Source organism: Hevea brasiliensis, chromosome 16 (genome assembly GCF_030052815.1).
Source record: "Hevea brasiliensis isolate MT/VB/25A 57/8 chromosome 16, ASM3005281v1, whole genome shotgun sequence".
In the NCBI taxonomy this organism is placed as follows: Eukaryota; Viridiplantae; Streptophyta; class Magnoliopsida; order Malpighiales; family Euphorbiaceae; genus Hevea; species Hevea brasiliensis.
The window spans coordinates 53056282-53198874 of record NC_079508.1 but is presented as its reverse complement, the minus strand read 5'-3'; the positions used below and the strand labels follow the sequence as shown (position 1 = coordinate 53198874).

General features: G+C 34.4%; 14 protein-coding genes and 1 long non-coding RNA gene across 18 annotated transcripts; 9 read left to right on the top strand and 6 right to left on the bottom strand.

The window, feature by feature from the left end:
• Window positions 1-1471: 1471 nt before the first annotated feature.
• LOC110672260 (protein PHOSPHATE-INDUCED 1) lies at window positions 1472-2614 on the top strand. Its single transcript, XM_058138035.1, has one exon. The coding sequence runs from the start codon at window positions 1538-1540 to the stop codon at window positions 2477-2479; it is 942 nt and encodes a 313-aa protein (XP_057994018.1). The 5' UTR covers window positions 1472-1537; the 3' UTR covers window positions 2480-2614.
• Window positions 2615-10505: 7891 nt separating this feature from the next.
• Window positions 10506-12336, top strand: LOC110672224 (7-deoxyloganetin glucosyltransferase). Its single transcript, XM_021834938.2, has 2 exons — window positions 10506-11136; window positions 11246-12336. Exons 1-2 carry the CDS (start codon window positions 10620-10622, stop codon window positions 12184-12186), a joined length of 1458 nt encoding a protein of 485 aa, XP_021690630.2. The 5' UTR covers window positions 10506-10619; the 3' UTR covers window positions 12187-12336.
• A 21561-nt stretch (window positions 12337-33897) lies between these two features.
• Window positions 33898-34949, bottom strand: LOC110672233 (protein TRANSPARENT TESTA 1-like). Its single transcript, XM_021834950.2, has 2 exons — window positions 34483-34949; window positions 33898-34389 (listed from the first exon to the last, which is right to left on the bottom strand). Exons 1-2 carry the CDS (start codon window positions 34924-34926, stop codon window positions 33964-33966), a joined length of 870 nt encoding a protein of 289 aa, XP_021690642.2. The 5' UTR covers window positions 34927-34949; the 3' UTR covers window positions 33898-33963.
• A 2475-nt stretch (window positions 34950-37424) lies between these two features.
• On the bottom strand, window positions 37425-41320 carry LOC110672242 (uncharacterized). The gene is made up of 6 exons (XM_021834963.2): window positions 40670-41320; window positions 40445-40568; window positions 40183-40318; window positions 38660-38696; window positions 38284-38548; window positions 37425-37690 (listed from the first exon to the last, which is right to left on the bottom strand). Exons 1-6 carry the CDS (start codon window positions 40850-40852, stop codon window positions 37614-37616), a joined length of 822 nt encoding a protein of 273 aa, XP_021690655.1. The 5' UTR covers window positions 40853-41320; the 3' UTR covers window positions 37425-37613.
• Window positions 41321-63212: 21892 nt separating this feature from the next.
• LOC110672225 (probable pectin methyltransferase QUA2) lies at window positions 63213-70378 on the top strand. Its single transcript, XM_021834939.2, has 9 exons — window positions 63213-63590; window positions 64264-64975; window positions 65068-65197; window positions 65755-65995; window positions 67121-67334; window positions 67624-67799; window positions 67972-68275; window positions 69147-69285; window positions 69796-70378. Exons 2-9 carry the CDS (start codon window positions 64272-64274, stop codon window positions 69952-69954), a joined length of 2067 nt encoding a protein of 688 aa, XP_021690631.2. The 5' UTR covers window positions 63213-63590; window positions 64264-64271; the 3' UTR covers window positions 69955-70378.
• Window positions 70379-70530: 152 nt separating this feature from the next.
• Window positions 70531-75429, top strand: LOC110672232 (uncharacterized). The gene is made up of 4 exons (XM_058138412.1): window positions 70531-71775; window positions 72711-72768; window positions 72913-73125; window positions 73353-75429. The coding sequence occupies exons 1-4, from the start codon at window positions 71456-71458 to the stop codon at window positions 74292-74294; spliced, it is 1533 nt and encodes a 510-aa protein (XP_057994395.1). The 5' UTR covers window positions 70531-71455; the 3' UTR covers window positions 74295-75429.
• Window positions 74408-76873, top strand: LOC110672228 (uncharacterized). 3 transcript variants are annotated; one of them, XM_021834945.2, is made up of 2 exons: window positions 74408-75274; window positions 76090-76873. In XM_021834945.2, exons 1-2 carry the CDS (start codon window positions 74408-74410, stop codon window positions 76102-76104), a joined length of 882 nt encoding a protein of 293 aa, XP_021690637.2. In that variant the 3' UTR covers window positions 76105-76873. The 3 variants fall into 3 exon arrangements, with proteins under 3 accessions (XP_021690637.2, XP_021690635.2, XP_021690636.2); XM_021834943.2 differs by having other exon boundaries at window positions 76057-76873; XM_021834944.2 differs by having other exon boundaries at window positions 75507-76873.
• Window positions 76874-79882: 3009 nt separating this feature from the next.
• On the top strand, window positions 79883-82597 carry LOC110672226 (5'-adenylylsulfate reductase-like 4). Its single transcript, XM_021834940.2, has 4 exons — window positions 79883-80481; window positions 81145-81332; window positions 81432-81556; window positions 81910-82597. The coding sequence occupies exons 1-4, from the start codon at window positions 80269-80271 to the stop codon at window positions 82362-82364; spliced, it is 981 nt and encodes a 326-aa protein (XP_021690632.1). The 5' UTR covers window positions 79883-80268; the 3' UTR covers window positions 82365-82597.
• Window positions 82598-92416: 9819 nt separating this feature from the next.
• Window positions 92417-96101, bottom strand: LOC110672231 (uncharacterized). The gene is made up of 4 exons (XR_009144687.1): window positions 95958-96101; window positions 94113-94235; window positions 93777-94031; window positions 92417-93027 (listed from the first exon to the last, which is right to left on the bottom strand). It is a non-coding gene; the product is annotated as an uncharacterized LOC110672231 (long non-coding RNA).
• Window positions 96102-96114: 13 nt separating this feature from the next.
• LOC110672229 (14-3-3 protein 7) lies at window positions 96115-100069 on the top strand. The gene is made up of 7 exons (XM_021834946.2): window positions 96115-96367; window positions 97664-97970; window positions 98468-98555; window positions 98684-98793; window positions 98957-99105; window positions 99357-99391; window positions 99866-100069. The coding sequence occupies exons 1-7, from the start codon at window positions 96202-96204 to the stop codon at window positions 99869-99871; spliced, it is 861 nt and encodes a 286-aa protein (XP_021690638.2). The 5' UTR covers window positions 96115-96201; the 3' UTR covers window positions 99872-100069.
• A 396-nt stretch (window positions 100070-100465) lies between these two features.
• On the bottom strand, window positions 100466-102708 carry LOC110672227 (uncharacterized). Its single transcript, XM_021834941.2, has 4 exons — window positions 101347-102708; window positions 101016-101108; window positions 100856-100923; window positions 100466-100767 (listed from the first exon to the last, which is right to left on the bottom strand). The coding sequence occupies exons 1-4, from the start codon at window positions 101974-101976 to the stop codon at window positions 100605-100607; spliced, it is 954 nt and encodes a 317-aa protein (XP_021690633.2). The 5' UTR covers window positions 101977-102708; the 3' UTR covers window positions 100466-100604.
• A 2070-nt stretch (window positions 102709-104778) lies between these two features.
• Window positions 104779-120178, top strand: LOC110672253 (probable protein phosphatase 2C 10). 2 transcript variants are annotated; one of them, XM_021834978.2, is made up of 6 exons: window positions 104779-105098; window positions 105267-105361; window positions 106064-106303; window positions 106416-106692; window positions 119367-119521; window positions 119681-120178. In XM_021834978.2, exons 2-6 carry the CDS (start codon window positions 105329-105331, stop codon window positions 119819-119821), a joined length of 846 nt encoding a protein of 281 aa, XP_021690670.1. In that variant the 5' UTR covers window positions 104779-105098; window positions 105267-105328; the 3' UTR covers window positions 119822-120178. The 2 variants fall into 2 exon arrangements, with proteins under 2 accessions (XP_021690670.1, XP_021690673.1); XM_021834981.2 differs by lacking the exon at window positions 104779-105098 and having other exon boundaries at window positions 106071-106303.
• Window positions 120179-121768: 1590 nt separating this feature from the next.
• Window positions 121769-126432, bottom strand: LOC110672249 (probable protein phosphatase 2C 9). Its single transcript, XM_021834971.2, has 6 exons — window positions 126150-126432; window positions 125882-126023; window positions 125141-125380; window positions 124753-125029; window positions 122353-122507; window positions 121769-122198 (listed from the first exon to the last, which is right to left on the bottom strand). Exons 2-6 carry the CDS (start codon window positions 125918-125920, stop codon window positions 122058-122060), a joined length of 852 nt encoding a protein of 283 aa, XP_021690663.1. The 5' UTR covers window positions 125921-126023; window positions 126150-126432; the 3' UTR covers window positions 121769-122057.
• A 2905-nt stretch (window positions 126433-129337) lies between these two features.
• Window positions 129338-131451, top strand: LOC110672257 (aquaporin NIP1-1). The gene is made up of 5 exons (XM_021834986.2): window positions 129338-130140; window positions 130233-130451; window positions 130530-130736; window positions 130841-130902; window positions 131033-131451. Exons 1-5 carry the CDS (start codon window positions 129997-129999, stop codon window positions 131247-131249), a joined length of 849 nt encoding a protein of 282 aa, XP_021690678.2. The 5' UTR covers window positions 129338-129996; the 3' UTR covers window positions 131250-131451.
• A 402-nt stretch (window positions 131452-131853) lies between these two features.
• On the bottom strand, window positions 131854-136687 carry LOC110672246 (cryptochrome-1). The gene is made up of 4 exons (XM_058137572.1): window positions 136061-136687; window positions 135058-135276; window positions 133747-134453; window positions 131854-133415 (listed from the first exon to the last, which is right to left on the bottom strand). The coding sequence occupies exons 1-4, from the start codon at window positions 136374-136376 to the stop codon at window positions 132624-132626; spliced, it is 2034 nt and encodes a 677-aa protein (XP_057993555.1). The 5' UTR covers window positions 136377-136687; the 3' UTR covers window positions 131854-132623.
• Window positions 136688-142593: the final 5906 nt, after the last annotated feature.

Here is a 142593-nt window from a genome sequence, read left to right as displayed (position 1 = left end):
AATTTAGACGAAAATTGATATATATAGTTGCAAAAGATAAATGGGGCGACCTAAGCAACGATCAATCCATATATATATATATATATATATATATATATATATATATACTCTTCCTTTTCTGTACTTGTCATTTTATTGAGTAGCCACCATACTTGTTCCTCATGGACTTTCTCCTTGCCCATGCTTGAAATTGCCTTTCAAGCAACCTAGCTTCTCATCATCAATAAAAATAACAATTAACAAATGAAATTTAATTTCTGTGTTTCAATACCATTTATTGTTTATGCCATCCACTCATTATAATGAATGATGGAAAATAATTAAGACATCTCATACTCTACAATTTTATTCCGATAATTAAAATTTATAATTTCAGCTAAGATATATTAAATAAAATGAAATACGACTTAGTTATTAAACAAGTCTAAAAGTTATTTTCAAACTCAACTCATTTAAACAAATTAATAAAGTCCAACCTTGAATATTTCTTAAGTGGGTCTAGTTTACAACCCTAAATTAAGTGTTCCACTCATTAATAGAGTAAGAACTTTCTCCATTATGCAAATTAGATTGGGTTGAGGGATTTGCAAATACCAAACAAAACACAACGTGCATATACTGAGCTCGAGTGTACAGTTATCTCGTGATTAAGCAACCCCGAAGCAGGTGAGCAACTCAAATTACCAGGCATTGCACGTGACCCCACAAGTATGGTACATATTCTCTTTTCTGGGGGAGGGACCAAAAACAAAATTTTAGAATCCCATCGTGTTCAAGTTCACTGCATTGTTGTGCTAGATTGAAAGTGCACTGCACTTTTGCTCTAGATAAACTAATTAATTAATAATTATGCATGAACCAGACTTCATACATTCTTTAATTTAGCACGTTTACTTTATAAACCCCAGAACATCTTACAATACTGTTTAAAATTTTTCCCCATTTTCTGTAAAATCAGTGGCAAATTTTGAATATCTTTGGGCTGAAAGGTAAGAATCTCTGCAATCAACCACGGTATAGAAGCTTGAGAGTTGAGCCCTTGTTGTCATGAAGAGAGCTATTTTATCCAGTGACTTAAGAAAATAATATTATTTATAATAGGCAGCAATAAAAATGGCAACATCCGTACAAGAAAATAGTCTTATTTTTCTATTGACATGGAAATGCGAAAAACAGCAAAGAAATAGGCAGCCTGTAGACAAGGCCCGTCAATGTTCAATTTTATGTGTCTCCTGATGTGACCATCAGCCAAGTCTACTAATCTCAATACAAGTGAAAACGCTTTCAAGGAAAGAAAAGGAAAGAATATTGCCATAATATGCCTCCCTCCTCTTATCTTATCTTTCTACGTTCTCGTGATCTATTTTGTTTAAAAAAGAGAGTGAAGAAGTTGCCCATGAAAGCAACCCACCAACCTCCAATTGCTCTCTATGCATGCACCGTACTCGTCTATAAATACCACTTTCTTTCAACTCCCAAAATCAGACCCTCTCTTCCTCTAAATAATTTCAAATTTCTTTGTTCTCCGATTCTCTAAATGGGTATCTCTCAATTTCAGAGAACAGTAATCTCTCTTTTCTTTATAATTTTTCTCTTAATAAGCTTAGATAACTCGTGTCTAGCTGCAAGGAGGCTAACTGCACTCTATCAACCGCCACCCTTGTCTCTTACATACCATAACGGTGCTTTGCTTGAAGGAAACCTTCCGGTCTCCATTCTGTGGTATGGTCAGTTCACGCCACCTCAAAAATCCATTATAGCAGATTTTCTTCTCTCTCTAAACACATCGGCTCCTTCCACTTCTACACAACCTTCAGTCTCTTACTGGTGGAGCTTAATCCAATCCTACCTCAAAAAAGCAGGCAAAAAAGAGACTCAAGTACGTTTATCAACCCAAATTTCTGATACAAACTGCTCATTAGGCAAAATCTTGAAGAAATCCCAGATAACCGAGTTGGCCACCAAGGTTAACTCAAAACCGGGTGGTTTAACCCTGGTCTTAACAGCTAAAGACGTTGCTGTTGAAGGATTTTGCATGAGTTACTGCGGCTTTCATGGCTCATACACTAAACATGACTCGCCTTTTATCTGGGTCGGAAACTCGGAGACTCAGTGCCCGGGTCAATGCGCATGGCCGTTTCACCAACCCATTTATGGACCACAAACTACGCCACTAGGTGCACCGAACGGTGACGTAGGGGTAGACGGCATGGTCATAAATATAGCTGGTATTTTAGCCTGCACCGTAACGAACCCATTCGGTAGTGGTTATTACGTCGAGTCGGGTGGCATCCCACTGGAAGCGGCTTCGGCTTGTACAGGTGTGTATGGGAAAGGGGCGTACCCAGGTTATGCTGGGGAGCTTTTAGTGGATTCTAGCACCGGTGCCAGCTATAATGCGGTGGGTGTCCATGGAAGGAAGTATCTGTTGCCTGCTTTGTTTGATCCATCGATTTCCGAATGTTCTCCTATCGTGTGAGCTAGGTGTGGCAGGTCGTGGCAGTTAGTAATTGGTGGTGATCTGCTCTACTACTGTGATATTGTACATATGTATGTATCTGAAAACCGTGAAATAAATTCTCAAATTAAAAAAAAAAAAAAAAAAAAATTCTTTCTTTATGTTTACATGGCTCTCCAATTAAGTTAGGTGCTATTAAATTTGGGCGGGCTGTCCATTTCTATTGGGCCATTGAGTATAGATTAAAATATGTGGTCCATTTTATTGGGCCACGAAGATTCTTCATGGGCGTTGAAAAACAGCAGCACACCTTCCATCCTTTCATACTTGATGCTTGACAATAAACAAACGGCAAGTTTCAAAATTTTGAAACAAACACTATAATAAAATAATAATTTAACCACAAATCAAAATTTTTTAATTAATTAACAATAAAAAAATTTTAGTATTTTAAAAAAAAAAAATAGGACAAAATCTACAATGAAAAATTTTCTATTACAAAAGTTTTGTCACGAACTTTAAATGTTATATTTAACGAAGAGTTTAATAATGAAAAAAAATTCCTAATACAAAATTTTCATCGCCTAATTTAATGATAATTTATAAATTCAATTAATAAAAATTATCATTAAATTAAGCATGAGAAGTTGGAGTTTATATAAAAATGAGTTTATCAATAATTAAATTAAATATTTATATAAATATTTACATATTATATATATGCATTTTTATTAATTTTATATATTTTTTAATATAAAATATTTAATTTAATAATTATTAGACTCAAATTTATATTAGATGTACTTTTAAATTAATTTAAAATTATATTTATTCATAAAATATATAATTAAATTAAATTCAAAAATTTAGCCATGATATTATTTTAAAGTTTATTTTACTAATAATAATTGAACAACCTAGATTTCTTATTTATTGTCGCTTTCCTTTCTTTTCTTTAATCTCTCCCTCTTTTTCTTTTGTACATCAGCGATCCACGAGAGCATCACACTTGATCTCTCCCAATAGGGACGAATCCTGGAAATTTTTTTTAGGGGCAATCACATATAATAAATAAAAATAATATAAAATATTAAATTATAAATTTCTTTATCAATTAAAAAAATTATAACAAAATTTCTACAATAAATTTCATTATAATTTTAATTATTATACGAGTTTAAAATATAAATTATACTATTTTGGCTGAACCAGAGTAGAGATAAAGAAAAAACAAATTTTATTGTGCCCATAGAATAAGAGAGCAAAAATAAAAATTAAAAAATCTAATTTTAGATTATATAAAAAATTATTACATTGACTTATATTTAATATTTAAATAATAGTTATCAATCAAATTTTAATTCGTACATATAAAAGTTAAAATAATTATTTTTAATCGAACTTTTTTATTTATTTAATAGCAGCAAAATAATTTTAATATATCAATTTTAAATCTAATTTATAAATAATAAATTATTAAGTAGCCAATAAAAATTTTGAGGGAATCAATTAATAAAACTTAAATTTACTATATCACCGTTAAAAAAATTTACTATATCTATTAATTTTTTTTATAAATAATTAGAGAAACTATCAATTAAAATTCACATTTTAGTACATATATTAAAAAATTTTTGCAAATCCTTCGGCGGCTAAGTCTACCCCTTGTCCCCCGGCATCCACCCCTGCTCCCGTTGATCTATTACTGAAGGAAATCTCTCTTCCCTCTTCTGATTTCTCACTCTCCTTTATTATATTGCTATTGCTTGATTTTTCCGTCTCTCATTTTTCAGATTTTCTTTGCCTCTCTCTTACTCTAACTCATTTTCAATTTATCTTCATCTTGCTTGTTCCATCTTCTCGATTCCCTCTCCGTTTTTTCCACCTTCAATGCGCTACTCTCCTTTTCATTTTCTTCTTTTGTTTGTCTTTTTATCACCTAGCTAGTCTACCATAACAACCCCTAATTTCAAAATTTCGGAAACTTTTAAAAATTTAGGTGAGCATGTTCTTCAAAATTTAATTTTTCAAATCTGAAAGTTTCAAAACCTTGGAAACTTTTAAAAGTTTAGGTGAGCTTGTCCTTCAAAATTTTGAAATTTTTTATGATTAAAATATGTTATATTTAAAATTCTTAGTAAATATTTTTGAGATAGTACTCTAGCAGTAATTAAAATTTTAGTCCAAAATAGACCATTAATTTGTTGGTATGGTTGGACAAAGTCATTAAAGATATTATTCATGTAGTAATTTGTTTTAATTTGTTCAAATCAAAGTTATATCTTGTGTTAGTAATGTCAAACATGAAAAAATCAGTTGAAAATTTTCTAGTCTAAAAAATGTTACTTTTTGAAAAGCTCACCATATCATGCAGTTGAAGCCATTTATTTGCAGTCAATTTTGGATCAATATCGTCAAGTTAGGGGTATCGCAAGAGCGTTTTGGGATATTGAAGCTGTTGATGAAATTAAAGCTGCTAAAAAAATCTCAGTTGGTCAACAAACAATTATAACACGTGCTATATAAATAAAATTTATGTTGGCATTGCAAGAGCATTTTGGGATGAACTATCATTCATTAGAAAGTGATGTGGGTATCCACAAGTATACGGGCTATATCAAGAAATAAAGTGATAAATAAAGTATTATTCTCATGATGAATTGTGTTTAAATATTAGATTATGGTTATTTCATTATTTAGACTAATAATAATTTATAAGAGAACTAAATTAACTAAACGTAACAATTTAAATGAAAAATAAAGAAAAATAGATAAAGACTAATTAATAGTAAAAATGATTCCAAACTTAAGGTTTATGAATTAAATTTAATGAAATTTATCTTGATTCATTCAATTTTAAGAGAAAATAGAGTTTGAAAGTGATTGATTCTGAAATCATTTGATATTTTTTTCAAGCAAATTAAAGAGTATTTTAAGAAAACTAAACATACTTTCGTACGATATTTGATTCACTTAAAACCTATTAAGTTTTATAATCAATCAATAAATCCTCTTAAATCTATAATTTATTTTTAAATTTAGGTATTTTTAAGTACAAATCCTTGAGTTTCTATGAATTATTTTCACCTTTCGGTCTTTCAATCAAATATTAAAAACTAAATCCAATGGGATCCAATATTAGATAAGTCATAAAGCACACAAGGAAAAAACAACTCATTTATATAAATCTAGATAAAACACAATCCAAATCCACAAATAAATTTAAAATATTACGACCAAACTCTAAAACCTTAGAAAAATTATTCTATCATGATAAAATTTACAAGAGTAAATGATAAAACTAACAAAGGAAACAAAAATAAACTAAGAATAGAAAAACCTAGGTAAAAGAGAGTTCAAAACCTTGAAAAACTGCAGCTGAACATCACTTGGCAGCGGCTCTGCAGCACAAATGGCATCTTCCCTTCTCCTTCTTATTCTTTTTTTTTCTTTTCTTTTCTTCCATTGTTCTCTCTTTTTCCTTCTTGTTCTTCTTCTTCTTAGGGCAAAAACTAGAAAAATATATTTTTATATGGTCTCAAAAATTGCCCTAAAGTAGGTTTAAAAATGGACAAAGACAAATGAATAGATAGAAGATAAAGTGTAGGAATTTCTAAATCAACATAAATTTTTACATTTTTGAGATATTTGCTGACAGAGTTGCTTAATTCTAAGCAACATCTTAAGCAAGGTTTCAAGCGCTGCACTGCCTATCGACTTAAGGTAAGCAGGTTTTTGAGCAAATCTCATCAAGTTTTTGTGCTGCAATGAATTTTTTACTGTGCTTGACTTTCAGCTTAACCCAATTCACATCTTAAGCACCACAACATACCCTAAGCAGGATATTAAGCAACTTCTCATACAAATTTCGGCAAGTTTGAATTTCAAAACTTGATTTCTTCATCTTTTTCTATTTTTCAAGCTTTCAAACCTCCTCAAATCATCTCCTAATGCATTATTGACCCTCAATTCATCACAAAACTTATTAAAAAATTAAAATTCTAAAAATCAAATATAAAATAATTAAAGTTAACAATTTAGCTAAAATAAAGCTAAAAACATAAAAAGTACTTAATTATAAGCGCAAAATGAATGTAAAACTACCCTGAAATGCCTATATAAAATGAGTGTAACATAAAGAGAATACAAACAATCATGTGATAGCAAAGATAAGAGTTGAATAGTGGATTTGTGATCCAAACATTTAAAAGACTGCACATTCTAACACTGATTGCTAGCTAATTTGCACAACTATTGGCTGATGAGGTGAAAATTTGATAGATATAGATTGGCTACTCATCACCATACTCTTTACATAATGGATGATAACCTCTAATTTCGAAGGGATGGGGGGCCTTTTTTCAAATAGGTGGATTTGAAAAAAAGTTAAACATACAAAGGGGTGACTTACATAATATTTACTAAATGGAATATTTTTTACCACGTAAGATGGTACTTGTTTTGTTTCCTTGTTTTACAAAATATTTACCAAAGGGGCTACTCATCTAAAATGGTAATTGTTTCCAACAAAAAACAATTTCGAGCTCCAATCTCAATTCCAAACAAACACTTAATAGCAAGCGAATTGTTGCACGCATGCCAAAGAAAGTTTCGCACTTTGGAAGGGAGCTGTATAGACTAGATACCTTTCCAAAAGGAAGAAGGAGACACTTTAGATGTTGAGGAGCCTCTGGATAATAAGGCTGGCCTAATTCTTCTTCAACCAGTAATAGGCTGCTTTCACCGAAGGAATTCGAAATTTAGAAAAATGCCACATTATCTATGGTTCCATAATCCAGGCCGTAAAGCTTCCCTGCCAATCAACAAAACTTGACCATCCTCAAGAGTAATTATGGCCATGTTTAGCATCTAAAAAATTAGAGAACAGGAAATAAATTCATTTAAAGATTCTTACCTAGAGAGCCTACGAGTTCTTTATAATTGTCCATACTTAGCTAGAAGAGCTTTATTTAACAGATCCAAATCTGTAAATCCCAATCCATCTTCACTCTTGCACTAGGACAGCTTACTCCAATTTAGCCAATAAATGTTTGACTTATCATATACTTGTCTCCATCAAAACATGGTAATGAGTCTGAAACTCATTGATGAGAGCCCTGGCTAGTTTGAACATTGACAATAGTGTAGGACGGTATAGCATCAACCACTGCTTTAATTAGCATCTCCTTACGGACTTGAGAGATACATTTACTTTTCTACCCCTGAAACTTGTTGATAACTATTTACATAAGAAAAGGACGGGCCTAGTACTTGATCTTCCACACATCATTGGAAGTCTCAAATATTTGGATATAGAACCTGAATTTGGGATGTGCAATGCTGTCGCAATATCTCATGTAATTTGAAAAGAGGTTTTTAAAATAAAAGATCAGAATTTAGAACTAGTCATTTTACAACTAGTTATATGTCAACCGCGAAACGTCAACTTGCCTCGCTTGCCATCTTACTTTCTTTCAACTTGGCTTCGCAAAGTTGGACTTTGATGATGTTCAATTTGGACCCACGCATTATCCTTTTTCCTTTAAGATCATGAAGAAGAGGAAATGGATTATTATACATTTTTCAAATACGATGGCTGTTCAGTGTTCATAACATATATATATATATATATATATATATATATATATATATATATATATATATATATATATATATATATGGATTGAAAATCAAATTAATCCTTCTGGTCAATTAGACACATTGGATGCCTGATTTGACCTGGAAATATCATTGGTTGCTTGGAGATTGGAAAATTTGTATAGCTGAAGGTCTCTGGTAGGGATCTCAATGAGGACAATGGACATGTTGTATTTATCTCACTTATAACCAACAAACCCCATTTATCATAAACATGCAGCCGCGGAGGATCCCCATACATAATTTGTATAGTTGAAAATTTTTTATGGATCAACATGATTTTGGAAAGGATTATAGACGCTGGGTTATATAACCATTATGCGTATACGCCATAACTAGCAAAACTATAGTGACAGGGCTGTGCATGATTTATAAAGTTAAAAAAAAAAAAAAAAGGTTGAATTAATTAATTATTTAAGGCATGGGATTGCCAAGTTGCACATGATACTTCATTGTCCTTCTGCCAGTGCATGGTTGAGACGGGAAATTAATTGTCCTTCTGCCAGTGTTCTGGATTTGACATTTGAAGTTGAGAAGTCTCTCAAAATCCAAAGTAAATGGAGAAATTCAGGACTACATAATTAAATATATATTTAAAATAATGGTGTAAAAATTTTTGTTATGCATTGTTATAACTTTACGGTAGCTATATTCATTTTTTTTTTTATTATGTTGTCACTTTCCTTTTGATTATGGTGGCTATATTCATTAATGCTGAATTATGCTATCCCATTAATTTAAATAAAATATTTGCACAATTTAATATTATATGGATAAAAATTAAGAATTTAACTTAATATTTGAAATTAAAAATAATGCATATTTTTATTATGTATATTTTCAGAAATATATTTTTTCCTTTTTCATTTTTACATGCATGTAATTGCTGTCTTAATAATTAATATATGTTTTGTGCGAAATAATATCATTATTCTGATGAAATAATTCAGTTAAATCAATCAAATAAAAAGTGAACAATATATAAAAACTTCTAATAATTTATTATTATAATTATTATTTAAAATATTTATATCTTGAGTTTTTTTCCTGAACAAATTGATAGTGAAACACTGATTATTTATCATTATCTCACCTAATGGTTAATCATCACTAATTAGATTGATACGACGACTCTTGCAAACCAATCTGAAAATGCAATCATTACTTGCTTTAAATTAAGAAAAAAATAACATCCGAAAAAAAATTCAAAGTTTCAAACCATTCATAACTCTAATGCATTGTTAGATTAATTTATGATTAGTGAAATAATTAAAGATAACCTAATGAGTTTTTTTTACTTTTAAAATATAAAAAGTAAGAATATTTTAAATTTAAAATTCTTTATTTATTTATTTATTTTAAAATTATTTATTTTAAAAATGAAAAAAAAAAAGGAAATGAGGACTATTATGCTTTAATTGAATTTATAAAAAAAAAAAAAAAGCCATTAGTGGAACCATAATTGTTGGCGTGTTCTTCGTTTGATTAGTGGGATTAGATTTATCATATCTACGGCTTCTCATTATTAGACTTTATATATATATATATATATATATATATATTGAGAGCGGAATACATAAGCAATATGTAAAATGAATATATTATTATATTACCTTCGTGTCTTTGCCTCTCTATATAAATGTGAAATGAGTTTTTCATTGAAATTTTAACTCCATTTCGGCTTAAACTTTTCGTGCTTTTTTGTAAAATCAACTTTTTGGAAAACGTGTTTAAATTCTCTCTGTTTATTGCTGGTTTACTGCGCAATATGGCTGCCGACTTCCCCTGTGAAAATTCTTGCATATATATAAAAGAGAAAAGTCCATAATTAATCATGACATGGAAATCATGGCAGGCACCTGAATGAAAAATAAAAAATAAAAACCATCAAGGCAAAGCATATTTATGCATTAAGGCGAGAAAGAAACTGCAAAGTTTCATGCCCCGCGTATCTAACCGTATACGTTAGTTCCGAACCCAAGAAAACAATTCCACCACGACATGGCAATTTCCTATCTATCCATTTTCTATTTTTATTTTTTTAATCATTATTATTTTTATACAAGATTTTTTTTTAATTTAAATTTTAATCAAAATTTAAATTTAAAACTTCATAATATTTATTTGATAATACTGAATATGATTTCAGCAATATTGATAAAGACTCGTTATTCGGACAAGTGCGTATTAGCTTACTGCAACCAATCTATTATAAAAAAAAAAATTGTAGTCGTAATTGACCATCTTCCCTTGCCCCGGAAATTGGAAAAGCCAGCTTTTCCGCCTATACGGTTCACCATACATCTTTCCTCCTTGTATACATGGCGTGTAGGATTCGTTTGACCTTTCTCCATCTGTTTTTTTACCTTCGTTTCTGTCTCTATATAAATGCCCCCTGCATCTTGCTCAAAGCATCCCATTCTTTTCTATTGTTCGTGATTTGAGAGAAAGAACCAATCTCTTTTTGTCTTGGAAGTTCTGAAACAGAGAGAGAAGCAAGAGAATGGGTTCCTTAGCCTTTCTTGAAAAGCCTCATGCAGTCTGCATTCCTTACCCAGCTCAAGGCCACATAAATCCCATGCTAAAACTAGCCAAACTACTCCACTACAAAGGCTTCCATATTACCTTCGTTAACACCGAGTACAACCACAATCGCCTCCTCAAGTCTCGAGGCCCTGACTCTCTCGATGGCCTCCCTTCCTTCCAATTTCGCACCATCCCCGATGGCCTCCCTCCAACCGACACTGATGCCACCCAGGACATACCATCCTTGTGCCAGTCTACCAGGAAAACCTGCTTGGCTCCCTTTAGAGACCTCCTTTCTAAGCTCAATGACACCTCTTCATCAAACGTTCCTCCTGTAACTTGCATAGTTTCAGATGGGGTCATGAGCTTCACTCTTGATGCAGCACAAGAACTGGGCATTCCTGAAGTTCTGTTTTGGACAACCAGTGCTTGTGGCTTTATGGCCTATCTTCACTATCGCCAGTTAATCGAGAAGGGTCTTTCACCTTTGAAAGGTTCTTTCCATAAACATTCATTTCGCATCTAGCTACTTGACTCTCTGCGTATTTCATGAATCAATTAAATTCAATATTAATGATATTGTTGTTTGTTTTCAATTTGCAGATGAAAGCTACTTAACAAATGGTTACCTTGATACTGTTATAGATTGGATTCCAGGCATGAAAGGTATCCGTTTGAGGGATATCCCAAGTTTTATCAGAACCACAGATCCTGAAGATGGTATGCTGGAATTTATAATCTCAGAGACTAAAAGGGCTCAGAAAGCCACTGCAATTATTTTGAACACATTCGATGCCTTAGAGCATGACGTTTTATCTGCACTTTCTCCATTGTTGCCCCCTGTATACTCCATTGGTTCTCTTCAGCTTCTCCTCAATAACGTTAAAGATGAAGACTTGAAGTTGATTGGATCAAATTTATGGAAAGAGGAATCTGGATGTCTAGAATGGCTAGACTCGAAAAAACCCAACTCAGTCGTTTACGTGAATTTCGGAAGCATCACTGTCATGACAAGTGAGCAATTGGTAGAGTTTGCTTGGGGACTTGCTAATAGCAACAAAACTTTTTTGTGGGTCATCAGGCCTGACCTTGTTGCTGGGGATACCGCGGTTCTCCCACCAGAGTTTGTGACAGTGACTAAAGAAAGAGGTCTTCTAGCAGGCTGGTGCTCCCAGGAACAAGTAATAAGCCACCCGTCTATTGGAGGATTCTTAACACACAGTGGATGGAACTCTACTCTTGAAAGTATTTGTGGAGGAGTGCCTATGATTTGCTGGCCTTTCTTCGCGGAGCAACAAACCAATTGCCGATACAGTTGCAAGGAATGGGGCATAGGCATGGAGATAAACAGTAATGTGAAGAGAGATGAAGTTGAAAGCCTTGTGATAGAGTTAATGGATTCAGACAAGGGTAAACAAATGAAGAAGAAAGCCATGGAATGGAGGAAGATGGCAGAAGAGGCTGCTGCTAGTTCAGACGGTTCATCTTTCCAGAGTTTGAACAACCTCATCAACCAAGCTCTCTTGTCATCTTCTAGAAATTAAGACTAACCCATGCATCTTTATTTTTCCTTTCCAATGTTGTTTGAACTTTGTAATATCACTGTCTATTGATTTCTACAACCGTCTCTGCTACATAATTCATCATTCACTCAAAATATCAATATATAAAATCCATACTCATCCCTTTATTAATTATGAAGAGTGGTTGTTTTCCAAGTTGGGTATAGAAGTGCTAAATCCAGATTTTTTTAATGGAGCGAATATATAAAATATAAAACATTAATATTTTATAATTAAATTGATGAAAAAATTATTATAATATTATTAATAAAGCTATTAAATATATATTTTAATTTATTATAATGTTAAATCTGAGTGGTTCTCTTCAAACTAGTGACACGACTAAAAAAGGGATCAGATTTAGAGTTTAAGGCTAAAGAGTGTGTGAAAAGAAAAAGTTATTAAATACACCTGGTATATATACACTCTCTCTCTGTGTATAAATATGAGTACTATTTTTTCATAAGTAAAGAAAAATTATTTTATTATATCTAAAAAAATATTATTTTTTAGTGTTACGAATGTATCCAATAATTAGTATGTGAAGAGAGAAGTGAATAATGTCGTTTGATAAGTTTATGCAGGCAACAAATACTAAGGTCCTTCAGGTGGAGGAAAGTCCGAATACCCAGATCATCGAATTGGATTTAAATTTTACCTGTTTGTTTGGTGGGGTTTGCTTGAAATCACTCTCGCTGCCTTATCTTCATTCTCAGATTTGCCATTTTTTTATTTTGCAATATTAAAATAATTCTATCACTGTGATAAATAAAATAATAATTATAGAATTTTTTGAGTAATATTTTCTTAACATATAGAATTCTTCTTTTTTTTTTTTCCTTAAAAAACCATTTTATTATGAGTCATACAATGACGAATCTACGATTGATGAGTGAGGGGGACTGACAAATTGATCGATCTTGTTAAGATGATCAATTTAAAATATAGATATGAATTTGATGTTTGAAGGGGAAAATTTTAACTAATTAGTTTGTTGTTATATTTCACAAAACAAGATGCAGGGTTAAACAGAGACAATACATCATACATGGGATGATTATGCTGAAGTGAACATCTAACACAAGCCTAACAAATTCAGCATTCTCTTTTCTTCCTTCCATTTTTTTCACCTTTCATCGTTCTCTTTGCTTTATTCTTGTGTTTTTGTTTTTTCTATATTTCCTTTTAATAACTCACAGATTTGTAACATTTTAAAATTGATTCTAAGAATTTGTTACTAGATATATTCTTATTAATAAATCTTAAGTTTATTCATCTCCTTTTAATACAAGTTATTATATTTCTTTTTTTTTTTTGTCTTTCCTTTTGTGAGGATTTAATATTTTCTTTTAAATAAAAGTGTGATCATTTATTTTATTTGTTGGAAATTTTAGATCTTAATTAATAAATGTAGGTCTTCTACTAATAGAGTTTTGTAATCTCACCTGTTTCTCCATGTGCACAATGACTTAAACTTATATATATACGTCTTATACAACAAGTTCTAGAAAAAAATAATCAAGGTAACATTTCGCGTCTAAGATGGTTGCATACAAAATCTAATGCTTGAGATTTTAATATTAATAAATTTATATTTTTTTAAAAAAGAATATATTTGTTTACCTGCCAGGACTAAAATGTTACATGTGAATGCAAATGAATTTTTTATTGTAAAAAAAAATAAAATAATTTCGGCTTAAATAAAATATTAAAAAAATTTAAGATAAAGGCACCTTTTTGTGCTTTTTGTTAAATCAACTTTTTAGGAAAGAAGTTTAAACTCTATTGGTTTAGTGCGCTGGAAATGCAAAACGGCTGCCGACTTGCCCCGACGCTCGGGTTTGGGTACCCGCCCAATAATATTAATTATTTATAAATTATGAGGTTTTAAATTTAAGTTTTAATAAATTAAACTTTTTTTTTAAACTTAATATATATGTGTATATATATTTTAATGTGAGAGCTGCCCCAGCCGATTATTTTATTTTTTATTTTATATAAAATAAAATTACGGACTTATTTGATGTTATTATTAAAATTATTATTTTTAATAATATTTTTTTCTTAAAAAACTATTTTTAGGTATCCAACCCTAATGTCAAACTGGCGACTCTGTACAAGAGAAGACCATTTGGGGAAGAATTAAGCATGATTGTTGGCATCTGAATAAAAAATGAAAGAAATCATTAAGACAAAACATCACTCATGCATTTAGACGAATGGCATGAGTGCAAGAATGAAGCCGCAACTTTAGTGTCACACGTACATACTTATTTATTTGTTGCGCATGTTAATTCCAAACTTAAGAAAACAACTCCACCGCTACATGGCAATATTTATTGATTTTTAACAATTATTTTTAGATTATATTTTATTTCTTTAACTTTAGTCAAAATTTAAATATGAAACTTCACATTATTTATTTGATAATACTGAATATAATTTCAGAATTATTGATTAAAAAATAAAAAAAAGGCGTTGCTGGGGCAAGTGCGAATGCGCTTACATCAGCAAATGTTTTATAAAATTGAAGTCGCTATTGACCGTCTTCCCTTGGCGAAAGCCAGCTTATATCCACCAAAACGTCTCCATATATATATTATAAAATTGAAGCCGCTATTGACCGTCTTCCCTTTCCGCTGCAAGTGGCGAAAGCCAGCTTATATCCACCAAAACGTCTCCATATATATATATATATATATATATATATATATATATATATATATATATATATATTGATTTTTTTTTAATCAATAGATAGTAGATTTCATTTATAGAAAGGGGTTAATACATAACTAAAGTTTAGAGAATTCACCCTATAGAATTCGGCTCAAGGCCCAACATTAAAAAAAGCCCCTAGCTCTAACTTGAAAACTTAGTCCTGAAAACAAAGGTCTTCTACTCGGAGCTTGACCCGAAAAAGGTAGAGGTAACAACCACAAGCAATCCTGCCAATAAGATTGCACGGCCAGGTCATGCAAGTTAGAAACAAAACCATCCATTAGCAAATAAAAAAATTAAAAAAAAAAAATACAAGAAACTACATGCTAAGGATTCGCGGACACTAGGGACACCAGCAAGAACATAGAGCAAGACCAAGAAGCCAAGACGCTAGAGGCCATCGGAATCACAGAGGGTGACGATGCCTTGTATAGTCAAGCGTTCCACTCGCGCTCTACCCTTGTATCAACCAACAAGCGGAATGCATACTCACCGCATTTGGATTAATAAATTAAATCATATTGGTTTTTTTATTGTGCATAATCATCTATCAATGCATATTAAAATTTAATAATTAAATAAAATATACATATTAAAAATTAAATTGAATGTCACATATTCAATTAAAAAATTCAGATTTGAATCTCATTCAAACAAATTTAAATTTCAAAACTCTTTCCAAATTTAATACCTTGAAAATAATTTTAAAAAAAATAATTGTGTGATTAAAATTCATAATTAAATAATTTAATTAGATATGGGCATAAGTATGGGCTTTAAAGTATACAATAATTATACAATTAGGCCCAAAACCATGCGCCCCATCTTCAATCTCTTGATACCGCCACCATGGTGCACTCCAACATGTATGCCGCCACACATATGGTATCCAAACAACTTTAGATCAATTCAAATTTGATCCAATCACACAATTAAATCTTATATTCAATCCTAATGGCAAATATAGTGGCTCTGATGCCAATTGAAGGAGCAAAAGTATGATGATTGGTTCATTGGAATATTAAATTTAAAAATTTTCTTCTAGGGTTTCATGAATCATGCCACATCTCTTATGTGCCTAATTAATTTCAATGCTCAATTGCATATTAAAACACTTTTAATATGTATTAAGATCTATGTTTGCCATTCAAGATTGTGAATTAACAAATTAATTCAATTAAACCCTAGTTTAAAAGAGGAATTTGAGCACTAACATTTTTTATGCACTATGGATGAAATTGGCACCTTTATGAAGCACCTAGGACCCTAAGTGTTATCACTCTAGCTTGTCCACACCAAGATCACCAATGGGCAGCCCCTAAATCAGCTTCTCAAGCCTTGCCAACTAATTATAATTTGGGTTTTTGCATTTAGAGAGGTTGTATGTGTGTATAGGACACTAGAAATAATTTCTAGCAATTTTAATTCAAAGGGAATGGGGTGATTCTCTTTGAATTGATGAGAAAAGATGAAGAGGAGAATGAGAGAGGTGTGCCGCCACCTTTAGACAAGAGAGTGTTATATATTTTACTCTTATTTCTTTTCTCTTTTATAATTAGGTTATTAAGTCACTTAAAGCCTATGCCACATGTCACCACCACATTGCATATTATTATTAATTGACTTAATCACATTAAGCCAAGTGTCAAAACTAGACTTAATCTTGACTTTGATCATCTTGCATAATAGGAAGATAAATGGCAAACTTATATGATGCCATGTGTCACCATCTCATAGTGCCACATGTCACCATGTGAAATGACCAAATTACCCTTATGTTGTAATTTTAAATTCTCAACCCAAAATCATTATTTCTCCTCTTCTAATCAATTTGTATCAAATATAAATTAATTAATTAATCCCCATTAATTAATTTCTCACAATTAAAGTTATATTTAAACACTTTAAATATAATTTTAACTTATACTATATATCTAATAACCTAGATTTAGTTTCAAGCCATGCTAGGGACTTTGCAACCTTATTGCAAACCAAACATATTTAATTAATCAATTAAACTCTTCAATTAATTAATTAAATCACATTTAACTTGGTGATTAACTTATGTATGTGTGTGACTCACTAGACTTATCACTAATTGGCAATGAGATATGATATCAACTCTTAATATCATCAGAACTCATTTTTACCATTTTTGATTTCTCTAAATCATTTTAGCCATCTTATAGACCATGGTTGACACCTAGCATAGCGTGCCATGGCCACCCAATCAGTAATAAGGAATACTTTAAATATACCTATAATCATATGTTACCATGCACTAGAATCTCTTTATTACAAAATCTCAATTCGAGCTGGAGTCATGGTTAATGTCAAATCCCATTTGTTATGAATATTATGTTCTCTTTTAATTTCAGTTATTAATTAATTAGATTTGCTTGTCAAAAACTCTTTTCTGACTAAATCTGTCTATCCTAGCCAGGAACTTGAAACATCAAGAACAATTAAATGAATATAGGATTTTATCCCTATTTACTTAGGGTAATAAATTCCATCTTGATCAACACCTATCTCCATATATAACTAGTAAGAGACAATACATGCCCATATACCCATACACAGTACAAGTATGAAAGCAGTATCAAACTCAAACCACCTATATACAAGATAATTGTGTTATCTCAGGTCTAAAGATTATATGCACTATATGATATATGACAATGCATTGACAAGAGTAAACTCTACGTGCTTATCATATGCGTCACTGGTTCGGCCTACTTATCATGTATAAGTGCCTATCATGTTTATTATATGGCATGAGACTTACCATTCCATCTTATTTATCTCATATAAATTCCTGGGGAACAAACATGAATACAATCTTTTTGGAAAAGTCATGTCCTGTGTGAAGTATCCTCAATTGTAAATCAATTTATGATACTTTGTGCTATAAATACTGTCACTCATATTCTTAACAACTCAAGAATAGAATTTCTAACAAAATATCAATGGATTTTTTCTATTACACATAAATATATTATGTAAATGGAAAAGTGAAATTGTCTTTTATTAATAAAATATGTACAAGATACATACTAAATGATATGCTCTAGGGCTTACTACTAATAATCTCCCACTAGTACTAGAACCATTCATTACAATATCTTAGACCCATCTTCTCAAGATATCGGTCTAACTGAGTTTGTGACATAGGCTTTGTGCATGGATCAGCTAGATTTTCAACTGATGCTATTTTCTGTATGGCTACATTGCCTTGCCCAACAATCTCTCTGATAATGTGGTAGCACCTTTCTATGTATTTGGATTTCTAGTGAGACCGGGATTCCTTATCCATACAACCTCTTTTGCAGTATCTGATGCAGTAATGTACTCTGCCTCTGTAGTAGAATTAGCAATCATACTCTGTTTGAAACTCTTCTAACTGACTGCACCTCCATTACAAATGAACACAAACCCAGAGGTAAACTTTCTATCATCGATATCTGATTGGAAATCAGAATCAGTATAACCATCCAATTGCAAGTCACCGCCTCCATAAATCAAGAATAAGTCATTAATTCTTCTTAAGTACTTAAGGATATTCTTCACTACTACCCCATTAGTTTAGGTGGAACTTATAGGTTCAAGGGGCCTAACTAACCATGGTGAGCAATTTCCTACAAAAGGTAGGGAATGATAGTGTTTTAATGGTCAAGTTGGGAAAGGAGGTACGAGAAGAATCTTCCATAGTGAATTGTAGGTGTTGCATAATGTGATATTATATGAAGAATGAGCTGCTAGAATCCAATCGCATAATTAGAATTTTAGAAGATGGATCTAGCAATCAAGCAAGGACAAAAAAAAAAAAATTCAAGGACAAATTTTTCTTACAAAGGAAAAATTGTAATAACCTAAATTTCAAAATATAAATTTTATAAATTTTGATGGTGTATAAATATTATTTTAATATTATATAACTAATATACAATTTTGTAATATATATATATTGATGTTATTTTATTTTTTAACATATTTTATGAATTATTTAATTTTAATTTTAATTTAAATGATTGATTTTAAAGATTAATATTAAATCAAGTAATAAAGCATATCATTTCATTATTATTTAAGAGCCATAAAACGACCTCCATGCATTCAAAGCTTGAAGCGTTCATTGTTCGCCACACGAGCCAAAGGCCCAAAACCACTCACACTCACCCTACAGCCATCCAACAAATACCAAGAGTTTTAAACTCACTTTTCCACATCATCAAACACAATACACAATCAATTGGATTCTCCATCCTCATCCAATAAACATCAAAAACATAAACTAACATGGCAGCTCGGCTCCATCAAACATAATTAACATAAAATAACATTAAATATTTTAAACAACAAACAGTTTAAAAATTAACACATAAAATAAAGTAAAAAACAAATTCAAAAAATATTTTGACACACAGTAAAAATTAAAAATACAAAAATAACATCAAACGACAGGGAGTAAAAAATATCCTCTAGGTTAACGATAAAAATCTAATCTTAACTAATCAGCCATGCAAGAGTAAAAATGCATAATTAACATCATATACTCATAATATCAATATACATCATAATCTGAAACAGTAACAACAACTGACACATCTCTATACAATCATAACATCATTCTATACACTTTGCAGCATTAAATTTCACTTAAATGCAAAAACATCATTCAAGAACCTCAAAAATACAGTATCTGTATCTCCACCATCTAAGGTCTCTGCCCCGCCTGTGTGTCCCAAACTCAACCCGCGCTCACCTGCACAGTCTCAAGGAGTCCACACCACTCAGACCACCCCACCCATTAACCGTCGCATCGCCCTGATCGAACACACCATCCACTCACACCAACACAGCGAGCACGTCCACATCCGCCATGCTATATATCCCAATCACCACAACAACACTACATATGCTTATCAATTAACATACATATAATTTTATAAATGCATTTAAAAACATAATATATGCCATAACTTGAAAAATAAATATATATAAACATTTTTATATATATACTCTATTTAACATATACGAGGACAATTCTCACAAAATTAATTATTTAATCACTCAATACAAAAGAAGATTATTGACAACAAATGACAATTATATTACAATTATCCTGGCAATCAAGTCAATTGCGATTTAAAAACACTCAGAGAAAAAACAACAAAAAAAAAATCAAAATCAACAATCGTCTCAGTTTTCAATATCAAATCATCAATCATATCTATCCATGCACTTCATCATTCATCCATCATATCATCAAAATCATCAATCATATTACTCAATATCATCAAAAAAATCATATCAATCCCCAAACAAAAAAAAAAAACACAAAGTCATCCTTATTATTGATCAATTTTATAAAACTAAATAAAAATTTTGCCAAATTTAGGAAACTCGTAATTTATATAAACTAAAAATATAAGCTTAATCCTATTTATTTTAAAAAAAATCGTACTTTTGCAGAGCGTTTCCTTTTTACGCTCTATTTACGAAAATTAAGGGGCTATTAAAAACTGGGATCCAATAAAATTGGGGGAAAATTATTCGAGGCCGGGGGGGGAATATTGTCCCCGAGTCCCCGAATCGGCACAGCTCGATTTCTCCGAGGAACATAGCGAAAGCTCATAACACCCGGGAATTTACCGAATTTCGAAAATTTAAATTTTTCGGGATACCTTTAATAAATCGAAAAAAACATACCATGGGGTTGGGAGAATTTTTAAATGCTTTGAAATTAAATAAAATTAATTATCCAGCCGAATTTAAGCGTTATCTAGAAATTTGGTAAGAATTCTTCAATGGGGCCCTCGCGGAGAAATAAAAGTGTCTCGCCCAAAAATGGATTCGTTCAATTGGTGGCGGTTTTTCTATAGCTCCCAAAGAATTTGAAATGAAACCCAAGCTTTCGAGCAAAATTCGAGATTGCAAGAGACAAAAATCGGGCCAGATCTTCAAGAGGGGAAAGAGATAGATGAGAGGAGATGGTGGAAGCGAGGTAGGCGAGAAGGAGAGAGAAAAGGAAGAGGAAAGAGAGAGGCGAGGACGCAGCGAAGAAAGGGAAGAGAGAAGAAAGGAGGCGGAGAAGAAAAGAAGAAGGAAAAGGAAAGAAAGCTCGATTCGGAATAAAAAATTTTGAATTAAGAATTTTTTTTTGAAAAACCGGGTCCAAAAATTCAAAATTCCGAAAAAATTAAAAAAATAAAAAAAAAAAAGAAAATATAATTTTTTAATTAAAAAAAAATAAAAAATTAAATTCAAAAAAAAAAATAATTAATTTAAATTAAATAAAAATTTTATTTTAAAAAATTTTAAAAAAAAAAAAATTTTTTAAAAAAAAAAAAAAAAAAAAAAAAAAAAAAAATAAAAAATTTTTAAATAAAAAAAAAAACACCTAAAAAAATTTAAAAAAATAAAACAAATAATAATAAAATTTACTATATTATACATTGAACAAATAATTTTACTTGCTACAATAGAAAAATTTTACATTCTTTTTTACACAATGCGACTAACATCTCTCCACAATCCCTTAGCTCCTTTATGATCTCACCTCACTCCTCCTCTTCTCCAGTGCACTCTTCTACATGGATCTCCTCCACATTTGGAATTGACTCTATCACATCATTGAGATCATCCTCAAAAGCTCAAAATGTATTTCAGGCATGGAGATGTGTAAGCATGATGATGTGGATGCTTGTAGGGTGATTTCATCAGAGCTCAGATGATGCCGGTCTGGGTGCATCCATTTCTTCCAACTAACCTCAAGGTGGAACCAACTAGAGTTTCCTAAGGTACCTCCTCAAACTCTGAAGTCACCCTTCCAGAGTGCATATACCACCAACTCTTGCTTCCTATCTCTCCTCCAGCCCTCGATTTTTAAGTGCTCCCCTCAACTCCCTCATTTGGAAAATCCAGGGTCTACATAATGCGAACTACTCTTTCTTACCTCATCGAAGTCACTGCTACTTTACACATCATGCACTTTGCACCATCATAGAGTTCCATATAATTTTTTCCCTATACTTTTCTTCTGGCCCCATCCTACTCATACTCCTAACATCCTACAGTTTATCCACCTGGTGCCTCTACCACAATCTTCTATATAGAGTAATCCATCCCACTCCATTTATTGTCAATCAATTCAACTCATGCATTTTGACTCAAATTCCAAGACACTCATCCGTCCTCTGTCTTTGTTTGTACTGGCTTTGTCTCTGCTTTGCCTTGTTTGAGAAAAGTCCATTTGCCAATTCAAAAGACCAAAATGTGGCAGTCGAATCCAAATCGGGCCTCATTGCAGAGCTGCAGGCCCATAATCTGTAGTGGGCTGGGCACTCCGCAAGTATGTGTGAAGTGAAGATGCAATCCCCACAATTCGAGTGTTGATGTCAGTGATGCGGTCCACAATTACCCAAATGAAATCATATCTGCCACTTACGAGGCAGCGAATCGCGCTCTCCAGTAGTGATCAGCTCCTCTTCATTTCTCGTGGTCCCCTCCCACAGCACTTTCCACCAGACACGGTGTTCACTTCACTTGGACGATCACCCCTTATGCTCACTTTCACATCATGGTACATCTTATCTTACAACATCACTTGCATCTTCTGTGGTGTAGTGTTACATCTGCATATCATTTCATTCTGAGATTATGCATTCATTCTACACACACTCTGTGCATGCTACATATTCTCATCATCTATGTTCTCATCCATCATCACACATCTCACACACCTTGCCATCTCCATCAAATCTCAAAAATCCTAGGTCTCCCATTTTACCTTGCACTGAAAATCATCATCAATCAAACACATCTTAATGTACTGGACTCTCATCACTCAAATGAATGAAATCTTCTTACTTGAAAAACTGTTCTACTTAAGTTGAAAATTTAAATAAACCCGCAATTCAGGAAAGCTTAGCCGCTGAACCTCTGTCGCCCATCCGCAAATTCCACTTTGTTCGCTTAAGCCAAACCAGAAAGCAACAAGAGATTCCACTTGTCCACCATAAGCCAGAATTTAGCCAAATTTTTTTGGCAATTAATTATTCATAAATCAAGGTTTGCAACTCAAAAACATTTTGTGTTTTTGGTTCAGCCTTCACAAATGACCCTGTGATTTTCATCTATGAAGTCTACTCAAAACGAACAAGGTCCAAAAACAACTATGACAAATGTCCATCACAAAAGCCCAAAAAAGACTTGTCAAAAAGTCAATCAAGTCCATGAAGTAATGACCATATCTAGACACCACCAACATCACCCTCAACTCAGTCCTCCCAAAAATTGATTGTGTCTTCATCTCCAGTCAATTGCATCACGATCTACTCCTCATTCCGATCCCTTGAATGACTTCTGGCTCATCCGTGATCTATCCACGATTTGTCTGATCTTGGAGCCGTATCTACATTCGTAGTCAAAATACACAACCATGTCGTTCTTCTTCTGATCGAGTCAATAACAGTTTCAGTCTTCCGTGCAAGTGTCTCATGAAACCCTTGTCCAAAAGCTCCCTTGCCTCTCGCCTTGACCCAAAGTGCCCTTCACCAAAAGCTTTCGGGTGAAGTCTTCGAAATGGGGTTTTGTGCCTCCAAACTCGTTGCTCCTTCCCTCCTTCTCCTCCTGTACATGAGCTCAAGTTGCACCACACCCTCCGCAGAGGTGGCACCAACAACTTCGATGTGGAAAACATCCATGGCACGACACCTTCCACAACCTCTTCATACACACATCTATCCCCATCTCACAACATTTTCCTTCAAGAACCCCACACCTATTATTATTCACCAATGCCTCCAACCCTGGCATCCACGCTCACCATCGCTCCTAAATGCTTCCACACCATGGGATCCACACCACTAAAACATTCGTCACAACTGTTACCAACCAATGGTAGGTGTAATCACTACCCATCCCCATGCACTCTAGGTGTCGTATAGGATCTTCCCATCCCATAATCCCCCAAATCCGGACCATCAAAATACAACTAAGTCATACCATGTCTACTTTCCATCCACTATCATCAAAATCTTGTGCACTAAGCTCTACCTTCTCTATCTATGTTCTTCTCACCCAATCTCATGGCAAACACAATAAATCTAGAGGGTTTCTGGAGAAAAATGAGTGGATCACCGCAGAGACAGAATACACAAGCTGGAATACAATTACAATAACAAGCAGCATTTGGGAACAGTGGAACGGTGGCTACCCCCGAAAGCGAGACGGAGAAGGCCGGGTGAGAAAACCTGGTCGTGGCCACCCTCCAACCACAGTGGCCCCTACCTCCTGATCCTACCAACCGCCGGGCCCCTCCACCGACTTGTCCCTGTTGTGCGCTGGAATCCCAGTACGAACATCTACTCGCCGACGGATACAATTGACAGAACAGGCGACCTCCGCAAAGTGGCTCCCATACGCTACACTCACACATACCGACATACGTTTGAAAAAAGCACGAGAACGTCTCTCTTCACAACTGGCCATCAACAGCCCAAGAGGATCTCCTCTCCCACAGCCTGCGGTGCAAGAATGTCCTCTTCACGGATCCTTGGATGCACCCAATCTGCTTCTGCCGGAATCGCCACCAGGCTCTCCGCCCTCGCTATTCAGTGCAGTTCTGTCTGACCATACCCCAGACCACTGTCCATGCTGTCCGTATATGGGAACTCACCCTTAAACCGTCTTTCTGTCTTTCACACTCACTGCCCCAAGTTCTCTTCTTTGGGATCTTTCTCACCTACAACGCTCATGCTCTCTCTCTATCTCCCCATCGCCCATCACACATCTAATCAGGTCTGCATAATCATTAGGAATACCACACCCGGACTTCACATGGGGCACAAATCCTCTTTACCTCCATCTCACTTCTGGAAGGCTTGCGGGCATCATTTTTCTGGCTCTTTTGCTTGGATATCTTTCAGAAGCATCATCTGCTCAATTTGCCAGCATATTCATCTGCACACCTCTTGATTAGCCCAAAGTTCACTCAACCGCCTATTCATGACAACACATCCGAGCCATTACGGACCTCTTCGATAAAAAACAGACAAACGTGCATCCCCCAGTCAGTCATTCACGTCACATGGCATCCATCCATTCATGCATTCCTGAGCAATGTCTTATAGCATCCAATCCGACACATTCACTCACAGCATCGTCGCAACACTTCAATATGCATCGTCGACACATCACAAACATCAAAATTACCACATGTCTGATTCTTGAAGTTGAGACTCCTGATGGACCTCGGGTGGTCTTCGCCGTGGAGATGGTGGATAGAACTAATGAGACCAGTTGCCTGGTGGTTCTCTGGATGGTCAGTATCACTCCATGGATGCCTCTCTGTGGACCACATAGACTGGGTACCCCATCCTGTGGCCCTGTGCCATCTACCCCGCCTCCCTGGGGCTCCTCCCTCCTCGGCACCTGCGCCTCATCTGTCGCCTCTCCTTCCTCCGGCACCTCTCCAAGGGAGCCCCGATCTGACAAAATCAGACATTCCACAGCAATGGTCATCTCCTGCATTACAACATTACATTCAAACATGCCATTATAACATATTTATAGCATACAACATCACATTGAATTATACTCAAAATTTGAACAATAATATACTGATGGATGGAATATATGATGGCATAGTTACTGAATATATTTTTTATGTGACTTCTATTAATTTTTCCACACTTGATAATTTTTTGACCTATTTTCCTTAACTTTTCCAACCTGGGCCAAGGAAGCGGAAATACCAAGACTAAGCCACCCCCCCCTGAGGCCCCCATGAATTAATAACCAGGCTCATTACCGTCCAATGGCCCCAGATTCCCCAAAAATTATTTAAACTAAACGGAAATTCCATACCCAGTGGGATTTTCCACAAGATCTTTAAAACTCACCCCACATCACACACACATAAAATCTCAACCTAAGCTTAAGACTCACCAACACACATAATCATCAAATCAACATATAATACCTCCACATCTCTCATAACATACATCAAACATATAAAACATCATAAAATCAAACCAAACAACATAATCAAATAAACATACATAACAACACAAAAATATTAAAAAACACATAAAAAATAACAATAAAAAAAAAGGAACAAAAACTAAAAACAAAAAGCGATTAAGAAACAAAGTTTAAAAAAATATAAACAAAATAAAAAAAAAAATTGAGAAAAAAAAAGCGATTAGAGAAAAATATCAAAAATAAAAATAAAAACTATAACTAACTATACTAACTATAACTATAAATTAACTAACATAAACAACATATAAATCTATACACATCAACATCATCAATTCATAGTAACCAATCAAGATCACAGCATCAATTCAATCATATTCAATCAGTATATGGACACTCCACCTATAATCTCTCTCTTTAATCAAAATGTGCAAGAACTCTCACTCAGACTTCCCAATAAACCCCAAACGGTCCCAATCAAGCTCAAATCAGAACCAAAGTCCCGGCCCAAGTGAAGACCAAGAACTCAAAGAAACGTCACCGCCAAGATCCACACATCCACACACCACATCCACACGCGCTGCCGCACACCAACACCGCTCCACCATCACACACACACACTCATGGCAATAACCATATCAACATATTATAATAATTGCCAGAGTAACATATACATAATATATATATTGCAACATATGCATGGGCATAATAATAATATATAATAAAAATACAAATTTGATTAAAATTATTATTTTTAAAATTACGACAAATTACAAGAAACTACCAGAAAATGAGAGAAAAATTTTGCTACCATTTACAAAATTTATTTAAAATTTATTACAAAAAACAAAACAAAAACAAACAAAAAAAAGACCAAAAATCGTCTAAAAGATACCAAAAAAATCCCCCTATCCTCCTACTACCTAATACCTAAAAAAAAAAAAAAAAAAAGCTAAATATATTCAATATCCATATATATAATCACATCATCATCATACACTCCCCCCCCAATCAATCTCAATCATCCATCAAATCAATAAAAAAAAAATTTTTATTTATTTATTATCATTTTCAATTTTTAAAAAAAAAAAAAAAAAAAATTAAAAAATTAAAAAAAACTTGCCCCAAATTTATTTTACTATTATTAAAAGAATCGAAAATTTCTAAGCTTTTCTAAGCTATTTATAAATTTTTTTTATTTTTTTTTAATTTATTGAAAATTAAAAAAAATTAACGGTTTGCAAGTTGCCGATTCCGGTGCCGAACGCCCGTGGGGGGCTGAGGGGGGGGGGGCGAGCGGTCCTCGGCCCAAAGACAATGCATTTCAACTCGAGTTCGCGAATTTGATTTTTCCTGTCAAGTCGAAGTCAAGAAATGATCCCCGATATTATAATTTCTTCCATAACACATACCTTTATAAAAATTTTTTTTTAATTTTTTTTTTTTAAATTTAAATTAATTTTTTAAGCGCGAAAACCCACCAAAAAAAAACGTTGAAAAAAAAAATTTTGATTAATATTATTTTAAATTTGAATTAGAAGCGCGCGTCAGTGGTGGTTTTCTCTTCGGGATTCTCGTTTGAGAATTTAAGAAAAAAGCGAAAAAAATTAAAATCTAAAAAAGCAAAAATCGGAAAATCCGCTCGATGAATCGTCGTGCTTGGTGTCGTTGGAAAGTTGATGATTTTAGTGACAAGTAGATTTAGATGATTTGGCCCAATCACGTGATCGCCGTGGGATCGATTTGGGGCGGCTGGGGAGCGGAGAGGGAGAGAGAGAGAGAGAGAGAAGAGAGAGAGAAGAGAGAGAGAGAAAAAGAAAAAAAAGGAAGAATTCGTTTTTCGTCGATCCGGTCCCGATCGGGTTTTTCGTTCGATTTTCGATTGAAAAAAAAAATTAATTTTTTTCTTCGCCTCGGAAAAAGGTCCAAAAAAAAAAAAAAAAAAAAAAAAAAAGAGAAAAATCGTAGACTCTAAATATATTTTTAGTTTTGCCACGTGGTCTTTAAATTAATTTTTAAAAATCATCAAAGTTTATATTTTCGGAAAATCGAACCCGATTTTTAAAATCCGAAAAATCTCAAAAAAATTCCTAAAATTTAAATAAAATTTAAATATCAAAAATACTCATAATTAATAAAATTTTGGGGTGTTACATTATTAATTTTAGTTCTAAATTTAATTTAGTTATTAATTTGATTATTACTATTATTATTATTCGAATCTTGTTAATTTAAATCTATGTAAAGTTCAATAAATGATGATTTTATTGTAATTACTTTAAAATTATAATTTATTATTTTATTAATAAAGTATCTAGGATATTTATCTATCCAATGTATTTTAATATTTATTATTAAATAATATTATAATAAAAAAAGAAAGAAATGCAAAAGTGTACTTTGAAAATCGTCCACGCAGTAAAGGTGTGTCTTGTAACTAAGGCTGAGCAGAATTCGGTTCAAATTAAAAAATCAAATTGAACCGAGTCAATTCAGTTTAATTGGTTCGGTTTTAAAATTCAATCGGTTCGGTTCGATTTTACATTATTAAAATTTCGATTATTTCGGTTCGGTTCAGTTTTGAAGATAAAAAAATCAGTTAAATCGAACCGAACTAAATAGTAATTTATATATTCAAATCGAACTAAATCGAACCGAATCGATTTTTGAATTGATTTATTTTTATGAAAAATTTATGAATTATAATTAATTTTATAAATATTAATTATTTAATTTCATTGATTAATGGTTATTAGGTTTAAACCAAAGTCAAAATTAGACGAAATAACTTAAAAATCAAGTTTAAATTAAAAAATCAATCAAAAATCAAAGCCGATCGGTTTAAACAGAAACGAACCAAAATAGAGCAGTTCTGTTTGATTCGGTTTTTCACCCATTTCGGTTCAGTTCGATTCAGTTTCTAAAATTTAAAATTCGATTTTTATAATTTAATTTGGTTTGGTTTGAACCGAATGCTCACCCCTACTTGTAACAGTGTACATGCAGCACACTGCCACATTTGACAAAAGCATTGAAAAAAAAAAAAAACCAATTAGAGAAAGGAAAGAAAAGAAACACCCAATCACAAGTCATCTCCTACCTACCACCCTTCACCCTGGCCTTCTCTCTCCCCGATTTTCTCCTTCCTATTCTACTCCATTCTCCGGCGATAACCAGATCGCACTTGTGAGCCCATCTGACGGTTATAGCTCCGTGACCTTCAAGGCTCTCCAATGATGGTTAATGGTAATCGAACCGATAAGAAAGAAATAGAGAGAGAGAAAAGGTGCTATGTTTCTAAGCTTTGCCCATGGCATTTCTAACACAGTCCAAGTATGGGGTCGATGACACTTGACTTGGGGGAGGTAGGTGGAGCTTCTCCCACCATTGACAGCCCTTATCATCGCTGGAAAATGTGAGGATCCTACATGGGTAGGCAATAGCTTTTGAGACATTTATTCCGATGATTCGACTGTCGAATTGGCAATCTAATACTACCAATGGACTTAAAGGGATGAAACCTTTAAGATGAGACCAACCCCGTTTCAATCGAAAATCATTTGAAAAAAGGCGATTATTGAATGATCCATATCGCTTGATGAGATTTTCGAGTTTTTTCGTTGCTTGTAAATTAAATATAATTATATGATAATTATTAATAATTTATGGGCTTTAATTATGTGTGATGGGATCGACAACAACTCATTGATGCTCAGATTGAGTCTTCGGGGTGGGCTGGGTGCACGACAGGCTATCTCGGAAGTTGGTCGTGTTTACAGTTATTTTCAGCATTTTCAAATGTTCCGAACACGTTTCAAATAGCATATTTTACAAAAGTAGTCCCTAACTCAAGTTGTATATTTTTTCCCTTTATTAAGCTAGTCAGTTAAAAATTGTAAAATATTTCTGGTTGAGTAAAGTTAAGTGAAATGAATTTAATTAATACAAGGACGATGTAGAGGACTTCCAGGAATATTTTTATCATTTTTGAAGTGCTAAAAATAATTATTTAGACTGTAAAAAAAGTTAGGGACTCAAGCTGGAGTTCGGAAAATTAGACCTAGATTAGGTTTCTTATAGGCCTTGGATGGGCATTATAATTATTGTTGTGGGCATTAAGCCCTGTGTGTTATTGATGTTGCATTTTCTTGCAGGGAGGTTAGGTCTAGTTATAGGAGAAACTCTGCTGAAATTTCGGTAAGATGTTAGGAATTATTCATGCTTCTTTAATTAAATTAATTAGTTAATTCTGTCAGTAAAATGATAGAGGTCATCGTGTTTGTATAGGTGATCGATGCCAGCTAACCTTTCTTCTCTCCAATCGGACTAGCTGTAATCGGGTCGATCAGTTTGTGAGTTGGACATTGATTTTATTTGTAATTTTAATATTATTAATTTATATTCAAAGTATGCTCATGCATTCACTTATATATATGTATATAATTAATTAAATGCTAAGCATACTTCTTTGATGCATATGTTATTGAATTTATTTGTGGATGTTGCCTTCTAATAACTTGAAGCTGTGTGTGTATATTGGCGTGAGTATGATGTGGATATGGACATGCGTAGGATGGGTAGTTGCGGATGGACTTTGACTCACCAGGATCCAATCCTTATATATCGATAAGTCGGAGTGAGCACGGTTTTGAGTTGAACTCGCTGACCCCCACACTTGGATTATTAAGCGAAAGTCCGATTTGAGTTGACCTCGCTGGCAGGTATTTAATTAAGAGAGTTGTATAGGGGATCAGCTCCCATATCCATATATATATATATATATATATATATATATATATATATATATATATATTGATGTGATACATAAGTGTATGTTCGCTCCAAATTATCTTATGTGTGAATATTGGTTGAATTGATTGAATTATGTGAACGTGTTGCATTTCATACATAGGAAGGCATTAGAGTTAGATAGTTATAGAAATTATATTTAAAATCAATGTCTTACTATCTGAGTCGAACATTCATTCTTATTCAAATATTTTTCCCAGGTTGCAGGAGGAGCGAGTTATTTTCGAGTTGTTTATTTTTTAGTCTAACCTGCAATTTCCTCCGCAGGTTGTAGTGCTTCTTGGTTGAATAGTTTTTATTGGGTTTATTTATTTGTTTATTTATTTATCTATTTGTCTAATTACTAGAATTTCGCTGTGATATTAATTTATGAGAATTTTGTATTAATTAATAATATTAAATGATTTGTACATGCTGTATTTTAAGGTTGAGCTAGACTCCCCTAGTACAGAATTTTTTATAATTATCAGATTGGGTTGGTCCAACTAAATTTATAATATTTTATTTTATTTTATCTGTATGTTGGGCTTTGATTTTAGTCCTAGTTATGAGTTTGAGTATAATGAGACTTATTATGGGCCTCGGAAGCTTTAGACCTATCCAGATCCTAGTGTTAGTCCTGCCTTTGGAGTCGAGCTGTGACAGTCCACTTTTTTATAAAAGGGAGAGTATTACTTTTATTTGCACATGGAGTAGTATTTTTTTAATGAAGTGAATATATAAAAAAAATAAATTATAAAATATTACTAAAAAAATTTAAAATATAAAATTAACATTTTATAATTAAATTAATATAAAAAATTATAATATTATTAATGCTATTAAAAATATATCTTCATTATATTTTTTTAATGTCCATCACATTTGGATAATATATGTGATGACTAGATGTCTCATATAGGTGGTTCTCTTTCTCTTGATAGCTATATTTTGTTGTGCTTCTTATTTAAAATTGTGTCTGATGTGATTATTTGTTTCTTTGTCTTTGTCCAAAATAAATTGTAAAAAAAAATTTTTTTTTGGTCGAGATAAAAAAAATTTTAATAATTGAATTTATGATATATCAATTTATATATGTATGAAGATTTTTTTAATATATAGAAAAGGATTAATTTACCATTCATTTTTATATACATCTGTCATTGGCGATAAGGGACGAGTTAAATGCTAAATTGCTAATTATCAACAAAAAAAAAAAGGATAATAAAGGGAAGCTTAAGTACTAAATTGCACTCTATCTTTCGAGGGTAAAAAAGCAATGGTTTGAGAAAAGAGGTAGCAGTCGCATTCTGGGATTATCCTATGGAATGACTATGCCACTTGACTTGTGCAGGGCCAAACAGCGCATGTTGATTGAGTATGTGGTGTGTCCAAGACGAGAGATTACACAGTAGATTGATTATTCTATATAAGGTAGTTTACATAAAATGATAAATTAATAATGAATAAATATATATACATGGTAAGTTTTAAAAAATTATAATTATCAGATAATTTTTTATTTTTTTAAAATTTTATTAATTTTATTTATATATTTATCAATTTTTTATTTTTTTGCTATTTGATATAAGATGCTGTTATGTATCACCGTTTTACTGTATAAATTGTCGTCCAAGACGCGCCAGGTCATGCGTTTTAAAATTTTGTAAGCTGTGTTAGTCCACTTGTTTCAATTCAGTTCAAGGACTGAAGTCAATTGCAGGCCTATTCGATTGATATTTGTTTTCCGCCTCATTTTAATATATCTTTTCTCCATAACGGTGTTCTTTCTTGGGTTGAGATTATTATCTTGGTTTTTGATTGGGTAGAGTGCTTCTGTCCATTACAAATGTATTTTTAAGAGGGCAAAATATTTGGCTATACTCGATGTATGTATTACACTAAATTAATAAATGAATGCTGTGGATGAATAGATATAAAATACTTAACGTATGTGGCAATTTATTTATTAGCTAAATGTTAAATGTTTAGAATATATGATTTTACTTCATTAGTTTGGTGTGATGCATATAGTTTAATTAAATTCTTTTAATTATGGGGTTTAATTAAATCAATTAAGCATTGATATAATGAGAGAACTCGAATTATGCAAAATGCATAAGTGAATTAGAAACTTAAAAAAAAAATCATTTTTTTAGAAATTTTAGAATGAACCGGTAATACTATGTAGGTAAATTACATAAAATGGTAAGTCAACAAGTGCATTTAAAAAAAAAAAAAAAAACTACTAGATAATTTTTGGACCCATTACTAGTTAGTTATTATTTTATGTAATCCATTTACAAATATATGTTAATATTTTATTAGTTTTTCATTCGATATAGATTATCCTACTTAGAATTATTTTCTGAATAATCTCTTTTCTTTGTAAACTTTTTTTTTTACTTTTTTCAAATAATTAGTAATTTTTACATATATTATTTACTATAATCTTTTGTGATTTTTAATTCATGAATACAGTTTTTAGAAAGAGAAATATTTATTTTCTTATGAAGAACAAAAGAAGAAAAAGATATAAAGCCTAAAATGTTTAATTGTATTCCTTTGCTATTCTAAAACAATGAAATTGGATCTCCTTTTAATTAGCAAGTGTAAATCGAGGTAGAGAATTCTAATATCATTTTTAGAATTCTTATGTCTTTTGATTGAAATATCATTTTTTATTTTGCAATATTAAAATAATTCTATCCCTGGAATTTTATGTAACAATTTCTTAAACATTTTGAATTCTTTTCCCTAAATACCATTTTATTCTATTTTTTGAAATATAAAATTTTACAAAAATTCAATTCAATTGATTTCTTTTTCATTAATTCTCATATTTGGAATAAAGAATTTAATTCTTTTTAATTTAACAAAGTTTTCATTTTAAAAGAAATAAAATTTATGTATGATTGTATGAGAATTCTTTTGAATTTTTTTTTCTTAAAAATGATTTATTTTAAATGTATCATAATGACGGATCTACAATTGATTTGTAAGGGGGGACTATAAATTGATCAAATATTATTAAGATGACAAATTTAAAATATAGATATGGATTTGATATCTTCGCAGAAGGACTGGAGAGGCGATCTATCACTGGCAAATATTATTAATTAATTAGTTTGTTCTTAAATTTCACAAAACAAAATGCAAGGCTAAACAAAGACAATAAATCATACGTGAGATGATGTATCCGGATTATGCTGAAGTGAACATCTAATATAATATATATAAGCCTAGCATGAACTTGACATAATCTTAAGCAAAAGCAGAGCCATCATCAAATAGCTCAATCCCATCAAATGATGATGATGGAGGAAAAGGGCCATGGCCAGGACCAAATGCTTTAATGTGATCTTTGAGTGATCTCTTGTGCTTAAAGTCAGAACCGCAAATGCAAAGCCAACGTTTACCACAATTTTTCTCATGGGTTCTCCAGTCACCTTTCACGGCCAAGAATTTCCCACATTTCCTACACATGAAGGGTTTTAGTCCATGCTTTCTCTTGTAATGTGTTTGCAATGTTCGAAAGTCTTTTAGAGGCTTTGCTTTCGGGTGTTGTATATTGTTCTTGCACCCTTCTGTGCTGCAGTAGCAGGGAATTCCTAACACAGCTCGTGGTTGGGTTCCCTTGAGCGATTCGGATCCTCTACGATACTGTGATCCATGACCCCACATGTGCATCTGAAACTAAAATTCATCATGAGGTAGCACTGGAAGAGCTTGTTAATTAATGTATAAGAATAAAGAAATGGTGAAAGAAGCAAAATTTTGAACCTGAAGATTGTTGTAGCGGTTGAAGGTCTTAAAGCAAACATGGCAAGAAAAATGAGTAAAGCCGATGAGTATTTGCTCAGGAGTCGGTATCCAATACTTGGCTACTACACTCGGATGACCTTTAGTATTTGGATTGATGCAGCTATGGGAGTCATCAGGAAGGCCAATGTGTAAGGCCACAGTAACCTCCTCTTTGTCTCCATCAGTGTTTGTTTTAGGGTTTTCACTAAATGATGGATGTGGTGAGCTAAGTAAAGAGCTCAGCAGTGGCGTAGGCTCAAGAGAATTACAACTAGCGCCCGGAAATAGATCAAGTGGCTCAATATCGGTGTGTCTAATACAATGACAATAATCATTATTATCAGTAGTAATAGAAGTAGAAGAAGCTAATAAGGGATTAGTGTTACATATAAGATTGTTACATATAAGATCTGAAGACTCCATGCATGCTTTAAGAGCTATAATTACAAAGATGAAGTCTGATTTGGGGCTTTGTTGATTTAAAAAGGGTTATATATAAGGAGATTACAGCTATATCTGAACGGTGATGATGAGAATAAGAGTAGAGGGTAAGGTAGGGTGGCTGGAGAATAATGTGGTTGAATGAAAACAACCTTTGTCAAGGGTCTCATAAATCCATTCTGATAAATTTGCTTATCCATTTTTGGGATGGAAAAGAAGTACCTTAATTTCTATGGGCCATGGGAGCTGAATTTGGCAAGAATCGCTCTACAGAAAGTTACAAATCTAAGGTAATGCATTATGTGATCAGGTTATCTCTCCACAGTCAACCCAACCAACCTTTGGCATTGGAGAGGGAAATCTAAAGAGGGATTGCATTACAGGGCAGTCATGATTAGTTTCTAACCGTGAACATGCACGATGTGAACTTCTCATTTATAATCATACCAAATTAATAAGTTTTATTCTTGTTCAGTTTTTAAATTTAAAAAATACAATAAAATGCAATAATACAATATAAAATTATTTTTAATGGATAATAAAAATATATATTACAACGTAAAGTATAAAATCATAAATGTAAATTATAAAAAAAAAAAAAAAGAAGGTTGGGTTGGGACATATCTCATTGGAGACATGTATGTTTGCATATATATATTTGCTTTTGCATCACTGGAACTATAATGAACCTCAAAAACGGCCTGCGATAGAATCTGTGTGCTGACAATCACCAGCCTATATATGAGCAAGAATATCTTACAGCATTTATATATAAATTATCATTGTTTGATGATCGATCAGGAGTACGTAATTTCGTTGGCCTCTTCAATTTATAAAATGGATTTTAAGTTTGGTTTCATTTGAAAAAAAAAAAAATTATTTATGATAAAAGAATTTAACTTTTATATAATTATATTATTTTAATATGATTATTTTTTTAAGTTAAAAAAATTAAATTATTGAAAATTATTTATGATAAAAGAATTTAACTTTTATATAATTATATTATTTTAATATGATTTTTTTAAATTAAAAAAATTAAATTATTTCTCCATTAGATTTTTATATATGATAATAAATAAGAAAAACAAATAATTGAATTAAATTTTTATAAAATATTAATTTTTAAAGTGAAATTAGGAAGGGGGGTGGACCCTCCCAAATCTAGGCCTATTGGACTTCCCAATGGACAAAAAAATATTCACTCAGCCGTTAACTGGCCCATATGCTTCCAACCCCAATTCATCAATGGAATCATTAACAACGTGATCAAATTAAAGTACTCATACTGAAATACCCACCAATCCAGGTAATTTAATTGCTCTTCTTTAAAAAATATGACTTTTTTTTTTTGGTCGAATGACTTTCTTTTTTCAGTAAATCATATGTATTTTTATCCCATTAGGCTATACTTAATTCCACAAGTACCGAAGAAGCTCATTATCAGTAAGATTTTTTTTTTTTATTCACAAGAATTGAATATTGAAGTTTATTTAAAAAATATAAAATTTTTTATTATTCGTACCAATTCGTTGATTTAAAATATGAATATAGCATAAAAATTATTATCTAAGCTTCTATTAAATTAAAAAGCAATATTAAAATAACCAATTTTACCAACTAAATTTCAGCACCACATTTTCTGTTAGCATGATGATCAACAACGCCATTGTCGCACACTTAAATATATTAAATTACTCATATACTTTCACTGAAAAATTTGGTGGCGACTTGAATTAATTTTTTTACTTTAATTATAATTTATTAAATTTTATTTTTTATTTTCATTAAATAAATTATATCAAAACACATGAAAATAAATAAAATTAATTATAAAAAAAAATTGACATACTCCTTTTTATCAATGCTAATGCAAAATATGTGAAAAATATATAGAAAATGAATTAAAAAATCGAAAAAAAACAAGTAATTTCCATATTTGTATTATATTAGCATGATTATGATAAATGGATCAGAATATATTCTCCCACAATTTATTGTTTTTTAAAAAAAAAAACTATAAGAACTAATAAATCATATTAATATAAGTAAATTATAACATCAAATTTTTAAATAAAATTCAGATTGTCAACGCCAATTATTAATTTTTTTTTTACTTAGATTAAATTTTGATAAATTTTTTTTTATAAAATAAATGAAACTGTTTTGAATTATAATAAATAAGTAATTTTTTTTTTCAATAATGTAAATTTTTTTCCCCCGGATAGATAGCGAAAAAAAGAAAGGCCAGGACTGGAGAGAAATCTGAGACCTGATTAGTTTAACAAATTAAATTTATTATTGAGGGACTGTCCTTCCCTATTCTCTATTCATAATACACATTTTTTGTAAAAGATGTTAGGATTTTTATATTTTATAATTAATAATGATTAACTCAAATTAACATAAAAAAATAATAGGTATTTGTTTTTAGGAAAAAAAAAGAAAAAGAAAAAAAGATGTCTGCATAAGCTGGTCGATTAGTCTGAAAATTTTCTTGCCGCAGCTGGGGAAGAGAATTGAAGATTAATGAATTCTCTCTGTGAAGACAGATATATAGGAAATGCTGAGAATATAGGAGAGAGATGAAGACCACCAAGTTAAGGAAATTATACAAATTGAGCATTTGACCGAATTGTGTATATGTTGATGATGAGTTCTTGGTTAAGCTAGGGATTTGAACTTTCCGAAGTAACCACGCCAGCTTCTGTTTCTGTTGTGGGTTGCTGTGGAGGCTGCTGTAAATCTGAAGCCAAACAGGAAATCAAGAAAACTTTAACTTAAAAGTAAGCAAATTTTAACATAATCTTTATCAGTGTTTCGATGCTACACTCACGATATTCAAATTGACAGTTCTATTCATAGATGGAAAATTCTTGTGCGCAAAAGGAAAAAAAAATTGTTAGATTTAAAGTCACGCTACAAGTATTTGAGCATTGAGCCAATAAGCCAATGATGTAAAATATATATATATATAACATGCGCAGTGGGTCTCTCTATACACGACCAATGAACTGCGTCTTCAGAATCGAACACATGGACTCACTATTTGTTTACACTATATGCTTCTCTGCCACTACTTTTACATTGACCCATTATTTGGGTCATACCAATAGCCAGACAGCTCAGCCACATGGTTGAGGTGACCCATGTGGCCCCCCTTGGTTCATTCCATTTACAAGCTTATGCATCTAATCTTTTTCATCGCATTTATCAATATTATTTGCACATACAATTACAGGATTGCTTCTTATAAAAAAAACCCTAATATATTTCTTCCTATTAGGCAATGAAAAATCATTTTTTTCTAAAATGATAAGATAATTGAAGAGTGCATACCTGTAGAGGAGGGAAAGGGATGCGTTATGGGTTGAATAGTAGTTGGAGGAGGATACGTTGAGAAGGATGGATCGAAAGTACTGCTAGGATAGTATAAATAGGAGGGTCCTAGTAAACGTTGAGGCTGGGATGCAGAACGTGCTCCCCTTAGAGGTTGCAAAGAGTAGCCATGATAGTAGTATGGTGAGCCCATGGCGGATGATGATGTTCCGTACACTTGATGATGATAGTATTGAGGCTGTTGAACTGGTGTGTTATAGATAGCCTGCAGGCAGATGCAGTAATTATTATTATTATTACTGTAATTTTACCCAATTTTACAGTTAATTAATCTTTAAAAAATAGAAGCAATTAAGGAGGTGCGTAATTAATTGACCTGGTGGTACCCATAGTCAGGAGTGTAGGGTGGATACCTGCAAAAAGTGGAATTAATCAATGGCATTGAGCGTATATAAGAGAAAATTAATTGCACTCTTCTCTTAAAAGAAGCAATTAGTTACTGATAAATCGCTTCTCTGCAAGAGGAAAGGAAAGGGTATAGGATGATGAAGTTATTGTGATGCAACCAACAGGGACCTACCATGATGGCAACTGTTACCAACGATAATGTTGGTTTGGGTGCTAAAAATTAATCCCATTCCCATGCATATGCTGGACCAATACCATGCACATACGATCTACCCACACACATACAAAGAATGTACATTTATAGTTGAATATATATATATAAATTTGTGGTGCCTATAATGGTGAGGATTGACCCACAATCCTTAATCAGCTTATACTAGTATAGCATTGATTTATGTCGCTATCGATCGTTTTCCTCGTATAGTTCCTCGTAATTAGATATTATTATGGATGAGTTTATCAAACGTCCTTTTTAGAAAATAAATATGTAGAATAAAATGTGTTGTTTTCAGCAAAAATGAGAGATTTAAATTTTAATTATCTGTTTTGTAAGAAAAAAAATAATTTACCCAAAAAGAAAGAAAAGAAATTCAATGAAGACAAACTGAGTTTTGTCCCATACATAGTAATTTCTTTCGAGGTTATCGTTAAATGTGAAAGTGAAGCAGACTGTGACCAAACACTTTTCAGAAAAGATGATAGAATTAAGGAAGTGACAAAGGTTTCGTTTTCTCTTTTGTGTCGAACCAAGGTAATACTGCCTTGGTTTTGACTAAACAGAAACTGCAATATGATAATGCATTTATAAAAAGCAAAATGGATTCTTTTGTGTCAACATTGGAATAATTAATCCATCCAGCACCACAATTACACAGATGCATATCACGGCTCCTTCTTCTGAAACTCCCTATTCACCTTGCTTAATTTGATTGTGACTTTCATGTGCATATAATGATTAGATTGGGACAAGGAAATGTGATCAAAATCGACATTTCATGTGAAAAATTATTCAATATTCGTGCAGAGTGCAGATACACTAGAAAATAATGCACCGAATACCCAATTTTAACTGATTAATCGTGTGTCTAATGTGTATGTGCATGGTATGTAATTCTCTGCCTCTTTTTTGTTTTTTTTTTCTTCCCTAAGTTTGTATCTGTCATAATTTAATGTGCAGATGGGTCACATTGTCGAATAGTAGCTGTCATGAAGTATATGTAAGCTTATGGAGTTGATGAGAGAGCATTGCACATTTGCACCCTCTTCATTTCCAAGTCTTTATCATTGGTTATCTATTTATTTTTTTGTGGTGGCTAGTCACTGAAGTCAATTATATGATTTGTTGTTTACAGGCTGATACCAACTGTCCCTACGGGAAAAAAAAAAATTAAACATAGAAAAAAGTGCTTTGCCTAGCCATATATTATGGACCATTTCCTGCAAGTGATGTGGACAATCACAGCCTTAGTACAACAGAAAGCAACAACTAACCCGAAAGGTGGATAGATAACAGGAGGTGGCGGCGGCAGTGGCGGCGGTGGTGGTGGAGGTGGGGGAGGAGGAAATGGCGTTGCTACTCCACTATATGATGGGCTTCCCTGGTAAGGAGTGCCACCTTGTGGTCTTCCTGCATTAACAGCAAAGAAACGCACGAAGTCACCAAGAGAAAAACAGCGACATGGCTGACGTCATATTGCACATTTTAAATAATAATTGATCATGTGTAAAGAAGAGAAGGAAAAATGGATTGGACCTCTGGGAGGTGAAGGTCTAGGCCGTCCAAGAGAAGCAATATTGCAATTTGCTCTTCTTCCATCAATCACAGGGTTTGGATCAGCACAAGCTCTTCTGGCCGATTCAGGATCACGAAAAGTAACCTGTATATATTGATGATCAAGAGAAAATCTCTTCAAATTAACAATTGGAAAGAAAAATATTTGGAAACAAACAGTAATAATGAGTAGGGAAATGAGCTTACAAATCCATATCCTTTAGATTTTCCTGTGTTCTTATCTGTGATGATAACTGCTTCAAGAATCTCTCCAAACTGCTCAAAATATCTACGCATTTCTTCAGTAGGGGTCTCCCAAGCTAAGCCCCCAACGAACACTTTTGTGTACGTTGTGTCTCCAAACTTAGATCGATAATGCGGATAAGCCATGGCATGCAGATCATCAAAATGGAAAATGGGTATCCTTGTTCATGCATGAACACTTGATATATCACTCACATATCACTATCTTCTCTTCCTAATTTTTTCCTCTCTTCTCTTCTCCTCTTCCACATCATTATATTGTCTGCGCTTCTACTCTATGTGCGTGCCTCTATATTCAATCATCAACTAAGAATCATTACGAGAGATTTTAGACAAAGAAAATGATAGATGCAGCCAGTCTATGATGCTGTTTATTACTTGATGAGTTTCTTGACAACAAATTGGTCTGGGTTGGTTAAATTAAAAAGAAAGGGCAAAAAGTGGTGGCCTTTAGAGAGAGAGAAAGATCCGACAGCTGCAAACTCTTATTTGCTGTCTACAGAGGAAGATATTGAGGGGTGGGTTAGCAATATCGAATGACAGCTGCGTGACTAAGCACTTGAATCTGTCCTCTCTGTCTCTGCATTAATATACTCCCACCCTCCATTCAATAATCCATTTCGCCCATCTGTTTAATTAGTTGGTTTTTGTGTTCTTCTCTGTGTTCTCTTTCTGTTCTTGCCTTAGGTTTCAAAATCTGTGGTATTAATTTTCATGATTAATTAGTTTTTTCTCGTTTGTTTATTTGCTAATTAAAGATATCATATACAGTCTGGTAGGATATTAGTTGTGCCAACATCAGTACCCATCGTGGGGTCTCTGTGATTATCAAATGTGGACTTCGCACCCCCAGCAGAAATTATTTATATGATGATCAACTGTAATAACTATTGTGCGTTGGAGGTTTATTTATCGTTTAGCTGATGAAATAAATTGATATTCATTATCATCAGGCAATTAATTCACATATTACAAGCTAGCCAAAATATTCCTTCATGAACATGCTTCCATCTTCCTAATCCCCCTGTAAGTAGAAGCAGTTGAGAAGCCAACTCCCAAAAACGAGTAAACCATTTTATTAATAATAATAATCAGAGAAGATAGCAAATCATGTGAGGTGATCAAATGATCATCATGGACAGCCCGTCGTTTTCATATATAGCCTTGAAAACATTCCTAATCAATCATTAAATCTTGAAATTAGTTTCCAAGAAAAAGCTATATTGATTGATCTTTTAGTTCAATGGTACACCATCATATATTGTCGTCAGTAATTGGGTTCGAGCAGCCACAAACATGTGCATACAACAGAACAAATCTTGTAGGTGCATGCCAAGTGATAGCTTAGACGAAAACAAAACTTAATAAATGCATAAGATCTATTAATTACATTTATCTCCTGCCCACCATGGTCAACTATTAAAATAGTAATAAATTTTAGTCAGTCTAATTTCTTTTAGATTAAATTTAACTTTTTATTATTTGAATAATGCTACAGTTATATATTAAGGTAATCGACATTTACTGCGGATCAACAATATAAGTATTCATCAATGTTATCAAGATAGCAATGGCACATAGTGAATGTATTAATAAAGAAATTAATAATCTCAGATGCGGCCAAGCAATGCCGGCACGGCAGCTACAAGCTTAATACCAGATCAAAATTACAACTGTCTAGTCAATCATATATTTGTATTAGACTAATAATTCATTACATTGTGGGAAACTTAACGAGGTCTATGATGGACCATTACATGTGTTTTCAATCACAATTCACAAAGCTTGTTGTGGTAAAAGAATAAAACAACTACAAGTTCAATTACGATGGACACAAAACTACTACTACTTTTATATTATATTTGTCCCCATCAATCATTCTCTCATTAATCATAAAATTAAGTTAATTATATAGACTTAATTGATAATGTTATAATGATTAATTATATTAAATTTAATTTTGTTTAAAATTAAATTCAACTGAAGAAGCCAATTTCAACTAATCTCAATTCGATTCAACGGGATTATAGCAGGTCTAGATGACCTCAACAATGTGGGAGAGGAGATAACAAAATTGTTGTGAGTATAATTAAGATTAGATTTTATGAGAAATGGGAGCATTGTAAGGTCAATGATTAAAATAAAAGGCAAAAATTTATATTAATTATAATGTCCAGTCCATAACCCCACAAAAGCGAGAAAAGAGTATAGGGATATGACTTGGTACTGAAGAGTTTGAAGGATTCTCCAACGCACTTTCCTAATTGGACATACATGTTTGTCATCTCCATGTCTTAAAGTTTTAATTAAAAAGCTGAAACTCTAGTAGCTTTCCCTGGAGCACACATGCACAGAGTGAGAGAGAAAAAGAAGAAAAGATTATCCTGGTGCTTGTTGCCAGCGTTAGGGACGAGGAGACAGCTATAAGGAGCTCTATTTTTTTATGAGAAGTGTACAAGTCTGTGAATTGGCAGGTCCTCTCCACGTGGGGTCCTATCACTCTTTGGGAACCATGAGCTGGATTTCATCTACTTTCTTTTCTTTTACGCTTAGGCCAAGCCCACAACTCTCTCTCTCTCTCTTTCTCTCTCTCTCTCTCTCTCTCAGAGGAAATTGTTTGCAAGATGACCCACCTACCCACTTGCTTGCTCCTTCTCCCTCAGAGTTCAGAGCAATACCACCCACCAATCAATCATGTATTTAATATGCTGCACCTGCACTCTCTCTGTTTGAGGACAGCAGGGCTTATATATGTTGCATTCAGCAAATACATTTGAAGCCTTTTTTTTTTTTATTAATTTGTATATATTCCTTAAAGTCTCTTGCTTACAATGAGTTATGGCAGACGGGTTCCACTTCTCCCACTCGGAAAAGGGAGACAGGGATCCTTTTTCGGAAAGTTATAAAAGGCAGTGCGACTGTTCATGAAATGATTCATATTGTTCAACTTCTCTTCATTACTTTGATGAAGTTCCATCTTAATTATCTAGTTCTTGAAATTGTTTAGGCATATAATGTTAATCCAACTGCACAAAGGGAAGCAAATGCAAAACTCCTGGGCCCTCCAAAATTTATCTACAGGTTATTTGAGCACTATACGAGCAGCTTCCCACATTCATATTATTGCTCATCGATGAAAAACCAGTGTACCTGGGGCGTGAGTCCACAAGGCAGATGTGGGTGAAACTCATGGTGTTAGTGTGCATGTTTTTTAAATCGGCAATAGCATCATTATTTTTCATGGCTAGTGTTTTGGGTGCACAGAAGCTTATCAGCCACATTGAAATATAATTATGAGAACACCAATAGTACAGGCAATAAGAGCCCACAGCTACATCCTCGGATTATTAATTCCTCTCCTCTATAACATGAAAATTAAATGGTTTCCAGTGGCTTAAAAACATCAAAGCAGATTAGTGATTTACCAATTTGCTGTTCAAGCTCTAAACTGTTCTCTGCTTCTCATGTAATCACTGATATTTGAAGGGGAGAAAAATTAATTGTAACTGCAAGTCTGGAATGGAATACCCACCCATAATTTATGCTTTATAATAAATCTTTGCTTTTAATTTTCTTTTCTTTTATAAAGGGAAAAAAAATGAAAGAGAATGGAAATTTCAGATCAATTTTTTTATCCAATCCGAATCAAAATTATCAAAATTATAACTTTATATTAATGAGATTTAACTAATCGTATTAAAGTTATCTTCAAACTTATAAAAATTAATTTCAGTTTCAATTAAAGCAAAATGAATAAAAATAATTATAATTTTATATATTATCATTAAATATTATATTATATTTTGCATGTTATTAATTGTTATTTTAAAAATAAAAAATATTAACTATTAAATAGTAAACTATATATTTTTTAAAGATAAAATTAGATATATTTAAGCTCAAATTAAGTTTCTCTGGTCCTTTACAAAGGCAAAGCAAACTAAATCTCATCCAAAAAATTAAAAATAAATAAATAAAAGCAACGTAAATATTGGGTTTAGCCCAGACTCTAGCTAGCCCATCCATATTACAAACTTTCAGTACAATGGGCCTCATGAAGGGGCCTGCAAGTAGAATTTCAAGCGGGTGGTGGGCTGTTGGAGTGGTAAGCAGTTGCCCTCAGAGGTCGATAATTGGAGTTGAAAGAATTCGAGATTGGGTTGTGCTCGGTGATTGTCCGTAGGTGTGCCTAGCCTGATCATCAGGAATAGCGAGCGGGCCTGGCCTTTCCTAAAAGCTTAGGAGTCTCTGCCTGTTCAGCGAAATTGGCTATGAAGGAAACAGAAGCTTCGAGGAGCCATAAAATAATCAGACAAAACACCGACACATATCAATTGATAAGAATATGGCATGCACTAAATGCCGTGAATATCACAAATCCATTTTCTCTATTTACTGCCGTGTGAGGATTCGATTAATCGAATTGAAATTTTAATTAACTAAATTTCAATCAATTTTAAAATAAATTAAAATTAAAAGACAATTGAATCTCATTAAAATTAAAAATATTTGATCATCATCGATTACAATTGAACTAATTCAAAAAAATATGAAATATGTTAATTATTAATGAATAAAATTAGAGTGAGATTCAATACAAAATATTAAAGCAAGTCTTTCAAAAGGGTGCCAATTTTCAGCTGTGCCAGAAATATTGTAATATCTCAAATGTGATCAATGCTTGCTCATTATTTTTACAGTTCTTTCAACCGATAAAGCCATTAATTTCTTTAGCGTATTATCAGCTTTATACCCTCACAAAAAAAATCATAAGACCCAAAACTAAGGAAGACAGATAGAATAGGAAAAGGGACAAAAAGAAAACCCTGACCTCACAAAGAAAACAGCACCACGAACTATTTGGATATACAAAAACCATCTCAAGCTAAGGAAAAAGGCCAAGCAATCATGAGGAAGGAAATGATAAGTCTCGGGCAGAAGGAACGTCAACAAAACAGTACCAATGCCTAAGAGATATGGAGCCAGATAATGTTTGCTCCCGGCTAAATATACATATTTTCGGCTTCCCCACTCATTAAGCCGAGGGAAGCCAAAAAATATTTTTTTTTAAACAATCTTCTCTCTTTTAAAGCTGCATGCACTGACACTTTTTTGTTTTTATGTAACCTGGGACACGCTGAGGAGGACGAGCAGAAAGACATGAAGGCAAAGCAACAAACGACGCGGTTTCACAAAGCAATCCAGGGCCAGAAAAGCCAAAACATGCAGAGGCATAGGGAGTCACCAAACGATGCCGTTTTGATTGGCCCAATGGGCTTGTAAAAGGACAGTACAACCCCTGAAAGAGATCCGAACTTTAGTTGTATCATGATGTGCAAAATTGTAACTTCAACTCACCAGTGCAAAGATAATAATAAACCCCTCAAAAAGATAGAAATCACCAGCTAGAAAGACGTAGTTTTCGCTGAGTGAAATCAATTGCACTTTATAATTGCTTTTATTATAGACTATATATAATTTTTTTATGTTTCTGTGTTGGTTACAAATTCATAGCCTAGCTCATCTTTTGCGTATAATCCCTTGCAACAACATATATATATGAAATAACATAGTAAAAGTTAAAGATTAAAAAAAAAAAAAAAAAAAAGATTTTTTTGCAGTGGAAGCACACTTCCAAGCCTAAAGTACAAGACATTACTCACACAAACCCAGTGCTGGCCTATACATATTATTGATTATCCTTAATTCCCAAGCTAAATTAGTAGTTCTTGTGACTACTTAGTGCTTGTTTGATATAAAGATTTGAAGAAAATTGTTTTTCAAGAAATATATATATATATATATATATATATTAAATGCTGTTAAAAAAATATTTTATTATTTAATGCTATATTTGTATTGGTGAAATATAAAAATGGAAGGAAAAATAAAAATATTTCCAATCTTTTTGTTTTGAAAATGAGAGAAAATTGAAAAAGATGGAAAAGAGAATAGATAATAACAAATAGATATTATTTATTTTCTCTCTATTTTGAAGGGAAAGTAGGTAAAAAATAAATAAGATTATTTTTTAATTTTTATAATTATTTATTTTAATTTTAAATAAAAAATAAAATAAATATTTTATTATTTAAAAAGCTATTTTTCTCTTAAATATCCAAATAAAAACAAGAAAATAATTTTTATGTTATTTTTATTTTTCTTTTTCTTTTTTATTTTTTTCTCATTTATTTTCTTTTCTCTCTAACAAAGTTCCTAATCATAGATAGACTTGATGCTCTCATAACGGCTACTTATTAAATTTAATTTTAAATTATTTTTAATATTTTTAAATTAATATATTAAAAAAAAAGTGTTTTTCTCGTACCAAACAGAACCTTATACTCATCGGTGCAGCCTGAGCTTTCATTTCCATCAATTTTGGGGTCCATTCGGACATCATATAACTTATAATATGTATGTAGTGGTCATTTGCTTAATTAGATGCCTTCCGTGTCATCTTGGACATACATTGATCATTGTTTTAATGAGTTAATTATAATCAAGAGTATTACTAAAGACTCAATTTTTACAATCCTAGGGGAAAAAAGCAACTTCCCCTGCTTTGCAAGTGGATATTTGTATTTTTCCTTTGTCTTCAAGTACATATTTTCTTAAAGCTTTCAATAAATAATATTAGGATCTGAAGTTTTGAGACCCACCATTTCCCTTGAGAGAGGTATTATGCATTTATTCACTGAAAGATGAGTTTATTACCAACCCCACAAGCAAATATATACAACCGAAGACTTAACAGAGTACAGAGCAATAATTTTCTTTGATTTCGGTATTGAGGATTCCAACAGCACTCACAATTTACTTGGTTTTGAGATAATAACAGCGCCAAAAACCAAATCTGAAATTTCCAAGCTGTGGGTTGACATCAAATGAAAGAGACAGGTGTAATGATGAGCCAGCTGCATTAAGAAGGTAGGTTGAATGGAATTGTCAATCATATCCACCTACTTTAATACCCTCTGAAATGAAATCTCAAAATTTAAAAGCTGAATATATTCATTATATAAATTTTCCGATTTGCAGAAGAGATTCAAGAGGACAATCCATCTTTGGTCCCATGTTATCCATGCAGAAGTGGTGAATGATTTGCATTCAATTATTCATGATATAATAGCATGGGGCACCCTTCATTCTACGAGGATCAATCACCGCCTACTATCCTTGCAAACTTTTCTGCACAATGAACATGGTTAAGTTTAGATGCTCGAGACTTAAAGTTCAGTGGGACCTGCAGGAAGAAAAATTTTGCAACTTAGTGATCCTATTCACAAAATTATAGAAAAAGAAAATCTCTTTTAATATGTCGAACTCACTTAGCAGCCAAGCTCGGACTTGTTTACAATATTTCATGATTAATCTGCTAACACTACATGGAATTGATGATTTATTTGAAGAGATTTGGGTAGTAATCACACGCATAATCTATAATTATTTCTATTTGGAAATGAAAGGGCATGGCCTAATAAATCAGCAAAGAAGAATACGTCAAGTGCCCGCATTTAAGCACTCCACATGGAATGTAGGATCCTGAAAGCTCTTGCGGAGGGGCGAAAGTGGGCCTTAAATGGCTGCAAGAATTGCACCATTATTGTTGAAAGGCTATGGAAACAAAGACATTGGCACCTTGGTTTCCCTTTAGAACATGGGTCTAGTGCTGTTCTTCCACTTGTTGATCCTTTGTGGCCAGAAAGATGAATTCCTGCCTTTTGGTGGGGTGGATTCTTTTACCATCCAGGCATTGAACTCTGACATGGCATAAAATAGTGGGGATTGGCCATTTAAAAGGGTATAAACATGCTGAGGTTGTTGGGTTCTTTTCTTTCATCATGGTATTGTTTGGGTTGAATTGGATTTAGCTACAACCTTGAATTTCAATTATTAACTAATTATATGATGCTTTTTATATTAATTCTTTGAAAATAAATAAATAAATATTAATGATGTATGTTTCTGTAAGGCAGTAGAGCATATTGCTAAATGCTAGTTGTAAATGTGCATATGCTAGAATTATGGGTCGGTCGAAATTTTGGAATTCTGACTCATGCGGAATTTGATTAGAATTATGCGTAATTAATTCTTTTTATAATTTTTTTTTGCCAACAAATTAATATGTGTCGGTATTTAAGGACTGGAGCTGTTGGATGTTTCTCAGTGCTGCTAATACTTAACAACCAAATAGACTCTACAGTAGAACGAAGTATGGCCTCCTTGCAGGACCATTCTTCGTACGATGCTTCTTTTTGGGCTCTAGAAAATTGCTTTTCATCTTCAAGAGCCAATTGGAGTTCTTTCTCTCTTTCGGCAAAGACTTGCTGCATTAGCTTCAAATCCCGCTTCCAGGCATTTATATGCTCCTCATTGTGTAATAAAGGTATTTGCTTCTTGAGCTGATCCATTCTTAATGGATTTTCTGTTGGTAATACTAATGAATTTTGAATTTTGTTGATAAATCTAGAAAAAAAATTTAAAAAAAAATCAAATAATACAATCCATTGGTGATTTGAAAAAGTTTTAAAAATTAATTTTTAATTAAAATAACAATTAAATTTTATTATCATTTGTGAGATTTTTTTTCTTTTAATTTATTTTATTATTAATATATTTTGATTGTCACGACCCAACCTATGGGCCAGACCGGCACTAGGACCTGAGCCAGCCTAAAACCCCCGAGACCCGTAGTAAGCCTAACTATTCACTAACCCAACTCTAAGGCCCATTTGGGCCCAATTTCAAGAAATCAACCGGACAGAGTCCGGCCATAAAATGGACCTACCAACGGGGACTTTTTGACTCACCCGACCTGTAAACACAGTAAATACTCAATTGGGGAGCTCAGCTCACCCTCCACATACTCATATCATCATAAAAACATATGGGAGCTCAGCTCCCTCATCCAGTCCATCAAACATGCATATCATTATACGTTTACAGGTCCAACATCGTAACAATATTACAGACCAAAATCAAATAAATACTTCTAACACATGCGGAAATTCTAGGAGTAAATAAAATTACACAAATATTGATAAACAACCTGCGAAGGAGGAAAGCAGGTTAACCACAATAAAATCCTCCTGTAGCCTGAAAAAAAATATTGAACAGGAGTGAGCGTTCGACTCAAAGAGTAAAATATCAATTTTAACCATAATCTCTATAACTATCTAAAACTAATGCACCCTGTGGAGTGAAATGCAACACCAGCAATAATTTCACATCATAACATCAAAAAGGTAATTTGGAGCACTCACGCACGGTTGTGAATATCAATCATAATATATATGGGAGCCGATCCTATACACTCTCTTAATTCCAATGTGCGTGAAGAACTCACTCGAACTTCCACTTAATAACCAAATCGGGTCCCAAATAAGAACTCAAGCCGTGTCTACCCCAAGGACCGGTCCCAAGCGAAGATCTCAAGCCATGTCTACCCGTCCTATCCATAGTCCACACCACATCACACGCACGCCAACGCACGCACACTGCTCCAAATTACCACAACAACATACATGGCACTTTCACAGTTATGAATGTAACATAAATCGTGCCCAAAGTTTATCTACATAGATATATGCATATAAGTGATGCATGGGCATGCTTGAACATATAATAATAGTGAAATTACAATTAAAATTAATATTTTACTTACAGACTTGACAACGGTCACTGTGACGGCTGGGCGGAGGAAGAAGGCTGTCCCGGCTCACCTGACAATTACATTACAATTATTTAATACAATTGACTCAATACAAATCATGAAAAGACCAAATATGCCCTAAGTCGTGCCGAAAATTCGGCAGAGTCTCCCCTATACCTAAGACCTACTCAACCTACAAAATAGCTCAAAACACACTTCTATGTTCACAATCCATATATCCACAACTCAATCATATCACACAGCCCCTCCTGGGCCCATCAAATCAGTCATCCATCACAGTATGTAAAATTTCAATTTAGTCCTTATAATTGATCATTTTTGCAAAAACTGCCCAAATAAGCTTTAAAAATTCTAAAACTTTGCCCCGTGATCCTTAGCAATATTACTAGGCTATTGCAAAAAGAATCATAATTTTTTGAGCTACCACGAATATTTTATGGATTTTTAATCCTATTTAAGCACTAGAAAATTACGAAAAAACAAGGTTCGGATTTACCTTTGCCGATTCCGACTCCGGGGACGCGCTCGGGACATCTGACAATGGGGGGGGTAGCCAAAACCTCGGTCCAATTCAGAGAATTTTCTGATAACGGGTCTGTCTGGCCGGAAATTCACAGACCTGGTCAACTATCGAATTTCCGCGAATTGAGGATACCTACATGAAGCCCACAACACCGGGGTTAGTACATAAATTTTTCAGATTTTTCTAAGCTCATTTAATGCTCAGAAAGACACTGCGAAGTTCCATGGGACTCACCGAAAAACGGTGTCGGAAAAATTCGAAATTTATGTCGCTGCGAAGCTCTCGACGAGTGGAGTGCTCTGGTACTCTCGGTTTTCTCGTGGGATTCACGGTTTGCGAGAAATCTAGCCCGAAAGTCAAAATGGGTTAAAACTTCCAGGGCAAAAATTGGACAAACCGCTCGATGGATTTCGGTGTTCTTGGTGTCTATGGAAAGCTCTCGACGAGTAGATGAGTTTAGACACAAGACCCGATCCGATTGGTGGCTGAATCGGCCGGATTTTAGCCGGGAAGTCGAACGGTCGCGCGCGCGAGGGAGGGACGTTCGCGCGCGTTTTCCGGCAGTTTGGGGCGGCCGGTCAGGATGGCTAGGGGCCTGCACCATGAGCCGGGAGGCAGGGAGGTGGCGCGGCAAGGGGAGGAGGGAGGAGAGAGAAAAGAGAGAGAGAAGGGGAGGAGGTCGGACGCGCGCGGGAGGAAGAAGGAAGAAAAAGAAAAGACCGGTCCGATCCGGTCCGATCCGGTCCGGTCCGATTCGACCGGTCCGATCTGGTCCGGTTCGATTCGGCCGGTCCAATTCAGGATACAAAATTTTGAATTTTTACTTTACCTCGGGACCGAAAACGATGTTCAAAAATTCCGAAAAAATTCCAGAAAACTCAGAAAAATTCGTAGATTCCAAATATATTTTTAGTTTTGCCACGTGGTCTTTAAATTAATTTTTAAAAATAATCAAAGTTTATATTTTTGGAAAATCGAACCCAATTTTTAAAATCCGAAAAATCTCAAATAATTTTTTAAAATTTAAATAAAATTAAAATATCAATAATACTCATAAAATAATAAAATTTAAAATTTTGGGGTGTTACATTGATTTTATGACCAATAATTATTAGAAATACGATTATAATGAGAAGAAAAAGTGGTATTTGAAAAGTAAAAAAAGTAAGGAAATGAATTATATTAATGAAAAGGAAAAATATAACGTAAAAATTAAAAGGGAGAAAAAAAAAAGTAAAGAAAATGATAGAAAAAAAAAGAAAATAATAGAAAAGAAAATAAATGATAAGAATATAAAATGGAAGAAAATGAGAGAAAAGAAAAAAAAATAGAAATAGGGAAAAAAAAAGAGAGAAAATAGAAGAAAATGATGAGTGAAGAAAAAAGAAAATGAGTTTAGAGAGAAGAAAAAAAAATTGAAATGATAGAGAAAAAAAATTATTAATGAATAAAATGAAAAAAAAAGAAAATATAGTATTTTTTTAGATATAAATAGATGATTTACTAACGAATTTAGCAATGAGTTTACAATTCATTATTAAGTTAAAAAAAAATTAGAGTTTTTTTTTTTAATTTATTGATAATTGAAAAGAAAAAAGAGGCTTCTAAAAAATGGCGAGATTTTTCCTTTGAATAAAATATAAAATCTATTGGTAAATTGAACAATCAATTTTTTATGTCTTATAAATTATTACTAGATTTTAAATTCATTGATAATTTGAATAAACAATTTTTTACGTTTTTTTCTTAAATTTAATGAACGTACAACATTTTTTTTTTTGATAAACACAATGAAATTATTGTAATTGATGGGTTGTTTTTTTTTTCTCATAATAGTAATGAATAATATTAAAAAAAATAAATAGAAAGACCCGACTTTGAAATTGTAACACCCATAATTTTTAAATTAATTATTTTATGGATAGATATTAATATTTTATTTTGTTTAAATTTTATAAAATTATTTAAAATTTTTCGAATTTTAGAAATCGGGTTCGATTTTCTGAAAATATAAAATTTTGATGATTTTTAAAAATTAATTTAAAGACCACGTGATAAAACTAAAAATATATTTAGACCCTACGAAATTTTCTGAGTTTTCTAGAATTTTTTTCGGAATTTTTGAGTCTCGTTTTCGGTCACAAGGCAGAGTAAAAATTTAAAATTTGTATTCTGAATCCGACCGACCCAATCAAACCAAACCAGATTGGACCGATCGAATCAGACCGGCCCAGTTCCTTTTCTTCTTCCCTCTGCACGCGCGCCCGACACTCCCTCTCTCTCTCTCTCTCTCTCTCATTTTCTCTCTCCTCTTTCCTCCTCTCACTGCCCCATCGCCACCCCAGCCTTCCCAGATTGCCGGCGCACCGCCCCAGCTGTCCCCCTCACTGGCCGTCGCCTGAGGCGCCTGGAAAACGCGCCTGAAGACGCCCTAACCAGTAACGGTCCAATTTGGCTTCTCGGGCTGATTTCGGTCGATTCGGCCACCAATCGGACCGGGTCTTATGCCAAACCTCATCTACACCTCGAGAGCTTTTCATATACACCAAGAACACCAAAATCCATCAAGCGGTTTGCCTAATTTTTGTCCTAAAAATTTTAGCCCATTTCGAATTTTAGGCTAAATTTCTCGCAAACTGTGAACCCCATGAGAAAACCAAGGTACCGGAGTGCTCCATTCGTCGAGAGCTTCGCGGCAATACTAATTTCAAAATTTTTTGATATCGTTTTTTGATGGGTCCCGCGAAACTTTGTAATATTTTTTTCGAGCATTAAATGAGCTTAGAAAATTCCGTAAAAATTATATACTAACCTCCCATATTGTGGGTTTCGTGTAGGTACCTTCAATTTAAGGAAATTCAACGGTTGCCTGGGTCTGTATATTTTGGGTCGAGTAGACAAGCTATCGAAAAAGTATTTGAATTGGGTCGAAATTTTGGCTACCCCACTATTGTCAGACGTCCCGAGCGCTTTTCCGGGGTCAAAATCGGCATAGGTAAACCCGAACCTTATTTTTTCTTAATTATTTAGTATTTGAATTGGATTAAAAATCCACAGAATATTCGTGGTGGCTTAGAAAGTTATAATTCCTTTTGCATTAGCTTAGTAATATTACTAAGGACTGCGGAGCAAAGTTTTAAAATTTTTAGAGCTCATTTGGGTAGTTTTTGGAAAATGATTAATTATAAGGATTAAACTGTAATTTTTCATATTATGATTTTTGACTGTTTGGATGGGCCCAGGAGGGGCTATGTGATGTGATTGAGTTGTGGATGTGTGATTTGTGGATATAGAAGTGCGTTTTAAGCCATTTTACAGGTTGGATAGATCCTAGATATAAGGGAGACTCTGCCGGATTTTAGACACGACTTAGACATATTTGATCTTTTCTTAGTTTGTATTGAGTCAAATATATTAAATAATTATAATAAATTTTTCAGGTGAGCCAGGACAGTCTTCCTCCGCCGCCCAGCCGCCACAGTGATTTCGGTTAAGTATGTGAGTAAAATATTAATTTTAATTGTAATTTCGATATTATTATATGTTCAAGCATGCCCATGCATCACTTATAAATATGTATCTATGTAGTTAAACACTAAGCACATTTTATATTGCATTCATAATTGTTGAAGTGCTATGGATGTTGTTTGGGGTAATTTGGAGCAGTGTGTGTGTGTGGCGTGCATGTGCTATGGTATTGTATATGAACAGAACGGGTAGACACGGCTTGAGAGACACTCGCTGAGACCCCGCATTTGGTTTATTAAGCGAAAGTCCGGCTTGAGAGACACTCGTTGGCAGAGGTTGGATTAAAATGGTTGTATAGGGGATCAGCTCCCATATATGTATTATTTGACAGCGTTGGGTGTGTCAGTGATCCAAATTGCCTTTTTATTGTTATGATATGAAAATTATGACGATATTACATTTCACTCCACAATGTGCATTAGCTTTATATAGTTATAGAGATTATGGTTAAAATTAATATTTTACTCTTTGAGTCGAACGCTCACTTCTGTTCATCTATTTTTCCATGCTACACGAGAATTATTTGTTGTGGCTAGCCTGCTCTTCTTCTTCGCAGGTCCATTGATAGTATTTAATATATTTTGTGCAATTGAGTTAAATTTTTAGACTCCGCATGTGTTAGAAACACTTATTTTATTTTGGGCCTGTATTATAAAAGTTATGTTAGACTTGTAAAATTATTAACTGCATGCATGATGGGATTGGATGAGGAAGCTGAGCTCCCATTTGAGTTATGACATTTTGATTATGTAGAGGGTGAGCTGAGCTCCCCAATTTATTATATATTGTGTTTATAGGTCGGGCGAGTTAAAAACTCCCCGTTAAATTGTCCATTTTATGACCGGACTCTGTCTGGTTGAATTATTGAAATTGAGCCCAAATGGGCCTTAGAATTGGGTTGAGGAATAGTTAGGCTTACTACGGGTCTCGGGGACTTTAGGCTGACCCAGGTCTTAGTACTGGTCCGGCCCATAAGTTGGGTCGTGACAGAAATCTTTCCATTTTCTGCGCCTATGAGGTATAAGAAGGCCAATTAATTTATCTCATGTTGTTTTTTAGTGATAGTGAACGAAATTACATTAATTTTTTTAAAGAAAATGGTATGAGAGAGGCTCATCCATTGTTGTCTGGTATAGAGTGAAGGGGCTTTAGCGGACATTATGTAATTTTTTTTTTTAATTTTCACTACAGTTACTTTTTATTTTTTAATAATTAGTGAAAATATATTTTATTGCATTTAATATCTACTTGTAGAAATTTTTTTATTTTATTATTATTAAAATTGTTTCAAAAAAAAAATCAATATAAATTGATGAGTTTAAATTTTGATATTTAAAAACTCATTTGTTTTTTGTATTATAAAGTAAATATTACTAATTTAATGATCATAAATAATAAAAAAAATTATGAAGTTGGTGTTTAATTTTTAAAGTTAGAAAGGAGGAACGCAGACAAAAGAGGGCCTTGGTGGGGGAATATTAATATTTAATTATAATCAATGCAGCAATTATTAAAAATAATGGTGATGCGATATGTCACAGAAAATGGTCAAAAATTATTTCGATGATTCTCATGATATGCAAACATCTTACCCAAAAGCCAAAATAAGGTATATATTCTTTTAACACTATGTATTCTTAAATCTCTCACTTTCAATTACTCCCCCTTTCATATCCCTGCAACACCAATTAATCTACCTAAAATTAAAAATTAATAAAATTCATAAGAATCACAGGAAAGTTGGAAAAAAAAATTATATTTCATTTATTTTGTAAAAAATAATTTACATAAGAAAATTATTTTTTATAAAAAAATATTTTTTATTAATTTTTCAAAAATAATAGATGTAAATGCTTTTTAATGAGAAATTGAGAAGATAAAGACTTAAACTTGATTCTGACATATGAATAATATGTTTTCGATTACTAGATCAAACCATGCTATATAATATAAATAAAATTTAAGGGTAATAAATCAATAACACTTTACAAAATTTTCTCACTAATAAATTTTCTTAATTAAATCCTTCTTGAGATCTATATTTTATAAAACGCCGTTCTTTTTAATGATTCTTAATTTTAAGCACATTATATTATACATCACAATAACTAATTAAGTACACTTCGATGAGAGAGCTAGGACCATTGTGGTTGTGGATGTAGGTGATTATTTCACCGACAACGATGGTTGATGCTTTTAGGCGATAATCATGACCATTGTGGTTGTGGATGTAGGTGATTATGTCACCGACAACGATGGTTGATGCTTTTAGGCGATAATCATGCCAACAATTGATTAATCTATATCATAATTTGGGTTAGGTACATTTGAGTTAAATCCAAGGCTTCGTAGGTCAAATTCATAAGTCGTAGATTTGCGAATTCTCATGCGCATAACCTAATTCAATTCTTTTTCAACTAAGTTTGATTTTATTATTACCATCAATTGTGCTTATAGAACAATAAAGTCAAACAAAGGATCAAGATCCTAAAGGAAGCAATTTTGGGATGCCAACTTGATTTCCATGTGACTGTGTAAATATATGTGAACTGTGCTCTTGCTTTAAGATTGTCATAAATCTGATCTCCTCAATATTCTTTTTTTTTTTTTTTTTAGTCTGGTTCATATAATATAATTATATAGTGATGGAAGTTGGGACCAAATTAACATTGGTGTTATTTGGATTCCCATAATAATATACAGTTAAAAAGCAAACGTGAAAAGCATATGCATAGCTAGCAAAGTGAAGGAAAAAGGGATTGGCTAATATCATAAAGAAAGGGAAAAAAAAGGAAAAGGAATTTGAAGAAATAAAAAGACAATTATGGCAGCAAATGGAACCCCACAATGGCAGCTTTTGCAAGTTGACCTGAGACACTGCGTACCATGCAAAACGGATTTCAATTCCAAAATGCCCAATCTTTCATATGCTATTGCCATGCAGTGGTAGAAATTTTTTGGTACGGAGTAAACAATAGTTTCTATTATTATAATCTGTGTATGGGTACTGTTCTGGAAGAGACTGCAATTTTGGATATAGGATTAGGAATTGTAGGCCATTCTTTACTTCATGCGTGCTGAATATACAATGATATCATCCTGACGCCATTTCTCCTTCATAAAATTAAAAAAAAAAAAACTTTTTAATTCTCCAATCTTCATACAATGTGCTCCACACAAACCAACCCCACAGCTGCTTATCAAGGAAAATTTAATAGGGAAGGAAAAAAATATTTTATTTTCCTTTCTTCATTATTGGGTCAATCATAATTAGCAAGAAATTTGTATGAATTTCAGATATGATAATAATGAATCTCATGTGTATTCTATCATATTCAATAATCAAAATCTCGTTATATATATAATTGTATAAATAATTTTTATTTTTTTTAGAGAAAATAGAGAGGTTAATTAATGAATAATTAACTTGTATATTACGATTTCTGACTTAGAAGTGTTATAATCTTGTTCCTGGAGGAACGCTGACAAGGTGTTGACAAGAACAAGTTGTGTAGGGTAGCAATCATCCAAGAAGTACCAAGGTGAAGCTTGCGACCTGATAACAACTTTGTGCTGGTGGTGGTGGGTTCCATAGACAACTCTCAGTGAAACAAGCCCAAACAACTTGCCAAAAAAGATGACGGAAACTTATTAATGGAAATATACCAACTCACTCATTGCCTTGTAAAAAATTTTCTCTCGATGGATTCCCACTTGTTTGATTGTGAGTTTGTTGCACTTGCCCTTATCCTTTTCCTGTCCAAACATCACTTCATCCCAATACACGGCCATGACAACACATACTACGACCCTGTATTCATATTTTCGTTTATGGGGTCACGAGAGAGAGAGAGAGAGAGAGAGAGAGAGAGAGAGAGAGAGAGGGACAAGGTCACAAGGGCACATACACATCGCTTTCTTGTAAAGAATATATATATATATATATATAACAATTTTTATTCAATGATTGTATTAATTAGTTTTCTTCTCTTTCTTTTTTTTACCAATTACTTGAGCTGGACATTTTATTATCTTCAAAATTGTAAGGTGAAAATTTTATGCTCTTAATATTTATATTTTAATTCAAAAATATATGATTTTATGTGTATATATCTATGTTATATGTGAATGTTTTACTGCTTATTTTTTAATATTATTGGTTTAAAATTTATTAATATATATATATTTCCCCATCCCATAAAGATAGATATTTTTACATAAATTAAAAAATATATAATTAATATAATTAAAATAATAAATTCTGTTTAGTCTTTTTTAAATATACTTTTCATTCATATTACTTAATTAAAAATTAAATAAATTATATTACTAAATTTTTCTTAGAGTGATATGACTATAGAAAATTTAAACTCATATAAGAATGTATATAATAATTATTAAATTAAATATTTATATATGAGTTTATATATTTATATATATTTTAATTAATTTTATATAAATCTAGATATAAATACTTAATTTAATTATTAAATTTATATTAGATACATTTTTCGTAGAACTATTAAATTTTATTTTTTTAATTCATATTAAATAAAAATATATTACTAAATTAATAAACAAACTACTATTTCAAAAAGAAAGATGGCAAATAATTTAAGATTAATAAAAAATAAAGTAAAATTATCTGTAAAACGGAGGAAGTATAATTTAATTTCAAAGATTTTGAAAGAAAAATTCCTTTTTCATAATTTACTGTAAACCACCAAAACAGGCAACTTACAGAATTAATAGAAGAGGTTTTCAAGTTCAAACTTGAAGCCCATTAATGAAGAGGAAAATTCACTGCTCAAATATTGTAGACGAGAAAATGAAGAAGATGAAGATGTCCCCACGGCGTCTTATTCGCCTGCAATCACCATGTATGGGTATGCCCCAAAATAAAACAAAATATTAAAGCCAGTTAGCCATTTCAGTCCAAAAATTATCACGACCGAAAGAATTCGTCCAGCTCAGCATCTAGCAAACGCAAGCCTTAGACGCAGAATTCAATTCGTCCCGTGAAGGTATTCATTTCCCAATTCCGCGTTTAAACCATAACGGTTGCGAGGAGCTACGATTCACACGCGCACCTACTGCTACAACAGCACGTCATGAAAGCGGTCCACCGACAGGGAAACGCGGCACGAGTGGACCCACTCAACCTAAAAAAAAAAATTGGAACTTTAGGGGCATGTGAGGTTTTCCATTCTGCTTCTTGACAATTAAAATAAAAAATGATTGCAGAGTGACATTAATGAAATCTTTAATTTCATCATTCTGTAAGAAATTCTTTAATGAAAAATCTTTGGCTCTTTCGTTCCATCCATGAAATGATAATTACTTACCTCCTCCAAATTTTTTATTAATATTATGTTTAACTAACTCTCATTTTAATTTTGTCCAATGTCATAAATTCGTTTTTTTTTTTATTTTCATTTAACTTCATATAAAATTTTAACTTCGAACTTCGTATGTTTAATAAATTATAATTTATTAATATATATAAAATATGTACAAATAAAAATTATATAAATATATTAAAATTTTTAAAATAATTAATAAATTTTATTTCAATGATACTAAAAATATTTGTATGAATATAAGGTCTAAAATTCAATTAGAACTCATTATAAATAAAAAAATAAAATATAATATAAAAAGTTGTGAAATAACAAGAAAGAAAATGTATCTTTATTTCTCTTAATGTTGTTTGAGAAGTTTTCTTAATAATTATTAATTTATGATATAATATATTAAAATATAGTTATTTTTTAAGTATATAAAAAATTTTATAATTATTATATTTATTTATTATAATTTAAAAATAATCTATTAATATAAAATATTATTTTAAGGATATAAAAATTTTATAATTAATAAAATTTAAAAAATAATATAATCAAAATAAAATAAAATCAGCTAGCACCCATTAAAAATAACTTTAAAAGTAGCATTAATATAAATTACAATTGATTAGTATATCATCTATTAGCTTTATTTTTAAATGTTTATTAAATACCTTAATTCACCTGTTTGGTGTAAAGAGTATATTTTTATTTAAAAATTACATACATATCTCATATGAATAATAAGAAAACCAAAAAAATTAAAGGATTTAATTGTCAAAATAATTATTTTCTTTCTGCTCTATATTTAAAATAATAAAAAAAAATCATTGGTGGTAGCTATTCCTTCACTCTCATAAGCCTTTTAAATTCTTTATAATATTTTAATATAGGACTTTTGATATTGCCCTCAAATGGTAACAATTTTGATTGACACTTGAAATTTAAAATCCTCCCTTAATTAATATAGTGATGACACTGAAAATCCTAATATTTGAATTGAAATAAACTAAACCTGTTCTAATACCATATAATTGAATCAAGTTGAACGAGAGAAAGTTAAAGAGTGGGTTGAGATAACATTCCATATTGAGTGAGATTGACTTGCTTGGTCTAAGATTAACTATTGTTAAAAAATTAGAACTTATAAGTTTACAAATGAATACTACCTATTTTAACATTTAACTTAAAAATATGATATAAGATAAAAGATATTAATTAATAGATATGTAAATAAGGATATATAAATAATGATTATTTAAAATTTATTTGAATCGGTTTATTCTTTTAATTTTTAAAATTCAGATAAAAAAAAATATTGAATATTAATTTTTTATTCGATAATATATATATATATATGTGAATTAATTGAAAAATACAAATAATATATTATTTATTAAAATTTAAAATTTAATAAAAATTTATTAATACTATAAAATAAATTCATTTCTCACTTTTGTTAGATATTGAATATAATGCTTATTAAAATTTCGTATGCTCACTGATTTTGATAATTTGATTTCTCTTTTTGTATAATTATATTTTTAATTATTTATTATTTTTTAAAAAAATTTTGAGGTTTATACTTAATAAACGGTTTTGTCAAATATTATCTATTTGTGTGTATAAGTATATATCGCACATTTAAAATAAATGTGATTATATAAAATTTAGAGTTTGAAATTATTTAATGTTTAAAAAATATAAAAATTACAGTTAACTTTTGTTTATAATTTAAAAATAATATATTAATCAATTTATTTATTTATCAATGCTTAAAATAAAATCACAACTAATTAAAAATTTTATCATTAATAAAATTTTATAATACAATTATAAAATATAAAAATACATATAACTTTATATTATTACAATAATGAATAATTTATACAACATACAAGTAAAATGATTAGTTTCTTGTAATTTTTAGAGGTAAAGTCTTTAACACACCTATCAAAATAAAAAAAAATAAAAAATATATTTTATTTTAACTTTTTCATTCCTTCCCTTCTAAAAGATTTTTCAACTACAGAGTAAGAGTAAGCCTATGGACTATAGAGTAATAAAAAAAATGTGAATTATATTAGAATAATTAGATCTTTAAATGTAAATGAAGTACTTAAGAGAATGAAAGTGGATAAAATTTATGAATTCGATGGAGAAGAGTAATACAACATGACCTAAAAGTATTATATATTTTCAATGATTTTATTTAAAATTATTTAAAATTGAGAAAGAGAATTCATATAATCAATATCAAATTTTTAAAATAAAGACTGAATTGAATTGAATTGAGTTGAGAATAAGCTTACAAGGAAAATATTAAATAAGCAGCTTGCCACTGTAGTTTAGCAAAGGGGTTTATACAAATAGACATAGAATCTGGGATGAATGATTAATATTAAATTTTCTGATAAAAAAAAATGATCAATATTAAATTTTAATACCAGTAATTAAGAGTTGAAAATCTGTCTTCGGCTGTGACCTTTTGGACCACGAAAAAAAGCGCATTATCTCCCTCAAACAAGCACCATCATTACAATTTAGAACGACGACGAAACCAACAATAAAAAACTCTTGCAGGGTAAAATTCCATTTCAGCTTGCTTCATTCTGCGCTATTTCTTTTACCTTTCTCCTGCTACTTATTTTAATTTTAAGATTTATTTGATAATATTAATAATTTTTATTAATTATTTTATTAATTATTATCTATTAATTATTTTTTTCCAAACCTCTTCAAACTCTAAATAATAATAATAATAATAAAAGTTATATTTGATTAAAATTAAAATACTAAACCTATCTTAAAAATTATTCTCAGCATGCACTCAATAGGCTGTAGAGGTCAGTGTCCGGCAATTCTGGCGCCGGTCAAATGCGATCACGCGGCCAAGTATATGTTATTTCTTTTTAATGTTTATATAAATGCCCTTTGGGCTCTACTGTCTCCCAGATCTACACATTTCCATCGTAAATTCCATTTGCTTTATGTCCACACAAGACTCTTTCTTATTTTTCTGACTTGCTGTAATTAATAGAAGAGGAAGTATGACTGACTTCAGTTTAATTATGAATAAATAAGGTAATCAACTCATCTCAATTATATTTCTTTACTTTAAATAATTTTAAATTAAATTTTAAAAAATATAATATTTTTAAGTCATATTATATTAGAGAGTATCTCAAAATATTTTAGAGGACATTCTAACATTTATATAAGGAGAATGTGATGAAATTTTTATGTTGATTATTGCTTACAGTAATTCTCATTTTTTATTTGAGTTTGAGATCGCCTTAGTACAAACTATTCAACTGAGTTGAATCAAACAAGGAACGTGGATTTTAAATTACAATTTATATCAACTACGAAGCGTAATATAAATGAGAGAGGGAGGGGTGGAGAGGTGGGGAACTGCTTGTAAGCGCGTTGGGTATAATCCAATACTTCACAGATTTGCATATTTACCCATTGCATATCGAAAAGAAAATACTATATATAATGAATAGTTTTCAGTTTTCACGGGAGCTCTGCCCTCCTGATTGGACCCATACAAATTCTCTCTTCCAACTCTATCAGGCAACCATAGGTTTAAAGAGTGAATGAGGGAGAGGGATACGTGTAATATATATTTCAAGTTTAAAGAATTATCTAACAACAAAACCAAAGCTGAAGATTGAAGAAGCTGTTGCTGCTGCCTGTAAAGCATTCATGAATTCTTACTGATTTTCGGGGATCTTTTTTTAGCTCTCGTTCATCACTCTAGTAGCATTCCTCTTGTGCCCATTTAAGGTAGTTTTTTTTTTGGCTTATTTTAACTGCTTTGTTTATCTATTATCTTGTGCTAGGTTTGGTTAGATTACGAATGATTTTGTTTCTCTGTTTTCTGTTGCCTACTTGATTGATCTGTATCAGTTTCCTTCACTTCTTATTGATTTTCTTTTTGGGTGTGTGTGTGTGTGAGAGAGAGATACTGAAATGAAGTATATTTCACTGAAATTTGGTTGGCTGCTTCTTCGAGGTTAAGGAACTCACCGAGAGTGATTCCAATGTTTTATTGGGGGAAAAAGAGTATAATCTTTGAATTACAAAGAAAGTTCAATCTTTCATAATTTTCTACTCTTTTTTTTTTCTCCTTTTTCCCACTCACTGTCTCTATGTTTGCTGGACTATGATCTATCATCATTGGTTGAGAATTGATCTTCAATTGACATAGCATTGGCGGTTTTGGTTCAATCCAATTTCTTTCACTTTTGTCTGCTATATAGGATTTTTCTGGATTAAAGAACATTTCCCGGGTCTCGCTTTTCTCCCAATTTTCATCTCATCTTGGTGAAAATCTTATATGGGTTTCTCTGTTTCTGTTGTTTGGACTTTGCTTAACTGAAGAAGCTACTGAGTTTATCAGGTCACATAAAAATTATTTATTTATTTATTTATTTATTTTTATTGTGGGAGTTTCCAGGTTAGAAAATGACTAGGCCTCTGCATCGAGTCATATCAGGGATGCGGATCTCAGGGAACAACCACGATTTATGGGACTCCCAAATGAAGGATAAAACAGAAAAGGAAGATTTGGATAGAAACCGTCACCGTTATTTATCCCTCAAGTTTCCTTTCCGAGTACTTCTCCCTGATAGTAATTCTCCTTCTAAATATGGAAGCAGTGAAAATGGCTTTGCTTCTGATCCATTCAGCATTGGGACTCCAAGGAGCAGGAACAAATTCACATTGCTACTTTTGAAGTTGAGCTTGGTTGTGATTTTAGTTCTTGCTCTTACGGGATCTTTCTGGTGGACTATCTCAATATCAACCTCGTCAAGAGGTCAAATACTCCATAACTATAGGCGACTTCAGGAGCAACTTGTTTCGGACCTATGGGATATTGGCGAGTTGTCTCTTGGTTCTTCAAGGTTGAAGGATGTCGAATTCTGTTCTCAAGAGTCTGAAAATTATGTTCCTTGTTTCAATGTTACAGAGAATCTTGCTTTGGGTTTTTCTGATGGTAATGAGAATGATCGTCATTGTGGGCAAGGGTCAAGGCAAAATTGTTTACTGCTTCCACCAGTAAATTATAGGATTCCTCTTCGGTGGCCTACTGGAAGGGATGTCATCTGGGTTTCAAATGTTAAAATTACTGCGCAGGAGGTACTTTCCTCTGGTAGTCTGACCAAGAGGTGAGCAGAAAATTTTCCACCAACAAACTCTATTTAATTGAGATTTTATTTCCCAATTGTTCATTTAATTCTTCTTTTAAATTGATTGTCAGGATGATGATGTTGGATGAGGAGCAGATTTCCTTTCGTTCATCCTCTATGTTTGATGGTGTTGAAGATTACTCACATCAAATTGCTGAAATGATTGGACTGAGAAATGAATCTAACTTCATACAAGCTGGAGTAAGTGAATATTTATGATCTCTCTCTCACCATCACTATCATTGAAATTGACTAATTTTTTGTCTCATGTGGCTTCTTAATTTGGTGACCTGGCAGTAGTGCTATAATCTGGTCCTGGCCTCTAGTGGTTCCATCCAATTATAAGAAAAAAGTTGAAATCTTTCTAGTAAACAGTTAGAGGAGCAGCTAATTTTCAAAATTCACATTTGTCTGGAAAATGTAAATCTGGCAACAAGCAATGCAGATTATTCAGAAAGTTTTAATTATAACAAGAGTGGAAATTCTGCAGCTCTAATTGGATGAGGCTGTAAAATGCTTTATAAAATCCTTCACAACATTCAACTCTGCATTTGTGTTGATTAATCTAGGATACATAGACTTTGCCATTACTTGGATGTGAAAAAGAAGCATGCTATGCATGGTTGCTTTATACTGACACAAGTGCTTGTTTCTTGCAATGCCTACCTGCTCTCCCAATGTTGTATTTATGGTATCAGATATCCTTTATGTGAAGTAAGTTTAAATAATAAATCCTATTCATTTCCTAATGTTTGTAGGTAAGAACCATTTTGGACATAGGGTGCGGTTATGGTAGCTTTGGAGCACATCTATTTCCAAAACAACTTCTAACCATGTGCATTGCAAACTATGAAGCTTCAGGCAGTCAAGTTCAACTTACTCTTGAAAGAGGTCTTCCTGCAATAATTGGTTCCTTTTCTTCAAAACAGTTGCCATATCCTTCTCTTTCCTTTGATATGTTGCATTGTGCATGGTGCAGCATTGATTGGGACCAAAAAGGTACTAGTTCCAAGTTAGTTCAAATGTGATGCACTGAATTAGGTATCATTGATCTCGAATTTGAAATAATTTTTTAGTACCATATACTCAACTCAACTAAGCCTTTATCCCAAAAATTTGGGGTCGGCTATATGGATTCGCTTTCTCCACTCTGAACGATTTTGGGTTAAATCCTCAGAAATGTGTAATGCTTCTAGGTCATGTTGTACTACTCTCTTCCAAGTCAATTTAGGTCTACCCCTTTTTTTCTTTCTATCTTCTAACTTAATGTGCTCTACTTGTCTAATTGGAGCCTCCGTATGTCTACGCTTCACATGACCAAACCACCTCAATCTCCCTTCTCTCAACTTATCTTCAATTGGCAACACTCCTACCTTTTCTCTAATACTCTCATTACGGACTTTATCTAGTCCAGTATGGCCACTCATCCACCTTAACATTCTCATCTCTGTAACTCTTATCTTAGATGCATACGACTCTTTCAGTGCCCAACACTCACTACCATATAACATAGTCGGTCGTATGGCTGTACGGTAAAATTTTCTTTTCAATTTATTGGGAATCTTACGATCATATAAAACTCCCGTGGCACGTCTCCACTTCAACCATCAGTCTTTAATCCTATGACTAACATCCTCCTCATATCCCCCATCTACTTGAAGGACTGAGTCTAGATGTTTAAAGTCTTTGGGGCAGTATCACTCCATTCAAACTAACTCCTTCCCTATCACCAGTTTGGCCTTCACTGAACTTGCAATGCATGTATTCTGTCTTCGTTCTACTTAGTTTAAAACCTTTTGACTCTAGAGTACTTTTCCAAAGTTCTAGCTTTCTATTGACTCCTTCTCGTGTCTCATCTATCAGAACAATATCATCCGCAAATATCATGCACCAAGGAATACTCTCTTGTATATGTTTCGTTAGTTCATATAAAACTAATGTAAAAAGGTAAGGGCTTATGGCTGATCCTTTGTGTAATCCAATTGAGATCGGAAAATCTCTTGTGTCCCCTCCCACTGTGCGCACAATAGTAGTTGATCCTTCATACATACCTTATACCGTGTATAAATTTTTTAAAATAATTGGTAATGAAATATAGTTAAGTATTTGCTTGATGTGTTACAGATGGTATTTTCTTGATTGAAGTTGATAGAGTTTTAAGGCCTGGTGGATATTTTGTCTGGACTTCACCTCTTACAAACGCTCGTAATAAAGAGAATCTGAAAAGGTGGAACTTTGTTCGAGATTTTGCAGAAAATATCTGTTGGGAGATGTTGTCTCAACAAGATGAAACTGTCATATGGAAAAAGACTACTAAAAGGAATTGCTATGGTTCCAGGTAAGGCAACTTGAAAGATATTTTTATTTAATATTTGCATCATCATTGTAGCTTAGATTTGGGTAAGGGCATACATGCCCAAGCTCAAATAAGCATTTTAAATTTCAAATTATTTTTTCCTTATTCTAGGTGGATTATATCCTAATACTGATGCCTCTTTATGGTACTTGATACGCATTGGAAATGGGAGTATAATATAAAGAGCCAGCATAAGAAACATATTGTATGTGAAGTTGCTTGAGAACTAAGTACTGTCCCAATTTACAGCACAAACTTTTTGTGTTTCTAGGAAGCCTGGTTCAGGTCCTTCTATCTGCAGTAGAGGCCATGACGTTGAATCTCCTTACTATCGACCACTCCAAGCATGCATAGCAGGAACACAGAGTCGGCGATGGATTCCTATAGAGGAGAGGAGAACCTGGCCTTCTAGGTCGCAATTGAGCAAGAGCGAGCTTGCAATACATGGTGATTTTTACTTTCTTCTACATGGTTTTAGAACAACATCTTAGTGGATAAGCTTCAAAATATATAGACTGATGATGATGAAAATCTTTACTCTATCTCCTTTGCCAAATTTTATTTTTTGTCTTCTATTTTTACCTCATATTTTATGTTAATTTTTTTCTATAATTATCAGGTTTGCATTCAGAAGAATTAGCGGAGGAATCGGAAAACTGGAGAACAGCAGTCCATAACTATTGGTCACTTCTGTCACCGTTAATATTCTCAGATCATCCAAAGAGACCTGGTGATGAGGACCCTTCTCCACCTTATAACATGCTCAGAAATGTGCTGGACATGAATGCTTATTTTGGTGGTTTTAATTCTGCACTTTTGGAAGCTGGGAAGTCTGTGTGGGTTATGAATGTGGTGCCAACAACTGGACCTAACTACCTACCCTTGATTCTTGACAGGGGCTTTGTTGGTGTATTACATGACTGGTAATTCTACCGTCTATTGCCATCTTCTCCTTAACATATTATCTTTGTAGTAATACTCTTGTTCTAAGTGGAATTGGAAATTTAAATTATCAGATTCAGAAGCAATTGACATTTTCTTGGTACTTAAAGCGTATGCAATAACAAGTTAAATTCTGAGAGTACTTGGTCAGGAGCACAAAACTGATAAATAAAAAGAATTGTGCTAGGAAGAAAATAGGTTATTTTATGTAACAAAATTTCCGTGTTTGTTCAGATGCTTACCTTGTTCCATACCCTCTTCTGCTCAGACCTTTTTTTCCAAGTGGATTATCCTGAACAGATAACATAGCATAAAACCCTGAGGCCTTTACTTTCTAGTCCTGATTATGAACTAAGCTAGCTCCACAGGTCATTATGGAGGAAGTGTTGTCAGGAAAAGCTTGTATTCAATTCAATCAATGATGTTCCACAGACCAAATCGATTGTTCTGACTTCTGAGTGCAGCTTAGTAACAGCACCATTATAATTTTCTTTTCCGAAGTTAATTAAAACAAGTATGATTGTGTAATCGGAGAAATTCAGATGGCGACTTTTTAGAAGTAATGCTTACTGATGGACATCTTCTCACTTGTATTGTAGAAAATACTGTACCATTCCTGAATTTTGGTTTGTCTTGATTTTCTCACATAGAAAGACTCTGGAGTAAATTTTGTGTAGTTAATTTATGAAGATGTCTGGGTAGGCTCTTGATTAGAATCTGTAGATGAGAAGAGAAAGTTATGTTAAGTTGGTGCACTTACAATCTGTACACTGATTTCTAATTATTGTAAATAAGTTGACATTTTTATTGTGTTCTGTGCTTATTGATTAGATGAATATTTTTCCATTTCAGGTGTGAAGCATTCCCAACATACCCAAGAACTTATGATTTAGTGCATGCAGCTGGACTTCTATCCCTTGAATCTGGTCAGCAGCGTAGGTGCACCATGCTGGACATATTCACTGAGGTTGATCGAGTACTTCGCCCAGAGGTACTCAGTTAAAAAAATTCACTTTCTGAATTTTGAATGTCTTAAAAGTCAAATTATTGTAGCTAATGGTGGGGAAAATGTTATCAACCTGACATGATCAATTATTCAGCACACATTCTTATTTTTGCTAGGCCACAAAAACCATCATATATGCTGTGTGATGTTTCATTGTTAATTTAAACTTCTAATGTGTTTGTGATGATAGATTCATATGCTTAAGTGCATGTTCAGATTTAGATGGTTGTCATCAACACTTACCTACAATGTTAAGAATTGTAATTCAGATATCTATGGAATGAAAGAATATTGTCATTAGAATGTGTGAACTTCCACAAGGACCATGGTGCACAAACATGGATATTGTTGTGTTTTAAGCATTTACCAAATGGCCATATTTACAAAGGTTTTGTATAATAGAAGTTTTCTAGCTTCCATTTTATCCTGATTTGGCAAGATTGAAAATGTTTCTTTATTTTTCTGCATTATTACTAATGTTTCTGGTTGATGCAGGGTTGGGTGATAATACATGACGCGGCTCCACTCATTGAATTAGCTAGAGCTCTAACAACACGGCTGAAGTGGGATGCACGAGTTGTAGAAATAGAAAGCAACAGTGACGAGAGGCTCCTTATCTGCCAGAAACCTTTCTTCAAGAGGCAAGCAAGCTGATTATGAGTTTCTGAAAAAGGAGACCGAGAAGTTAGATCATACTATTGGTATTGATTTTGCAATGTTATTAACGATTATAAAGCTCCATCATAGAATGGAGGAATCAAAAATTTTGAACAGAAAGAAGAAAGCAGAAAACAGAGAAGAGGAATCAAACGATCTTTGGTGGATCCAACCACAAATCCTTTGAAGCCGTAAGGTTTACATAGGGCCATGTAAAAATTATTCAGTTGAGGTGCCAAGCTAACGACAAGTATAGAATCACATTTAATTTAATTATCCATTTTCCATGCATTGTCAAATTACAACTACACAACCACATGATTAAGATTGTGATTTGTGAAGATGATTGCAGAATAAGCACATTGATGTATTATATAAATGCTTGGCAGTTCTTTTATGTGAGGGAATATTTTATTTATAATTTCTTTTTTTTTTTTCAAAGATTTATTTGTTCCGTTCGCTTTTATCTCTTACTCTGCCTGGTTTTCTTCCCTGGAAAAGAACACTAATTTTACACTGCCCTAGTCTCGGTCTGTCGTTTCAAAAAATGGAAGGCCGAGCCCAGCCATCCAATCCCGAGTTTGAAACCCACGCGCAACCGTTACACTGAACAGTAGTCCTCCAACCAGGCAACCATGTCACCCCCAAAAGGTCCAAAATCCATCTCTTTTTACAACTTCTAATCCTTCCGCTTTCTTGCGCCTCTAGGCTCTACGTTTGCACTTAAAGCACCTTTCGCCTCTTCCTGCTCTCTCCGTCGTTAACAGAATCCCTCCCTCTTCCATGCCATGGCCACCGCCACCGTCGACTCCTCTGTCTCCAACAACCACCACCACCACCTGAACCGCCTCCACTCGGAATCCCTTCATCTCATCGATCTTCGCCTTCTTTCCCAGTCTGAACTGCCCTCTTTTTCACTCTGCTCCTTATCTTCCTCTTCTCTCCATTATCTCCAAAACCACGCTGACGTTGCCACTCCTAAAATCGATCGCTCCGTTTTCAACGAATCCGCCGGCAGCCGCAAATAGACATTTTCCCGCCTCCGATTGTCTACTCGCAACAACTTGCAATTCTCCTTCTCTCCTTCAATTAAGTCCCGCATTCCCCTCCAAGCCGCCGAACAAGGTCTAAATGAGGAGAGTTCTAAAATCATTTCCCTCCTTAAGTCCCTGTCTGGAGCCAATTCTCACTCAAGTGAGAAAGAGGATGATAATAATGATAATAATAGTAATGATAATAACCTAGGTTCTGTTCTGATCCATGACAACGAATTACTAGGTTTTCCTTCAACAGGGAATGAGGCACTGCAAACTTTTCCCATGAAGCAGGCATTTCTGACTGCCATTGTTGAGTCTACTGCAAAAAAGAGGAAGCGAGGCAGGCCGAGAAAATATGAGACTAATTTCTATAGTAACATTAGTAATCTCAATCAGGTCATTGACACTGAGAATAAGCAAATAGAGAGAGAGAGACGATTGGTGATAATGGCAGTGTGACGATGGAAATGGAGATGAAGAAGGGGGAGATTATGATGATGAGTAAGAATGGAATGAAGGTTGACTTGCTGGCATTGGGTAGTATGGAGGATCTGTATGACTATGGAGAGGAGCTTAGGAGGCTAACGATGGGAATGCATACAGAGGCGGAGATGTTAGGGGCTTTGCAGGGTTTAGAGGGAGAATGGGTGACAAGCAGGAGGAAGAAGAAGATTGTGAATGCTAGTATGCTCGGGGATGTGTTGCCAAGAGGTTGGAAGCTGATGCTTTGCATCAAGAAGAAAGCTGGTTACTTTTGGATTGCTTGTAGAAGATACATAAGGTTTTTGACAATTTTGTTTTCAGATTTTATTTTTCTGTTCTGGTTTTTGTTGGTTAATGCAAGTTATTTTGCCCAAATGCATGACCGGCAATTATTTGTGTTAATTTGTTTCCTGTTGAGTGTGACTTGGAACGTATTACATGAATTTGAATTGGGGAAAATACAAAATGGAAAAACTAACATTGAGGAAGTTAGATGCTCAAGAAAATTTAAACTTTGACTTATGAGATGCATTTGGTTGCTCTACATATGAACGAGATTTTTGTTTCTGGCTTGTTTAGATGGCTAGATAATCTAAGAATTTTGATTGACAGTTAATTTAATTTTGAATGAGGATTTTATGAGTATACATTCTGTGTTATGAATTTCTGCTGTATACTGTATTTACATTTTTCTCTTGCACAGGGGATGCAAATCCTAAAATCTTTACCTTTTTATCCATATAGTGCTTTACCACCACTCATCAAACCTGACATTATCTTTTTTGTTACCATCATTCTTAGGACAAGCTTACTAATTGGCGATTGCTTACTATGCTCATGGATACATTGCTGATTGATTCTTAGGTATTACTTGTCTCTATTTAAGTGTTTATGCAACATTTTTCTCTAAAACTTCATAAATTGTTGATGAAAGAATATTCTGATAATTCATTTGTGCTATTGGAAATATTCTCTTTGTAAATTGAATAAGCACTACATTGTCAAACACACACACTGATACTGGGTTTGTTTGTTCACTTAAGATTCTACATGTACAGCAGTAACAGGACCATAGTGAACAAATTTAGAGATGTTGTAGAATTATTATTTAATTTAGTATTACAAGGTTGATTGAATTTGGCTGTATACAACAAACTCAGTAAATATAATTGCAGTTTTACCTTTCTTGGTTGTGTAATTCTTACCTATCTTTGCTAATTTGATAATATCCAGTTCTAATGGGCAGCAGTTTATGTCCTGCAAGGAAGTTTCATCATATTTACTTCAAGATGCAAGCCAGTCAAAATTTTGACTATGAGGATGGCAATGCTCAGTTGGCTGGCAAAATATCTTCTGGGAATGTAAGTTTTTCATGGTCTTTGTTTTATGCATTTTAATTTCCTGTAAAGTTGACAAAATACACTGTAGGCTGTAGATCTTTACCCTTGAATATGACAAGAATGGGGATGAAAAGCAATTTTCCCCATTGAAGATAGGGATTACCGGGCGAGTCCAAACACCAGGAAAATATAAGTGCCATAAATGCACCATGGCTTTTGATGAGCCAGATGACTTGCTGCAACACCTGCTGCCAGCTCATCAGAGGACTTCAAAGAGTCGTAGACAAGGAACATTCACGAATGAGAGGGTGATAATTAAAAATGGAAAGTATGAATGTCAATTTTGTCATAAACCTTTTGAAGAAAGGCATTGCTATAATGGTCACCTTGGGAACCACATCAGGCATTGCTATAATGGTGACCTTGGGAATTGATTGTTTTAAGAGAATTGATGCTTCGAGTGGGTACATGACCATCCAAAGGAGCACTGTACCTCCATTACTAGGAGTTCGTCCTGATGTTTTAAAGATAATCAATTGGAAGTGATATGGGCACTGTTGCTATAAATTCTGACATTAAAATCAATGATGAAATCATTTCTGCCATTCCGAATTATAAAAGAAAAGAAAATACTACTGGTAAATCTTATTGTGGTATGCAGGATATAGTTTGTAGCACAATTAATAATAAGGCAGAGAAGATGAGTGAAGTTGCTAATGTTGTTGCTGTTGAAAATTATGTTTGCCCGGGTTTGAATAAGGAGAATGATTCTGTTTGTAAATCTTCTGATGAAAAAAATGTTCTTGGGTGCTTTACTGACAGAATCAATAATTTGGACAGCCAGGAAGAAGGTTCTCAGAACTGTTCACTTGCTGCTGTTGGAAGGAAGCAAGCATGTGCAATTGACGGCAATGAGGATCAAGTATGCGTAAGCTTAATGAAGGAGCATTATCAGGTGACAGGTTCTGATAGTGGTTTAATTGCCTCAAATTCTGAAGAGAAAACAGTTGATGGTGAAGCTATCAAGGATAGACTTCTTTCTAGCACAATAAGTTGCATGAAAATTGATGACACAGTTTTTGTTGGGAAAGATAAGCTAAGAACTGGGTTTGACAATAATTGCTCAATACAAGAGAATGTTGCAACCAATAGCAAGGAGCAAAGTTCTGAAGGCTGTTATGGTGGCGACCAAAGATATGGTTCTGTAAATAATGTGCATGGACTTTCAATTTCCATTGTGATGGAGATGAGGAGTGAAATGGGTTCTAAAGAGGGTTTACCTTCATCCTTAGATGAGACAGCATGTTTTTCCAACGATGAGGTGAACCAAGTTTCTGCTAGAACACTAAACAAGCCCAAACTTGATGAAGTGTGTAAGTCTAGGAATGATGTCCAAACTGTTGGTTTTGGTAGCAATAACACTTTAATAATGAGCTGGAGAGTAGCATCGGAAGCTGCTCAGCTATTCCATCATTGAATGAGCAGATGCATTTTACTGAAAATAATATGAAGGGGAATGCCAGTTGCACAAGATAGAAATGCCATCAAGGAATCTGAAGGCAGCGAGCTTACTTTATTTGCCTGTGAGCAATGCTTCCTGAAAATATTATTGTTAAGGTTTCTAATGGTACTATCGAGGTGCCTAATCTTGTTGAAGTCCCATGCTCTAATATCTGTGATCACAGCAAAGACGCAGATGTACTTGAAGGATGTGTAACTAATATTGAGCAGGGAAGAAGTTCCAACAATTTTTTACTTGCTCCATCAGCTAATGGGCTAACATTTTCTTTAAAAGATGATGGAGCCCTGGATGGCAGATCAAAGAACCTTATGCCTGATAAAAATTTTGAAAGCAGTTTTGGTGAACCATCTTCTAATGAGCAAACACATGGTAATGAGAATAGCATGAATAAGGTTTCATGTAACACAGTGGACCAGTGGAAGCATAAGGGATTTAAAAGTCTGTGTGATGGTGAACCACATACTGGTTTTGACCATTGCTACAGAGAACAGGATATGGATTCTGTGAAAAGCACCATGCAAGAAAGCTGTTCAAAGGATTGTCCCCTTGTTAATTCTGGGACTCAACAGAAATTTTCTATGGAAGATGATGTAACTGGTCTTTGTAGTTGGACTCTGGATGAGAAGAAAAGGGCTCCTATAGACAGCTTGCTTTGTCTCTCTAACAGTGAACAAGTTTGGAGTGTTGACAATAATTCGAATAGGATTTTGACTGGAAAAGCTAAAGAGGAGCCAAGGTTGGAGGACTTAAATCCTAGGAAGAATGAATCAGTGATTGGTTTTAGCACCCATACCCCAACCAGTGTAAATGTCATATCTGAGTTTATGTGGAGAACTGATGAAAAAAATGACCTGCATGGTAGTTTTGCTGATACTTCATCTCAACTAGTACATTCAACAGGCTGTTTTCCCTCATGTGAAGTAATGTCAGATAAGGTATGATTTTTTTTTTTATTTTTTTTTATGGAATCATTTTTAATCTTCACTTCATAGAATACTTGGTGAATAATTTCCAGTTGGTACTGTGTTGTTTTTAACCATTAAATGGGGACTGATGATATGATGTACCTTCTGCTTTTCATTTGTGTTTATCTTCCCCTCTTTTTTTTTTTTTTGGTTTTCCGAGAATATAAATGAAATCAGGGTGTTTGCATTGCATATCTTTCAGGGCTACTTGAGATTCGTTTAGTCGGTTCGATCACTGTAAGACCCACTCAATAAAAGGAAAGAATGTTGATTAAAGATAAGCAATCTTAGTAAGTTTGCTAAATATAGTAATGCCTATAATTATGCACTGTAAATAAAAATAGTCTTATAATTATGCTAGTTAATAATATCTACATAATTACATAGTTGACTTACTATAACTAACCATTGTCTATATCTTATATAAAGAAATTAGATCGTCTAGGAGTTATGTTATTCTCTCTAATCAATTTAATGCTTTATTCTCTCATATTAGCTCTAATTTGAGTGTCGGAGAGTCCTTACTGGGTCTATATCTAGTGGACCTCTGACCTATTTATTTTCTGTTTTTCAAGTTCATATTCACAAGAGATTTCCATGGACCGCAACAAAAAAAATGTTCACTTTTAAGGATGTAAAAGTCTTCAGTATAGATGGATTAATGGATCAGATTTAGAACTTATGTTTAACCAGTCTTGGTGTGTACAATTGACAGAAATTGTGATTTATAATCTATTTCTTTGATGGACAAGGTGAAACTGAATTCTTTGGTAGACGTTTTGTAGCATATCAGGTTTTGAAGGGCTGAGATCAGGCAGCATGGAGAATATGAAATATAATTTTCTGATCCCTCCTTCAGATGAGTCCAGGGTCTTTTCATATGACGCAGAAATCGATCAACGTCTTGATTCATCTGTTTGGCTTGATAAGGAAGCTTTGCCTTTGTTACCAAAGATTGGAAGCAGGCACCATGTTCCAACTTTGTGTGTCTGTGTGTGGTGCGGAAATGAGTTTCACCATGAGGCTCTAGAATTTGAAGAATAAGTAGGCTCAATAGGTTTTATGTGTGCAGCCTGCAAGGCCAAGTTCTCTGCCCAGTTCAATTTCCTGTAGAATGGGTCATCCATGCACAACCTGTGGCCCAAACGGAAATGTTCCTCATATCCCTAAGTCAGATTGAGGACAAGAGGTCCATATGAGGTAATTTCTACATCTAAACAAAATTGTTTCTTTGGCTAAAATTGACCCTTAGTTCCTCAGTTTTCATGTTTCAACCGCCCATCTGGTTTTTATGCGTTTTTCTAATTACTGAGCTGCAGGGGAAAATTGATCATTTATCTTACTGGATTAAACTTAATAACCCATCTATCAATTTCTGGTATTGAATTATTCTTTGGAATATGTTAGCAAATGCCACAAGGGTTCCTCTTAAGCAACATTAATTGGAATATTGTTCTGTAATACCTTAATTAACAAAAGTTTTACTATTTGTAGTGTAGATATCACGCTTACTGTTAATTGAATTTATATATTGGTTTTATTAAGATTTGTTTAAGGCTGTTCTTAAGCTGTCCATGCATTAATAGTACTAGAATGTCATGTCTAAGTGTGATGCTCCTGGCTTTGTGATAATGAGCAAAATATGACATTGATCATTTGTTATTTTTCTTATAATTTCCTATGGTGCCCTCATCTCTTTCCAGAGGAACATTCTCTGTTTTATGGTGGTTTATGCTGAAATCATTTGCTATATAAAAAAATAATAACAGACATGATAAAAAATAAGTTGGAATTGTGGAGTAAGTTTTCATATTTTTTCAGTAGCATTAAACCTAAACACATGCTAATTCAACTAAGGAAAGGCTGTCAGAGTTAGTACCACAATTTAGCTTCCTTTCAGTGGAAGGGTGTCGATGTGGAGGTGGCCCACCCTAGCAATTGCAATATTTGCAAGCAGCAAGTTGATGTGATAGTGTTATCCATAATTGTGGCCTTGGTGGGGTGCAGAGATTATACTGTTGAATGGTACTAGGTACCAATGATACAAATAGTTATCTTAAGTTTGCTTATAGAGTTATGATGATTGGTTTTGAAGCTTTTGATGTGTGGTTGTGTCTTGGTTCTAAGGTATAGTCAAGTAGCGATTGATTTAGGCGTTCCTGAAGGTCTAGAGGAATGCATTTTGATAGACATTAAGCATGTGCAATTGCTTGTATGCATTTTATTCTTAGCCCTTATGCATGTTATGTCTTAATTCTTCTGTACTTCTCCAAGGATATTTCCCCACCTACGTTTGCCCCCCGTGTGTGTGGGGATAGCACCTTGTTGATTTATTTCATCGTAGAAAGTAATTGTAATTATTTCTCCTACCTTGTTGAAAGAATCAATTCTCCCTGCGACTCCTGAACCTGTGCAGAAAAGAATGATATGTTTAAATATTATAAGCTTACACTTTCCATGTTTTCCAGACAATTTGTCCGGCACGTGGCTATCGGCCTACTGAGGCTATGATGCGCAAGAGGCTGACTCTGTTTTGTTTCTTTAGAGAGGCTATATTCTTGTTTCAGTCTAGGCAACGCATTTTTGCTTTGATCTTGTGAAGGTAATAGTAGCAATTTTACCGTCATTGAAAGCAATTGGGAGGCCACTTGGATAACTAGTTAATTTAGGGTTGAACTGGGCATAGATTCAACTATTTACTGCCAATAATTTTTTAATGTTAATGCTTGGTCACTAGACTTAGCAGTTAAATCTAATCATTACTGATGCCGTCTTCCATCTCGAAGAATGAAGACCTCCATTATAATGATCATCGTTGTTACCGTCAGATGCCTAATAATTTTGTGATTTGTCAACTAAATCTATTCGTTGTCATGGTCTCCTTCTTTCTTCTTAAAAAGTGGCAGAGAAGGTCCACATTATTTTTGCTGCTGAACTATGGCCTGGAGTATATGAATAGAAATTTTAATACTTGTAAATATATGATTTATATAATTATATGCATATTTCTTTAAACATATGGACAATGAACCGACTCGTATTTTCGATAATGTCTCTGTTCTTTTTTTTTTTTTTTTAAAGCAGCGGGGGTAAATTCCGATAACATCAATCAAGTTAATTAAAACTCATTCAATTTATGCTGATCTTTAACTTATCTTAATTTGAACAAAATTTTAATGATTTATAAAATTAAAAATTTAATTATCAACTTAGTGACTTAATTTGATTTCAAATTGATCCATTGAAAATGATTAAATTAATTTGCATTTTAATTTAAAATTAAATCGATACTTTTTTATGAAAAATAATATTTTAGTTTAAAATAATACATGACCTGTAAATTAAAATTTAAAACTTTTCTGTATAATAATTTGATAAGTATTTTAAATTTAATTCACAATTTAAAAGAATTGATTTTAAATTTATTCAAAAATAATAATAAAAAATAATTTACTATTCAAACTATCCAATGATTAATGAGAGTATAAATTATATAATTTATTTTATTATTAAAATAAATATATAATTATTAATTTACTATACATATTATTTATTTTATTATTAAAATAAAAAATATTTAAATTCCTTAAAAAAATAAAATAATGAAATAACTTTAAAAATGTAATTATTGGATAATTTTAAGTTTTTAGATGCAGAAAAACGTATTATTTTTTATAATAAATAAATATTTTATATTTTAAATTATGAATATAAATATTTTAATAAAATTATAATACATTAATTTTTTTAAATAAAAATAAATAATATTAATAATATTAATTTTTAAATTTTAAAAATAAAATTAATATAAATTACAATAAATAGATGTTACATCCACTATTAATAATTCATTTGTTTAGTGCGTTCAACTATAAAAGCGAATAAAGCTCATTTAATCCGTCGGCAAGTGGCCGCCCCTATTGGAATGTTACAGTACAGGTATCCCATATCTCTTAAAAATCCGAGTACCCTTGGCGATTGCCCAAGAACAAACAATTTTTTTTTTTTTTTTTTAATAAATTATTTTATAATTTATACTTCATTTATTTTATAAAAAATATTTTCTTAAAATATTTGAAACACTTAAAAAAAATAATTAATAAAAAAATATTTTTTAAATAAAAAATACATTTTTAAAGAAAATATTTTTTATTTTCTTAATTTTAATAATTTTATTAAAATATATACATTTAATATTATAATTAAATAATACAAAAATACTTTTTTAAAAAATAATTTTTAGAAATATTTTTATATATAAATTATTTTTTACAAAATATAATTTAATTTTCCAATTAAATTTCTCCTCAAAGTAAACCCAAATTCATATCTACAAAATAAATACAGTAATTTTTAAAATAAAAGTTTTATTATATATAAATAATTAAAATAATAAATGTATACTAAATTATGAATATTTTAATTAATTTATATATAAATTTTATAATAAATATTTAATTTAAAAAGTAATAAATTTTTTAATATAAATTCAAGTTAACGGATTTTATGAAACCTGTCATTTAATATGGCTATATTATTTATTTAAAACAAAAATTGCTTTGGGACCGCGTAAGTAAACACGCCTTTGGACTTGTAATTGTACTGTACGATTATGGGTTATGAGTCACTGAATCGGTTGCTCGCTCACCCACCCAGACCCTCTCCCTCCCAAAGCGCTACCGTTTCCTCTTCTTCCCCCATCCAAAATCAGACTTATATAAATTATTATTATTATTTTATCTTGTGATCTCTCTCAACTGACTCCATTGCTATTTAAGAATCATTTTCGATATTCTCTGGGCTCCATCCTTTACAAAATTGCCCTAAAATGTGCTGGTTTCGTTCTTTCACCTCCCTTCTTCTTCTTCGATTCTTCTCTCGACTGCCCTGATTTTTAGTGCCCTCGGTTTTTTTAGTTGGGTCCTTTTTTTTTTTTTTTTCTCCTTTTTCTTGTGGGCTTTTCGATGATGGGAACTAGGGTTTGGCCAAGGCGGATCGTGACGCTGCTCTGCGTGATGGTGATGATTTGGGGGAGTCTGAGTTCCACCGCCGCCGACCCTAGTAGGGTTTCGATGTGTCCTAGAGAGTCCGTTGTAGATTTGATCTTTGGATTTCTAGATCGAAGCTATGCCGTTTATGGCAGTGTTGAATCTCCTGATTTCGTTGGGGTTACCGAGGTATGTAGAATTTAACCCTTTTTTTTTCTATGGGTAGCCTAAATTGCATGCTTTAATTTTTTTTTTTTCATGGTGATAAATATTAATTTGTGAATTTCTTTTTTGTGCATATGAGCTTGTTGGAACTTGATCTTGTAATTAAGCTTCGTGTTTACACATGGAGTGAAATCTTTGATTTTGGGTTCACTCCGTTTTATCTCTTTGCTTTTGTTTTGGGGTTGTTTGTGTAAACCTATTAGGCACTTTTCAGTTAGCAATTTCGTGCTTCTCATGGTAAATTTTTCACATGGGTACTCTTTGACCAAAAATTAACAAAAATGCATTCCACATGTCTGAACAAAGTAATTGACTCTTGAAGCAAACAACTTTTGCACTAAAAATGTTTTTGTTACTCTTTAAGACCCTGACTACTGCTTTGGTGAGCATTCAGCAATGTAACTTGGGTGGATATGAGTTATGGTGGTATAGAGTTGAAAAATAGATATTTTCTAGGTGATTGATTGTAGGAACTTACTGGATGGCAGAGATGCCTTATTTGTTCATTTAAAAACTAGAATTAATAGTGAAAGTATTGGCAAAGCGATATGGCTTTGCAATGTTACTTTCTTTTGCTGTAGTTTTGGTTTTATATATTTAATGAAATTTATGTGCCTTACTGTGAAGGGCGATGAGGTTTCATTACAAAAGGCACTGAGTATGGTTTACAAGAACAGTCACCAATATGTAGCTGTGCTCTTCTATGCGTCATGGTGCCCGTTCTCTAGGACTTTTAGACCAAGCTTCTCCCTCCTTTCCTCTTTGTTTCCTTCCATCCCCCATTTTGCGATTGAAGAATCATCCATTAGGCCAAGGTTTGTAAATGGAAGACCATTTTCATAAAATTTTCCCTTTTTTCATGCTGTAATGTAGTTTGTTTGATTAATGACTATAAAACTGATTGGTTTCTGCAGCATACTCTCAAAGTACGGAGTCCATGGATTTCCAACTCTATTCCTTTTAAATTCTACTATGCATGATCGGTACCATGGCTCCCGGACATTGGGTTCTCTTGTTGCTTTCTATACTGATGTTACAGGTAAGGCTTTTCTCCTAGACTTCCTTACTGCATACTTCTAATTTTTTTTGTTTGTTTCTCTGCACAATTTTTCCATTTCTGTCCATAGAAATCAATTCAGGTGTATAGCTTCAACCTGCTAATTAATAGGTGATTTTATATTGCAAATGGTATGTTATGTGTGAACATTCTATACAAAAGCATCTCTTTTTTATTACCAAAGAATAATTGTTTAATAGTTCCTTTTTTTTGTTTTGCATCTGTATGGAATAGCATCTCTAAATAAATAATTTGCCTGGCATTTTATACAATTGGTTGAAGAATATTTCTCCATTGGGGTCTAATAAGCATAATGCTTGCCTTCTTGGTTGCAGGCGTCAAGATTGCATCGCGGAATAAAGGATCCCTAGACAAAATTGTACGCTCATCAAACCATGAAAATAATGATAACAATGACCAGGAAAGCTGCCCATTCTCATGGGCAAAATCTCCAGAGAATTTGTTTAGACAGGAAACATATTTGGCTCTGGCAACTGCGTTTGTGTTTTTGAGATTGATTTACATATTTTTCCCTACTCTGCTTGTATTTGTTCAGTTTGCTTGGAGAGGGCATATTCGGAACTTGAGATTGGGGAGCTTCTTGGAGCATCCTCGGGCCTATCTGAATGGAATAATACAAGTATTCAATTCTCTGAAGGAGCCTTGCAGGAAAACTAATTTACAAGAAGGAGCGATGAATGCCAGGGCATGGGCGTCCAAGTCCCTTGTTACGGTGTCAATAGGGGATGCAAGCACCAGCAGAGGTCCACCAATTAGTGAATGCCGCTGAGTTTTTCTCTGATTGTGCGAAGGCTAAAATTTGACATCCCTGGTTATAGTTTAATGTTTGTGACAATGTGAAATATGTTGACATTGTTGTATCCATTTCTCATTTGTCCATATGATTTAGTACACAGTTTATTTTGCCATTTAAGAAGCAATAATTGAAATCTAATTTGTGTATATATAATATTGATAGACATTGTGTCCAAACCCATCTATTTTATTCATTTATGTTGGATATTTCTTGAGGTGCTTTTTACTTGGGGTATAAGTGGTTGCTCTATGACCATAATTAAGATTTTTAATTAAAGCATTGTGTCATTTATTTTTAATCATAACTCAAAGCATAAATAAATTGTCTCAAAAGTCATTTACGTGAAAAAAAGACTGTTCATATGAATTTTATCACAGTTATCAAGCTTGACACACAGGTAGGATAAATAGATAAACAATCAACAGTATTTTGCATTTATTCTAATCTTAACTAAATTAATTTGAGTGCCAAATATGCAAGACTATAGCAGCAGTTGATTTATTATTAGAGACTTCAACTGACGTAGTGTTGTTTCGATTTGAATTATTACGGTTCAACTTTGAATAATTACGGTTTAAACTTTTGGGTTTTGATTTGAAATTCAGTGTTTTTTTTGTGCTTATGCATAAAGAAAGTTACACAAATTCTTAATCAGCTAAAAATAAAGTGGTTAGATAATCTTTTACTTTAAGCAAAATTGAGCATAGGTAATGCAAGACCCATGATGCGACCTCATCTAATACTAGTGCAAAAAAAAAAAAAAAAAAAAAAAAAGCGCAGAATGTGCATGTAAACTACTTTTGTCACGACCCAACCTATGGGCCAGACCGGCACTAGGACCTGAGCCAGCCTAAAGCCCCCGAGGCCCGTAGTAAGCCTAACTGTTCATTTACCCAATTCTAAGGCCCATTTGGGCCCAATTTCAAGAAACCAAACGGACAGAGTCCGGCCATAAAATGGACTTTCCAACGGGGAGTTTTCGACTCACCCGACCTGTAAACACAATAAATACTCAATTGGGAGCTCAGCTCACCCTCCACATACTCATCAGCATAAAAATAAATGGTAGCTCAGCTCCCTCATCCAATCCATCAACATGCATAGAATATAAGTTTACAGGTCCAAAATAATAATTTAGTTTACAGACCCAAATCAAATAAACATTTCTAACACATGCGGAAATTCTAGGAGTAAATAAAATTACACAAATATTGATAAACAACCTGCGAGGAAAGGAAGCAAGTTAACCTCAAAAATATCCTCCTATGGCCTGGAAAAATATTGAACAGGAGTGAGCGTTCGACTCAGAGAGTAAAATATCAATTTTAACCATAATCTCTATAACTATCTAGAACTAATGCACCCTGTAGAGTGAAATGCAACATCAACAACATTTTCACATCATAACATCAAAAAGGTAATTTGGAGCACTCACGCACCCCGTAACATCAATCATAATATATGGGAGCTGATCCCCTATACAGCTCTCTTAATTCCAACCTGGTGCCAGCAAGAACTCAGCTCGGACTTCCACTTAATAACCAAATCGGGGTCCCAGCGAAGAACTCAAGCCGTGTCTACCCCGAAGGACTGGGTCCCAGTGAAGATCTCAAGCCGTGTCTACCCGTCCTATCCATAGTCCACACCACATCACACGCACGCAAACGCACGCACACTGCTCCAAATTACCACAACAACATCCATGGCACGCTAACAGTTATGAATGCAACATATATCGTGCCTAGAGTTTAATTACATAAATATATGCATATAAGTGATGCATGGGCATGCTTGAACATATAATAATATCGAAATTACAATTAAAATTAATATTTTACTCACAGACTTGACGACAATCACTGTGGCGGCTGGGCGGAGGAAGAAGGCTGTCCCGGCTCACCTTTGCCAATTCCGACTTCGGAAACGCGCTCGGGACGTCTGACAATGGGGGGCTAGCCAAAACTTCGGTCCAATTCGGAGACTTTTCCGGTAACAGGTCTGTCTGGCCGGAATTTCGCAGACCCGGTCAACTGTCGAATTTCCGCGAATCGAGGATACCTACACGAAGCCCATAACACGGGGGTTAGTACATAAATTTTTCAGAATTTTCTAAGCTCATTAAATGCTCGGAAAAACACTGCGAAGTTCCATGGGACCCACCGAAAAACGGTGTTGAAAAAATTTGAAATTTATGTCGCCGCGAAGCTCTCGACGAGTGGAGCGTGCTGGTACCCTCGGTTTTCTCGTGGGATTCACGGTTTTCGAGAAATCTAGCCCAAAAGTCGAAATGGGCTAAAAACTTCCCGAGCAAAAATTGGACAAACCGCTCAATGGATTTCGGCGTTCTTGGTGTCTATGGAAAGCTCTCGTCGAGTAGATAATTTTAGACACAAGACCCGGTCCAATTGGTGGCCGGATCGGCCGAATTTTGGCCAGGAAGTCCAACGATCGCCGCTGTCCGTTCCAAGGCCGTTTTCGGCGTTCGGTGCCGTGGGTGGGGAGGAGGTGGGGCGCCGGCGAGGTGGGGACGCAGGGGAGGCGGCGGCGCGGCAAGGGGAGGAGGGAGGAGAGAGAAAAGAGAGAGAGTAGAGGAGAAGGTCGACGCGTGCGGGAGGGAGGAGAAAAAGAGAAGAAGACCGGTCCGATTCGATCGGTCCGATCCGATCCGGTTCGATTCGGCCAGTTCGATTCAAGATACAAAATTTTAAATTTTTACTCTGCCTCGGGACCGAAAACGAGGTCCAAGAATTAGAAAAATTCTAAAAAAAAATACGTAGACTCTAAATATATTTTTAGTTTTGCTACGTGGTCTTTAAATTAATTTTTAAAAATCATCAAAGTTTATATTTTCGGAAAATCGAACCCGATTTTTAAAATCCAAAAAATCTCAAAAAAATTCCTAAAATTTAAATAAAATTAAAATACCAAAAATTCTCATAAATTTAAAATTTTTGGGGTGTTACATTCTTCCCCCCTTACAGAAAATTCGTCCTCGAATTTTACACAAGGCAGAATAAAGCACATGATTATACATTGAACAAATAAGGGTACTTGCTACGCATGTCCCGTTTTGACTCCCAGGTGCACTCTTCCACTGACTAACTCCTCCACAAAACCTTAACCATAGGGATCTGTTTGGATCTCAGCTGCCTCACTTGGTAGTCCACTATGGCTACAGGCTGCTCCTCAAATGTCAAGTTCTCTTTTAGCTCTATCACATCCGGCTGTAGTACATGAGAAGGATCTGGAATGTATTTCCTGAGCATGGAGATGTGAAACACGGGATGAACGTGAGAAAGGTTGGGTGGTAGCTCCAACCGGTAGGCAACTGCTCCAACTCTATCAGTAACCTCAAAAGGTCCGATATACCGAGGTGCCAACTTGCCCTTCTTTCCAAATCTCATGACTCTCTTCATTGGAGAAACCTTCAGGAATACATAGTCGCCCACTGCAAACTCCACATCCCTCCGAGTGCTGTGATAACTCTTCCGCCTCGTTCCTCGATTAAAGGAACTACCTCTGAAGTGTACTGCACTAGGTCTACATCATGCACCTTCGCTTTCCCCATTTCTGTCCAACACAGAGGAGACCTACACTTTCTTCCATATAATGCCTCATAGGGTGCCATCCCTATGCTAGAGTGGTAACTGTTGTTGTAGGCAAACTCCACCAAAGCTAGCTGCTCATCCCATTGACCTCCAAAATCCAAGACACTCATGCGAAGCATGTCTTCCAGTGTTTGGATTGTCCTTTCGCATCGTCCGTCATGCGAGGGTGGAAAGCCGTACTAAAGTTCAACTGTGTGCCAAGTGCCTCCTGCAACTTTCTCCAAAACCGAGAAGTGAACTGGGGCCCTCTGTCAGATATTATGGAAGCCGGAACTCCATGCAATCTAACTATTTCTCGAATGTAGAGTATGTAGTCTTTACAGGCAAGAAGTGAGCTGATTTGGTTAGACGGTCTACAACTACCCATATCGAGTCATATCCTCGCGTGGTACGAGGAAACCCAGTCACAAAATCCATAGTAATCATTTCCCACTTCCATTCTGGGATAGGGAGCTCTTGCAGCTTCCCTGACGGTCTCTGGTGTTCAAACTTCACCTTCTGACAAGTCAAGCACTTGGACACAAAGTCTGCTATGTCTCTCTTCATGCCATTCCACCAATAGCTATCTTTCACTTCATGGTACATCTTGGTGGAACCTGGGTGGACATTGTACAATGTGTAGTGTGCCTCTCGCATTATTTCATTCTGAGGTTGTCCACATCGGGCACACATATCCTAGAACCTTGCACTAGGGCGCCATCATTGGCAAATCCAAACTCACCACTTTCACCTTGCTGTACTCTTTCTATAATCTTCATCAATTGTTGGTCTCTGTGCTGGGAAACTCTAACTCTGTCCCTCAAGTCTGGCCTCACGAAAAGTGAGCCAACAATACCCCTTCATCTGAAAGATCTAGGATTAAACCTTGATCCATCAACTCATGTACCTCCTGAATCAATGGTCTCTTCTCTACTGAAATGTGCGCCAAATCGCTGTAAGATTTTCTCGCTCAAGGCATCCGCCATAACATTGGCCTTTCCAGGTGGTACCGATGGTGCAATCATAGTCTTCGTAAGCTCCATCCATCTCCTCTGTCTCAAGTTTAAATCCTCTGTTGGAAGATGTACTTCAAGCTCTTGTGGTCGGTGTATATCTCGCACACTTCACCATACGAGATAGTGTCTCGGATCTTGAGTGCAAAGATTACAGACGCCATTTCCAAAACATGTGTGGGGTAGTTCTGCTCATGCCTCTTCAGCTGCCTTGAAGCATAAGCCACTACCTTTCCATTCTGCATCAAAACACACCCTAGGCCAACTCTGGAGGCGTCACAATACACGGTGTATCCTTCACCACTCACAGGTAGTGTCAACACAGGGGCAGTGGTTAGACACTCCTTAAGCTTCTGGAAACTCCTCTCACAATCATCTGTCCAAATGAATGGAACATTCTTCCGAGTTAACTTAGTTAGGGGAGCCGCTATCTTGGAGAAATCTTGTACAAAACGCCTATAGTAGCTAGCTAAACCCAGAAAACTTCGCACCTCAGTGACTGTTGTAGGCCTAAGCCAATCAGTTACAGCTTCAATTTTCTTGGGATCTACTTGAATGCCGTCACTAGAAACCACGTGTCCCAAGAATGAGATGCTTTCTAGCCAAAATTCACATTTTGAAAATTTGGCATATAGCTGGTGCTCCCTCAACGTCTGCAACACCATCCTCAAGTGCCACACGTGTTCTTCCTCGGTCCGAGAGTATACCAAAATTTCATCTATGAATACGATGACAAAACGGTCCAAAAATGGCTTGAACACCCTGTTCATCAAGTCCATGAAGGCTGCTGGTGCATTAGTGAGTCCAAAAGACATCACTAAGAACTCATAATGACCATATCTTGTCCTGAAAGCCGTTTTGGACACGTCCTCATTCCTGATTCTCAATTGATGGTAGCCTAATCGCAGGTCTATTTTGGAAAAGAATCTAGCCCCTTGGAGCTGATCAAACAGATCATCGATCCGAGGAAGTGGATACTTATTCTTCACAGTCACCTTGTTCAGCTGTCTGTAGTCGATACACAACCTCAATGACCCATCTTTCTTTCTTAGAAATAGCACAGGAGCGCCCCAGGGTGAAGTGCTCGGGCGTATGAAACCCTTGTCCAAAAGCTCCTGTAGTTGCTCCTTCAGCTCTTCAATTCTGCTGGTGCCATCCTGTAAGGCGGCATTGAAATGGGGTTTGTACCCGGAACAACATCAATGCAGAACTCTATTCCCCTTTCTGGTGGCAACCCTGGAAGCTCTTCAGGGAAGACATCCATGAATTCTCTGACAACAGGAACATTTTCCATGCTGACACCTTCTACAGATGTATCTCTCACCAATGCCAAATACCCTTGGCATCCACGCCTCAACATTTTTCTAGCACTAATTGCTGACACCAAGTTATATGGAGCCACGCTCCTGTCTCCATCAAAGCTAAACTCTTCCACACCGGGTATGTGGAAATACACCTTTTTGTTCCTGCAGTCTAAAGTGGCATAATGAGTTGCCAACCAGTCCATTCCCAAAATTACATCAAAATCCATCACTGGTAGAGGAACCAAGTCTGCTGGGAGGATCTTTCCATCCACTACTACTGGGCTACCCGGAAAAACTATATCTACATTTATATTGTCGCTAAGTGGGGTAGCTACTAACAAAGGGCACTCTAAAGTTGTAGGGTTTCTACCCAACCTCATGGCAAACACAGGGGAGACAAATGAGTGCGTAGCACCCGGATCTATCAAAACACGAGCCTCATAAGAAAGAATACCGCCACAACCGCATTTGAAGCTCGAGCATCCCGGGTGGGTCAAGGTGAAAACCCGAGCTTGACCCCTACGAGTGGCGTAACCCGACATCGACTTCTACCTCTGACCGCCTCCAAATCCACGCCCCTTGTCCTCGCCCTGTCGATCACTGCCATGTTGGAAGTACCGGATACAATGGCGAAGAACATTTGCAATGAACCCCGTGACCCCATCGTGGCTCATCAAAACGGGCATTCTCTAGCAAAGTGACTGTTGGCCACACCAAGCATACTCTGATCCCATCAAACAAGGTCCTGCATGTCCTCTTCCACATTGTGCACGGTGCCAAAGAGGATCTGAACGAGCAGATCGCCAGTATCTGATTACCACCGCTGGATCCGCACTGTCGAACCCTGGATTTGTGTCTAAAACCACTCCTCTTATTCTCGCTTCTTCCTCTGTAAGTAGTTTGGCCACCACTATCCGTAGTACCCATGTGGGGAACACCAAGAACCCTGCCTCTGTTTTCTTTGCTCTTCATTTGTCATCCACAAGATAGCTAATCTCAATCTGCAGCTCGATCAACCACCACATCAAAAGATTGATCGACATCATGGCCAGTTCGCATACCTCTGTCAAGCCCCTTTAGGAATCTTTTCACCTTCATAGTCTCTGAGATCTCGTAGGGGCATATCCGCTCAATTCAGCATATTCATCTACTGCACTGCCATTCTGTCTTAAGGCCTCAAAGGCCCACTGTTTCTGATCTCTGAAGCTTTCTGGCACAAACCGATTAATGAAAAGTTCCACAAACTGAGCCCATGTCAAACCCTCCATCCGGGGTAACACGTAGTCATTCATCCATTGTCTAGGCATAGGCCCCATGACATGCTGCATACACTCTATCAGTCTTCTATCAGCCAATCAGACTGCTCTGCGAGAATCCAAAACCGATATGCATCGTCTGACACATCATAAGTACCAGGCACCAACTTCTTAAAATTTATGATTTGTTTGTAAGGTTCCCCTCTTGGTGCGGTGGACTGCTGCTGCTGTGGAGGGTGGACCATATACTGCGCCATCATGTCGATGGTTCTCTACAACCCAGCTAGAGTAGCTGCCATTGGGTCCATGGGACCCTGTGCCATAAAAGATCGATCTCAGTGGTGGCGTTGCTCTTCTACTTGAGCGACTCTAGGCCTCCTACCCCGCCTCCTGGGGCAAGCGCCTCATCTGTCCGACACCTCGTCAGCACATCCGGTTCTCGTGCGATGGCAGCTCTCCTACTTCTACGCATTTTCGAAATTCAAAGATTAGCCCAAAAAATTCAAAACTGCACATTACACAGCTCTATAGACTCATATTTACACACAATATATGGAGCAGAAACTAGAAGCAAAGATGACAATGCAAGACGAATGTGGACCCTATTTTTCCGCATGTGACTCCTATTAGACTCTTCCCAATACTTTAGACAAACATTCCCTAAGAATCTGGAGCCTAAGCTCTGATACCATATTTGTCACGACCCAACCTATGACTAGGACACAGGCGACCTAAAGCCCCGAGGCCCGTAGTAAGCCTAACTGTTCATTTACCCAATTGTAAGGCCCATTTGGGCCCAATTTCAAGAAACCAAACGGACAGAGTCCGGCCATAAAATAGACTTTCCAACGGGGAGTTTTCGACTCACCCGACCTGTAAACACAATAAATACTCAATTGGGGAGCTCAGCTCACCCTCCACATACTCATCAGCATAAATATAAATGGTAGCTCAGCTCCCTCATCCAATCCATCAACATGCATAGAATATAAGTTTACAGGTCCAAAATAATAATTTAGTTTACAGACCCAAATCAAATAAACATTTCTAACACATGCGAAAATTCTAGGAGTAAATAAAATTACACAAATATTGATAAACAACCTGCGAGGAAAGGAAGTAGGTTAACCTCAAAAATATCCTCCTGTGGCCTGGAAAAATATTGAACAGGAGTGAGCGTTCGAATCAGAGAGTAAAATATCAATTTTAACCATAATCTCTATAACTATCTAGAACTAATGCACCCTGTAGAGTGAAATGCAACATCAACAACATTTTCACATCATAACATCAAAAAGGTAATTTGGAGCACTCACGTACCCTGTAACATCAATCATAATATATGGGAGCTGATCCCCTATACAGCTCTCTTAATTCCAACCTGGTGCTAGCGAAGAACTCAGCTCGGACTTCCACTTAATAACCAAATCGGGGTCCCAGCGAAGAACTCAAGCCGTGTCTACCCCGAAGGACCGGGTCCCAGCGAAGATCTCAAGCCGTGTCTACCCGTCCTATCCATAGTCCACACCACATCACAAGCACGCAAACGCACGCACACTGCTCCAAATTACCACAACAACATCCATGGCACGCTAACAGTTATGAATGCAACATATATCGTGCCTAGAGTTTAACTACATAAATATATGCATATAAGTGATGCATGGGCATGCTTAAACATATAATAATATCGAAATTACAATTAAAATTAATATTTTACTCACAGACTTGACGACAATCACTGTGGCGGCTGGGCGGAGGAAGAAGGCTGTCCCGGCTCACCTTTGCCAATTCCGACTTCGGAAATGCTCTCGGGACGTCTGACAATGGGGGGCTAGCCAAAATTTCGGTCCAATTCGGAGACTTTTCCAGTGCATTTGGCCGAATTTATGGCCAATCAGCCGAATTTCCGCGAATCGAGGATACCTACACGAAGCCCATAACACGGGGGTTAGTACATAAATTTTTCAGAATTTTCTAAGCTCATTAAATGCTCGGAAAAACACTGCGAAGTTCCGTGGGACCCATCGAAAAACGGTGTCGGAAAAATTTGAAATTTATGTTGCCGCGAAGCTCTCGACGAGTGGAGCGTGCTGGTACCCTCGGTTTTCTCGTGGGATTCACGGTTTTCGAGAAATCTAGCCCAAAAGTCGAAATGGGCTAAAAACTTTCCGAGCAAAAATTGGACAAACCGCTCGATAGATTTCGGCGTTCTTGGTGTCTATGGAAAGCTCTCGTCGAGTAGATGATTTTAGACACAAGACCCGGTCCAATTGGTGGCCGGATCGGCCGGATTTTGGCCGGGAAGTCCAACGGACGCGTGCGCGCTGCGCTTCCGTTCCAAGGCCGTTTTCCGGCGTTCCAGGCGGCGGTCGGCCGTGGGGGAGGGCCGAGGTGGGGCGCCGGCGAGGTGGGGACGCAGGGGAGGCGGCGGCGCGGCAAGGGGAGGAGGGAGGAGAGAGAAAAGAGAGAGAGAAGAGGAGAAGGTCGACGCGCGTGGGAGGGAGGAGAAAAAGAGAAGAAGACCAGTCCGATTCGACCGGTCCGATCCGGTCCGGTTTGATTCGGCCGGTTCGATTCAAGATACAAAATTTTAAATTTTTACTCTGTCTCGGGACCGAAAACGAGGTCCAAAAATTCTGAAAAAATTTCAGAAAACTCAGAAAAATACGTAGACTCCAAATATATTTTTAGTTTTGCCACGTGGTCTTTAAATTAATTTTTAAAAATCATCAAAGTTTATATTTTCTGAAAATCGAACCCGATTTTTAAAATTCGAAAAATCTCAAAAAAATTCCTAAAATTTAAATAAAATTAAAATACCAAAAATGCTCATAAATTTAAAATTTTTGGGGTGTTACAACTTTCTTCTTTCTTCCTTGCATAAGCTTTCCTGGCTTCCTCATTGAGAAGCAAACTTCATATCATCTACTGCAGAAGGCATCAACAGCTGATGTACAAGTGACAATCCCACAAGGCAGGCAAAGTCACTTGATAAGATGAAACTGTGGGTCACCTCCTCTAGTTGCTAAAGAGTTTGCTCTAGGACATCATATCAGTCCATTTCCACACTAGGAACTACCTTTTTCACAATCTACCAACAATTTCAATTTTTTGAATGTTAAGTCACATCATAATTGATAAAGCATTATATCAATACCATAAATCAGGAACAAATTGTACAGTGGTTGAATAATTTTTCCGCCATTAAGAAACTAACATAAATTTTCTGAAGCATCAGAACTGTCCCATATAATCATAGTACTTGCACATCCTTCACTAAAAAAAGAGTATAAAACGACAGTGGCACCATAAAATATGGGAGATACATTAAATTGTCAAGCTCATATTCAAATAATATCTGTGATATGTATTCTTTAATTCTATCATTAACTGGGCCATCTACAGCTCCCTCAGCAAGCTCATAAACCAAAGCATTTCCTTCAGGGCCATTAACTTTGTCTTTCTGCAAATATCTGCATCACCGTGCAAGTTTATCAGTACAAAGCATCTGTGTAGAGCAATTGTTGCAATAAAATCACCAGATAATAAACAATGCATTCCATCTCATAATTCTAACTTTTGCTGGACAAGCGTCTCCAATGCCTGTTTGACGTTTCCAAGGACAGAATGGCTTTCATCAGTGTAATGTAATCCCATAACAAAAAACTTTGGTCTATGACTGTTTAGTTAGTGCCTACTGAACTGCAAAATACTAATTATCACCAATGTAAAACCAGCCAGATGAGCTGTAGTTACATCATCAGCGTATATCCTGTATACATCAGCAGGTATGAGAACATAGTATTTAGCATCCGTAACACCTGTAAATGATGCATCAATGTTCCCAAGTAAATTATCCTAATGTTTAATGACCCCATAAAATTCATAAAATATAATCCATAAATTTATAATTTTCTATTTTATTGCATAGGATTTAGATATCAAGGTTGGGCTAGGTGGCGATTCAAAGTTATTCTCAGTGGTTGTTACAACCACTAGTTGCAAGGTTATCGTGATTGAAGCTAAGTGATTTTGATCATAAACCCTACAATCAATGTCAAAGTCACGAGCAAGTGGAGCTTCAGCAATCCATATACTGTGGACTTTAGTTTTCTTAAAAATAAAAAATAAAAAATAAAAAAGATCTCGACACGTAATACTTATTAAACACGAATACAATTGGTTCATCACATGATTCCAAGGAGAGGAACAGGTTATTTACTTTGCTGAGTCGTTGAGGAAGGGCGAGATCTTTGAAGCTCTATATCATCTCAACCCCAAAAATGTTCGAGAGTTTGGTTATGGCCTCATTAATCACCAAAGCAGGAAGCAAACGCTGGCGGTAGTTTCTAGTCACTATCTGAGTAAACTCATCCCTCTTGATCGGGCAACCCGATGCGTCTTGATAACAAGCCTGTTCTTTTCCTCTTCAGAAATGTTCAATAATAGAGAGAAATCTTGGCTGGGAAATGCCAACCTGCACTCAAAATTTGAATTACATCACCTAATTAGAGGTAAATCACGAAAATTAATACTAAAAGTATAGGAGATTGTTTACCTGGTTGTTCAGATGACACAGGGAAGTCGGATGGATCTGAAGAGGGAGGGAGAGATGCAGTGGCGGGAAGGAAGAGTCAAGGTAACTGATGGGTCCACAACCCACTGGGTGAAATTCAATGCTCTGCTCGTCAAAGTCAAACCGTAAAAAGATTGCAGTTTCGATGATAATTACTGACAGTGAGCAGCAACTAACGCGTATGAAAACTTTAAGTTTTTCATGGAATAAATAATATTTTGACCCGCGATAAGAAATTAAATAATTTTTAAAATGGAAGAATTATAGTTTATTGTTTTTTAAAAAAGCAATAATCAAAGAGTTTTAAAATTTAGTAAAAAAATATTTTAATCTTTATTTATTATTTTATAAATTATATTCATTAAATATTTAAAATTTTATATAGATTAAAAATAATTTATAAATTTTAGAAGAAAATATTTTTTTTATAAATAAAGCTTCACTATTGTTTTATTTATTTAAAATTGCAAATTTTTAAAATGATAATTATATGTTGTTATTTTTTTATAAATTATATATTGTTATTTAATATATATTGAAAATTAAAAATTAATTAAAAACTTTTTTTTCTCTATTTTTGAGAGATAGAGAGGGAGAAAAGCCTTGAGTTTAATTTTCTCTATTTATTTATTATGAAATTTATCATTTTGAATAAAATTATTTATTATTATGTAATTGTAATTATTATTATAATTTATTTATTTTTTAATAAATAATAATTAATAATATCAATCATTTAAATTTTAATGAAATAACAATTTATTATTTTTATAAAATTTACATTTTTTAAAATTATATAAAAGTAAATGTAGATATATTTTTATGGAAATAATGGAGTTATAAAGAATTAAAAGGAATAATACAGCAGAATAGCTCTACCATATAATTAAGAGCAGTCTTCCTTAATTTACTCATGATGGATATCTAATTAAATTTTATTATAATAAATTTAAATAGTATATAATTAAAATTAGAATAAATTTAAATTTAGAATAATATCTATATAAACTTCGAGTTAGAGCTTAGATTTTGTGTTAAGTATATCTAAACTTTTTATATAAATAATTAATTAAATAAAAAAAATTTATTATAATATTTAAATTTTTTCATATATTATAGTTAAATAAATAAAAAAATAGTGAAAAAGAAAATGAAGAGATTTAAGATAATGTAGAGGGAAGTAATATTATAAAATTTATAAATTTTAGATATTAAATAACTACATTAAAAAAAATTCATATAACCAACATTTTACTACTTTCAGATTAAACCTTAGATATTTATTGTATGTTTATGTAAAAAAAAAATCAAATATTTTATAAATTTATTAAAATTTTTAACATACACATCATTATAAAAAAAATTCTATAAATTACTAATTAAAATATATAAAGTAAATCAAGTTTAATATTATTCAAATGATAATAATTAAATTTAGAATAATTATGAGGAATTTAAAATAAATTTAATTGAGTTTTAAATATATTCAAATATTAAAAAATATTAATAATTTTATATTCAGATAAAATAATTATTAAAAATATTAATAATTTTAAATTTAGATAAAATAATTTTCACTATGTTTTTTGTTGCTGTACTTAACTTTGGGGAAATTTTTTTAAAGTACTGAAAATGTTTTAAAATTTAAAAATTATTTAGAAAATTTATAATTCTTAAAATAAAATTTTAAAATCTTTATTTTTAACTCAAGAATTTTTTTTTTCTAAATTTAAAAATACTTTTAAAATCTTTATTTTTTAAATAATAAAAATATAAAAAAAATAATGTAAAATTTTATTTTAAGAAGCTTCACTTTAAAATTCTTACCTTGCAAACTACCCACCAATGAGACAGCCGGTCATTTGTCCTTATGGTCAACATCAATCCCACCTTATTATGCACCTAAATTTCCCATGCAACGGTCAGATTTCTCCCGGCCCTAACAAAAGCGGTTCGCATTTCCCCATCAAACCGCTAATATCCACAACACAATCTTGATCGTCGATCCTACGTTGCAACATAATCCAACGGTGCATTCGCAAAGTTCCGGCACTTCTCAGCGTCATAGCAGATGCCCAGCCCCCAAAAACCGCAAAAGCAAAATTCTCACGCGCACGCAGGTACAGGGAGAGAGAGAGAGAGAGAGAGAGAGAGAAGAGCAGAGGAGAGGATGGAGAAGGAGAGAGAGCAGCAGGTTTACTTGGCGAGACTTGCAGAGCAAGCCGAGAGATACGATGGTATGCCTAATTTCTGGTTCTTTACTAGTCTGTAGTTGATACCCTTTTTGGATCTCTCATTTTCTAGTCTTTTCGCTGTTCTGTTAATTGCAACTGGGTTAAGATATACACTTGGCTTAGGCTGACTTTTTCGTTAAATTTCAAGCACGAAATAGAAAATTTCTGGATATGGTTCTCGGATTTATGGGTTTGTACTGCTAAATAATGGGTCTGGTCTTCTTCTTCTTTGTTTTCTCTTTTCTTCGTGGCACTATCAGATTAACGTAGGCTACCATTTACGGCTACAATTTAATTTGTAATTTGTGCTGTTTCGGTGGACTGTATTTATTGTCTATGCTTGATTTGGTTGTGTTTTGTACCCGGAAGTCTTTACTGGTTCAGATGGTTTTCGAATGCTTATTTGCCTATTTAGTGTCAAGTGTTTGCATACCATTTATGCAATGACAACCAAATAAGAGCAGTGGACAAAGGAATTGCTGGAATTCCAATACTGTTGAATTTGTCACGCGTTCCTTCTGGTGCATTTATACGTTCTACTTGACACTGTCATATAGTGAAAGTTTGAGGAGAAGCAAGGAGAAGAAATGTCGATGGTTAAAATTTCCCACCTGCCTAGCTGAATTAAGAGATAGTTTTCTATGTTGAAAATATTTTTATTATTCTGTTTTTACTCCTTGGTTCTTTAGTGAAGAAATCGATCATGCATGGAATTTGTTGAGTAACTAAGTCATGTGACATCACAACAAAGCTCGAAATTTTAGCATATTGAAATCATAGGAGACAAGAAGATGAGAGGGAAACCTAAATGATGCTGGCGTAAAGCAGTGAATAATGATTAAGCAATTTTAGACTTCTCTATAAGCATAGCCCTAAACTTAAACTAAGCTTAATGGAGGAAAATTATTTATATGTATAGTCAACTCAAATTAGATTGGGATTAAGTTTTAGTCGAGTGGAGTTAAAAGTCACAAACACAGCTAAATGTAATGCACTTTTGATAGATTGTGGTTGTGGTTTGCTTGACAGATGAGATGAGACAGTACCATAAAATTTCAAATAAATATAATGGTTCTTACTTTAATCTGTATGTTTCATCTCAATACCATCCATGTTTTCATTGGCTGGTTTCATATTGTATGGGAATTTCAGTGGCATTGAATCAGTACTTTTTTCTTTTTCTAGGTGCTTACCCTATTTATTTTCTTATGTAATCTAATGAATATAAAAACATTTTGTATAGCCATTGAGCTTGATGTTGTTCTTTTTTTTTTTTTTTTTCTTGCCATCTTCTTGTAGAGATGGTTGAAGCAATGAAGAAAGTTGCTAAGTTGGATGTAGAATTGACAATTGAGGAGAGGAATCTGGTGTCAGTAGGTTACAAAAATGTCATTGGAGCAAGAAGAGCATCTTGGCGGATATTGTCTTCCATTGAACAAAAGGAGGAGGCAAAGGGGAATGAACAAAATGTGAAGAGGATAAAGGAGTATCGGCAGAGAGTTGAAGATGAGCTCTCAAAGATCTGCAATGACATATTATCAGTAATTGATCAACATCTTCTACCCTCCTCCACCACAGGGGAATCCACTGTTTTTTACTATAAAATGTGAGATTTTCGCTCTCTTGTTGTTTGGCATTCAAGTTATCATGAAATGATGAGAAATGCATTTTAAGATGGGGGGAATGACTTTATGGGCTTAGAAATTTTAGAAGGATGGAGCATAGAAGGTCAGAAAATGTAGCTTTGATTTAGATTAATTCGGTGTTTGCAAGGGATCAATGGTGCCAAAGTCATTGATGTAGAATAAGCATTGGAAAGCAATGGGAGTTTTCTAACATTTTTATTCATTTGATATAAAAGTCACAGACATGAAGGGGATTTTGGTCTAAAAACTGTTTTTGGGTTCTTTTATTTCACATACTGCTTTTTACTACCGGTTTGTTATTGTGCAGTTGTTTATGGAATACATTTTGTTCTTTCTAGTCTATATTTATTGGCTTAGAATCTGCATGTGGATGTACATCTCTTATTTTATAATTTCCAATATTACACTTATCACTTATGATACATTTGTAAATTCCTTTGTTTTCTTTTTGGGGCAGGAAAGGAGACTATTATCGCTATTTAGCTGAGTTTAAAGCTGATGATGATCGTAAAGAAGCTGCGGATCAGTCCCTCAAGGCTTATGAGGTGTTTGCAATTCTCCTTCTGTTGGAATTTCTCTTCCTCTATATCATTCTGTCATTTTGAAACATCTAATATGAAGGTAAATAATTGATCATTTGATAAAATTACTGCATCTATTCTTTACGCTTTAGGCTGCCACCTCTACTGCAAGCTCAGACCTGCCCCCTACTCATCCAATCAGACTTGGCCTGGCTCTTAACTTTTCTGTTTTCTACTATGAGATTTTGAACTCCTCTGAAAGGTTAATATGCAGCTCTCTCTTTTTCTCAATCTCTTCCTCAAAATATGCACAAATTTTTTTTTACATGTTTAGGCCTGTGAACATGTGGAACTCTCAATACTGTTTTTGCTGTAACTGCTGTGATATTTGGAGTATATTTTGAACTATTATCTGTGTTGTGTAGGGCCTGCCATCTGGCCAAACAAGCATTTGATGAAGCAATAGCGGAACTCGATAGCCTTAATGAAGAATCTTACAAGGACAGCACCCTTATCATGCAGCTTCTGAGGGATAATCTCACTTTGTGGACCTCAGATCTGCCAGAGGAGGGAGGTAAAAAGGGTCTTCTTATCTCTTTGGAGCAATGAGCCTTATGTTGAACCAAGGATTTGAAAATATCTTTCTGAATTTTGAAGTTTATATTTATAAATAAGGTTTTTTTTTTTTTTTTTTTGGTTAAGTCTTAATGATCATACCTAATATTTGCTATACTAAATTTGTAGTTTTCTTAAGAAGCTAACTGATGCTTTTTGCTTATTTATTTATTTATTTATTGTTTTGTTGAATGTAACTTAATTTGGCAGGTGAGCAATCTAAATGTGATGAACCTCAAGCTGAGGTAAGCCAAGATTGAACTTTGTGAATGTTATATTCGTGCAACTTACTTGTATATGCTATATCATGTGAAGTATTTCTATTAAAGAGACTAAGTTAGGTGAGAGTAAAGGATATGTTTGAATATACATGCTTTTCCAGGTGAAATACATTGGACTTTGGAAGCATTTTTCTAAATATAAGTCCACTAATGTTGTGGGCAAATGATATTTTTATTATAAGAATATATGTATCTGGGATTTGAATTTCGGACGACAAAATCTAAGAGGCTTTGATACAATGTGAAACAAGTAGTCAACCTAAAAATGTAAGCTTTATAGTGAGGATAGGATAGTTTTTGTTTCCATTCAAGTTATTGCTTGGTTGACTTGACTTTAGCATGTTGGGAGTTTTTCGAATTGTCATTTAATTTACTGGATGGCATTACATTTCTTATTTTTTATCCTTTATTGACCACTTACGAGCATTGATCATGCAGAATTAGTTGGGATAGAAGAGATCGATTCTTTCAGACTGGGTTCGTTGGAGAGGAAAGGATAAAGCTAGAGTGGCCATTTTAGTATTAGTACAGGGATTGATGGACCATTTATCTTGTATCTATTTGCTCAGAGCAGATGCTTCCAGACTATTGTTATTTCATTTCTTCTTTGCCTTCAGAACATAATTGAACTTGTTACTTACATGTTTGTGGTGTACTTTTTAAATCCATAGCTTTAAACACTAGCATGCCAATTTATTTTCTTTGAAGTATGCCATTTTATTCCCCCCACCGCCACCAAAAAAAAAAGTGTGCCATTTTCGCAAAAAAAAAAAAAAAAATTTCCCTTTGATATGCCTATTTCTTTTCTTTCGCTCAAGAAAGTTCTGGTCTCACAAGAGAGTTTGGAGCTTTTGGTGTTGCTTATCTGTTATTTGATATTGTATTGTATCAATTATGAGACTAAGAGTGCTGGATTACAATGTCATATTTTGATTGGGAAAGTGCAGGAGGTTAATTGAAAATCCAGAAGTACATTAACTATGCACTGTGAAAAAAGTGTCAAGTAATGTCATGGTAAAGTCATTGGGAATTCCAGTGTGAAAGAAGGATGAACGATAATATTATGGGAGCGCCAAAAAATTGCGTTGTATTTTTTGTTCTGAATCCCATTAGTCTACCACAGAAGTTAAATCGTTTTCAGGAACCTCTCACCTCACCAACTCTACCTTCTGTTTAATCAAATGTTGTTTTGAAAATTTGAAGCTGAGCTCGTCTCTGGAGGAAGTTGCCTATCAATCAGGAACGATTTCAAAAGCTTGATGTACTCCTTTGGCCTCTCTACATTGACGGCGTGCCCTGCATTCTTGATGACCGCCAGATGGGCATTGTCCCACAGATGCCTAATGTCATAAGTTGACACCACACAATTCAGAACTAATTGTAGAGAAACAAAACGCATTTCTTCATGTCGTGGAGACTAGTACTGACCTTTTTAATCTGTGACCCAGTTCCAATGGAAAAATTCGATCATTTTCTCCCCAGATTATCAGCGTTGGCTGCAAGACAAATGAAAGCAGTTGATTAATTCATCTGAACTAACTTTGCCCATATGGCCAGAGGGAAGGGAATTGAACAAAAAGGGTAGAACCTGGGTGATCTTGGGAAGGTCCAAAAGCTTTCTGTCTTTAGGAATAGCTCGGATCAATTCTTTCTTCTCTTCCACATAATCTCTGCACATTGCCTGTCCATGAATTCCCCATAATTTAGTTTCAAGCATATACATGGTAATGTAATTTAAACATACTAATCCCAGCATTTAAATAGAACGATTAAAGTATTTGAACAACCAAATGCAAGATTACAATCTTCATGTTTTATAATTTTTTTTTAATAACATGGTAAATTGGTAATCTTATGATCTTTTTTGAAATAAATAGATGACCATATTCGAAAATAATTTGGTCATTTAGAGCACTTACATCAATGAAATCAATGAAGAAGCAATCAGGGATCAATACCACAGGAGGCGGCCTATAAAACGTAAAACCCACCAACTCTCTCAGCTTATCTGGTTTCAATGGCACCAAAATACTTGCAGCCTCTTCCAAATCCGAAACTGTAAAAACCCCTTCCCTCAAATCCTTCTCTTCCATACAAATCCCAGAACAACACAACACCACTCTCTCCACAGCTTCCTTGTACTGCGCCGCTATACAGTACCCAACGAACCCACCGTAACTAAGCCCAACCAAGCTCAGCTTCCGCACCGAGTAGGCCTCCATGACTCGCATGACGCACTGCGCTTGGAAAGACTCGTTCCGCTCCGGCCGAGTGGTGAACGACTCGCCGAAGAAGACTAAGTCAGGAACGTAGACGTTGAAGCAAGGAGTGAAGTGGCGGATGACATCAACCCACTGCCACAATGCGTTAGCGCCTAAGCCATGAATAAGGAGGAGATTAGGTTTGGTGTCAGCTGGGACGTTGGGGACCCAGCAGTGCATTACGGTGCCGTCTTTGATGTCCGTGATGGTGGATCGGAGCCCCAGTTTGGTGAAAGTGGATCTATGGCACCAGTTCTTAGCCTCTGTGAAGCTAAAACACCTTGACATTTTTCTAGAAAGAAATAGACCAGAACTAATTTAAAAAAGAAAAAAAAGGAAGGAAACAGTTGGACAGGAACGTGTTAATGAACTAATTGGCTATTAGATACGTGTTTTTAATGATCAATTAGTGGAGCATTGATGTGATGGGTTTGGTATAAAAATAGGATAAGAACACAAATTTTCAGATTTTTTTAGATTTTGGACTTGAAAAAGAAAAGTGAAAAGAGTAGCAGAGATGGGGAAGAAAGGAAGGAGAACTGAAACAGGAGGCAAGTGCAATGCACTGCAGGCCATGAGGCCATTAGGGGCAAATGGCCCTCACAACTCTTTGTTCCATCCCATCCCATTCCTGAAACCAAAACAAGCAAAAAAAGAGAAGAATTTGTGATGATAAATTGTACCTGGTATACAGTCTAATCACCATTCAATTCACGTGTCTAGATTAATAATATGGTTAGTGAATGAATCAAATGAAATATGGGAACTGTCTCAAATATAATATGGGAACACTGTCTTCCTTACAGCTGCAGCCTGCAACTGGCTTGAGTATTAAATAGCACATGTAATTGCAGAAAATTGCTTTCCTAAAAAGGAAAAGTGGGTTTGATTAAAAACAAAAAAAAGTGGGTTAATAAATCATAAATGGAGGATAAATATGGGGCACAAAATGAAAATGAACAGTTTTTGGTAAAGCTAAAAGCCAAAGGGGCAACAACCAGCAAAGAACATGAATGATGTTGTATGGACTACAACTGAACATGGAAGTCAATGTTATTGATTGGGAAAACAGGTAGAAGCTACCAAGCTAACCTGCAGCAGCCAGGTCCATTATTCCTCACTAAAGTTAGCCTTTATTTGGACCACTAGGCCACCCCCATGATGGGATATCCCATGGTCATGGACACGTTTCGCTTAAGCCATTACCAGCCTGAATAAATTAAGATTTGACACTATATTTTTTTTTGGGGTAATGATATCAAATTTATAGTCTTTGTGGTAAACACATTGTTGCTTGATCTCTCTTCCATCTTTTTTTTTTATTTATTTATAATTTGAGTGTACTTTGTATTGAATACAAGAATCCAAAGCCAACAAATTAACAATGAAATATAATAGCTCTAGATCTACAAACATGCATAAGTTGCTCAATAAAAGACTTAAAAAGAAAGCCTCAGCTTAACTAATGATGTTTTAATTTAATGAGTTGGCCTACTATTTAACCATTATCAATCTCTGACAGCTCATTTCCAAAGCTTAGAAATTATAATAGAAGGTCTCTAAAAGATTGCAGTAAACATTGCACAAGAAGCCAAATTGCAATTATCAAATACAATAACAAATCATTAGAAAAAAAAAAGATTTATTGACCAATCTATGCATGGAAGAAGTAAAGAGAGAGAGAGAGAGAAAGAAGATAAGAGATCAAGAAAGTAAAAGAAAAAGTGAAAAGCCCACAAGTCAATATTAGTGCTACTCTTTTGTGCTCCTCTACTTCATTGACATGACCAATTTCACCACCATGAGAAGTCTTCTTATTGCGTTCACCATTAACATTCCCATGGATCTTAAGCTGCACTTAGTTCTTTGACGATTTCTTGAATATTCTGTAAGTTTAGGTCGATGCATACATGAGATTTTGAATCTGTTGAACTTGGAGGAGGCACTGTTGTTGTAGCTTTCAACTAGTAAATGCGACGGCGTTCCAATCTTATCATTCCTCTCCCACACCAAAGGATCAATGTCGTAGTCTAGATAATTTGCACCGGACATCGCTAGAGCTTCTAGGGAAACTGACATTCTTGTTCTTTTTGTTTCAGTTTGAAGGGCGGAAGACAGAAACCACAGCTTTAATAACAGAGTGTTGAAGAAAAGAATATTAATTAGTGATGAAAAAGAGGAGGTTTGTTAACTGTTTCAAGTTTGAGATCAAATTTTAAGTTCAAAAAAGTTTGAGATCAAATTTTAAACTCCCATATTATCTTTAAAAATCTATCTTTATCTTTTAGGATCATCATTGTATTTTTGAAAAAATTTGATCGACAAACATCTTCTTGCTAATGGGAATTCTTTTCTTTTCTTAATTTTGAATAAGAAGTATCCTCTTTATGATTTTGTTTTTGATAGATTTATTTTTATTAAAGATTTCTCTGTGAAGAGAAACGATTTAAATAGAAAGAAGACCGAAGCTTTAGCTTCATGGAAATGGAAAAGAGAAGCTAGAAAATGCAAATAGTTGGGCTTTGCCACTAATTATTATGCATTCTCTGTCCATTTTCTTCTTCACTTTATATTATTAGAATTGCTGTTAAAAAAAATATTTTTTAAATATATTAATTAAAAATTTATTATAAAATATTTAAAATTAAATTTAATAAATTTTAATTATTAAAATATTAAAATAATAATTTTTTTAACAATATTTAAAATTATATATTTTTTCTTAAAAACAATTTTAATTTTAAAATCTCAATGTTAAATAAATACTAAGTTTCATTATTCTTATTATCTCAAAAAGTCAGAAATTATTAATGCTCAGGTATCTGGATTAAATTAAATTAATACTAATATGTAATTTAAAAAATTAAAATTATTAACTATAATTACAAATAAAATTAAAAATTTAGACATATTTACCCTTTATCCTATAAATCTGTTAATTCTAAAAAAATAATCAACAAAATTATTATAAAATATAATTTGAAATTGAACATATTTAAATTGATAGCATGTGCAAGAAGATGTACGATGTACTACAAGGGCTAATAAAAGTGAAAGAAACAGATTATTAAACAGTGGAGGCGGCAAAGTCAACAGAAAAGAGTCTGCTTTAGTGGCGGCCTTTTCTTTAGTATTTTTTTTTCTCTCTCTCTCTTTCTTCTCTCTGGCTGCAAAGACTCTCCATCCAGGACGGTTACACCAATCGATCACCATAACTGTTCTTTGATTCCTTTCTATCTCGCCTAAACCCTTTCTTTTTATATCAAAATTTACCATAATAATATGTTTTTCAATTCTTTTTTCATTTCTCTATTAGCATTACTTTATTCAATTGCTTGCGCCAACTAATAAGAAGCTTGAGGAAGAGAGCAACAATTACACCTTCGACCAAGCAACAACTATAAGCCAAGGTAACCCATTTTTAGCTCTTAATTGGTATCTTGCAGGTAATTCTTTAATACCCAGTTTTTTTTTTGTTCTTTGATAGTCTCTCAGGTTTTGGGAAATTTTTTTTTTAATTGGGTTTTTGTGTGCCTATGTTTTCTTGGTATTATCGATTTTGAATTTTGATGGTGCAGATTGTAGGTGGATTGTGGAATTTAATTGAACAAGTTGGAGGTGGTTTCGCAGTTTTGATCCCATGAATAAGTTGTGCTGTTTTGGTGGTTCCCAGGTAAAGATATTAATTTTTGGCAAAAAAAGAAAGAAAAGAAAAGATAAAGATATTAATTTCTTCTCTGGTATGGAATTAGGCTGTTAAAAATGTTACTGAAGTACGAAGCTAGGGAAGTTCTGCAAAATTCTGTTCCTTTTGGGGTTCAATTGTGGGATTCTAGTGGATGGAGGTTAGTTTACCTACTTGGGGATTGAGGTAATCATCATATCGAGAGTTGGGTGTGACGGAATGAGTAATGCTCTGGTGATCTTATCTTGCTTCTTAGACTTGGGTTATTTGATGTATTTTAGTGCTTTGGAGTGTTTACCTTTATGGTGAGTTATCCTACGCCTCGAAAATTAAAACTGCCCGCTAAATTGCAGGGTGTAAGTGATTTCATGCTGTTATACATAAACTGTTTTTGAAGGTTATTTGTACTCAGAGGTTTGCATTATTAAATTGTTCTATCCAACCACTTCTCAAAAACTCAAAAAGAAAATATGGTTGCTAGTTTCCTTACCTTCTTTCATTATCCATCCAGTAACTTATATGGTTCATTTGCATGGAAGTTGGAACTATATGGATCTATCATTTCTCTTTACAATGCCACTGCTACTGCCTCCTCTTAGCAGTTATGGACTTGGAACTCATTGCTGCTTATTCTCATATCCCTATGTCTCTGGGCTGTGTCAAACATAATTGAGATTGTTTTCCATATAGCATGTAGGAGGACGTTCATCATCAAGCTCTGGTAAGGGAAAAAGCCATGAGGGTTCAGTCAACTATGGTTTCAGCCTAATAAAAGGGAAAGCTAATCATCCCATGGAGGATTATCACGTTGCTAAGTTTGTGCAGATTCAAGAACATGAATTGGGGCTTTTTGCTATTTATGATGGCCATTTGGGAGATGGTGTGCCTGCATACCTACAGAAGCATTTGTTTTCCAATATCCTGAATGAGGTGTGGCATTGCTCTGAACTTCTAATGGCCATCCAAACATTTTGGTTTAAGTTAGTTACACAATATTTTAGGAAGGGTGTACTTTTAACACTTTCTCATTTCATCATGATAGGAAGAGTTCTGGGTTGACCTCAACAGATCTATCTCAAAAGCCTATGAGAGGACTGACCAGGCAATTCTTTCTCATGATTCTGACTTGGGGCGAGGTGGGTCCACAGCTGTTACTGCAATTTTGATAAATGGTCAAAGATTATGGGTAGCTAATGTTGGTGATTCTAGAGCTGTACTTTCAAGAGGGGGTCAGGCAATTCAAATGAGTACAGACCATGAACCTAACACTGAACGAGGAAGCATAGAGCACAGGGGTGGCTTTGTCTCAAACATGCCAGGTTTTTTAACATTAGCCATTACTAGAAAACAAATTTGTTTTGACATGTGCTAATCTGAATGTCACACCTTACCCTTCTGTAAGGCATAACATGATCCCGTAGTATACCTAATATACCGAATTTCACCTACCGATAACCCATTAAGTGCACTACAAGAGATTTATGAATCATTTTTTTACTTTTTGAAAGTGGTGAGCATTTTTGGTAGGAACTAAAAACATTTAATTGAAGTTGAAAAACTATGTAAAATTTTTTACCAATTTTATTTTTCCGCAAATTCTGAAAAAATTTCGATGGAGTTCTGGCAGTAATTGAGAAAAACAAAAAATTTTACCTGTGGAAAACACTTCCAATAATAGTACTTCATCAAATCTCAACCACCAAATCAAGTAATCAACACAAATCCATCAAATTTCCACAATTCATAACATTTGCATTTAAAATATTTGATTTCATTCATAATTTAGTTTTCAACATAAAAAGCCAAAAGACTATATTATTACATATTAACTGTACAACTGCTCAGTTACAAAAGTACATATCACTATAAAATTATTTACATCAACTAATTACAAGGGTGTAATTAGTTACACGTACAAAAGTATTTGAGTAGTCCCCAAAATCAGCAGTTTACTCTGCTGCTTTTTCCTTGCCTCTATCTGCAACAGCAAAAGAAGCTATCGCTGAGTATAAAAATACTCGGTGGTATACAATAAAATATAAAATGCATAATATAAAACATTTATGAATAATTCACAATTCAAAAATCTCACAATCACATTTCATAATTTTCCAAAGCTCATCATAACACAATTTTGGTCAAACAATTTAATAAATGCAGTGTTCCCAATCTATGCACAACTTAAGCCATGACACAAAATTTTCGATCAATGCCGTATTGTACACCACGACAAAGCAATCTACAACCTCACTAATCGAAATCAATGAGGGAGGTGGCTAGCTAGCTAATGAGTACTCATCCGATCTCAACCTTGATTGGCAAGCCAAAGAGGAAGGAAAATAAACGATATCAACCCCATAAATGGAGAAGGAATAATGTGATACTGTCAAACTAAGTGTGAACACAAAATCAATTTAAAACAATGTATTCAAATAATTTGTGAGAAATCTGGTCAATTTCCAAAGTCATATTCACAATTATAAATGGCAACACAATTCATAATTAACTCAAAAAAATCAAATTTTTCAAGAATCATATATTTAAACAAAAATTACTGTGCACAGACCTGATATGAGTCGCGTCTAGGCCTTAACTCAGTCCTTTGTTCCTTCCGGGTCTTTTTCAGCTAAAATACACAATTGACAGTGTTTCAGTACCTTATCTTACAATAAATCCAATAATTAATCCATATATACTCAATTCTAGCCCCAATATGCTTAAACTAATGTTTTTGGAAATTTTTATTTCGGGGTTACTATTCATATTAATATGTTGACTTTCTTATGCTTAATAGGTATGGAAAATTCACTTATACCCACATATCACATTTTGGGTGCCAAATTTATTGGTTTTGATTGTTTCTTCAAATTTTATGTCTCTTGGGCATAATTTCAAAATTTTTAGATTTGATGTTCTGTTTTGTACTGTTCCATTGGTCATGTTGCTGTGGAAATTTGGTGAAGTGTTCTTCATAAAACTTGTTTTTTATTGTCTTAACTTTAATTCTTTTTTTTGAATCACTCCATTTGGAGATTTGTAGTCTAAGTTATGGCCATTTGAACATGGCTGGTTGGATTGCTCTACCCAGAATTTCTGGGCACTTAATTTGGTTCTGGCAGTTTTGGATCACTAACTTTGGATAGCAAAATGACTTGGTTATGGGCAGAATTTGGTTTGGTGTTCTTCATGAAAGTTATAGTGCTATGTCATACCGTTCCAATGCCACAAAAATCAGGTCATTTGGACCTGTATAGCCCTAGTTATGGCCAAATAAACAGAACTGTTCATTTGGTTATTTTGGTACAGTGGCAGTGCACTACATCCGGTTTTGACCTAATTGTTCACTATGTTATGGTCATTTTCTGGGCATGATTTCTAAATGAAAAATGTGTCATTATGTGTCTATTTTCATTCCCAATTGACTTCACACCAATTGGATTGGTAAATTTTCAGTTTTGGTCCCTGAAAGGGACCTAGGTCAAGCTGCCAGAATAGTGACCCTAACCAATCCGAATTGTAATCTCATTCTACCTATTCAAACACATCACAAATGGTTTCAATTGACCATTTCTCTCCTCAATTAAGGTCAATTGATCATTTTCCCAAAATTTTTCGATTTTTCAAGAGGTTAAGAACCCTAATTTCACCATGAACACAATTAATAAAATTAAGGTATTCCAATCACACTTACTATCTCCATTGCACTTATATACATCATCTATTAAACTAAATATATCATCCCCACTCAAATCCCATGGCTGCCGAATTTACCCTAGTTCCCTAACATGCCATGTTTATCTTATTTTACACAATTTCTAACTTATTTGAAGTGCTTAAGCATGCATGTAAAAAGAGGTATGGGAAGAACCTCACTAACCTTATGTGATGCTTTTCAGGGCTTGAAATTCTTTCTTCCTTTCTTCTCTTTCTTGTCTTTCTTTCGTCCACTCTCCAAATAATGACTTAAATTAAGGTTTTCTACTAGTTTAGGAAAAGATTTATGGGGAGAGGAAACAATTTCAAGCTTGGAGTTTGGGATGACAATGGAGGTTTGAGAGAGAATTTGGGAGAGAGAGACGGCAACCAAAATGGGAAGAAGATAAATTTGACTTTTATTTTTTTTTTCTTTTCCATTTATTTTTCCTTGGTTCTTTAATTAATTTCTTGGCTCCGAAATTTTCGTTTCTCTTATTTTATTGGACAGTTAGGTCAGGAGTCAGCTTTAGGGGTGAATTGACCAAATTGCCCCTCGCTGATTTAATCGGGTTTGCAAGTTATTCGATATTTCTTTTGGATTCCTGACCTAATTATTTGAACTAGTTAATAATTTTTTTCTGTGATTTTCTCTTTTCCACTGTGTTCGCAATAGTCCTAAGGACTGCGGCGTCACATTTTCCAATTCTGAATTCGGGTTATGATGGCCTTCGCAGTCACTTTCCGGGAAGGTCACCCATCGCTGTGACTCCCGGCTCATTTAACCTTTTATGTTTTGTTTTTCTTATTTATGCTTACCTATCAGGTGGTCACTAATTATTTTCGTTCTGGGCTTTTCTAGGTGTTTTGGACATGGTTCTAATCCCCTTAATTGTCTGGATCGACACCGGTCACTGAAACAGTAAAATGTACCAAGCTATGCAAATAGGAGTGTTACAATTCACCCCCCCTTAAAATAAATTTTGTCTCGAAATTTTACCTGGCATTAGTCTCTGAACAGCTGTGGGTGTTGTCTCCTCATGTTCTCCTCTCGTTCCCAAGTAGCCTCTTGGCCTGAATGATGGTTCCACAGCACCTTAATCAACAGTATCTGCTTGTTCCTTAGCTGCTTCACCTCATAAGCCATAATCTCTATGGGTTCTTCCTCATATATGAGTTCTGAATTTATTTCAATTTCTTCCACTAATAACACATGAGATGGGTCGGATCTATACCTCCTCAACATCGATACAGGAAAGACATTATGTATCTTCTCTAACTCTGGAGGTAATGCTAAACGGTATGCCAAAGGACCTACTCTCTCCAGAACCTCATATGGCCCAATGAAAAGAGGACTTAGTTTCCCCTTTTTGCCAAATCTCATAATTTTCTTCCAAGGGGAAACCTTGAGGAATACTTTCTCACCCACTGTATACTCAATGTCTCGTCTCTTCAAATCAATGTAGGACTTTTGACGATCTGATGCAGCCTTGAGTGGATCTCTGATCAATCTGATTTTCTCTTCAGTCTGCTGAACAATTTCGGGCCCAATCATCTTTCTTTTACCCACGTCATCTCAACACAACAGAGTTCTACATTTTCTGCCATACAGAGCTTCATATGGAGGCATTCCAATACTTGATTGGTAGTTGTTATAAGCAAACTCAATCAGAGGCAAGTGTGTGTCCCAACTGTCCTCAAACTCAATCACACAAGCTCGTAGCATGTCCTCCAAAATCTGAACTACCCTCTCAGATTGGCCATCTGTCTGTGGGTGGAATGCCGTACTAAAGTTCAATCTAGTTTCTAGGGCTCTCTGCAGACTACCCCAGAATCTAGAAGTGAACCTAGGATCTCTGTCAGATACAATGTATAATGGCACTCCATGCAGTCTCACAAACTCATCTATGTACAATGTGGTCAATCTATTTAAACTATAGTCCATCCGGACTGGCATAAAATGAGCAGACTTGGTCAGTCTGTCAACAATGACCCATACTGCATCATGGCTCTTCTGTGTCCTCGAAAGTCCCATCACAAAATCCATAGTTATCCTCTCCCATTTCCATTCAGGTACTGGCAGTGGATGTAACAACCCAGCTGGTACTTGATGCTCTGCCTTCACTTGTTGACAAGTTAGGCATTTGGAAACAAATTCTGCTACATCTCTTTTCATATCCATCCACCAGTAATGCTTTTTCAGCCATCTATACATTTTAGTACCACCAGGGTGCATAGTAAAAGGACACTCATGTGCTTCCTTCATAATGATCTGTCTCAAATCAACATAATTGGGAATGCATATTCTGCCCTGGTGTAGCAGTAGGCCGTCATCTCTCACTGAGAATTCTGGTTTTTTGCTTTGTCTGACTTCTTCTAATAGCTTCTGATATTTTTTATCATTCTGAGCAGCCATTCTGATCTGATCAATCAACACTGGCTGTACATGCCATGTAACTGCTGTTTGCCCCTCATCATTAATTTCTAAGCTGGCATGCAATGCTCTCAACTCATGTACCATAGACAAAGGAGAAACTCTTAGACTTGTCATAGTCTTGCGATTTAAGGCGTCAGCTACAACATTTGCCTTCTCTGGCTGATAGTCTATCAAACAATCATAGTTCATCAAACAATCATAGTCCTTAATCAATTCTAATTATCTCTGTCTCAAATTCAGCTCTTTTTGAGTGCCCAGATACTTCAAACTCTTATGATTTGTGTAGATGTAACACTTCTCCCCATATAAGTAGTGTTTCCAAATCTTAACAGCAAAAACAATAGCTGCTAGCTCCAAGTCATGTGTTGGATAATTCTTCTCATGCGATTTCAGCTGGCATGATGCATATGCAATGACATTCCGATCTTGCATCAGTACACAGCCTAACCTATTGTGAGAAGCATCGCTATATACTGTGTATTCTTTATCCGTGGTAGGTTAAGTCAGGATTGGAGCCTCAGTCAAACATTTCTTCAATGCATCAAAACTCTGCTGGCATTTGTCAGTCCACTGAAATTTCACATCTTTTCAAAGTAGCTTGGTCAATGGAGATGCCAACATGGAGAACCCTTTCACAAAATGGCGGTAATATCCAGCTAGACCCAGAAAACTGCGAATCTCTATAACATTTCTAGGTGGCTTCCAATTCAGGACAGCTTCTATCTTACTTGGATCTACTTTGATGCCCTCAGCTGATACTATATGCCCCAAGAAGGATACTTCTTTCAGCCAAAATTTACATTTCGACAATTTTGCATATAGCTGTTTCTCCCTCAAAGTCTGCAGTACAATCCGCAGATGTCTATCATGCTCCTCTGCACTCCTCGAATAAATCAAGATGTCATCAATAAACACCACTACAAGGTGGTCGAGATATGGTCTGAAGATAGTGTTCATCAGATCCATAAAAGCAGCTGGAGCATTTATTAACCCTAATGGCATAACCAGGAACTCATAATGGCCATAGCGGGTTTTAAAAGCAGTTTTAGGGATACTCTGCTCTTGGACCTTCAACTGATAATAACCCGATCTCAGGTCAATCTTGGAGAACACAGCTGCACCCCTCAACTAATTAAACAAATTATTAATGCGGGCCAATGGATGTCTATTCTTTATTGTCACCTTATTCAACTGCCTGTAGTCAATACATAAGCGGAGAGTCATATTTCTTCTTAACAAATAGCACTGGCGCTCCCCAAGGTGACACACTAGGGCGGACAAAGCCCTTGTCCAGTAACTCTTGCAACTGTACTTTCAATTCTTTCAGTTCTACCGGTGCCATTCTATATGATGTTATGGAGATTGGGTCCACACCAAGCATGACATCAATCTCAAACTACATCTCTCTCTCCGGAGGCAATCCTAGCAACTCATCAGGAAACAGGTCCGGATAATCACATACAGTAGGGATGTCCCTTAACGCTGGACTCCCCACTCGGGTGTCCATCACATGTGCCAAGTATGCTTCACACCCTTTTCTAATCATCTTTCTGGCTAGTGCAGTTGAAATGATATTTGATGGCAATAATTGCCTTTCCTCGTGTATTACCACATCACCATTTTGGGGAAGACCAAAAGTGACTGTCTTCAGTCTATAGTCAATCATAGCGTGATGCCTGGCTAACCAATTCATGCCCAAGATGATGTTAAAATCTCTGAAGGGCATTTCAATCAGGTTGGACAAAAAAGTGTGTCCTTGGATCACTAAAGGACAATCCCTATATATTCTATTTACACCGACCTCCTGGCCTAATGGACTAGTTACGGCACATCATAGTCTATTCTTACACACGGAATAGCAGTAGAACAAATCACACTAGCACTGATATACGAATGTGTGGAGCCGGGATCAAATAGCACATATACGTCTTGGTCAAGGATAGAGAAAAGACCAGCTACTACATCTGATGTTTCAGCCTCCTCCCTCTGACGCATTGTGTACACTTTGACTGGTTCGCCAGTGGGTTCTGGCTGGTTAACAGTGTTTTGACTTCCTGGGGTGCTACCCCTATCTCTGCCTCTACCTCTACCAGATGGATGTGACCCTCTTGGAGTAGAGGCTTGGGCTGATCCCTCAGATGTGGCAGGAGGTCCAGATCGGCGCGGATTAGTATAATTCTTGGCGAAATGTCCGCTCCCTCCATAGTTAAAACATGCACCGGTGGCCTTAAAACACACCCCACCGTGTGTTCTACCACAAGTTTCACACTGTTGGACTGATAACGCTCGCCGAGATGCCTGTTGAGTCTGCTGACCAGAACGGGGTGGTCTTTGGCCAGAGAATCGGCCTCTACCAGATCTGCGGGAGTCGGATCCCCCAGATTGTTTCCCGCTTCCCAGAACTGCTCTCAGTAGGTTGGCCAGTAGCTTTCTCGGTTTTCTCTTTCTCTTGGGTATTCTTCTTCACTGACCCTTCCATTTCTATCCTCTCACATTCCAAGGCTTGCGATATCAACTCAGAGAAATTCTAATGTCGAAAACCCACTACTTGCATTCTCAATGTAGGCCTTAACCCGGCCTCAAACCTCTTACATCTGTCTCTGGGGGTAGAGACCAAGCTTCTAGTATAGTGGCTTAGCCTTGAAAAATCTCGTTCATATTCTGCTATGGTCTTGTCCCCTTGCTTCAGATTCAAAAATTCTTGCACTTTCATGTCAACATAGGTATCGGGGACCCATTTCTGTCTGAACTCCCTCAAGAAATCTGCCCATGTAAGAACAGGTGGCTCAACCAGACTGTGGGGGATTGTCTTCCACCATTCATACGCATCCCCTTGCAGGAGATACTAAGTATTCAAATTTTAATTCCTCAGCACATTGCAGCTTTCTGAATACCCTTTCCATCCGTTCTAGCCACTGTTCTGCTTCTAGTGGGTCCACAATGCCCTTGAACTCAGTAGCCCCAAATTTCATTAATTTTTCATACTGTCGAGCCGGGGGCTGTGGTTGAGCTGCAGGTGCTTGCATATGAGCTTGTGGTGGCACATTTCCCGCTATTTGTTGAAAGAACGCAGCCATCTGCTGTGCAAATTGAGTAGGAAACTGCGGTGCTTGAGGAAGAGCTGGAGTGGTTGACCCACTCACGTTCTGGAGTGCTAGGGCTTCCCCTGGTGCCTCAGCCTCGACAGATTGTTCTACGGAATGATCTTCTTCTTCCATTCCGCTTCAAAAATTTTCTACTTCCTGATAACAACACAATAGGTTGACCTCCATTAGTGCATATTCATGATGTAAATATGTCATATGTATCAATTTAGGAGACTTGAGTAGTTGTACTTGTCAAAGGAAATATGCACATACACAATCAAAATTCATTTCAAAATCATGCTCTGATACCACTAAAACATGTCACACCTTACCCCTCTGTAAGGCATAACATAATCCTGTAGTATACCTAATGACTTACCGAACTTCACCTACCGATAACCCATTAAGTATACTACAAGGGATTTATGAACCATTTTCTTACTTTTTGAAAGTGGTGAGCATTTTTTGTAGGAACTAAAAACATTTAATTGAAGTTGAAAAGCTTTGTAAAATTTTTTATCAATTTTATTTTTCTGCAAATTCTGGAAAAATTTCGGCAGAGTGCCGGCAATAATTGAGAAAAACAAAAAATTTTACCTGTGGAAAACACTTCCAATAATAGCACTTCATCAAATCTCAACCACCAAATCACTCAATCAACACAAATCCATCCAATTTCCACAATTCATAATATTTGCATTTAAAATATTTGATTTCATTCACAATTTAGTTTACAACATAAAAAGCTAAAAGACCATATTATTACATATTAACTGTACAACTGCTCACTTACAAAAGTACATATGACTATAAAATTATTTATATCAACTAATTACAAGGGTGTAATTAGTTACCCGTACAAAAGTATCTGAGTAGTCTCCAAAATCAGCAGCTCACTCTGCTGCTTTTTCCTTGCCTCAATCTATGACAGCAAAAGAAGCTATCGCTGAGTATAAAAATACTCAGTGGTGCTCAATAAAATATAAAATGCATAATATAAAACATTTATAAACAATTCACAATTCAAAAATCTCACAATCATATTTCACAATTTTTCAAAGCTCATTATAGCACAATTTTGGTCAAACAATTTAATAAATGCAATGTTTTCAATCCATACATAACTTAAGTCATGACACAAAATTTTCGATCAATGCCGTATTGTATACCACAACAAAGCAATCTACAACCTCACTAATCGAAGTCAATGAGGGAGGTGGCTAGCTAGCTAATGAGTACTCATCCGATTTCAACCTCGACTGGCAAGTCAGAGAGGAAGGAAAATAAATGATCTCAACCCCATAAATGGAGGAGGAATAATGTGATACTGTTATGCTAAGTGTGAACACAAAATCAATTCAAAACAATTTATTCAAATAATTTATGAGAAATTTGATCAATTTCCAAAGTCATATTCACAATCATAAATGGCAACACAATTCATAATTAACTCAAAAAAAATAAATTTTCAAGAATCATATATTTAAACAAAATTTACTGTGCAAAGACCTGATATGAGTCGCCTCTAGGTTTTGACTCAGTCCTTTGTCCCTTCCAGGTCTTTTTCAGCTGAAACACACAATTAACAGTGTTTCAGTACCTTATCTCACAATAAATCTAATAATTAATTCATATATACTCAATTCTAGCCCCAATATGTTTAAACTAACGTTCTTGGAAATTTTCATTTCGGAGTTAATATTCATATCAATATGTTGACTTTCTTATGCTTAATAGGTATGGGAAATTCACTTATACCCACATACCACATTTTGGTGCCAAATTTGTTGGTTTTGATTGTTTCTTCAAATTTGTTGTCTCTTAGGTACAATTTCAAAATTTCTAGATTTGATGTTCTGTTTTGTACTTTTCCATTTTTCATGTTGCTGTAGAAATTTGGCAAAGTGTTCCTCATAAAACTTGTTCCTTATTGTCTTAACTTTAATTCCTTTTTTTGAATCACTCCATTTGGAGTTTTGTATCTCAAGTTATGGCCATTTGAACATGGTTGGCCGGATTGGTCTAACAAGAATTTCTTGGCATTTAATTTGGTTCTGACAGTTTTGGATCACTAACTTTGGGTAGCAAAATGACTGGGTTATGGGCAGAATTTGGTTTGTGTTCTTCATGAAAGTCGTAATGCTATGCCATACCTTTCCAATGCCACAAAAATCAGGTCATTTGGATCTGTATAGCCCAAGTTATGGCCAATTGTTCATTTGGTCATTTTGGTACAGTGGTAGTGCACTACATCTGGTTTTGACCTAATTGTTCACTATGTTATGGTCATTTTCTGGGCATGATTCCTAAATGAAAAATGTATCATTATGTGTCTATTTTCATTCCCAATTGGTCTCACACCAATTGGGTTGGTAAATTTTCAGTTTTGGTCCCTGAAAGGGACCTAGGTCAAGCTACCAGAATAGTGACCCTAACCAATCCGAATTGTAATCTCATTCTACCCATTCAAACACATCACAAATGGTCCTAATTGACCATTTCTCATCTCAATTAAGGTCAATTGATCATTTCCCCAAATTTTTTCAATTTTTCAAGAGGTTAAGAAACCTAATTTCACCATGAACACAATTAATAAAATTAAGGTATTCCAATCACACTTACGATCTCCATTATACTTATATACATCATCTATTAAACTAAATATATCATCCCCACTCAAATCCCATGGCTGCCGAATTTACCCTAGTTCCCTAACATGCCATGTTTATCTTATTTTACACAATTTCTAGCTTATTTGAAGTGCTTAAGCATGTATGTAAAGAGAGGTATGAGAAGAACCTCACTAACCTTATGTGATGCTTTTCAAGGCTTGAGATTCTTTCTTTATTTCTTCTCTTTCTTGTCTTTCTTCCGTCCACTCTCCAAATAATGACTTAAATTAAGGTTTTCTATTAGTTTAGGGAAAGATTTATGGGGAGAGTAAACAATTTCAAGCTTGGAGTTTGGGGTGACAATGGAGGTTTGAGAGAGAATTTGGAAGAGAGAGACAGCAACCAAAATGGGAAGAAGATAAATTTGACTTTTATTATTTTTTTTTCTTTTTCATTTATTTTTCCTTGGTTCTTTAATTAATTTCTCGGCTCCGAAATTTTCGTTTCTCTGATTTTATTGGACAGTTAGGTCAGGAGTCAGCTCTAGGGGTGAATTGATCAAATTGCCCTTCGCTGATTCAATCCGGTTTGCAAGTTATTGGATATTTCTTCCGGATCCCTGACCTAATTATTTGACCTACTTAACAATTCTTTTCTGTGATTTTCTCTTTTCTACTGTGTTCGCAATAGTCCTCAGGACCGCAGCGTCACATTTTCCAATTCAAAATTCGGGTTACGATGGCCTTCACCCATCGCTGTGACTCCCAGCTCATTTAACCTTTTATGTTTTGTTTTTCTTATTTATACTTACCTATCAGGTGGTCACTAATTATTTTCGTTCTGGGCTTGTTTAGGTATCTTAGACATGATTCTAAAGCCCTTAATTGTCTGGACCGAATGTAGCAGGCTATGCAAATAGGGGTGTTACACTGAAGCTTACATGAATGGTATTCTTAAGAAAGATTTAACTTTTCACTATCAGCTAAGCATCCATTCCATAGGGGAAGGTGGAGGCCTCCAATTCTAGAATGGGTTTGTAGTTGATGATCCATTCTAGCACAAGCTTTGGATATGTCTATTTGCTGTCTTGAGTTAGGTGCATCATTCAGATTATAATATATGTGCCTGCTAGTCAATCTTGATTTGCATCAGAGCAAAAAATAAAAATTACTTGCTTTTTTTCACAAGTAAGGCAGCGTAGAATTATCCACAAATATTGTTCAAAATTTTAGTTTTGTAGCAGTAAGCTCTCTGCCTCTCTAAGTCCCTTTTACATTGAAAGTGGCCATGCATATTTTTTTCTTTTATCACCTGTGTTAAGGATACTTGATAAGAGCATTGGGAAAATCATAGTTTTCCATGTCACTGTGCTCTTGTTATCTTAGGGCCTTGGTGGCCTGAAATCTTTTAAGGCATTTTCATGTCACTGAGGCTAAGGGTACTGGACAAGGATTTCAATGACTTGAGAATGACTTCACTCACTTTAACTGTTGGCATTAAGTATAGCTCTGTGGGATACTCTTAACTTCTAGTAATAACTTAATTATCATGAAAGATTTCTGAGGGGCTTCTCATCTGATTGGTTAATCCTTCATTAATCTTTGAAAGCATTATGATACTTTTTAACTGATAAATATTGTAAATAGTTCCTTCTCTTCATTTCCTGAGGAACCTTGTCACTTGTCCAAATTGAGTCGTGACTTTGCTCTCTTACAATTCAAGGTCAGTTGGAATTTGGAAGGGTGTCATTTGCTTGTTTTATGGTTAGTTTCCATCTCCATTGGAATTTGGCAGTGCATTATTTTGTATTATATAAGGACCATTCCTAAACTTTCTACTGCCAGCTGTATCTTTTTACAGGAAAAAATTGCCTTATTTTTGTTTTTGCTAAAAAATGTGGGATATCTGTATTTGTGATCAATAGGAACTTTGCTATCAACTTTTCAACATTTGAAAAATGATTTTATCCTAGGATAAAATCTGCATATTTCTTCTCTATTTTGCATGTCACTGATTGCAGCATGAAATCACCTCATAGAAGCTTATAAAGATAGGCAAGAAGCTTTGATTGTTCTTTTTATTTACTTTTCAAATGTTGACTTGTGGGTTTAATCAAATACGATTGGCAGTCAGGCTAATATTCATATTATGTAACTTATTTTCAGGAGATGTCCCTAGAGTTAATGGGCAGCTGGCAGTTTCTCGTGCTTTTGGAGACAGGAACCTTAAATCACATCTGCGATCAGACCCTGACATACAAGACACCATTATAGATAACAATGTAGATATCTTAATCCTTGCAAGTGATGGCCTTTGGAAGGTAAATTATTTCAGATTAATTTTCTTCTCTTGGTAGAGTTAGTACTAGCCATTCTTTACTCTAGAGACTTCATTAGATTATGTTAACATGCTGGTATCAGGGAGATGTCCATAAAAGTTTTTTTTCTTTTTTGCCTCTTTTTTGTTGCAAATAATCCAGGTGGTGTCAAATCAAGAGGCTGTTGATATCGCAAGAAAGATTAAAGATCCATTAAAAGCAGCTAAGCAGTTAACAGCTGAGGCAGTGAGAAGGGACAGTAAAGATGATATATCTTGTGTTGTTGTTAGGTTTAGGAGGTGACGCCTATTGAAAACTATCGTTATCCTGGTGTCGCGTATATACCTATTATAGAAGTTCCTTCACACGGGTTGCCAATTTGTGGATTAGACAAACGACGAATACATACTTGGTTGGGTAACCATAAGGTTCTGCAATAGGTTGTAACGTGGCAAACGAAGGGAAAGACAGAAGACTCCCCAACACCCCAGCCTTTGTAAATTTATTTTATTGATTAGGTTCTGGTGTTTGAAATTGTTTGATTGCTTTATGAAATTGAATTAGAAATCTTGTGTACATTGTCTTATAATCAGCACAGAAGATTATATCTCTCTTTCTTTGTTAATTTTTTTTAATGAAGATTATGGTTTTGATTGTGCTTGGAGTGACTTCCCAGATTAATGCAGTAGGGTACAGTGAAGGACATCCCCCTTTCTTTGTTTTTGTTCTCAAGATTGTCTTTCTAGCTTTGAGAGCAAATCCCCAAAATTTTTGCCTTTTGAGAGCCTGTCCATCGGTTGACAGATTAACCAATCAGTTCAAATAAATGTAATAAAATTATGCCAAAATCTTTTTTTCTAATTTTTCATTTTGTTGAAACTATGATTACTGTTGCTTTGACCGTTCATTAAATTGGTTAATGTGCTGTGTTTACTGGGTGCCAAGAAGGGGAAGGAAAAATACAAGCGTTAGGAGCACCATGAATGTATAACAACTAACAATACTTGTTTGATTGCGTCATGGTAAAAAATAAATAAATAAATTCCATCGAGTTTGCTATCTGTTGTCAACTGGTATGAACTGAAATCCGTCTCTGCATCTCTCTCTTTGCATTTTCAGATTCATGACTTTACCCTGAATATGTACTTAGCTTGCTGATGATTGTGATCCAAAGATCAATCAGAGTTCCCAATAACTTGCTAAACAAGAGCTGTTTCTTCTGACTAGTCGATAATACTTGAGGCATCTGGCTGCTGGTGTCATGTTGGCATCTTGGCCGCTCATGAAAAGCTCCTTGGCTTGCTTGTGGTAATGTGGTAACAAAAATCATTAAGAATAAATATTATTTTCTGATCCTGTTAAATGTTTGTCGTTTCATTTCTTTTTTCGAGAGAAGGTAAAGGAAAATCACGAAATTGATCTCTGACCTAATACTAGTGTGTTTACACAGAATCTAACAAACCCCACTTTAAAAAAAAAAAAACATTATTAAAATCATCACTCGCATCAATTCTCGTATGAAGTCACATACTCCCATGCCCTAGGCCATGGCCATGGTTGATTCTCGGAGAATTGAAATGAAATCTAATTGTTGAAATAAGATTCATTTTACTATTTAATACGAATTCAAAATATTTTTTATGTACCAAAAAAATTATGACATTGTAATAATAAAATAACTTGAATTTAAATGGGAATAGTATCAATTTCAAATATTTTTTTTAAGTATCATTAATTTTTTTATTTAATTATTTTAAAACAAAAAATGTAAATATGATTTTTACAATATTTAGATATTTATTTTCTGTTCCCATTCTATTTCGAAAGTCAACCAAACATGCATAAAAATCTATAACAGGGAAGCTTTAACTTGCATTGAACATTTACCACGTATGCTAAAGAAGCACCAGGCAAGGGTATCTCTGAATTCCCTGATCACCATTTCCTCAAGACGCAATACAATGCCGCAATAAAAATCCAGTTTGAGGGCAAAAACAAGGCCAAAGAGACAATCTTGAGCTTTCAAATTACATGAAAGCTCGATGCAGATGTTCTTCTAATGAATGTTTTGATGTGAAATCTTATAGACTTTAAGGGAACAATTCTGAACTGCTTGAGCTCAAAACAATAGCAGATAAAGGATGCCCTTCATTTTCCCCCCAGTGAATTAGTCTGGAAAGTCCTGGAAAGTCCCTCCAAGAGCAATCAAAACCATTTTCTTCATATATATATATATAAAGAAACATGATCTTCTGTGGAGATTATAAGACGATTTTTGTTAGATTTCTGATTCAATTTCATAATGAAATCAAACAATTTCAAACACCAGAACCTAATCAATAAAATAAATTTACAAAGGCTGGGGAACTCTTTTGTCCTTCCCTCTCTTTGGCAATTACAAACCACCGTAGAACTCTCAATGACCCCAACCAAGTATGTAATTGTCGTTTGTCTAATCCACAAACTGGCAACCTGTGTAAAGGAACTCTCATAGTAGGTATACACGCAGCACCACGAGAAAGATAGCGTTCAATAAGCTTTACCCCCTAAACCTAACAACAACACAAGATATATCATCTTTACTGTCTCTTTTCAATGCCTCAGCTGTTAACTGCTTTGCTGCTTTCAGTGGGTCTTTAATCTTTCTTGCAATATCAACAGCCTCTTGATTTGTAAGCACCTGGATTATTTGCAAACCAAAAGGAGAGAGAAAAAAAAAAGGAGAATTTATGGACATTTTTCTAATGCAGGCATGATAGCACAATCTAGTAAATTCTCTATAGTAAAGAATGGCTGCTGGTACGACTAGAAGAAATTTATCTGAAATGATTCACCTTCCAAAGGCCGTCACTTGCAAGGATTAAGGTATCTATATTGTTATCTATGATAGTTTCTTGCATGTCAGGGTCAGATCGCAGATGTGATTTAAGGCTCTTGTCTCCAAAAGCACGAGAAACTGCCAGCTGCCCATTAACTCTAGGGACATCTCCTGAAAATAAGTTGTGAAAGGCAGTCCAGTAAATACAAATTAAATATTAACCTGACTGCCGACCTTAATTGATTAAAGCCACAAGTCAACATTTGAGCTTATTGCCAGTCCGTATAAGCTTGTATGAGGTGATTTCATGTTGCAATCAGTGACATGCAAATTAGAGAAGCAAAATACAGATTTTATCGGAGGATCAAATCATTTTCATATGCTGAAAAATTGGTAGCAAAATTCCTATCAATCAAAAGTGCAGAAGTCCCACGTTGTGCAAAACATAACAAGGCATTTTTCCTTTTTCTGAAAAAAGAAACAGCTGGTCATAGGAAATTTAGGAATAGCCCTTAGAAAATACAGAATAAAGCACTTCCAAATTCCACCTAGAGATGGATTGGAAACAAGCCATAAAACAAACAAATGTGAAGTAACATCCTTCCAAATTCCAACTGACCCTGAATTATTTGGAAGCAAAGACATGACTCAATTTGAACAAGTAACAAGGTTCCTCAAAAGGAAAAGCACATGGTTTTAAATCACGGCCTGTGGCCGCGTTTGCAAATATTGAAACAAGCCTGTACCAGCACTGACATAACGGCAACGGCCTATCACTATGCCAATTTTTTTGAAAAAATTGCAAAATTCATGAAATAAATAGATATTTAAAGATATAATTAAAATTAAGACACACAACTAAATAATAAGCATAAATTTATCAAATACAGACATTAAATCAATCATTCTTAGAAATTATTGACATTATTCAATTTAAAACTAAAATAGCTAGGTAGCACTAACCTCATTACCATAAAAAAGAGTGTATAGAAGGTTCTTGATAATTTTAACTTTGATTTTGAGAGTTTTGACATAGAAAAATAGACAATAACCTATAGTTTGGGCAAATTAATACTTGATTCTGTAAATTCATAAACAACATAGCATAAACCATAATTTTATTCGTCAAATGGGCAAAAACATTAACAACAAATACAAATAACTCACCATTTGCAAAAATTTGAATGTAGAAGTGTAGATTTGCTTTTCTTTACTTCAAATAAACCTTCATTATTAGATGATTTTAGCTCAAGAAATTAAGAATTTGTAAAGAAGAAATTTCACTAGAGAAATTTGAGAGACCACTGGAGAAAGTTTAGAAACAGAAATGAATAAAGTTTTGAAATCCTCATCCATTACCCTTAACCTCAGTGACATGAAAATGCCTTCAAAGATTTTAGCCACTAAGTCCCTAATGGCCAAAAAAGGATTGTCACAAAAGAAAAACTATGCTTCTTATCAAGCATAATTAATATAAGAAAAATATCGCATTACTATGCATACCCTTAGTGCTCAATGTAAAAAGGAGGCAGGGAGCTGACTGCTCCAAACAAAAATTTTGCACAATATGCATGGAAGTTTCTAAACTGCCTTCCTTGTGGAACAAAGCAAGTGATTGATTTTTAATCTTTCTCCTATATTTTTTTTCCCCTCAAGTACTCTGATGGATCAAGGATAACTAGCAGGCACATATATTATAGTTTGAATAATGCACAAATTCCAGCAAAGATGATAATTCACTCTTGTACTATCTAACCAGGTATTGGGAGATATCAACTGTCAATTGTTTGAAAATTTCACGATAGTAAATGGAAATATCTACTGCTTGAATGGATAATAAACTACAAACCCATTCAAGAACTGGAGGCTTCCAGCATCCCCCATAAATGGACATATCTACTGCTTGAATGCATAACCTTAGTGCTCAATGTAAAAGGAAGCGAGGGAGCTGACTGCTCCAAACAAAAATTTTGAACAATATGCATGGAAGTTTCTACACTGCCTTCTTTGTGGAACAAAGCAAGTGATTGATTTTTAACTTTTCTCCTATATTTTTTTCCCCCTCAAGTACTCTGATGGATTAATGATAACTAGCAGGCACATATATTATACTTTGAATAATGCACAAATTCCAGCAAAGCAGATAATTCACTCTTCTAATATCTAACCAGGTATTGGGAGATATCAACTGTCAATTGCTTGAAAATTTCAGGATAGTAAATGGACATATCTACTGCTTGAATGGATAATAAACTACAAACCATTCAAGAACTGGAGGCTTCCAGGTTCCCCCATGAAAAGGATGCTTGGCAGTTTGTGACAAGTTAAATTTTTTTTAAGAATACCATTCATGTAAACTTCACATTAGTAGATATCACAACAAATTTGTTATTAGTAATGACTAATGTTGAAAAACCTGGCATGTTTGAGACAAAGCCACCCCTGTGCTCTATGCTGCCTCTTTCAGTGTTAGGTTCATGGTCTGTACTCATCTGAATTGCCTGACCCCCTCTTGAAAGGACAGCTCTTGAATCCCCAACATTAGCTACCCATAATTTTTGACCATTTAGCAAAATTGCAGTCACAGCTGTAGAGCCACCTCGCCCCAAGTCAGAACCATGAGAGAGAATTGCCTGGTCAGTCCTCTCATAGGCTTTTGAGATAGATCTGTTGGGGTCAATCCAGAACTCTTCCTAGAATGATGAAATGAGAAAGTGTTAGAGTACTCCCCTCCCAAATTATTGTGTAATTAGCTTAAACCAAAATGTTTGGACGGCCATTAGAAGTTCAGAACAATGCCACACCTCCTTTAGGATATTGGAAAACAAATGCTTCTGTAGATATGCAGGCACACCATCTCCCAAATGGCCATCATAAATAGCAAAAAGTCCTAATTCATGTCCTTGAATCTGCACAAACTTAGCAACGTGATAATCCTCCATGGGATGATTAGCTTTCCCTTTTATTAGGCTGAAACCGTACTTGATTAAACCCTCATGGTTTTTTCCCTTGCCAGAGCTTGATGATGAACGTCCTCCTACAAGCTATATTGAAAATGTTCTCAATTTATATTTGACACAGTTCAGAGGTACATAGGGATATGAAAATAAGCAACAATAAGTTCCAAGTCCATAAAGTAATGAGATGATGCAGAAGCAATGGCACTATAAAGAGATTTCCATGCAAATGAGGCACATAAGTTACTGGATTAATAATGAAAGAATATGAGGAAACTAGCAACCATATTTTCTTTTCCAGTTTTTGATGTGGTTGCATAGAACAACTTAATAAATTAAACCTCCATAAACAAATAACCTTCAAAGCAGTTTTTTGCATTTAGCATGACATTACATATACCCTGCAAATTCTAGCAGTCAGTTTTAATTTTTAAAGCATAGGCCTTACATTCAATAGAGCATTACTCATCCCTTCACAACCAACACTCGATATGAATGATTACCTCACTCAACAATTAGGTAATCTAAACTTTATCCACTAGAATCCAACAATTAAATCCCAGAAGGAACAGAATTTTGCAGAATTACCTGAGAGTAGGAAGTAACAAAACAGCACAACCTACCCATAGGATCAAAACTACGCAAACTACCTCCAACTTGTTCAATTAAAGTCCCACCATGCACCTCCGGTCCAAATTCCAGAGCAGACCGACCTCCTTAAATCCACAATCTGCAATATCAAAAATCCAAACTCAATGGTACAAAGAAAAAAATAGGCACATACAAACCCTATTAAAAATTTCCTAAAACGTAACAAAGTGTCAAAAAAGAAAAGAACTGGGTATTAAAGAATTACCTATAAGCGATCCAATTTAAGAGCTAAAAATGGGTTAACCTCAGCTGTTGTTTGATGGGAGCTGATATTAACTTCTGCTTCTTATTAGTTCGAACAGGCAACTGAATAAAGCAAAGATAATAGAAAAAATTAAAAAAAAAAAGAGAGAATTGGAATTTTTTTTAATTTATTTCTTGATTAATTTTGATAAAGAATAAGGATTAGGCTATATAGAAAGAGATCGAATAATAGTTTTATGATCGATTTGTGTAGAGAGTCTTTGCATTGCAGCGAGGAAGAAAAGTAAAAAGAAATTTTAGTAATAAAGAAAAAGTGTGCCACTAAAGCAGACTTCTTTCTTTCCTGTTGACTTTTGCCTCTCCTACTGTTTATATTTTACGTTTCTTCCTCTCTCTGAAATTTTGAATTAAAATCTCAATTAAAATTAAATTAACAAATACATCTCTTGCAAAGAATTTTTTAAGTTGAAAGTATTAAGAATTTTAAATTAAAATTTACATATTTATTAATTTTAATAAATATGATGTTAATTAATCGCATTTACTGCGATGCTTTTGTCGACTATGACCCAGCAAACCACCATCCACCCAGCGTTTGGTTTTCTCCTTCTCGGCAAGTGGTGGTTGTCCCATTGAATTGACAAGAGAAATTTCGTATGTAGCAGCCAAAATTAATAGTAGGTGCTTGCTATATGTTGAAACATATACAGGTAGGCAGTGCAACACTTTTGATTGTGATCACAATGACCATCTCAATCTGTAATGCTTTATCTGTTGCATCCCACTACCATACAAATTGATTTGGTCTTCTGACACTGCAACTTTTAAAAAGGGAAGAGTAGCCATGATCATAAATATCTACCAAAATTACAGGAATTAAATGCTTGTGTTTCCTTTAATTTGACCAAACAAAACAAAACAAAAGAGTGATGAACTGATTTCTTCATTCGAAATCTTCAGCGAATTGATCCTACATCCTATAATATCTACTGTGTTTGGCAACTTGTGTGGATGATTTTAATTTCATTCTAATTAGACAGGAAAGTTAGAAATCAACAAATAGTTAATAAACATAGATTTTATATTAAAAAAAAAAAAAAACCCATTAATTGTTACGAGGCGCATAATAGTTGGAAGCAACAATCTTAGCAATGAGAGATGTTATTCCAGGGCCGGTTCATGCGCAGTCTTCAATAATGCTTCGCGAAATGATCCTTTTTTGCATGCAAATTAATGCAACTCTTGATTCTCCTTTCTCTAAAGCTGAGAAAAGAAACAGAATGGGCTCCATAGCCACATGTTAATGTTTATTACCAACATATCTCTTTCCACACACTCTGTATTCCATTTTCTTAAGTTTTCTGGCTATAGCTAACTAATCAACTAAGAGCAAAAGTTTTGCCCATCTTGATTAATGAACTAAGAGCAAAAATTTTGCACATACATATAATTAGGTTTAACCCTTTTCTTTTCGTAACCCCAATAATATTTGTATTGCTTTTTTTTTTTGGTTGTATAAAAGGGGTGTTGACTTATACAAGAAGTGGTCCTCACGAATCGAATCCTATGCTTTTGCCAGTAGAAAGTTGCAGTATGATTGACCCTTTTCCTTTGCAGAGCAAGAAAGCACCCATGAACTTTTTTTTAAACTATAAAAACCAAAACCCATGATTCCTATTCTGGCTTTGCTTCTTAGTATGGCACCACCAAAATCTTTGATGGGTTAGGGCTATGATGTCATTATCAACCACGTCAAAAAATTATAGGCACTGTCCCCTCTCCCACTAAGGACTATGGACATTGAAGAGACACTCCTTCTGTATTCTAGTGGGATTTTATTCCTTAACAAGGGACTCTTGCCTGCCTATATAAGCAAAGCAACTGTATCATTAGAACTCTTTTCTTGGCATTTGCTCTTGGCTTTCATAATTTGAAGAATCCAGAGTGCAATAACTTGTATCCCAATAATGCTTCGCGTGGAGAGTGGAGGTGACAAGGGCAGAATTTGGAAGTGGGTGTGAATCATTTTGATACTATCATATCTAGATTTTATAATAATCCCTATAACCCCCCAACCATTATTACACTTTTTTTAATTATTTTTAATATTTGAAATCTAAAATTTTCATCTTCTTATTTAATTATATATAGCCCTTGAAATTGTAAAAATTTTGATGTGAACTACTTCTGTGTTAATAACAATGTCTCAAAATTGAAAAATTAATGGCAAGCCAATAATAATAATAATAATGCATATATGTGTAAATGGGTTCATGGAATTAAAACTAATATTGATCAGTATTTCAATCCAAATATTTAGTACATTACAGAGGTTCACATTAAGAAAAATCATTTTTTAAATGTTTTTAATTAAGAAAACTATTTCCTTAATTATCATATTAAATTTAGTATTCTATAATTTTGTAAAAAAATATTATCATGGATCAATTTTCAAATTAATATTGCATTATATATATTAAATTTGCAATAACAAAAATAATAAAATTGCATGGATAATATTGAAAATTACAATATATATGTCAATTTTTTTAATATTTCAAAAAGAAAGCTCTTAGCAGTTCATTGGTGTAGCATCCTGATAATGTGACCCTGCTCAAGTCAAAAAGCCTAAAAGATATTCTCAATAATAATTTAGAGCATTAAACATTAAAAATTTGCAAGGCAATCCTAATCACAGTATTATTAAATTTTAAACCACATTCCTCTGATTGACCCTTTATGATTATTCTGTTGATTTTGGACGGCAAAAACAAAAACCCGACTACAGCCAATCCTCAATGGCATAATTTCCACTCAAACACAGGATTCCTTTAGATATTGTTTTGTTTGTTTGTTTGTTTATAATTGAAAAATCAGGGAGTCTCCTTTGCCAAAAGACTGAATTATCCTTGAACAAAACCAAAAATCATATTCTGTAAAAGCATAAGAAATGGTCATAATTTTCTGGTGAAGTTCACATCTACTAATATGACCAGTAGAATTATCCCTGCTTTGTACTTCAGAGCCAATTTCACCTTGGTTATCATTTTATTGAGTGGTATTAAAATTATTTAGTTATGTGAAATTCCTCCATTTGCGATCTAAAGGTCATAGATTTTAGTCTCAAAAATAGGTAAGACTACATGGTTATAAATGTGTGGAATGTTTCGTGCACTGAATCACCCATTTTATCCTATTCAGGAAGTAATCTTTCACTTTGCAGCATCGAACTATTAACATTGGTACTTCAACATATGTTGGAAAATAATAAAAGGAATCAAGAAGAAACAATTTCCAGAATATGTGCAAATTTATCTATTGACCAGGTTGGCCGACGCCGATGCTTCTGGGTCTACAGGCTACAAGTGAAGACAGACAACCACCCTGTCAAGTTTTGTGTTCACAAAACTGCTACTTTTTTTTTTTCCTTATTCTCTTATCATGTATAGACTCTAATGATTTGTTTTAGCACCTATCCCCAGCGATGCCGACTAAGAATGTAAGATGGATTTTCAAGGGTCATTTCACATTGGACAGTTGCATCTGTTGTCTGTAATGCTGACACTTCCTAAGCAACAAATGTTATTCCCGCGTTAAATCCTAGTGTGGAAGCCCTTGGATGCCATAAGATGATTCCCTTTTATACATGATCAGGAGATTGAATTAGTCCAGCTTCCACTAGATTCCATATTGCCAAATTGCTTACTGGTTCGGTCAGAGTTAAACGCATACATCCATGGCATTTTCCTTCACAGCTCTTTCACGTTCAAGCTAATCATAGTATAAGAACATGTGAAGTGGGTGGCTACAAAGCTATTCCCAATTTGGTTTAGTTCCTAAGTGCTGCAATGGCAAGCCCCAATTCGATCACTAGTGTAGTCTCCCCTAAACCTCAACTGCCTACTAAATACTCGGTGGCTGCAGAAGCAAAGGCAAGTCGTTCCCGCGAATGGTTCCTCACTGACGATGGTTCTCCATCTGTTCTTCAAAAGGTGGCCAAATTTCATAGTTAAAAGTCTGATTTTTCATGACAAAAATATGGTTATCTTTCTTAGAAAAGATATTTGTTTCTTTGGTTTAGCAGATAATTGCCGAGCTGATAGGTACATATATTCTTATATTTGTGGGCTGTGGTGCTGCCCTGACAGACAAAGTTCAAAAACTGACAATTGTGGGTATAGCAATTGCGTGGGGTGTAGTTCTGATGGCAGCAATTTATGCACTTGGGCATGTCTCTGGTGCACACTTTAATCCTGCAGTTAGCATTGCCTTAGCTGCTGCACGGAAATTTTCTTGGAAAAATGTGAGACATTTTCACTTAGATGTGTATCGTGTAAAAGAAACAAAACAGAATATTATTCACACGGTATTGTTTGTGTAGGTACCTATGTATATCCTGGCTCAGGTAGTGGGAGCGACACTTGCTTGTCTTACCCTTAAAGTGCTGTTCCATGACCAAGATGATATTCAAGCAACAATGACTCAGTACAAGGACTCAACCTCTGATCTTGAAGCTGTCATATGGGAATTTATAATCACGTTTAATTTAATGTTCAGTATTTGTGGTGTTGCTACAGATCATAGAGGGGTATGATCACATTTTATTCAGTTGATTTTATTACTTGCTTAAAAGACCATGCCTAGCTCTATCTAATCTGAAGAATCCTCTACATGATTGACCAAACAAACCAGAGCAAAGACCTTTCTGGTGTAGCAATTGGCGGTACGCTGCTATTTAATGTCTTGCTTGCTGGGTAAATAAACTCACTCCCTCACTAATCACTGCTTTAAACTGTGCTCTATTCCAGCACTTCCTCCATCATTACTTACCACCACTTGTGAATATTCTTAAGCTTGGATTCCTTTATTCCTCAAATTCTGCAGACCGATCACTGGAGCTTCAATGAACCCTGCAAGAAGCTTAGGCCCTGCAATTGTCTCAGGTGTTTACAAGAATCTTTGGGTCTTTATCGTGTCCCCTATCCTTGGAGCTTTGGCCGCAGCTTTAATATACAGCATGCTTCGGGTGCCTAACCCTGAAAAACCTGAGGAGAAGAACAAAATCGTACTTAATTATCTTTATTCACCAGCTGAGCCTTAGACAGGTATGCTTCCACAGCTTCAGATGGTGAAGTATTTTAGGACCATGGAAAATCACTTTGCTCATGCCTGAAGCACAAGAAATTATTCCTAACTGCATCTATGCTCAAAAAGTTTAGGAGGATTGAAGAGAGAGAGAGAGAGTCTTCTGCCAATATGCATGGCAGAAAAGATAAAAATGAAAGGAAAGAAAACATGTGTCAGCAGTTTGCCCCTTCATGCATAAAATATGACTGCAATAAAAAGGGGGAAATTTGTATAAATCAAAACGGTTCATCTTTTTATCATTCCCTTTATCTGCAATTTAAGAAATGTGCGGTGGTAAATGCATCCTTTTTTTTTTTTCATTCTACTAAAAAAAGTTAATTTCCATCATTTTCACTTCAGTTTTTCTATTGGCTCTGTTGACAGTTTACACCACCTAACAAGCACAATAAATAAATTCAATACTGAGTCATTTCCATCTTTTTTCACTCAAAACACCTCATTTGAGCTATATTTTGTAATACAAAAAGATGCAACGATTATTCTCCCATTTAAGACGTTATGCTGGTTAAAAAAAGGAAAAAAACTTGCTAGAGCCAGAAATCAAAGTCAAGCAAGAATAACAGAAAATCATCTGCCCAATCAATTAAATAGAAAAGCACAAACCTGGGTTTATTAGAGAACTACAAATCTCAATGATCACTCTCATCCCTCGCTTCTAAATACTATACAGCAGAACTATGTATTATGGTACAAAAGGTACAGAAAAGGATAGCAGATGGGCTGCCTGAATCTCTTCGTATTATGATACACATTGAAGGTCACCACTGATCAGATTAAATTGGTGAGAAGAAGATGGGCTGCTTGAATCTCTTCGGACTATGATACACATTGAAGGTCACCACTGATCAGATTAAATTGGTGAGAAGAACATAGATGGCTAATGATACAAGTACTGGGACTTGGTTTATCAACCCGCTAACTAACAGGATTATGCACCATTGCGTTCTCCACCTCCTAGCACCAAGTCTCGCCATGAATATATGTTTTTTACCTGTTGAAAAGAGAAAGATTCAGAGTCAGGAATAATTAATACCACTCATCCTGCAAATTATCATAAGTCCACTCTATTCACTTATTAATCCTCATATTTGTTTAACAGACTTGATAGCAGATCTATATGAGACTGGCCGTATGATCTAAGATTGTAAGAATTCTTGGGCCAAATATAATTTCTTCAGACCATGAACCTTCAATCATCAGGCAAAAGGACCTTGCAGACAACTATAACACCGATTGTAGGACTAAGTATGAACTGCAATCACGACAATCACGAGTAAGAGGGTGCTGGACATTTTTAGCCTTTCCAGTCCTTCAGAGTTCTTACTTCTTATCCAGTCTGTGATAGCCGCCTCCAATTCATTATCTGGTGCGATCGTGGATGCCTCTGCAAATAAGAACTTGTTCCAATTCCATTTTCATCACCAGCAAACTGTTCTGAGTAACTAGCAGATGGAGGGGACCAGACTGGAACTATGCCTCCATCTCTCTCTCTCCTACCACTACTTGAAGATTCTGCTGTTGAATCTTCAATATTTCCCAGACCAACACTAAAATGTGGCAAATTGTTGTTACCACCGATGGTTTGTGAAGCCCCCAAGTTGTCTCTTCTTTGTTCTTGATTGACATTTACATTTCTTGGCACCTCTGCTCTGCTATCATCCGAAAAATTTCGAAGATCTGAAGAAGTTTCTTCCTCTCCAACTCTTACCAAGGAAGAAGTCATGCTTGGGACCATCTGATCCTCATAACGCCAAATTGTAGTAGGAAGGTTATTTCTTACAGGTTCATGGCTTTCTTCCATTTGTATGTCTTGAGGGAACGCAATTGGGGCTGATTCAGATGAGTCTCCAAGCCCTTCCTCGGTCCCATTCTCAATGGCAGCTCTTGATGCTGCTTCTTGCTGCCACATCTCTGAAAGTGCTTCCTGCAGCCTGACTTTAGCTGCATCTATCCCTACAATTGGGAGAGGATAATTTGATCCGAGCTCAATTCCGGCAGCTTGGAGCACAGATTCAGGTGCATTCCATGGATGGTGTATCCATTCAGTTGGTAGCCTGGCAAGTTCTGGAAGCCAACGTCGTACATATTCTCCATTTGGATCAAATTTGTAACCCTCAAACTGTCGAAGAATAGTAACCAAATGAAAATGTTCTCAGGAGTCTACTCCAAGAAAGATTGAATAGGTGACACATATAAAGTAGAATATAAAAATCTTAATAGCATTATTAAAATAGAGTAAATTTTCTTAAGTTTTGTAGAGAAAAGACATCAAAAGAGGGATTTAGTACCACAAAAAAAGAACAAAACAAAAGGAAAAGAAAAACAATTAACATTGAATCTGCATATAATCTTCAATTTTATTTCCAGGAAGCTTCTGAAATAATTCATGTGATAATGCCCAAGAATGCAAACAATCAATGAAGCCATAATAAAATACTAAAAATCTGCACCTGGGGATTGTCTATACGATCAAACTCACGACCATCAGGGAGAGTACCAGATATGTACTGCCAACCAAGAGCATCACTCTCTAAATCAGCATCCAAGAGGGTATCCCAGAAATACTTCATTCCCCACCTCCAAGGAAGCTGTAGAACCTTCACAAAGAAACTAGAAACTACTACTCTTATTCGATCATGCAGCCAACCAGTGGCCCACAACTCTCTCATTCCTGCATCAACTAATGGATAACCAGTTCTACCTTGTCTCCAAGCCTTGAAATAGCCTTCATCTACAACCCAAGGGAAAAATTTAAGGTGACCAAGAAGAGGCCGTTCATGACTGTAAGGATGGTTAAAACTCAGGTATCTTGAATATTCTCTCAAACCAATTGACTTAAGAAACAAGTTTACACTCTCTTCACCAGCCTTGTTCCCTTCATTTGCCCAAAGAACCTGCTTGATGCGAACAAGGTGAAGGACCTTTCTGACACTAACCTCTCCAAAATGCAAATGGGGAGAAAGAAAGGAGGTTGTGGCACTGTCAGCCTTCCTACGATTCTTAGAGTATTCAATTAGTGGTCCATTGACAAATGTGGTCAAAGCCTTATCAGCATTGCTCCACCCAGGTGACCATGCTCGAGCAAGCAGTGCATTACTTCCCCTCTCTGATTCATCTTCAAATATCAATAAGTCTGAAGGGCATCTCGATATATCACCTGTAAAGTGCAAGCAATGTTCAAAAGCATATTGGAGATGAAATCAGTTGTTCAGTAAATCACAAATTAGAAATATCTTGCAGAGCATGTATGTTATACAGCAAATCATAAAAAAGAAAAATAACTCCTAGGGTCATTTGCATCATGCTATCTGAAGGAGTTCTGCTAACATGGTATCTAAGAGAAAATCAAATAATGATGGAAGTGTTGTAGGAAATGCTGAGTTAATGCCTACCTCAACGTTCAGTGTGGTGGCGAAATGCTATTGGCACATATTTTAACACTGGCTTTCTCATTAAATCTACCAAGGAATGCAAAGCTTGTCCCACTTGTTTAGCAATTGCAATCATTATTAAGAAGCATGGGAAACGCAACTCTCTCTTTCTTTCTTCTTCATGAAGAGCAAATGAATTCAAATTGGTCCCTTGTAGAATATGGCACCAATAATAGACATCATGCATGAATACGATTTTTGACCCCTAAAGTTCTACTCATTCTCATGCTTTTGTTATTCTATAAGGTATTCACTTGATTCACACATACAAAACAGGAGCAGTCCTCTGTCTGGGTGAAAAAATCAAAACAGACTTGCAAGAAGACAGACCTGGGATAATCCTTTTAGGTGGGAGAAGTGGAGCCTCTGGATCATAAGGCATGCTAAGGCATCTTTCCCAGAATGCAGCAAAGGTCGTGAAAGGGCATCCTTGGGCATCATTAACGTCCCACGGTTCATAAAGCAAATCTGCATTGAAGGATCTCACAGCTATTCCTTGAGCAGTCAAAACTTCCTTTGCCCGGTGATCCCTAACCAGTGACAAGGGGTCTGAAAAACAGTAAACTGCCAGTCAATGTTGAAATTCAAGATTGTATTATTTTCTTCCTAAACTATACAGCAGGAATTTCAAAAATTCCCTGCAGAAAAACTTAGTTTCAATAAAACTAGATCAGACAAATTCCCATTTTCTGTAACTAATTGAGGGTATGTTTAAGCTACAATTAAAATATATTATTTTAAAATAATAAAAATTAGTTTAAAATTAAATTTAGCATGCTTTAGTGATAAAAACTCTAGAACAACTACAACTTTTTTCAATAACATTTAAAATAATACTTTTTAAATTGATACTCGCTTATTCTGAGCTACCAACCTCAACCCCAAACAGCCTCAAGCTGCAGTATAGTATGAGAAGATCACAAATAGAAACTGACCAATCTAAGTAGTAAGAACAATTACACACAAGTCCTGCAGAGAAGAAAATAGAACAGTGGGATCACAAATTTATCTGATGCCAATTCCTAGACAACTTACCTCATAATAGAAGCAATCACCGGATCAATTAAGAATATTAGGAAGTCGAGTGTACCCAATTCATCAAATAAACATGTTGAACAACCATGCAATTATTTAAATATTTCAAAGGCACAACAAACAGAAAAAGATAAAATCAAAGATCAAAATAAACAAAACCCAAAAAGAAAAGAAAGATGGAAAGTCAGAAGAAGTAAATATTATATTAAATAGAATCCGACACTAACATCCAGGAAGATAAATAACACAAAAAAAAAAAAAAAAAAAAAAAAAAAAACAAGAAGATGGATAGACTAACCATACAAGTGGTTGAAGAAGAGCTGGGTCGCACCAGTAGATTGGACAACCTCAAGAAGTGTAGAAACACTATCAGTTGATCTCTTGGTGACGAGAGTAGTTCCAAGGCTCCTCAAAGAGGAGTCCAAATGAGCCAAACTCTGCTTGAGCCACCACCTTGAGACTCTACCAGGGTAATAGTGGCCTTCCTCTCCAGGTGCCCATATAAACACTGCAACAACAGCACCAGCTCTTACACCAGCTGCAAGTGCTGGGTTATCCTCTACCCTAAGATCTCTCCTGAACCAGACTATGCTACACCCACCGGACATGGACATCTCCCCAAAAATCTACACCAACCAAACTCCCCCACTCTCTCTCTCTCTCTGTCTCCCTCTCTTTGTGTCAGCTATATGCCATATCTGCCTATCTTTCTTTTCCCTTTCTCCTGAAGCTCACCAGAGAATTTTAATTAAAAATATTAACTTTTCTACTTCTGCACATGCTATTCAATTTATGGGAGAATCTAGACCATAACCCATAAAACAAATTTGATTTTGGAGGGTTGGTGATGGATTTTGCTATTATCTCTTATTTAATTATTATTATTATGTCTCACTTGTAATTATTTTCCTCCAAATGTATTGGGTGAAAATTCTTTTCCAATGACATGAATTAGGGCTTGGCCAATTGGAGTGGGGACTCAACAAAATTGATGGGCAATTTGCGGCCACAACTTTTATTTTCTATATTTTTATTTTTTTTCTATTATCCTATGCAAGGAAACAAATCCCACCCACCTCTCTAGTTCCGTCTCTAATCCTCTATTTGACAGGGTGGAAATTTTCTAAACTGCGACGCCGTTATTATCTAAAAAGAATTATTGTGAGATTATTTTCAATTTGAAAGTTATTTAGAGACCCATAATTGTACGAGTGGATTACCCACATGGGAAAAAGACATGCAAATCATTGTCAAACTAGGTTCTTGTTTCATTTAGAAGAGTCATGCTTGGGATTCAATACTTGTGTAGTTTTGCTTGTTCTTGATTCTATCACTGGCTAATTCTTTTTCATGATTTGGGAGTTAATATTGAAGAAATTATCATCTCAACTTGACAATGTCTTGGATGGAAGACTCAGTAATTAGAAGGGGACAGCAAACATGGCAAAGATAGACATTGCTGACAAGTTGGAATTGGCCTCTTCTGTTGGAGTGGGCCTTTGCACCTTTTTATTGGGGGCTTTCCATAAAGCTCAGATTCCATTTATAGGTCACTGTTAAAAGTGATTTATGATGTAACCCCCCGTCGTTCTGTTCTATTTCATTTGGGTTTTATTGTCTTAAGCACACTTTTAGATCATTAAATGTTATATAAATGCAACAAAAAGATCAAATTTTTTCTTTTCTTTATAGAGAGGAAAATACATTTGAACAGGATAAAAATTTAAATTACAAATTATTATGATATTATATTTTTATATAAGTGAATTTAATATAAATTATTTATATAATAAAATAAAAATAAAATTAATATAAATTACATGATACAATAAAAATAAAAATAACTATATTGATTTATAAAATTTGCTCATATTAATAAAGCATTTATCTTGATTAATCGATGAAAAGCAATCTTTACTCGGTGATGATCTATAGTTACTTGATTTCATTGTCTTTCTACGAGTCTAATATGATAATCTTTAAATTTTAGCTTCCTATTGAAAAAAAAAAATTACTACATTTTCATATGAATAACAAAATAGTACATCCAAACATAATAAAATAAAGATAAAATAAATTCTCAATTAAGAGAAATGACTCTATAAAAATAAAACAAAATGTAATAAATATTTATTAAGAAAAAAATGAATAATTCAAAATACAGACAATTGAGGTTTTCCAAAGTATAACAACTAAGCATTGGGGTTGTGCATAGGAAATCGAATTGAATTGGAGAATTATATCAAATCGAAGCTTTTTTAATACTTTGGTTTAGTTCTGATTTTTCACTAAAAATTAGATTAACACTACACTGAATTGAAAACTAAATTTATACATATATTTTTTAAATTTTTCTAAATGTATTATATATTTTAAATATATAATTATATATATTTATATATGTATATAATTATTAACTAAAAATATACAACCTAATATTATATTTTATTTTTTATATATTTTTAATAATTTCATATATAAATACATTAAATTATCTTATAAATCTTAATTATAAATGTACTATTATATTATATAAATGTTAATTCTTAATTATATTTTCTTAATTATATTTATATCTTATCATTAAATATTATATAATTAATAAATAATTAAAATATATATTATATGATATACTTATACTATTATATTATAAAATAAATTTAATCCTAATTCATTTATGTACGTTATAGTTAAAAATTATATAATTTAGATATAACTAAAAAATATATTATATAATATATTATGTATCAATAACTCAATTTCAAACTTAAATGTTAATTAAGTATGATTTTTAAAGAAATAATTACATTAAATCATTTTAGGAATCAGAATCAAATTGAACCGTACTAGAACTGAAAAATTGAGAATTATACTTAACCAGAACAAAAATAATAAATAATCGAACTGAAATCGTACTAAAAGGTAGGCCCCGAAATGAACCAGAACCGCACACTGCTACTAAGCATAGTTATCCAAATAAGTTAATTGACACTAATAGAGTGTGTTTAGTCCAATTAGAGTTTAAATTCAATCTCATTCTTCTTAAAAAATTTCAAATTATCAAACAAAAAAAAGGCTTTTAGTACTAACGGTGGTCCAAGGTCGATTCCAATTCAGTTTTGGTCTTAAATCAGTGATTTCATTTTAAAATTTCAGAGAATCAAAACTGATATATCCTTAAAGTTTAGCTCTTGCTTCGACTTTAATTAAATTCAACTGTTAATATTTTATTTTTTAAAGAAAAAAATTGATTTAATTTGAAATCAAATCAAACGATTTTAGTCTAATTTTGATCAATTCAATCTAAATCTAATTTAAAATTGTTCAATTTCAATTATGGATTTCCTTGAGTATATTGTAGCCTCTCCAATTGTACAATTGTTCTCATAAATGATTCAACTGCCTATTCTCTCTCAAGGACCAATGATTCAAGTAATTTCTTTTAATATTATTTTCTTTTTTTAAAATGAAAATATCATGCGTAATTATTTGAGACACAAATTTTAAAGCAGACACAAATTTAAAATTAAAATTTTGAATGGGCCAAATTATAATTAAAATATACATATATTTTTACTCATATTATTATGTAATAATTAGATAACATATATAAAATATATAATTATTATGTCATAAAATTAAAAAATTTATGCACAAAATCCTCAAAATTACAAGGAGTATCTTTTATGGTTGTTTGCATCCATTGTTTGAGTTTGTTTTCTCTTAGATTATATTAATTTATTAATAATTTTTATGCTCCTTTTATTATCTTTTCTCTTTTCCATTGGTATTATTATAATCATAATATAGTTTGTTGAATTATGCTATGGGTTTCAATAAACTGTTTTATTATTTCAATTGCTGCATCTGATATATTCCTCCTTCACATCCTCGGCGTTGTCAGAGGTGGAGAGATTAATGCAAGACCAACACTCTAAGGAGGTGAAGAACGCCGACGCTGTGTTTGTCGCCACCCACTTTAGCTTCTCATGCGACTAACAATTATTCACATAACAATTTTTTCAAGAGATTTAGAGTATAATCAGCAACAAGAGAGGCAACTTTGGTCAGATCTAATTATTGTTCTACACAGGAAATAATGACAAGGCAATCAAGATTCAAGAACCATCGTTTTCTTTGTTATTAGCATGCATTTGGCTACAGGCTTCAATAAGAATTTAATGGATATTAGGGAATTCGAAAGGGAGCAAAAGTTCAACATCTAGTCACATATATATTTTCTATTATTGTCATTGGACTTGTAGTCTAATCATCGAATGCTTGCCTCATAATATAGAAGTCCAGTGATTTCAAACCCTGAGTAGCTAGTCCTCTTTTAAGAATTTTTGAAGTACCCCAAAAAAAAAAATCTTCTATTACTATCCGCATCTGGTATGCAGATTTTCATTTTCTGCCAGACATGAAATATTGAAATCTTAAAGGGATGGATCTGATCATACAGTCCTGAAGATAATTAATGAATATGACCCCAGATGGATATTTCCTAACGAAATGCACATTAGATGACCAAAAACTTCTTTTAAGATTCGATGGGCAAGTGGCCATTTAGATTTTAAATAGAAATCTAGACTAGTGCCCAACAGTTGAAGCCTTGAAAACAAGAGCTCAATTGCTGCAAGTATGCAAGAAGAGAGGCTATTTAAGGGAATAGGAAAGGAAGCTTCCATAAATTATTAAAAATTTGAAAGTGTTAGATCGATCAGATCGTGCAATCTTGAAGATAAGGAATATGACCCCAACTGAGATATTTCCATACGAAATGCACACTAGATAACCAACATGCTGGTTTTGAGATCGTAGGATTACGATGGGTGAGTGGCCATTCAGATTTTGGATAACAAATGAAGTCTTGACACAACACAAGGTCAACTGCTGCAAGTATGCAAGAAGAAGGGAGGCTATGAAAAAAAAAAATCAGTTGTCCATAAATAATTGTCAGGATTACACAGTACAAAATTAACTTATTCTCAAAGAAGGAAACCAAAGTATCATAATATAGTTTGTTGTCTGATGATAGCCATGCCATGCATGTTTAGATGGAATCTCTGCCTACCGTTTCGTACTTTGGTTATGTTTGGTTGACCCAAAATATAAGCATGTGAATGTATTTAATAGATAAATCTTATTATATATCCTATATACGATGCACCAAATTTAGGCAAATAAGCTTTTGAATTGAATGCACTATTAGGAAATCTTCTCAATTTCTTTTTTTCTTCTTTTAAGATCTATAAAATCATAGTAATTTTGAAGAGTTATAGGGCAAGCTATATTATCTCGTGTTAAGAGGATATATTTTTGAAGATTACATATAATAATAAAATGCGGACTGAGATGATGGAAGCTGATCAACTAGATGAATAGATATATATTTTTATATACTATGCGGGCACCACCTTGAAGGTTTAATGATTGAAAATCCAAATATAAAAAATCTATCATGCACATAATATGTGTAGAGAGAAGAAGAAAAGCAAGGCATACAAGGACAGCATAAGCCCGGCCTGGGATTGGCAAAGGTGAATAGTACAATACCTGTAGAGGAGTACATCTCATGTGGTGTGTGGTCGGAGTCATTTGTTTGGAACTTAGGCCGCCTCTGTCTGTTGTAATGTCATGATGAAGGTATTGGTCCCCTTTCTCATATCATTCAAGCAAGTCCCCAAATTACGCTCTGGCTCTTCTCATTCTCCTACCCCACCCTCACTCATATATACCTCTACTACACGCTCATAGTAACACAACCTTCAATGAAAGAGATCAATTTTGGCTGCAATTCTCTGTTATTTTTGTGGTTTTGAAAATTGGGATGTGTTTTTTCATGGACCCGAATTGTGATCTAATCCAAAAGTTTTCGCATTACGACCCGATTGGGATAAAAAGTGATATCTGTGGTGGTAGCGGAGAGCACAGGCTGATAGGCCCGGGCTCGAAGCCTATCATTGATCTCCTTGGGGGTGCGGGGGTAACGCCCCCGCTTTATGGATTAGTATAAATATTATAATATTCTACCATTTGTGGTAGAGTTGTGAGATATTCGGAAAACATATTGGAGTTAGGGTTTGAGAGTTCTGATTGATTGTATCTTGCTCTTTTCATCATAGTGAAACTTTTTCTCTTGTCTTGCTCGTGGACGTAGACCTTACGGTTGAACCACGTTAAATCCTATGTTATTTTTTTTCTATTTTCAATACTGTGTGATTGTGCAATTTGTGTATGTGCCTTAGATTTGCATGCTTGTTATAACAAACTGGTATCAAAATTTTGTGTGCAAAACCTAGGGTTTACAGATGGCATCGTCTTCAATGAAGTATGACATGCAGAAGTTTGATGGTGGATCAAGTTTCATTCTGTGGAAGATTAAAATTAAATCTTCCTTGATCCTACAAGGTCTATGGAAGACAATCGAGGATAAATTTCCAGAGGGTATGATAGAGGCGCAGAAGGCTGATCTAAAGGAGAGAGCCTTGAGTGCGATTTTTATGAGCGTAACTGATAATGTCCTACGCGAGATTGTTGGTGAAAGCTCAGCATCTGCAGCATGGAAGAAATTAGAGGAGTTGTACTTTGCCAAATCGCTGACCAGCAGCCTGTATATGAAGAAAAGGCTTTACAATCTGAGAATGAGTGAAGGTACACCCATTAAAGAATATCTGGATGAATTCAATTCAATCATTATGGACATGAAGAATATTAATATTGAGATTGATAGTGAGGATCAGGCCCTTATTGTATTATGTTCTTTGCCACCCTCCTATGAAACTTTTGTTGATACTCTGTTGTATGGAAAAAATAGTATTTCACTAGACG

What these genes read in the sequence shown, in the direction of transcription:
- LOC110672260 (XM_058138035.1), top strand. Translation starts at nt 1,538, where the DNA reads ATGGGTATCTCTCAATTTCAGAGAACAGTAATCTCTCTTTTCTTTATA.
- LOC110672224 (XM_021834938.2), top strand. Translation starts at nt 10,620, where the DNA reads ATGGGTTCCTTAGCCTTTCTTGAAAAGCCTCATGCAGTCTGCATTCCT. An exon ending in GGGTCTTTCACCTTTGAAAG is followed by an intron (nt 11,137 to 11,245) that starts GTTCTTTCCATA and finishes TTCAATTTGCAG; the next exon opens with ATGAAAGCTACTTAACAAAT.
- LOC110672233 (XM_021834950.2), bottom strand. Translation starts at nt 34,926, where the DNA reads ATGGAGTCTTCAGATCTTATATGTAACAATCTTATATGTAACACTAAT. An exon ending in ACCGCTACAACAATCTTCAG is followed by an intron (nt 34,390 to 34,482) that starts GTTCAAAATTTT and finishes TTTTAGTTTCAG; the next exon opens with ATGCACATGTGGGGTCATGG.
- LOC110672242 (XM_021834963.2), bottom strand. Translation starts at nt 40,852, where the DNA reads ATGGCTTATCCGCATTATCGATCTAAGTTTGGAGACACAACGTACACA. An exon ending in GTTATCTATCCACCTTTCGG is followed by an intron (nt 38,697 to 40,182) that starts GTTAGTTGTTGC and finishes CACTTTTTGCAG; the next exon opens with GTATCCACCCTACACTCCTG. An exon ending in CTGACTATGGGTACCACCAG is followed by an intron (nt 38,549 to 38,659) that starts GTCAATTAATTA and finishes ATCTGCCTGCAG; the next exon opens with GCTATCTATAACACACCAGT.
- LOC110672225 (XM_021834939.2), top strand. Translation starts at nt 64,272, where the DNA reads ATGACTAGGCCTCTGCATCGAGTCATATCAGGGATGCGGATCTCAGGG. An exon ending in CATTGATTGGGACCAAAAAG is followed by an intron (nt 65,996 to 67,120) that starts GTACTAGTTCCA and finishes GATGTGTTACAG; the next exon opens with ATGGTATTTTCTTGATTGAA. An exon ending in GTTGGTGTATTACATGACTG is followed by an intron (nt 68,276 to 69,146) that starts GTAATTCTACCG and finishes TTTCCATTTCAG; the next exon opens with GTGTGAAGCATTCCCAACAT.
- LOC110672232 (XM_058138412.1), top strand. Translation starts at nt 71,456, where the DNA reads ATGGAAATGGAGATGAAGAAGGGGGAGATTATGATGATGAGTAAGAAT. An exon ending in CATCATATTTACTTCAAGAT is followed by an intron (nt 72,769 to 72,912) that starts GCAAGCCAGTCA and finishes TGTAGGCTGTAG; the next exon opens with ATCTTTACCCTTGAATATGA. An exon ending in GAACATTCACGAATGAGAGG is followed by an intron (nt 73,126 to 73,352) that starts GTGATAATTAAA and finishes TAAAGATAATCA; the next exon opens with ATTGGAAGTGATATGGGCAC.
- LOC110672228 (XM_021834943.2), top strand. Translation starts at nt 74,408, where the DNA reads ATGCTTCCTGAAAATATTATTGTTAAGGTTTCTAATGGTACTATCGAG. An exon ending in GTGAAGTAATGTCAGATAAG is followed by an intron (nt 75,275 to 76,056) that starts GTATGATTTTTT and finishes TTGATGGACAAG; the next exon opens with GTGAAACTGAATTCTTTGGT.
- LOC110672226 (XM_021834940.2), top strand. Translation starts at nt 80,269, where the DNA reads ATGATGGGAACTAGGGTTTGGCCAAGGCGGATCGTGACGCTGCTCTGC. An exon ending in GAATCATCCATTAGGCCAAG is followed by an intron (nt 81,333 to 81,431) that starts GTTTGTAAATGG and finishes TGGTTTCTGCAG; the next exon opens with CATACTCTCAAAGTACGGAG. An exon ending in TTTCTATACTGATGTTACAG is followed by an intron (nt 81,557 to 81,909) that starts GTAAGGCTTTTC and finishes TCTTGGTTGCAG; the next exon opens with GCGTCAAGATTGCATCGCGG.
- LOC110672229 (XM_021834946.2), top strand. Translation starts at nt 96,202, where the DNA reads ATGCCCAGCCCCCAAAAACCGCAAAAGCAAAATTCTCACGCGCACGCA. An exon ending in GCAAGCCGAGAGATACGATG is followed by an intron (nt 96,368 to 97,663) that starts GTATGCCTAATT and finishes ATCTTCTTGTAG; the next exon opens with AGATGGTTGAAGCAATGAAG. An exon ending in ATTTTGAACTCCTCTGAAAG is followed by an intron (nt 98,794 to 98,956) that starts GTTAATATGCAG and finishes TGTGTTGTGTAG; the next exon opens with GGCCTGCCATCTGGCCAAAC.
- LOC110672227 (XM_021834941.2), bottom strand. Translation starts at nt 101,976, where the DNA reads ATGTCAAGGTGTTTTAGCTTCACAGAGGCTAAGAACTGGTGCCATAGA. An exon ending in ACCTTCCCAAGATCACCCAG is followed by an intron (nt 100,924 to 101,015) that starts GTTCTACCCTTT and finishes TTTGTCTTGCAG; the next exon opens with CCAACGCTGATAATCTGGGG. An exon ending in CTGGGTCACAGATTAAAAAG is followed by an intron (nt 100,768 to 100,855) that starts GTCAGTACTAGT and finishes TTATGACATTAG; the next exon opens with GCATCTGTGGGACAATGCCC.
- LOC110672253 (XM_021834978.2), top strand. Translation starts at nt 105,329, where the DNA reads ATGAATAAGTTGTGCTGTTTTGGTGGTTCCCAG. An exon ending in GCTGTTTTGGTGGTTCCCAG is followed by an intron (nt 105,362 to 106,063) that starts GTAAAGATATTA and finishes TTTTCCATATAG; the next exon opens with CATGTAGGAGGACGTTCATC. An exon ending in TTTCCAATATCCTGAATGAG is followed by an intron (nt 106,304 to 106,415) that starts GTGTGGCATTGC and finishes TCATCATGATAG; the next exon opens with GAAGAGTTCTGGGTTGACCT.
- LOC110672249 (XM_021834971.2), bottom strand. Translation starts at nt 125,920, where the DNA reads ATGGGTAGGTTGTGCTGTTTTGTTACTTCCTACTCTCAG. An exon ending in TTTCCAATATCCTAAAGGAG is followed by an intron (nt 125,030 to 125,140) that starts GTGTGGCATTGT and finishes TCATCATTCTAG; the next exon opens with GAAGAGTTCTGGATTGACCC. An exon ending in CAAGTGACGGCCTTTGGAAG is followed by an intron (nt 122,199 to 122,352) that starts GTGAATCATTTC and finishes CAAATAATCCAG; the next exon opens with GTGCTTACAAATCAAGAGGC.
- LOC110672257 (XM_021834986.2), top strand. Translation starts at nt 129,997, where the DNA reads ATGGCAAGCCCCAATTCGATCACTAGTGTAGTCTCCCCTAAACCTCAA. An exon ending in CTCCATCTGTTCTTCAAAAG is followed by an intron (nt 130,141 to 130,232) that starts GTGGCCAAATTT and finishes TTGGTTTAGCAG; the next exon opens with ATAATTGCCGAGCTGATAGG. An exon ending in TTGCTACAGATCATAGAGGG is followed by an intron (nt 130,737 to 130,840) that starts GTATGATCACAT and finishes CAAACAAACCAG; the next exon opens with AGCAAAGACCTTTCTGGTGT.
- LOC110672246 (XM_058137572.1), bottom strand. Translation starts at nt 136,376, where the DNA reads ATGTCCATGTCCGGTGGGTGTAGCATAGTCTGGTTCAGGAGAGATCTT. An exon ending in CTTCTTCAACCACTTGTATG is followed by an intron (nt 135,277 to 136,060) that starts GTTAGTCTATCC and finishes ACTGTTTTTCAG; the next exon opens with ACCCCTTGTCACTGGTTAGG. An exon ending in ACCTAAAAGGATTATCCCAG is followed by an intron (nt 134,454 to 135,057) that starts GTCTGTCTTCTT and finishes TGCACTTTACAG; the next exon opens with GTGATATATCGAGATGCCCT.